Source organism: Eretmochelys imbricata, chromosome 2 (genome assembly GCF_965152235.1).
Source record: "Eretmochelys imbricata isolate rEreImb1 chromosome 2, rEreImb1.hap1, whole genome shotgun sequence".
NCBI lineage: Eukaryota > Metazoa > Chordata > Testudines > Cheloniidae > Eretmochelys > Eretmochelys imbricata.
In genome coordinates, this window is record NC_135573.1 from 65,227,280 (window position 1) to 65,371,458 (window position 144,179).

At 41.8% G+C, this 144,179-nt stretch overlaps 1 protein-coding gene across 1 annotated transcript; it reads left to right on the plus strand.

Annotated features, from left to right (window-relative positions):
* Positions 1–35,665: 35,665 nt before the first annotated feature.
* CA8 (carbonic anhydrase 8) lies at positions 35,666–89,928 on the plus strand. The gene is made up of 9 exons (XM_077808990.1): positions 35,666–35,873; positions 36,611–36,802; positions 41,201–41,325; positions 70,846–70,941; positions 74,845–74,907; positions 76,984–77,032; positions 78,901–79,013; positions 89,277–89,450; positions 89,860–89,928. The coding sequence occupies exons 1-8, from the start codon at positions 35,666–35,668 to the stop codon at positions 89,409–89,411; spliced, it is 981 nt and encodes a 326-aa protein (XP_077665116.1). The 3' UTR covers positions 89,412–89,450; positions 89,860–89,928.
* The last annotated feature ends 54,251 nt before the right edge of the window (positions 89,929–144,179 follow it).

Sequence of the window (144,179 nt, forward strand, 5' to 3'; positions counted from 1 at the left end):
CAGACTGAATTAATACACTCTTTCATATGAATTGATGCCTTCTGAAGGGCAGGAACTTTTAATATAGCCGTTCAATGATTTGTTCAGGAGACATCACTTTTTTCCTCACAGGAAAATTAGTAAGGTCATTTTGTGGTGTACCTGCCACTACTGAGGCCCTTCTCCAGTCCTCCTCATGAATCTCTTTTGTTTTACTTTCAGGGCACAATTCTCACTTTGTTCTTCTGCTGACCCCTAATGACCTCAGTGTCATCATCCTGTTCCTATACTCTGTGCCTGAGATTTAGTGTATTTCTTGGCAGCCTTTAAAAATCTCCCTGTCTATCCTGCCTTTCTCACTGTTTCTTTCGTTAGTATTTGCTGAATATCTTACATTTCTCTTCTTGTTCTTTGGGATCTCTCTATTAAATGTTATCTCCAAATGGTCTTTTATATCTCTGGACATGTCTTTCTTTATATTCAAAAGCAGAAACATTTCATTTTTTCCTGGCAAATAATTCACTTACCCTGACACTGGGTAAGCAGGGATTGTTTGAGGAAAAAAGAACCTTATAAAAGCAGTTCTAAATACTGTATTAAGAAATAACATTAGGAAATCAATCACAGAGTAGTCAGCTGATTTAGGGTCAGATATACAAGTACACACAGCCCTTGGCTACAAGTAAAGTCCCCAGATACACATTTCTGGAACCTGAAACTGAGTAAATCTTTAGCACATGTCAGGTTGGCCAGTTTGTTTAGAGATCAAGCAGAACTTGTCACTTTTGACTCAGATATGTGGTCATGAAGTACATGTATTTGTTGCTTGGACTATTTGATCTTAAAATGTCACTGAGAGTATTTGTGTCAGGTTGCATTATCCCTCACAAGGTGTTTAAAATGTTCTCCTTCTTTTCTAGTTGATAGACGGAGCGTCCCTGCTAGTGCTTACTATAAAAACCTGCCACGCGTATTTTATCTTAAATTGCCACCTATTTAAACTGACATATTATTGAATGTCATTTTTACAAGGTTTGAAAGTCACCTTAGCACCTCACAGAAGACAAGTCACTTTATGTTTTGTTGCCAGTAACTTCTTTCTTGTGGACCAGCCCAGGATATCAGCTCATAAATATGAGAAAGCAGAGAAATGGCCTCCATTCAGTGTACCTTGCACATTTTGAATACCTATAGATCAAGTTATGTAGTAAATATTGTATAATAAGAGCAGGATTCTGGTCTTGTTTATAAATTTCTTAAGCCACCTTTGAGGGATTCAGTTCTCCTCTCCAATATCACATTAATCCAACATCATTCATATTTTTGCCATGCCACAATAACTACTAACTTCCTGGTTTAGCTGACACACAAATATTCCACTCAAGTTTCTTATATGCAACCAGATCCCATGGTCTTAGCCACAGGAGCAATTTGGTTGAAATTTATTTGGCTACATGCTTGACTACAGTCAACTGGATTTGGTCCAGGTGCTGTAACATTTAGGTACAAGATTACAAACAAGATCAACAGAAAAATCACACCAAAACAACAGCAACAAAACAACACTTTTGAAAGGGTTGAAAATCCTGTACACTGAAGTGATTTCTGACCCCTCTTTCCCCTTCAAAAAAAGAGAGATGCTGCAGTTGCTTTAAAATCTGATATTTCCTTGTGGTTTCAAAATTTCAGGGATTTTTATTGTTGTTTGTTTGTTTGTTTGGGTTTTTTTTGTTTTTTCTTTAAGGAAATATACTACTGATTCAAATTTGGGGCCTGGACCTGTGACTGTGATGGCTGCAAACTCCTGGTGACCTAATGAGAATTACTTGTATGGAAGAGCAGTAGGCTTGGGACAAACCCTAGGATGAACAAAAAAATTTGAAGTACAAATCAGAGACATGGCTGAAAGTCAGGAGTGGTGTACAGATCTCTGGGAAGATTATGATTATTACTTACAAGGTTGAGAGCTTAGTGAATTCAAGATTAAGATTATTACTTATATAGGTGAAGATGAGATGAATACATACATGAATCTTATCAGCATGAGAAAAAAGTCTTATTTCCATACTTAGGGTATGTCTACACTACGGAATTAGGTCGAATTTATAGAAGTTGTTTTTTTATCGTCAGGCCCCTGTTCCCTCCCTCCCTCCGTGAAAGCAAGGGCAGACAATCGTTTCGCGCCTTTTTTCCTGAGTTACCTGTGCAGACGCCATACCACGGCAAGCATTGAGCCCGCTCAGGTAACCGTCACCGTATGTCTCCTGGGTGCTGGCAGACGCGGTACTGCATTGCTACACAGTAGCAGCAACCCATTGCCTTCTGGCAGCAGACGGTGCAATACGACTGGTAGCCGTCATCGTCATGTCTGAGGTGCTCCTGGCCACGTCGGCCAGGAGCGCCTGGGCAGACATGGGCGCAGAGACTAAATTTGGAGTGACTTGACCAGGTCATTCTCTTTAGTCCTGCAGTCAGTCCTACTGAACCGTCTTATGGTGAGCAGGCAGACGATACGGATTGCTAGCAGTCGTACTGTACCATCTTCTGCCGGGCAGGCAAGAGATGAGGATGGCTAGCAGTCGTATTGCACCATCTTCTGCTGAGCAGCCATGAGATGTGGATGGCATGCAGTCCTTCTGCACCGTCTGCTGCCAGCCAAAGATGTAAAAGATAGATGGAGTGGATCAAAACAAGAAACAGACCAGATTGGTTTTGTACTCATTTGCTTCCCCCTCTCTCCTGTCTAGGGGACTCATCCCTCTAGGTCACACTGCAGTCACTCACAGAGAAGGTGCAGTGAGGTAAATCTAGCCATGTATCAATCAGAGGCCAAACTAACCTCCTTGTTCCAATAAGAACAATAACTTAGGTGCACCATTTCTTATTGGAACCCTCTGTGAAGTCCTGCCTGAAATACTCCTTGATGTAAAGCCACCCTGTCATAAATGTAAAGGGAAGGGTAAACCCTTTTAAAATCCCTCCTGGCCAGAGGAAAAATCCTCTCACCTGTAAAGGGTTAAGAAGCTAAAGGTAACCTCGCTGGCACCTGACCAAAATGACCAATGAGGAGACAAGATACTTTCAAAAGCTGGGAGGAGGGAGAGAAACAAAAGGGTCTGTGTCTGTTGGTATGCTGCTTTGCCGGGGATAGAACAGGAATGGAGTCTTAGAACTTTTAGTAAGTAATCTAGCTAGATATGTGTTAGATTATGATTTCTTTAAATGGCTGAGAAAAGAATTGTGCTGAATAGAATGACTATTTCTGTCTGTGTGTCTTTTTTGTAACATAAGGTTTTGCCTAGAGGGATTCTCTATGTTTTGAATCTAATTATCCTGTAAGGTATCTACCATCCTGATTTTACAGGGGTGATTCCTTTACTTCTATCTACTTCAATTTCTATTAAAAGTCTTTTTGTAAGAAAACTGAATGCTTTTTCATTGTTCTCAGATCCAAGGGTTTGGGTCTGTGGTCACCTATGCAAATTGGTGAGGATTTTTACCAAACCTTTCCCAGGAAGTGGGGTGCAAGGGTTGGGAGGATTTTGGGGGGAAAGACGTGTCCAAACTGTGTTTCCCAGTAAACCCAGTTAGAGTTTGGTGGTGGCAGTGGATATTCCAAGGACAAAGGATAGAATTAATGTGTACCTTGGGGAAGTTTTAACCTTAAGCTGGTAAAAGTAAGCTTAGGAGGTTTCCCCACATCTGTACCCTAGAGTTCAGAGTGGGGGAGGAACCTTGACACACCCCCTTTGTTGATTTCAGCTCCCTGAAACCAACCCTGTAAGTCGTGTCCTCAGTCGCCACTCCCTGCGTCAGAGCAACGGCAAACAATCGTGCATCTGAGTTGAGAGTGCTGTCCAGAGCGGTCACAATGGAGCACTCTGGAATAGCTCCCGGAGGCCAATACCATCGAATTGTGTCCACAGTACCCCAAATTTGACCCGGCAAGACTGATTTAAGCGCTAATCCACTTGTCAGGGGTGGAGTACGGAAATCGATTTTAAGAGCCCTTTGAGTCGAAATAAAGGGCTTCATCGTGTGGACGGGTGCAGGTTTACATCGATGTAACGCTGCTAAATTCGACCTAAAGTCCTAGTGTAGACCAGGGCTTAGGCCCACAACAGGTGGATGTCAAAAATCTGACTTCATTTACTTTGAGTGCCATTAAAATAGACGCTCACTGTGTCACTTGCCTTTACTTGCTATTTGAAGGATTCCCGATACTTAGAATGGAATATACCCCAAATACCTTGGTAAATTCAGCTACTATAGATAGTAAATGTACAGTTTTTAATGGTGCTCATTGACTGTGTCTAGGAGGCCCTGGAGCTGATGACCTCTGAATATGGGTGAGCAAAAGTTTACCACATTGAGTCAAGATCATATCTCAAAGCCTAACCTGCCAACCACAAGGAGTCTGTCAAATGGCTGATAATAGCACCCACAGTTAATTGAGGAACTGTTGCTGTAGAGTTCTCTATGATTACATGTCTTTTGTATTCATTATTTGTTATTTGTATTACTGCAGTACTTAGGAGCCCCAGTCATGGATCAGGACCCCACTGAGGTAGGTGCTGTACAAACACTGAACAAAAAGATGGTTTCTGCCTCTAAGAGCTTACTGAAAATGCCTCAAAGAGGGAAGTGGATTGAAACACCACTATTTCAACAGTGGCACTCATATATAGGATATTAGTTGACTTCAATGGATATTTACATAAGCAAATGCAGGTGCATACTTGCAAGTGTATTCACTGATAGCCATGGTCTGCCTCCCAGTTTTGAAAATTTGCCCTAAAGTGGGTGGAAGCAGCAAACAACAGAAAGAGACAGCTCTGGCTGTGGGGATTTAGAGCACAATTGAATGCCGGACTCAGCTGCAAATTTGCATTCTTCAGCAGCTGCTGCTCAGTAGTCATTAGGGAGTTCAATAACGAAATCCATCAGCTAAATCTGAGATCCAAATGGCAAATCTAGCCTTCAGTGTCTTTAGAGAGGTTGTATGGGATTGATTTTGATCCCAGGGTGCTGCTTTAGGCCAACAATCCTTTAAAAAAAATGATGATGTCTGATCCTGGTTCTCTGTTTATAAGGAGGACTGGTATGGCAGTTTCCAGGAAGCTTGCCTCAAGCTGAAATGATGCACCTATTGTGCAAGAATTGAAATATACACAGTACCTTCTTGAAATACAAATACAAACATTTACTTTAGGGAACCTGGTGATGGAGCTCTCCCCCAAAACACGTTGGGACATATTATAACAGATTCCAGAACGGGGAAGCCTTTAAAATGTAAGAAAAAGGTTTTCAGCACTTTTAATATACTATATGTGGAAGACAAGCACTATAGATATTTCACATCCTTTTCAGATACATTACAAACCCCCCCCACATTTCATGGAATTTGATTTTATTGATCACCATTTGTACTGATCGTATCATTTCACAATCAAAAGGGGATTTCCCCAAAATGATTTTTAACTGCACACCACTTTATATGCCATCACAGATAGAACATAGCCTCAACACAGAAACACATAACATATACAACCACCCCACTGTATAAACATATACAACTGTATAACATATACAACCTCCCCACTTAATAAACATGATTTGGAATAAACTATGTCTAGCCATTGGCTAAATACACATGGTGGTGAGGAGAGAATGCAAGGATCCTTCCTCACTCCCCCTGATTCAGAGTACAGGCAAACTGCAACACATGGTCTCTTGTGAGTGCAAGGACTGCTGCCAGCCTAGGAACACTCACCATCTCAAAGGGATGGCAGTAAACCTGCTCCCACTCTCTCCTCTGGTCAGACACAGAGTGGAGTGTGTGCAACACTCTCTTAAGGAGTAGATCAATTTGGGCAAGTCTCTGAAAGGACAACCTCTATTATTTGCACACAAAGGTGCGCTTGTCAGCAAATATGAGACACAGGGCTGTAGTGAGGTTTCATATTATTAAAAATTCATTATTTTTACAAAATTATACTACAGTACCTTTATCATAGGAAGTTCTATCATATCATAGGAAGTTCCATCAAGTAGTTTGACTGAAACCTGTTACTTCTCAAAATGAAGAGAGTACATTTTGTGATACACTTGGAGAAACAGAGATCAAACTTACAAGTAGACTAGGAAGCCGAGTCTGACAGCCAGAAGACGACAGATGATGAGCATATAGAAGCCCAATTTTTAAGAAATCCTCTGTTGGCTATAAATCAGCCATAAGAAGAATCCTTGATGTGTTTGCTAAGTTTCTGGACTAGATACTAGTACAGCTTCCTAAACAGAATATGTTTACAGCACTGTCCTCTGCCAACCAGTTTCTTAATGAAATAAATTACACCAGCCTTCACATATATCAAGCCAAATCTCTACAAGAGCGTGTGTGTGTGTGAACTGCACATAGTATTTTACCCATGTAGATAGTAAAGTATAAGGTCATCTGAACATGAACACGCCAGTATATTGTGCTCATGAACCTTTCTATAATTGGAGCAATAGATTAGAACCCGGACACACCTAAATGAGGAACTGACGTTAACCCCATGCTATACCTAAACCATTCCAGGCAATCTGTTTTGAATTTCCTAATGTGACCTACTGTTCTAATGAGTTAATTCATTTTATATCAATTTCCTTCTGTCGGCTGTTTTTGGAAAAGAAATGGTATATTGTTGTCTAAGCCTTGTCCACTTCTTCCAAATCTCGATTTAGGCATTGTTATGTTTGGCTTAGGAAATGCCACTGAAGATTATCTGAAGCATTTCTATAGCAGAGATTGACCTACTGAAGTAGGATGATTAACACTTACATCAGGAAGGAGCCACAAAATGTGAAAGGATTATTAATTTCACTCTTGGTCTTAAACATGGTATTTTTAAACTCTTGTCTTCCTTTCCTGAGAAGATTTCAAAACACAAACTATAACCCCAGAAGATTTATTACAAAATCTATTTTAATGCATAAACAGAATTCACTAAACTAAAATTATGCTAACACAAAAGAAATTTGACATTTGCCAACAGCACATTTAAATTAGCTTTTTCAGCTGCTATCCTTGTTTGCCTATGAAGCAGAACTGTTTGAATTATTCATTGGGGAAAATTTATATGAGGATTTTTGGGTATTTTTCCACAAGTAAATTAATCACAAATTGCATTTTTCATTATTGACCTGCTGTTATAAATGATCAAATAGTATGCAGCAAGTAATATTTCTGACCCATTTTTCCATCAATCATCAAATAATGTGATTTTTTTGGTGTTATTTATTTTCTGACCAGCTTCATCACTGTTGCTCTCTCAGAACTTTCAGAACCTTCTGTGAAAGTCTGGAAATAGGATTTAATAGTTTCAGTTTGAGACCAGCTTCTAGTGTAACAATAGCCATATTGCACAAACCACCGTGACAATTAGTACATGAAATTAGCACATGAAATTTGCAATTAGCAATGAGCACATGAAATTTGGTAGTTTCAGCATTAGGAATGAGAATAGAGATAGTGCTTAGATACTGTAATGGTTTTTCATGGCAAGAATCATAAAGAGTTGCTTTCTTTTAACACTGAACAAAAAACTCTGTTAGAATATAGAAAACTGTATTATCCATAAAACTATTCACTCCCTTTGTCTCTCTCTGCTTCACTGTACAGCATCTGCTTAAAACCTTGTCCACGCCCCTTCTGCCTAGCTTCTGAATACAATTTTAAAGAAAGAATACACATTCTTGCACTTGCTATGGTGATAGGCACTATATTTAGTGATTCATTCTTTAGACTTAGAAAACAACATTAACAAGAGGCACGTCTGACTCATACTTAAAAATACAAGACATCAACGTGAGAAACAGCAACCCCATCATCTATAGAATTCTGAGTAAACAGTGGCTCTGCCCTTCCCTCTCCCGGCCACCCTCCAAATTCCCTATTTTTCTTTAAATGTCACTCCCAGCACCCTACACAGCGATTGAAATCCTGCCCATTATCATTCCCATAACTAATTCCTGAAGATGTCTAGACATTTTTGACTCATGGCCTGCTGGTTGTGTTACTGGGCCTTGTCCTCTGGGCTGGCTTCTCATAACACTGAGCCCTGTGTTGCTCTCCCTACAGCACAATCTCCTGTAACTCTTGGACCTTACCTGTGTCCATTTAATCCCTTATCTCCAACCACAATTAGATCATCTCTAAATATCTCTGCTACTCAAGTTCTCTAGATCTCACCTGAGGGGCCCTGTATTAATTTAGCTCTGCTAATCTACCTGGAGACTTACACTAACTGCTAATTTAGTAGAGCCCAAAATCTCTCTGACTGTTCCTGTGCTGCAGACTGCTGGGATCTGTGGGAATAAAGTGCTTATAAATAGAAAAAGAAGCCTTAAATATTTAGTCTTTCAGCACTTCATTTTCCTGTGACTTTCAAACACTTCTCAGTTGCACATTGGAGACATTAACAAACACTTTCCCCCCATAAGAAATGGATTTAATGTGCAGAGTTTATTAGTCTCTCTCTTTGGGAGAAATTCCCCTCTGTGCAGAGGTTCCAAATAAGGCTACTGTGCTACTTAAGTCCCACGTCAGCCTTATTTTAAGGCTTTGGGTGTGATTCTGTTCTCTCCCGTTTCCCAGCTTTGCTCAGCGTAGTGGATGATGGTGGCGTGGGGCCATCGGGAGATGGTTATGGCTCTCTGATTCTCACTGGCTGGCTGCAGCATAATTGTGAGCAGCCTAGGGCAGAATGGCATAAGGTCCCTAGGCTTCCCCTGCTCCGACACACACTTTCCCTCCATTGGCATGCCACCTCTGCTGGAGGTGGGGGCGCATCTGGAGCAGGAGCCAGTTCTATGCCAGAAGGTACATCTCCTCTGCCAGAGGAATTCTCTGCTGGCCACTTATGGCCAGAATCTTAGCACATGCCACTGCCTGAGTACAAACTTAAGTAGGACTTTTCTCACAGGCGTGAATTTCATGTGTAAGAGAGCTTTCATTTCCATTTCTCCTGAGCATGAGAAGATGAATGTCAATAAGCCTCCTTGAGGTCCTGGCGACTACTGAATGGCCTACCTGTTCGTCTTGGTGAGGGGGGGGGCGCTACATTTCCATGGTCATTTTTTGGTGTTTGTGGGCAGCTTGTGCTTACCTTGCCGCTGTTAAGATGCAGCTGTGCATCTGCTAGCTAGTGCAGTGTAAAATGAGATTGTGTTCAGTTTGTATTAATAATTTCTTAGTTCATTTAAGATTTTTGAGAAAAATACGATTAGTGTTTTTACTTATATTACACTCTCTTTCTTAGAATTTGAGGCAACTTTGGCTGCAAACTAACAGAGCCAAATTTTTTGCTGGTGCAAACTGGGGCCTCACCATTGAAATCAGTGGTGCTGCACCAGTTTACACCAGCAGAGAATTTGGCCCATAGGTCTACAAAGAGGAAGAAGAAAGCTCTGCAATACCATGCTCTCACAACGAACACTTATTTTTTACATTTTCTTAAGATAGGGAGCATTTTTCTTTAATCAAAGTTCTGGCTGCATTTTTTACTATGGAGGATGTGGACCACAAATAGAAACATCAAAAATTAAATTATTATAATTTTCAATCGTTGCACCCGTGTAGCCTTCATTTTCAATGAAGCATATAGCCCAAACTCAATATCAGATAATGTTTCATTATCCTCAAACCACTGTTGATATAATAACTTCTATTTTAGGTTACCAGTAAAGAGAAGAACAATGTGACCCATTTAAAAACTCCCTCACAGGAGAATATTAGCAAGACATTTATCATTCCTGTTTAATTTTGTTGATAAGAACCATCTGATAGAAGCATTTCTTTGTTGCAAAACTAATAGCAATGTAGGATGTATCTGATGGCTGTACATGCACTTTGCAGTAGTACTGAGAAATAGATTTTTTGTTTGTTGCCCATTCAGTTTGGATGGGTAAAGAAAAAGGAGAAAATTCACTTTTGAATACATCAGTACAGGGAGGCTAAAGTTAGAAAAAAATAGGGGTATAGGAAACAAAATATTGCTTATATTCTCTGTAAATAGGTAGCCCCCAAATTACAGGTATGCATTTAATTGTATCTTGCTGCTGGTATTTGTCATTAATTTCTATTAGAAGGAATTCCTATACAAACCTGCATGAGGAACACATTAATTTCAATGGCCTGATCTTCTGCTCAGGATACCTGGGTGGGAGGAGGAGAGGAGACAGAGGTGGCCATGAGGGAATGACAAACAGTAGCAAGCAAAAGCAAAAATAAAAAAACCCTATAGCGATAGTGGATGTTTTCCTTAATGCATTTTTAAGGTCCGATACAATAAATTATGGTCTGAAGTAAATATTTCTATGTTTTACAATATTTTCCAGTATTTATATTCACCTGACTACAATAACTCTAAAAAAAAGAATGAAAGAAAACAGGCTAAGATAAGATGTGGAAGGGAGAAAGGCTCATACAGTAAGAAACATTTATTAAATGTTGTTCTTCTCCAGTACTTTAGTTTGCTCAGGTCCATATAGTATGATGAATGAGGTAATATGACAACTGGTCTGGTTATTTTTTAAAGTGTGCTGTTGTGATAATGGTAAATATGAAACTTCTTATAAAACCTTATTTCTTTGATTTATTAACTAATATTGAAATTATGTCAATGAAGAAATTAGGTTAATGTAGGCAATTGATTCTGTGAGATCCTAACTTTATAAGTCTGCTTTTGGAGGGATGTTTCCATCATGTATTTCTGATAACAGGAGTCTTCATCACCCCTTACTCACTTTGAGAAGTCTCATTGAAATCAATTGACAAAGGCTCTGTGGGGAAGGAAAAGCATCCTCAGGGATGGTCTTCTGTTCTGTATGCTTCTTAGCACCCCCTTCTCATGGCAGGGTAAATTCCTTAGGAACCCCACTATCCCTGACTTACTGTGCATCCCTGTGACTGTGTAGTATACCTTTCATCCACACCAACTTGCTGTCACCTGAGTAGAAGAGGCCTACCGTCTTAGATTTGACACGGAAGGGATTCTGCACATACAGGAGACCATGTAACAGAGCTACTCTATTACCTTTTCTATTATTTTCCTTGTGTCCATGCCAGTTTGCTTCACCCACTTTAAGGAAAGGGAGATTTAGACTTATGATTTTTATCTTGATAACATATTGAAAAACATACATTTCTTCATATTGGCTTCATTGAAAATATTAGGGAACATGGACACAGAAGCAATCACCGAAGCACTTTCCTTATGTTAGTGTGGGGCATGGCAATGCATAATCGTACCATTAATATCAGATGTCTCCAGTGGTGTTAGCAATAATGGTGATAACCTTGTGGGTACTAACCTTGTGGAGTTCCCAGGTTTCAGTATCTGAGGGTCCTACCACATCCCAACATCCAGTCATCCTGGCCTTGAGTTCTACTTCTGATCCACAGACATACTCATGTGCACCGAGGCATTTCCAACCAGTTATGTACCCGAACAACCTCTCATCACTTTCTGCTCCCTACTTCCTTCACTGTGGGCTTGATCCTGTGCCCATGTAAGCCAATGGAAAAGCTCCCTCTCATTTAAATGGTGTAGAATCAGGGCCTGTGTGAGCTGTCAGACTCTCTTGGTGCTACCTGTGGGCTGCCAACATGTGACCCTTTGTTTCTTCACTGAGCTGCGGGCCAGATCCGAAACCTTATCCCCTAATGAGCCCAGCTTACCCTGTGACACACAGGATAGACAGAATGTGTATTTGTAGTTGAGTTCAGAAGAGGCAATGGCAGTGAAGAAAAGGAAGCATGGATGTTTAGCAGGGATAGGATTAACATGTCATAAGGAATTTGATACTTGCGACATGGGTTTCATATTTTTCTATGCAAGATTTTGGCTAGGCTATCACTTTCAATCATCAGCTGAGACCAGTGGCACGAGGAAACTGGAGGAGACGGAGACCATAGGCAATAATAATTTTCAAATGTCTGATATCTGGAGCATCTGAAATTTCATTTGGACACCTCAGGGTACACTTAGGGAGAATGATTTGAGGTGTGACCTGGACTTATGTAACCTCCTAATGTAATATAATGTATCAAGTGAGAAGTCAACTATGGCTTTCAAAAGGAAACTAGTTGATAACATTTTGACAGAAAACGAATGTGAAAAGAAAAGATTTCAGTTAATTTCTTGGCTGGTTATTTGAGAGGAAGGTTACTTGTAAAAAGCGTTTACCATAGGGTAGATTTGTTTCCAGCAGTATAGTGCTGTCATCTCTCTAACTTCATTAATGCTTCACTGAACTGCTCTAGAGCCATTAGACTGGCCCCTCTCACATGCGTTCTGGCTATGAATGCTTTCTTTGTCTTCACTGTTAGAGTGAAAAATGAAAGACGCTGGAGTGGAACTGATTTTGCATGCTGAGAATCCGTGTGAGTGTGAATAGAAAGACCTTCCCTCAATCTAACATCTATTGATTTTTTTTCCTATTTAGAAACTGCTGAAACTATCAGGAATAATCAGGTGTGTGGGGTGTGTGTTTAAACTGCTTTGAGAACCAATAGGAAGCAAAGCTAGTAAAGAGGCCCTGGGGAATACTCCAACAAGTTTACATATATTTTTAAGAGGAAAAAAAATGAAGATATTTACAATATCTAGGCACTGATTTCTGAGAATTATTTATGAGAGACACTTTGACAGAAGATAAAATAACTTAATGAATAAAAGAAAGAACATTTATAAAATAAATGCATATTTTCCCATATATCTGTATACTATATACAAAAAAGCTACCCTGATAGAATGTTATGAAGGTTGCAAAATCAACACTCAGCAGTTAGAAAATACCAGAGTTAAGGTTGCCTGTGCAATGCAGTGTTGTCACAGTATGCAGATAGGTTGAAACAATAGCTTTAAAAGGCACTAACATCCCCATTCATTTCAATGGAATGTTAACTCTGGAAGCTAATAGTGACAATAAACAATGTCCACAAGTTAACTATTTCATTGCTGATTAATTTAGCAGCAATATCCATCTACTCTGAGAGAGTGGTGGACATGGGCTAGTGCTACCATCAACCCTTGAAGAAGGCATGTGAGGAGTGGTTTGGAAAAAGGCACTGACATCAAAGCCATCAAATTCAACTATGTATTTTATTTTTGAACAGTGAAAAAAACCTTAAACCTATTTTAACATCATTCACAGCAAGATTGTGCCCTGCTCTTATGAGTCTATGCAGGGGAGAAAGTGAAGCCCTTCCTCTACTCCATATGTGGCTGTGTGGGAGCTACCAGATCTCAGGTCCGGCCCCATGAGAAAGAGCAGGCCTGCTTGCCAAGTGGCAAGTTGATGGGAAGGGGCACATAGTAGGCAAAGTGATGGCTCCTGCTACTTCTCCCTGCATATGAGTGGGGCACAGCATGCTATCTCTGGCAAAGACCTGACACCTAATCTCATCAGTAGAAAAGTACTTTTTTTAGTAGGAATTTGCCATTTCATGCAGTACATCATTTAAAAAGTGATGCTACTGTGATTTTGTGGGCTTTTAAATAATTAAGGTGCATTTTTTTTTAATGTTTGCAGTGTCTTGGGCTTAGTACATTGGGCATTGTCTGACAGTTCATTTTCCCCATTATACTGAAAAAAAAGTAAAAATATGGTTACACAGCAAGCTGCTTCAGATACTCTGTCAGCAACAATCTACATATAAAAGAATGTACATTTATAGATATATATATATATTCACACATACATAGACACATTTATTTAGTTATCTGTAACTTAGTGAAGTTGCACGTCAGCTCTCATTGCCACAGGCTAATAGCCTGTAACAAAGCTCAGCATCAAAACCAACCACTAATAAATAAGGGAAAGTGATCAGGAACAGTCAGCATGGATTCACCAAGGGAAGGTCATGCCTGACTAATCTAATCGCCTTCTATGATGAGATTACTGGTTCTGTGGATGAAGGGAAAGCAGTGGATGTATTGTTTCTTGACTTTAGCAAAGCTTTTGACAAGGTCTCCCACAGTATTCTTGTCAGCAAGTTAAAGAAGTATGGGCTGGATGAATGCACTATAAGGTGGGTAGAAAGTTGGCTAGATTGTCAGGCTCAACGGGTAGTGATCAATGGCTCCATGTCTAGCTGGCAGCCGGTATCAAGTGGAGTGCCCCAAGGGTCGGTCCTGGGGCTGGTTTTGTTCAATATCTTCATAAATGATCTGGAGGATGGTGTGGATTGCACTCTCAGCAAATTTGCAGATGATACTAAACTAGGAGGAGTGGTACATATGCTGGAGGGCAGGGATAGGATACAGAGGGACCTAGACAAATTGGAGGATTGGGCCAAAAAGAAATCTGATGAGGTTCAATAAGGATAAATGCAGGGTCCTGCACTTAGGACAGAAGAACCCAATGCACAGCTACAGACTAGGGACCGAATGGCTAGGCAGCAGTTCTGCGGAAAAGGACCTAGGGGTCACAGTGGACGAGAAGCTGGATATGAGTCAGCAGTGTGCCCTTGTTGCCAAGAAGGCCAATGGCATTTTGGGATGTATTAGTAGGGGCATAGCGAGCAGATCGAGGGACGTGATCATTCCCCTCTATTCGACATTGGTGAGGCCTCATCTGGAGTACTGTGTCCAGTTTTGGGCCCCACACTGCAAGAAGGATGTGGATAAATTGGAGAGAGTCCAGCGAAGGGCTACAAAAATGATTAGGGGTCTGGAACACATGACTTATGAGGAGAGGCTGAGGGAACTGGGATTGTTTAGTCTGCAGAAGAGAAGAATGAGGGGGGATTTGATAGCTGCTTTCAACTACCTGAGAGGTAGTTCCAGAGAGGATGGTTCTAGGCTATTCTCAGTGGTAGAAGAGGACGGGACAAGGAGTAATGGTCTCAAGTTGCAGTGGGGGAGGTTTAGGTTGGATATTAGGAAAATCTTTTTCACTAGGAGGGTGGTGAAACACTGGAATGTGTTACCTAGGGAGGTGGTAGAATCTCCTTCCTTAGAAGTTTTTAAGGTCAGGCTTGACAAAGCCCTGGCCGGGATGATTTAATTGGGGATTGGTCCTGCTTTGAGCAGGGGGTTGGACTAGATGACCTCCTGAGGTCCCTTCCAACCCTGATATTCTATGATTCTATGAAGGGGAAACTCAGAGGAGAGAAAGCTGGTCATAGCTACTGAGACATGTTTCTCTCAGAGGCTTTGCAGATTCTTACGGTTCACTAACCATGCCCAAATTAGAGATTGGTACCAGCGATTTTATTGTGATATTTACTCTATTTACTGCAATGTATTGCAGCGCATTACATCAAACGAAGGTCTAAAGGATGGTTGCACACCTGAAAACATATTTATGCATTTTCCATTCCCTCTGAACCTTCCAAGACCTGATCCTAAAAGGTACCGATCCGCCTCACTGAAATCAAAGGGAAGAGAGAAATTCAGCAAAAATCTTCCCCTTTTGGTGATTTGAAACTGCTGTTTCCTGTTGGGTCATAAGATACTGATGCTGAAATGTGTCATTGGCTGGCCGCACTTCACTTTGGTCCAGTGGGGTTTGGGTGGAAACTTCTGCATTTGGTGTGTGGGTGGAATATTTTATTTATTTATTTATTTATATATAAATGGCAGCTGTTTGCAGCTGCTCAGAGTTTTGGAATGCTTGGAGTAGTCCCTCTGCAATTCCGAAAGTGCATATGTATATATATGTGGAAGATCTGAGTTTTTAAAGCTTTGATATCACAGAACAAAACTCTTAGTGATTCTTTTTATGGCAGATTTGATTTTAAGATAGAGATTAACATCTTCTTGTGTTCCTGTCTGGTAAAAAATCTGGCACAGTTGTCATAAATTTTCTTGCGCTTTAAAAATGACGACGATTAATCATGAGTTATAGTATAAAGGGAGGCATTGTACTCCATTGAAAATGGCACTGGACCAGGACTTGATCGACTTGCATTCTATCCCTGTCCACTTTGTCACAATATGTCACCTGTCTCAGTTTCCCCATCTGTGAAATGAAACATCTATAACTTCATGCTAACTCAACATTGCCATTCTCACTTCTCTCTTGCCACCTGACTGTGAAAACCTCCTTAGGGGAATTCAGCTGCCAGTGGCTAGCACTACAACCCCTTCTCGCCAGGTTTGGCATGCTAGAAGAGTAGACTTATTTACTAACGTATTTCTTCTAATGTATATACATTACAACCAAAATGTTGAAGAAAAGTGTGAAGTGCTTTTTATATGGGCTAAAGCCCTGATCATACAGATCAGAATGAAACCAGCAGCTTCTCAAAATATGACCAACTACAAATAAAAACTAAGCCCTGTCAGGAGCCAATGTGCAGCAGAGCCCGTCTCTGGGCCACCTGACTGAATGCAGCTGATCCCGAAAGAAGCTGTCTGATTGACTGCACCACCAGATCGGTTGCGGGAGTCAGCAGGCTGATACCTAAGCAGCAGCAGCAGCAGCAGCAGTCCAGTGGCTTACAAAGATGAGTGGTGCGAAATATGCAAAGCTAAAGAAACAGTTGGGCATCTGCTATGGGAATGCAGGGAGAATTAGAAAGAAAGAAAGATTCTTTATGAAGAATGGAGATGCCTCAAGGTGAAAGAATACAGTCTGACAGGATTGGTGAGAGTACTGGGGAAAAATATGGGTAGCATTAAAGAAAGCGCTACTGCGGTTTTCTTAAGAATACAGGACAGAGTAAGAGGATGTGGATTTTTGAATATGTTAAAGCTGCGGTAAGGTGGTAGTCATAGCCTCACAGGCTGAGGCTGCTGCACCATAAAACGTCAGGAAAAGAAAGAACAAGAAAGTCGAGCAGTTGCTCAACACAGTCCTAGCTCACAGCTGTGCTTTGTCCTGTTTCTAGCCTTGTTCCATTCCCAGCCTGTACCCGCTTCTTGCTCCAGCCCCCAGCTTCTTTCTGACTCCTGGCTCAGACCCTTGGCTCTGCCTTCTGACTGTGACTCCAGTTAACCTTTGCACTTAGGCTTCAGCTTTTGACTCTTGGCTCCGATCCTTGGCTTTGCTCCTGCCCTCCCCCGCCCTCCAGTCTGGATCCAGCTGTAACTGGTAGGCCAGGCTCTTGCTCCAACCATTAGGCAAGACTGCCCATGACCTAGTTGCTGGTAGTTTGAATAGCACAAGAAATTAAACATGAGTGGTGTGATAGACCCAGGCCAGCTGGGTACAGCAGAGTAGCCTTATTGGGATCCAGGATATGCTAAAGGACCCCCCCCTCCCAGCCTAAGAGGGGGATCCACAGGACCTGGAAAACCAAATAATTACGGGGGACAACTAATGAAATAACAGGGACAGGAGTGTGGTCAAAGGGTCAAACAAAGGGAACCAGACGGGGACACCGAGCAGAGAACCCTGGACAGCGCCCACTGGTCCTCGAAGGCATCAAGGGAGTCAGTGGACGCCGCCCAGAGGAACTCTGCCTGGAGGCGTGAATGGACGGAGGATCGGAAATAGGCCCCACAGTCACAGGAGACTCCATCAGCCAACCTCCTCACCCTGGTTTTATAGATGGCCACTTTAGCCAGGGCCAGGAGGAGGTTGACCAGGAGGTCCCGTGACTTAGTGGGGCCATGGATAGGGAGTGCATAGATAAGGAGATGAGGGGAAAAGTGCAACCAAAATCTTAACAAAGGTTTGTGAGCAGCTGAAATAGGGGCTGCAGCCTGGCACGCTCCAGGTATATATGAGCCAGGGTTTCCCTCATGCCGCAAAAGGGGCAGGTATCTGGGATGGGGTGAATTGCGCCAAGTACATGCCCATGCTCAAGGCCCGGTGAAGGAGCTGCCAACTGATATCCCCGGCGGGCCTCCAGACCAGGGTGGAATATAGGCTGGCACACCAGGGCTCCTCACCCTCTAGAGGTGGCAGGAGGTCCTGCCACTTTGTGTCGGGGCAGGATGTGAGGGTGAGGATGTGAAGGGTGTGGAGCACGAGCGTGTATAGATGTTTCCTTGGTGCAGTCTGGAAACGGACTTGCAGCCGGCTCATGGTGAAGGGATGGGGGGGGGGGGTGTCGGTCGGATCCACGGGGCAGGGGCCTGATGAAAAGGTCCAGAGAGTCTGGGGTGGAGGGTGGGCAGGGCGCACCCTCTCTTAGGACCCGGTCGAGGTAAACCCGAGCAGTGGGCGGCAAAGCGGCCCTCACCTCCTGAAGTATGCTCCAGGGAGTACAAGGCCTGGAGAGTGCCGTGCGCTGAGTGAGCGTTAGGGGATCCAGCCAGTCTCCCTGGTCATGGTGCAGGAGGTCTCCGACTCTGGTGAATTCTGCCAGAACCAACCTCTGGCGCACCGAGGGGGACTCCCCACCTGCATACAGAGCTGGGGGTTGTGTAGCAGGGGCTCCGCGAGGAGATCTGCCCCCACGGTGGCCGCCACGGACCTGGTTGCTGAGAACAGTTTCCAGGTCCGGAGGAGGTCCCGGTAGAAGACCGGCAGCCCAGAGACATCTCGCGGAAGACCTCTTGGATGGAGATAAAGGAGCTGCCGGTCATATCAGAGCCCTCGGAAGTGGTGCAGGAAGGCGTGCACCAGTACGCTCCACGCCGGATGACCTGCACCATAAAGGAGCCTCTGCAGGGCCTGGAGGCGGAAGACGTGGACCTAAGTGTGGAGACGCTTCAGGCCCTGCCCTCCGTCCTCCGGGGTAGATGGAGAACCCCTGCAGAGACCCAGTGCAGTCCTAACCAGAAGAACTCCAGAATCGATGTCCGGAGGTTGGCCAGGAAACCCGGGGCTGGGACCAGGGTGTTGAGATGGTACCAGAGAATAGACAAGACTAGTTGATTAAGCACCAGCGCTCTCCCTCGAAGGGAGAAGCACCGGAGTAGTCCTGTCCATTTCCGGAGCTGCTCTAGCACCCTGCCCTCTAAACCGTGCCAGTTCTCCGGTGGAGACGGATGTGTGGCAGAAAGGTAAACGCCAAGATAGAGCAGATATAAAAGGGCTCACTCCAGTCAGGCAGGGAGAAGCCAGAGGAGAGGAAGTATGGCTGAAGGGCTGGTTAATGAAGACACCCTCAAGTCATTGGTAAGGGAACTCTAAGGTAAGGGTGAAGAAGGGAGAAGCAGGAGAGCTGTGGGGAAGTGGCCCAGGGAAATGTAACAAGTCTGGCAGTGAAAGGTTGGGTGCCAACAGCTGCTACCATTAGGGTCCCTGGGCCGGAATCCAGAGTAGAGGGCGGGCCTGGGTTTCCCCCACAACCCACCACGGCAGAAACACCTCCTGGGAGGGGAAAACAGGCCCTTGTCAGAACAGGAGGCTAAACTGTTTTGGCATGAGGCTGTAGGAGCAACAGAGACTGTGGGAATTCTCACACCAACCTCCATTGCTGGCTTATGATGAAAAGGGCTCAGTAGACTGTATCCCTGGCCCTAGAGAGAGAAGGGCTACGTGGAGGGTTGCAGTGAACCTCTGAAGCTAGCATAAACCGCCTGGAAGCGTGAGACCCATGGGAACAAGGTCGGAGCTCTGCCACAGTGGGTGGGGACCGGACTGCCCTTCAGATTCCATAAGGGCAGCTGTGCTCCTGCTAGATATTTTGGGAATCCTGCAGAATCTAGGGGCCCTGATTATGGCCATGCAGATACAAACTGCAGCCCTGCAGCCCTACCATCCAGCCTGTATCTCCCCCTCCAGCTTCTAGGGAGCCGGAGATTCCAGTGTCAGGTAAGTTTGACAGGAACCGTAACAAGTTCTGCAGTTTTATGAACCAGCGCCAGCTACTGTTCATGCGATATCCCCATCCATTCTCCAGATGTTAACTGGAGAGGCCCTGGCCTGGGCTTCTTCTTCCAGGAGACTTCTAGCCCCCACCTCCTGCTGGAGAAGTTCAAAGAGTTTATTCAAGCCATGGTGATTGTGTTTGATTATCTGATTCGCACATGGTCCACAGGAGAATGCACTTTGTGTGGTACATCAGGGAACAGCTCAGCCATCTAGTTTGCTGTGGTGTTCCAGTGCCTGGCAGCAGATAACCAGTGGAATGAAGCAGCCCAGCACTACCACTTCTGACATGCCCTAAATGAGGAAATCAAGGATGAGGTGACATGGGTGAAGCCACTGCCCGACCTGGGCACTTTGATCAAGCTTTGTATCCATACTGATGGCCGCCTGGAGAGAGAGTTAAATTACCGATCCCCTTCCATGCTCTCCTCACAGGGGTCTGGGCAGATCAGCTGACTTTGGCCTCACCTCTCTGACATGGAGAAGGGCTGGCATCATGCTTCAGGTTTATGCCTGTATTGTGGGGAATCTGGACACTATGCCGTGGATTGCCCCACTAAGAACTGGGTCTTGTCTCAGCCAGAAAGACTACAGGCCTCAGCCCTGATACAGGGGGTCGTCTTCACTCCGGGGCCCTGAACCCCACTTTATCTACCAGTATTCTGGCTATGTGTGGCCACTATGCCAGCACCATCCAACTTCCCCTTGGCTTACAACATCCCACCATCTCAGAGGTCGAACTGAGGGTGCTTGTGGATTCAGAGGGCCTCCAACAATTTCATGGACTTTGGCTTTGCCCTGGTTCACAACATTCTAATTCAGTGCAAGAGCACCCCCATTTTGGTGGAGTTTATCAGTGGATCCCCCTTAGCCTCTGGCCTGATAACTTATCAAATGGCACCCTTGATTGTTATCATGCTCCAGGGTCACAGGACCTACAGTGCGGTCTGATCCATACATCTGACTCTCCCATTATCCTTGTTGTTTCCTGGCTCATCACCCATGATCCATGCATTGACTGGGGGCCAGGCACTGTCCTGTTTGCATTGAGACTCTGCTGTCAATTTTGCCTCTTAAAATCATGTCCCGGACCAGAAGCCCCCCACAATCTCCACCACCTATCTGTGAATTCAGAGACCTCAGGATGTACTCTGAGGAGCCATCCCTCCTCAACAGCTTCAGGAATTGTGGTGAAATACTGAGATTACACTGATGCTTTGATAGGAAGAGGGCTGATACCTTGTCACCGCATCACAGTTATGATTGTCCAATTGACTTGCAATCTGGAGCTGAGTTCCCTTTTGGCTTTATGTACTCCCTTTTGGAACCTGAACTCCAGATGCTCCAGGAGTACCTCTGCGAGAAACTGGAGAAAGAGTTCATTTGCCCCTCCACTTCTCTGGCAGTGGCTCCAATCATCTCTGTGGCAAAGAAGGATGGCTCTTTATGTCCCTGTGTTGACTATTGAGCTCTGAACAAAGTGATGGCCTGAAATCACTACTCCTTGCCACTTATTAATAAACTCTTTGAGAGGCTCTGTTCAACCAAGATTGTTACTAAGTGGGATCTTTGAAGGGGCCTACAGTCTGGTCTGAACCAGGGAAAGGGACAAATGGAAGACTGTGTTCCACACCTGATACAGACATTTTCAATATTTTGTTATGCCTTTTGGGTTGTGTAATACTCCAGCCATGTTCCAGAATTTTGTCAATGTTATCTTCTGGAACATATTGGAGCAGTTTGTGATTATTTATTTGGATGTTATTCTTGTATGCCACGTTGTCAGCAGACTCTGCCAAAACCGTCTTTATGCCCAACTGGAGAAATGTGAGTTTGACATAAGAATGACCATATGAGTCAGACCAATGGTCCATCTAGCCCAGTATCCAGTGTCTCACTGTGGCCAGTGCCAGATGCTTCTGGTAGTTGGAGGGTTAAGGATTAGTGACACCTGGAGCATGGCGTTGCATCTCTGACCATCTTGGCTACTAGCCATTGATGGACCTGTTCTTTATGAACTTATCTAATTCTTTTCTGAACCCAGTTATATTTTTGGCTTTCAGAACATCCCATAGGAATGAGCTCCACAGGCTGACTGTGCATCATGTGAAGAAGTACTTCCTTTTGTTTGTTTTATACTTGCTGCCTGTTAGTTTCATCGGGTGACCTCTGTTTCTTGTGTTATGTGAAGGGGTAAATAACACTTTCCTATTCACTTTTTTCCATTCCATTCATGATTTTATAGATCTTTATCATATTCCTCCCTAGTAGTCTTTTCTAAGATGAACAGTCCCAGTCTTTTTAATCTCTCCTCATATGGAAGCTGTTCCATAGCCTTAATAATTTTCATTGCTCTTATCTGCACCTTTTCCAATTCTAATGTATCTATTTCGAGATGGGATGACCAGCACTGCAGGCAGTATTTAAGGTGTTGGGCATACCATGGATTTATATAATGGCATTATGACATTATCTGTGTAGTTTCTACCCCTTTCCCAATGGTTCCTAACATTCTGTTAGCTTTTTTGACTGCTGCTGTACACTGAGAGAATGTTTTCAGAGAACTATCACAAAGACACAGCTGAGTTCCTTGGGGTGTATCACTTCCCCCGAAGAGCTAACAATGGGCCCATGAAAGGTATCTGCCATCTCTGGATATAAGAGGCATTCAGTGATTTCTTGGGTTTACCAATTTCTGCAGGTGTTTTATCAAAGGATTCTCTGACCTAGTAGCCCTGATAATTGCGCTTCTCTGAAAGAGATTTCACTTCATCTGGTCGCCTAGGGCACAGTTAGCATTTGATCAGCTAAAGAAATCTTTTACCTCTTTTTGGGCACCCAGGTCCTGCCATGCTCTTCACACTAGAGGCTTTGAACTTTGCCATCTGAGTCATTCTGTCACACATACAGGCCCTCATAATAATCCATTCCAGCCCTGTGCCTTCTATTTGTGAAAACTAACCCCCACTGAGAAGAATTATGATACCTGGGACAAATTATTTGCAAGAAAAGTAGCATTTGAAGAATGGAGACACTTTCTGCAGAGAGCTTGGTCCCCAGTCCAGGTTCTTACCAACCACAAGAATCTGGAATATCTCTGAACTGCTCATAGAATTAACCAGCAACAGATCTGCTGGTTGCTTTTCTTTGACAGATTCAACTTCCTTGTCACCTATTGCACTGGATCACAGAGTGGGAAGGCAGATGACCTATCATGCAAAGATGAATACTCTGAGTCAGATGCAGCTCTCTTGACTACCATTTTATGCCATCAAACGAAGATCTGATGTCTCTCCTCCAGTCCCTGCTTCCCCAAGACCTGCAAACTACTAAGATCTGTCAAATCCTAAATCCTCCTACTGTTCCACCTGGTTGGGGGCTTCATTTGAAGGATGGTCTACTTCATTATGGAAGGCACCTTTACATCCCAGAGGGCCAGCTCAGACTCGAGGTGTTAAAGTTGTGTCATAATACACTGTCTGCCAGTCACTTCAGACACTCTAAGACCTAATATTACTGAATTTCTGGTGGCCAGTTTTGAGTACTGATGTCAAGAGGTAAATTTAGTTCCTGAGATCTGTGCTGTCAGAGCAAGTGCCCACATGCCAAACCACTCAGTCTTCTCCAGGCTTTGCCTGTCTCATCCTGGCCCTGGTCCTTGCTGTCCTTCGATTTCATTGTCGAGCTAGTTTGCTCCCAGAATTGCACTGTCATCTTCATCATCGTCATTACAAGGCACATTTTATTTGAATTCGCTCCTCCCCAACCACTCAGGCAATGGCCCACCTTTTTCTAGATCATGTTTTTTCACTCCATGTGCTGCCCACAGGAAATAGTCTCAGCTTGAGGTCCACAATTCACTTCCTATTTTGGTGCAAACTTTCAGAAATGGAACTGCTTACCTCCTTGACCTATCACCCACAGACTAGGCAGAAAGAACAGAAGAACCAGATCCTCAAACAATACCACTGTTGCTTTCTCGGTTATCGTCAAGATGACTGGGACATCCTCCTGACATAAACAGAGACTGTTTACAACAACTCCACTCCATGCATCCACCCGACATAGTCCAGTCTATGCAAACTATGGATTCCACACTCTCCTTCACTTTGCTGCACCTACAGACTCCCAAGTCCCTGCCGCAGCAGATCTAGCAGCCCATCTTCACCAGGTACATCAAGAGCTTACCAAACACCTGGAAGCCACCAAGAAGGCATATAAACATCATGCCAACCCAAAAAGCCATGTCTTATCAACTCTGTCTGTAGGAGATAAGGTCTGACTGTCGTCAAAACACCTCAGATCAACTTGTCCTTTAGCCAAACTGTATCACCAGGGCTGTTTAACACCATGGAACAAAAAAATCCCATAGCATTTAGGCTACAGTTGCCAGAATCCTTGGAGGTCCACCTGGTCTTTCATATGTTCCTTCTGAAACCTTATGCAGAAAATCCCTTTCCTGGCCACAGTGCTTCATCGCCACTTCCCACAGATGTCCAGGGCCAAGAGGAGTACAAGATCTGGGAAATCCTACACTTCAAGGAAGTTTAAGCAAGCTCTGTTATCTGTGGGATTGGAAGGGCTATGGACTGCAAGAATGATCGTGGGATCCACTAGAAAATATCCATGCTCCATGTATCTCATATGTGTCTTACATCAAAACCACCCCCTGAAACCAGGTCCCATGGCCCCTAGGAGTTGCCTTTGAAGTACTGTCAGGTACTGTCAGGAACCAGCCTGCAGCACAGCTAGTCTCAGGGCAACCTAATAAGCACATCTGATAGAAGCTGTCTGACTGCACCACCTGATTGCTTGCAGGAGCCAGCAGGCTGACACTTCAGTTCAGTAGCAACAGCAGTCTGGCAGCCACTCAAATCCTTCCTACCCACAGTTACGCTTGGTCCTGTCCCTGCCTCTGCAGTCTCTAGCCTCAGTCCAGCCACAGCTTGTACTTGCTCTGGCCCCCACTTCTTCTTGACTTCTGACTCTTGGCTCAGACCCTTGGCTGTGCCTTGTGACTGTGATTCCAATTAGCTCTTGGGTTTAGGCTTTGGCTTCTGACTCCTGGCTCTGACTCTTGGCTTTGCTCCTACACCTGCCTCATCTGGATCCAGTTCTAACTAATAGTTCAGATGCTTGCTCCAACCATTATGACAACCCTCCCCCCCGCCCCTCCCCGCCATGGCAATCACTGAGATTGTCACTGACAATCCTCAATTGCCCACCATTCTGGCTTCAATAGAACTATGCTGATTTATACCAGATGGAAGTCTGGCCTATTGATCTTTGCAGCAGCATGACATGGTGATCTCAGTCTTTCCTGTCCTTTTACCACCTGGACACTCTATGAACGCTTTCTCCCTCTAATTATTATCTACAGTTGCTCCCTGGATGTTTATAGATATTGGTCTGAAATAGATATTGGTCTTATTGCTGTATCTTACTATTACTATGTTTTTTCTTGTTTATAGTTGGTGCTTCAAAAGAGCTAATTTCTCAGTGTTTAGGAAAATTAGGAGCAACATTGACTGGGAGGAAAAATTTAGACAGGAATAGATGTATGAAAATTGGAAGTTCTTTAAAAATTTATTAGATGGTTAACAAGTCACAATTTCACAGTGAAGAAAGAGGATAAGTTTGCTAAAGCCCATCCTGATTCAGTGGTGAAGTGCAGACAGCAATTAGAAATAAAAAACAATAAATAATAGAAAAAGGGGGGAATAGATAGCAATCAATATAAATCAGAAGGTATGAAGTGCAGAAAATTGATAAGGGAAGCTAAAGACATTGGGGAAGCTCCATGACTGGTGGGACTAAGACCATTAAGGAGGAATTTTTTAAAAGTATATTAGGAATGACAGAAATCCAAGCAATGATATTGGCCCATTACTATATGAAATGGTAAAACAGTTAATGATTAAGCTTGGAAGGATTAGATTTTTTTATTGGTAAAAATATTGGTGAACATCAATTTCATCATACACACACAAACCAACAAAAAATATTTCCATCAATGATAACTGAAATTTACAGATAGGCAAAGTAAGAAAAATACTGCTTGAGAACTTATTAGAGTTTGATTTAAGGATATTTACTTTGTATATTTTGATATGTGATATTGACAATTTGTGCTGTAATGGTTATAAAGCTTTCATTTTTAAAATCTCAACATCTATTGTCATTAAATAATTATTGTCTAGCCCCTCCCCCCCCGATTTGCTGACACCAGCCCAACATCACACAAATGTGAAAATTTAAATAGATAAAAATTGAAAAAAAGTTTAAAATAAACATCAATATCCATCAAAATTATAAAAATAAAATTAAAGGGCAAATTCTGCCAAGCCTAAAATGATGCAGAAAAGGCAGAATTGTTCAATAAATATTTCTGTTCTGTATTTGGAAAGAAGCAGGATGATGTACTAGTTTCATATGAGAATAATGAAGTGCTTTCTAGTCCAACATCTACTAGGGATAAACATTTTTAAATGAGCAGGCTAGGACAACTGGCAGCCAGGAATCCTAAATGAGTTGTCTGAGGAGATGTCTAGCCTGCTGATGTTAATTATTAATAAATATTAGAATAATATTAGAATAATAATATAATGATAATAATGGAGAAATTTCAGAAGACTGGAAGAGTGCTACTGTTGTGCCAATATTCAAAAAGGACAAGGGGACAACCCAAAACTATAGGCTGGTTGGCCTGACATCAATTCCACACAATATAAAGAAAAAATTGGTACAGGATTGACTTTATAAAGAATTAAAGAATAGGGGTATAATTAATGCCATTCAATTTGGTTTTATATAGAATAGGTCTTGTCAAACAAAACTGATTTCATTCTTTGAGATTACAAATATGGTTGATAAGGTAGCTGCATTGATGTAATAGACTTAGGCTTTTTAAGGCATTTGACTTTATACCACATGACATTCCAATTAAAATATGAGCACTGTACAATATGAATAGCACACTCATTAAATGAATGGAGAACTGGCTCAATGACAGATCTCAAAACATAGTCAAAGGGGAATCATCATTGGATGGAGCTGTTTTCCAGTAGGGTTCCATAAAGACCAGTGCTAGGCCCAGTGCTATTCAACATTTTCATCAATGATCTGAAAATGAATGTAAAAATCATTGCTGATAAAATTTGCAGATTTAATGATTGGTAGGGTGATAAATAATGAGGTAGTCATACAGAGTGATCTGGATTGCTTGGTAACCTGGGCCCATTCAAACAAAAGCTGTTTCAATGCAGAGTTATACATTTTAAGAACAAGGAATGCAGGCCATAATTTCAGAAGGATGGACTGTATCCTGGAAAGCAGTGACTCCAAAAAAGACTTGGGGATCATAGTGGAAAAGAAATTGAACATGAGCCCCCAGTGCTATGCTATGCCAAAAAGAGCAAATGTGATCCTTGGATGTGTAAACAGAGGAGTAGTGAGTATGAGCAGGGCGGTGATTTTTCCTCTCTATACAGCATTGATGAAAGTGATACAACAATACTGGGCACAGTTCTGGTGTCCACATTTTAAAAAGGATGTGGAAAAATTGGAGAGAATGCAGAAAAGAGCGACCCAAAAATAATAATAATAATAAAAAAAGAGCTAGAGAAAATGAGAGACTTAACAAGCTCAGTCAGTTTAACTTATCAAAAAGAAGACTGAGAAGTGACTTGATTACAGTGCTCAAATAAATTGATTGATGCTCAGATAAATTGGTTAGTCTCTAAGGTGCCACAAGTACTCCTTTTCTTTTTGCGAATACAGACTAACACGGCTGTTACTCTGAAACCTTGATTACAGTGTGTAAGTGCCTCACAGGGAGAAATATCTGGTACTAAAGTGTTCTTTACTCTAGTGGAGAAAGGAGTAATATGAACAAGTACCTGGAGGCTGAAGGCAATAAAATTCAAATTAGACACAAATTTTCAACAGTGAAGGTGATTAAGCACTGGAAAAAGTACCACAGGAAGTGGTGGATTCTGCATCCCTAGATGGCTTCAGATCTGGACTAGATGCCTTTCTGGAAATTATGCTTTAGTCAAACCCAAGTTACTGGGCTCAGTAACTGGGTGAAATGCAATGCCCTGTGATATACAGGAGATCAGATTAGATGATCTAATAGTCCCTTCTAGCCTTAAATTCCATGAATACATGGTTTTATTGAAAAATATAAATAGTAAGATGGGCACTTTAGTCATCCCCACATGTTTACACACTGAAAAGTAAAATTAATGAAATGAAGAACTGAGCATCTTTTTGCTATCATTCTATACAATAGAAAATAAGGTTACCCCTAACCTCACTTGCTTTTTGTGCACTGCTTTCCTTTCTACATGTGCTCCACAAATGGATTCCCTTATACACCAACACTGTTCACCTTCCTCACATGAAAAATCCCAGTTTTTCAGCAGGATTGTTCATCTCAGTAAAATCAGGTAGGGTATGAGCCATTATATTTTCAAGAATTTTATCAGGGATAGAGGTCAGGTTAATTACTCAGATCATTCTTTTTCTTTTTAAACACTGGACCTATATTAATTTCCTCCCCCATCCTTGGCTGTTTCACCTGATTTCCATGATCTGTCAAACGTAATCACTACCGCTTCCTCTATTTCCTTTGCTAGGGCCTGATCCCAAGCCCATTGACTTCAGTGGAAAGCTCTGCGTGACTTCAATAGTTATTGGATGAGGCTCCCATAGTCTTTCAGGAATCCCACCTGGTCTTCAAGATTTGTATTAGTGAAGGTCAGGTGAATACTTTTTTACCACCTCCTTACTGACCTTTTTTTTCCTGCATGTCCTATTTTATTCCTTTTAATTTGGCTCTCTGTGTATCTCTAGTCCTTTTTTCCTTCCTATTAAAAATGAAGACCTATTTATGCAGGAGTTCTGCCATGTTAGAGCCCTTAGATATTGTTTTCTGTTCTGTGTTCCACAGAGATCCTATTTCATCCTCTGTCTGTCTTTTCCCCTGAATATATTAGGAAAAAGCTCTTATCTCTCCATCATTCCTACAGTCAACAGGATTTTGGTGTATTTTTTTTTTAGCTTCTTATTTTTTGATGGATGTTATGCATTCTGCATTTGACATCACTCACATAGAAATTCTACAAATGTAGGGCCTGATCCACTATCAACTGATGTTAGTGGAAAGGCTCAAATGGGCACCATTGGCTTATTCCCTTAATTTCTTTCGTATACCTCCTTTTAACCACATCAAGTGTTTTGTTACTATTTACGGTTTTCCTTTTGATTAGGATTGTTCCTTTTTAGGCTTGTGAGTAAACCTATCAACTTAAAATTGGACTATGAATATATGTAAAGTGAAACGTGTAAGGGTTTTCAGGATCAGGGACTCTGGTTCAATTGGTTGGTAAAAATAGGAAGCCAATTTCTCTACCTACAGGATCCAAACAACACCTATTGACTTCCACAGGAGATACTCAGATTCTACATAGGAGAATCAGGCCTAAGAAACCAGTAATATTTCAATATATCATATACTGTAACCATTTTTAAGGGTTTTTTGTGTAGAACTTTGTAAAGTTTCATAGGAATGTTTCTCAATGGAACTTAAACTAACAGGCTTCATACAAAACCATGAAATATACGGGGGTGCTGAGTTAACTCTTTGTGAAATTTTCACAGAAGCTAATCCTGATAGCTAAAATGGTTGGTTTATTAAACAAAAAAACCTAACCCCACCCCCCAAAAAAAACAAACAACCCCCCCCCCAAACAGATGGCCCAATTTTGAATATTATCCGTATCTGGAACGCTTATACTGAAGGAAATGAGAATTCTCTGGGTAGTGGTCTTGCAGAGCTCTGGTCAACATACTAGGGCAGCCTTAGCCAGCACAAGCATGAAATATAAACACACATGGAACCTGTCACTGAGAAGCATTTCTCTTTAACTAACCGTAATCAGACTGTCTCCCTTTCTCCACCAGGGGGGTCAGGTTTTTATACCACCTGATCAGAGCTTGTTTCTCCCATAATCCATTGTTCTAATCACAGAGAAAATTATGAACAACTATTGTCTTCCCCAAAGTGGTCCTGTTTTGTAGAACCTTCCCTAGAAATCAGCCATTTCTGTTGAACCTTTGCCCTTTAAAATGTGCAGCTAAATCTTCTACCTTATCATATTTAACCCGATGGTCTAACAGACAAATCGAGCAACATTTCTAATTATTCTCCTCAATCTGAATAAAACAAAACAAAACTACCCTCTATCCCCCCACAAAGCTTAGTTGAGGAAGCAACTTGGCAAGAAATCAAGAGAGAAACAGCCAGACAGTGTGTGAGAGAGGGATGGTGGCTAGCCAGCCTCAGACAGAGATAGTCAAAGCAAAAACAAAAAAAGCTATTCATTCAGAAATCCAGGTGCTCCTCACCCCCTTAGACTCTAAATTAGCTCTTTCTTTAGGTGGACATTTCAGCACAGCTGTCCAACATTACATCTACTACTCCTTGGGCACTTCTCTTCTCCCCGAAGGCAGATATAAATCCCTAGTGTCCCCCTTCTACCCTCCATTAGGGGCCCCATTTCCAGGAATGCCTTAAAAAAAGAAAAAGTAAATCATGAAGGAATCCCATTCCTATCACAAATCAAACCTATTTTTTCCTGAGAGTCAGAGGAATAGCTGTGACTTCTACAACCATCACCAAGCATTAGCGTGCTGGTTTCTGGGGCATGGGAGGGGGGCCCCAGGAAGTAAATTTTGTGGAAGAGGAGCTATACTTGACTTGCAAGGTATCCTCTTCCTCCTTTTCTCTTTCAGTGCCCTGCAGAGAAGGGGGTGGGGCTGGAGCAACAGAGAAGGCAGGGAGTGTTACAGTTGCTTTCTTCTAAGGCAGCACAAGGACCTTCACTGAAGTAAGGAAAACATTTTTATCACTAAAGCTACGCTGTCTGCTTCACTGTCCCAGCCCCATCCTGTCCTGCTTTCTGAGTCAATTGAAAGAAACAGTACACATAATATCATGTATTCACCCTTTTTTTCTGAATCAGCAAAATCGTTAACGAAAAATAACACTGATCCAAACTGGGGCCCCTGCTTTAATCCTGGGTGAGCTTTGGACTGTGTGCCAACACTGTAAGAAGAAAGTTTGAGGCCTTTTAGGATTTGTTATCTCTCAGATTCACAACCTTTAAGGTTGGCAGAGTTGTTTTGATCTGTCAACCCAGAGGCATCCTAGTTGAGCTTACTCTAGCGATTGACATGAGGATTACCCTACAGCTCAGCAGAACTAATATGGGGTATTTTTGCTGTAGAGGACTTTTTTTTTTTAAGCACTCTTTACTGCTCTCTCTACCAGCTCATCCTCCCGTGGTTTGTGAGGGCTGGAACTAAAATGCTTTAAAAAGCTTGGTATTGAGATCTAGAACACTTGGGATCATTGTTAGTGGAAATGTATGGGTTCAAAGTTCCTTACAGGTGTTTGGATCCAGAGGTTTGATTCAGGCTTGTCTAGCAGTATTTAAATTGTAAGATCTTTGAAGCTGGGATAGTGGCTTCATAAAGCACCTGTCTGTAAAGTTCCCAGCTTGGCACAGTGTTGATGCTATACAAATAAGAATCTGTAAATAAAATAATAAACAAGCAATAATAATTAAAACCTAGATAATGGGTAACACAAGAACGGCTGATTGCAATCTAATGATTAAATATTATATTCTCAGACACTGAAAATGTTCTAAAATACAACTCTTCAGCTTGCAACAGCAGATGTGAGACCACTGGACTTAGCTGTCTTTGGGCTAAGTTGTCCTCTCATTTCCAAGAGACTGGATTATGCAACAGAAAAATGAACTAGTGTTAGGTCATGGAGTTCCTCATAGATCTTTTATTGCTGCTTTTCACAAATGGTTCTTTAAGGACTCTAACCTGAGGGAAAATATCAGCATTAGATACCCGAGAGGCAGCCTGGTTTAAAGGGTAGAGCATTGGCCTGAAATTCAGGAAACCTGAGTTCTATTATCAGTTCTGCCAATGACTTGCTGCATGGCTTTGTACAAGCCACTGCTCCTACGCTTCCTCTCAATCTTTCTTCTATATATAGACAATATATGCCTCTTGAGGGCAGGGACTATCTCTTACTATGTGTTAGCATACGATTAGTTAGATAATAATGTGGAATAGGTACACTTTTAGAATGTGTAGGGCTGAGTATTATAGGAATTTGAGGCAATATGCAGAATATATGCACATTCAATAGATTACACCTATGCCACAGAACAGGAATGGGGCTAGAGGGTAAAACTTTCAGAAGTGCCTAAGTGACTGAGAAGCTCAAGCCCCATTTTCAAAATTGCCTAAGTCACTTCAGAGAGAGCTGTGCAAATAATAATTTTTTTGGTTTGCTGACAATTCTAGAAAACTGGGAAAAATTGTTTTGGGTCAACCTGCAAATAATTAAAAACACCAAAACAGATATGGCAAATTGAAAAGTAAAAGAAAAAAATTCATTTTGGGCAGAACAAAATTTTTTGTTAGACTGGAATCAAAATGTTTCATTTACATTTTGAGCCTTTTTTAAACAATTTGCATTTTTAAAAATAAAATGAAGAAAATTTCTACACACAGTCATTTCAACACCCTAAATCAGAACTTTCCATTTAAAAAATGTTGAAATGAAACATTTTACCTTTTCCAGAATGTTTTTGTCTGTTTGTTTTCAAAATGAACAATTTATCCAAACTGAAATTAATTCACAAAATGTCTTGATGTTGTTGAATCTGCATATTTCACAGACAAAAAGTTTTGGCTGAACATTTTCACCCGGCTCTAATTTAGGACCCTAAATCCCTTTGACTTTCAAGAGGACTTAGCTTCTTCAGTCACACAGGTGCTTTTGAAAATTTTACCCAGCACCTACATCTGATGCACAAGAAAGTCAGCAGTAAAAGGACTGCAGAGGAGCTGGTATATTAACAGAAATCTTAAACCCGATGACTGAGTGTCTGGCCACAACCAAGGAAGCAATAAGATATTTGGATGCATGGAGAAATCAAACATATGCTAGGGGAAAAGCCAATGCCAAATATTCAATACCTACTGTGCCTACTGTGCCTCGTTTTGCAGAAAGATATGAAAAGTTGGAAAGGTAAAAATGAAGGGGAACAAATATAAGTAACTTCTTAAGCAGTGAATGGAGGCTAGAAAAACTAGTATTGGGTATTTATTACAATTCAGGAAATTGCAGGTCTAATCATGCAGTCGTCCCTGTATGAAATTCAAGCATGGACCTTCCCCCCTCAAAGGAAAACTATGACAGGAGCTGACTTAGTATAGGACATGAATGAAACACTGTATCTAAAAGGTATAATGGGAAGACTATAGATGCCCCAGAATGTTTTGAGATGTGTGAGATTCTGGAAGGAAAGGGAAATGAATTTGCAGTCTGGTAGGCCAGGCTCAAAGGAGCTTTAGGAGGAACTTGTTTTTTCACTGGGATGATTAGTGTGTAGAATCAATTGGTTTAAACATCAATAGCAGGAACTAATGTATATTTAAGAAATGCTTAGAGGGAAAAATATATTACAAGATACAGTTGAAAGAAACAGATGTGGATGGGTAACATGATCTCCTTAGTGCCAAAAGTTCCTGTTATATAATGTGTGTTTCATTTGTTCAAATGTCAAGGATTCATTAGATGATGAATTATGGAATTTAGGTTTGCAGTGCTACCCCCATGGTCAAGCAAAGCTGCAATTGTGCAAGGCAAGCGACCCTGAAATAAACTTAGTAAGGAAAATAACATCTTGGTTTAGAAAGGATCCAACAAGCTGCTGCCCTTGAACATAGCTCATTAGTGCAGTTTCATTCCCTTGATGAGCTCAGAAGAATAAATAATAAAGGTCTTGCAGAAAGAAACCTGTATTTGTATTCCTGTCCAAGAACGGGAAGCAGACCCGAGTGAGCTCTTCCCAATTTGCCCCATCCTCTTTTTACCTTGTGTAGTTGCATATATTTCACAATACTTGTTAGCTCTTGATTTATCGTTGTATTTTGGGACCCCTTTTCCAACCTATTCCTTCTTCTCCTGCAATAGCAATCCAAGGCTGACATTAACTTTTACTCTTGTTACTGCCCAGTAATCATAGGCATTACAGGTAAACTGGGGAAGGCCCAGGTTCACCAAGAGGCACAACTCACTCTAGAAGCAATATGATGACATCAGTAACATAACCATGTGGTTAGGAACTGCTGCCTCCTTTGAGTGACTGAGGACAGAGTGTATGTATGGGGGGTGGGGGCTCCCAGCTGCCACAGCTACTTAGCTACAGGTGGCTGGGGGAACTTCCTAACTGCTTCTGCCCTCTCTAGGTGGAGATGGGAGCCCTGACGGCCACTGTTGGGCTCCCTCCTACCCAATTGCCACTGGTGCAGCTTGTGCAACTGTCTGGATCACTTTTTATCTTTATACCCTCTGAAGCAGGGAGCCCTGTGATGAGACTGGTTCAATTCCCCCCCACCAGAGCTGAAGGCTGTCACCTCCACAGGCTGCTCTTGGTGCCGGGCCCTGTGAGGAGGCTGCCTGCCACACCTGGATCAGGTGTGTGTGTGTCCTGTTTATGGGGAGAGACCTCCTCCAACTGTATGCTGCCCAGAAGTAAGCACTCTGCTGGGGTGGGAAGGGCTGAGGCCTCCCTCCTTCTGGATGCACCCAGCCTACCCAAGGATGGGCAACACTGGACTAGGGAACAAGGAGGCCCCAGCCCCCCTGAAAAGCAGCAGTAGCAGGGGCTTATGAACAGGCAGTGGGCCCCATCAGCCGATTTGAAGGCCCCTTTCATCACCAACACAAGTATTACGATTATTTATTGTTTTTATTATCATAGCAGCTAGGAGCAGGACCCTGCTGTGATAGGTGCTGGAAAAACACAGAACAAAAAGACCTTGTCCCAAGGAGTTTCCAATCTAAGTAGGGGCAGAGTCAGGTGGGATGGAGTGGGGCCACTTCTGGGGTTCTCTGAGTGGGTGTGTCTAGGATCCTCAGCTGCCTTAATCCAGCTCTGGTTAGGGGCAGTTGAGATTGTGAGGATATTTACAGGTATGAGGGGGAAGAAAGAATGAGGAGGAAACAGAGGTAGCGAGGGGGGACAGAGGTGGGGGGCTACAGGGAGAAGACCTGTGATCAGAGTTAGGTAAGAATCAGAGAAGTGTAGGACTGGAAAGGACCTCAAGTAGTCCTCTAGTTCAGCCCCCTGCACTCAAGGCAGGACTACATAATAACTAGACCATTCCTGACTGGTGTTTATCTAATGTGTTCTTAAAAACCTCCAGTGACAGAGATTCACAGCCTCCCTCGGCAATTTATTCCAGCCCTTAACTACCCTGACAGTTAGGAAGTTTTTCCTAATGTGCAACCTAAACGGCCCTGGCTGCAATTTAAGCCCATTGCGTCTGGCAAGAGTTCACTTCTGATCTCATATCTGCCTATGAGCTGCTGCCCATGGGATGGCTTCAGTACAGCCCCAACACACACTTCCTGGCGGTTCTGCATTAACTAAATCTACCTGCAGTATAATCCTGCTTGCAGCATCGACAGACAGACGGACACAGGGACAGATACTATCAACAGTATCAGCCCTCTCCGTTTATAGCACCAGTATGCCTGTGTAGTACCTACCTGTCTGTCTACTCAGGCTATAGTCTCTCTCTCTCTCTCTCTCTCGACTTTCTCTCCACTATTGTCCTCACAACTGTGTCTCCAGGACGTCTCCGTATAGAGTATCCAGGGATTTAACCTGTCTAATCACCTCTGAGAGTTACACAGAGTGTTACAGCCCCCCAACCCGCCCCCGCGTGCTATGTGTATGCCACAGAAAGACACACACCGGCTGCTCTGCAAACCAAACCTCCAGCCGCTGCTTGACACGCACGGCGCAGAGACACACACGCACACATGCCCAGAGCGCTGCGAACTAACCCCCCTCTCCCGCCCGAAGCGAACAGGCTTCCGCAAGGCAGCCCCGCTCAGAGAGGGACACCCCGGGACGCTCCGAGGGACACAGGAGGTGTGGAGGCGCTGCCCATGGCTGACAAGAGCTTCATTGAGAAACCCGAGTCCTGCCCGCAGAAGGAGGAGGCTTTGGAGTGGGGCTACGAGGAAGGTAAGGAGAGGGTGGGAAGGCAACGAGCTCCCCGAGCTGCTGGCTGGGGCCGAAGGAGGGAGAAGTTTCACTGTGTGGGGGAGAAAGGGACGTTTCACCTATGGAAAGGCAAAGTACAGTGACATGCAGCCCATCATCACATCGTCTCCTCTTTAGTAGCTAAACTTTCAGGGTAATATCGAAGCTGAGATCATGGTGTCAAGGGGCACGGTCAACTTTCATTTGTCCCCAAATCCATATTTGGTACAAACACCCTTTTATGCAACATCAGGCCAATAGAAATATTTTCCCCATTAAACAAACAAGCAAACAAAAACCTAACAGGAGAAATCAGGTATTTTAAAATAAATAAATATTCCTCTGCTACCTTTAAAATTCAGACCCTGCAGCACTAAGAACCTGATAGTGAAACCAACTATAAAACAAAGTAGAACTGATTTAGTTTATTTCATTGTCCAAGTTCAGAGAAATGCAAAAAAGGCAAACTGATAATAAATTATGAGTAGCCAATGGGATTTTAAAAATGCATTCATTCATGTTGAACTACCGAAGATGCTATTAGTAACAGGGGTAAAAGAATTAGTTCGTTTACGGCATTTTTTTGACAGTGCCCCTTTAAGTGAAGGGGTCTCTTCAATGATATATTTTTGCATGTATGTAAAGGTTAAAGCTGCATGTCCTTCACGAAAAGCAGTCATATTTTATTTCCACATGATAGTTTTTCATTTTATTTTTAGGAGTCGAGTGGGGGTTGATCTTTCCTGATGCTAATGGAGAATACCAGTCTCCTATTAACTTGAATTCAAGAGAAGCCAAATATGACCCCTCACTACTAGAAGTACGTTTATCACCAAACTATGTTGTTTGCCGTGACTGTGAAGTAATTAATGATGGGCATTCCATTCAAATTGTCCTTAAGTCAAAATCAGGTATGCTTAATCATTGTTTACATTTTTTTTCCAACACAATAAAATGGATGATAAAGTTTAGATTATCTTAAGCAATATTCTCTACACAGTAACTGAAATGAGAAAGAACATTCACTTCTATAAATGGGCTATGATCCAAATCCTGCATCATTTTAGTCAATAGGAGTTTTGCCACTGACTTTAATGGAAGCAGGAGTGAGCTTTGTGGGTAGCAGGATTGTTATGGTCCAAAACTGGACATTCATTTTTTGTGAAGCTCTTAGAAATCTAATAATTAATCCTTATGTCAAGAAAGTTTGCTGTTGTTAGAAATCTAATAATTAATCCTTATGTCAAGAAAGTTTGCTGATGCCAGCCTGGTTCACAGCATGCAGCATTGTTCAAAATTTCCGCTTATGATGGTGTGACCTAATTCGCTTGAGCCAACAGTGTCTGAAGTTTAGAAATTGTCCAGAATATAACTAAGATGTTGTGGAACTCAAATTGTATTTTATATATATGGCTGACAGAAACTGTGGACCTGATCCAAAGTCTATGGAAATCAACAGGAGTTTTCCATTGACTTCCATGGCTTTTGATGATGCATTATATGGATAACTGTGGACCTTGATGGTTCATTTAGGATAAGATGCTTGAATTATACTTAGGATGTTGATGGACCTTCAATTTTAAAGGGTCAGTATTTACCACAAAAATAACTAGAAAGCAATAAAAACACGATTTCCAGCTTAACTGAAAGTTGATGTAGAATTCTGTGATCAGAACGTTGGGTCTGGTTGAGCTATGCTCAGTGCAGGACTTAAAAGTCAGGAGGGAAGGTGGAGAGAAGCAATCCTTTGTGGCCTTCCAGTCCTGTGGTAGATAGGACCCAGTTCCGACCCTGTATAAAGTTAGAGGAGTCTCAGAACTGTGCTGTCTGGTAACAGCCTTGTAGAGGCTGTTATGAAGCACAAGATTGCTAGAGCCCAAGGCCTTCCAGGCATGCTTTGTTCTGCCTGACATGCCACCTACTCAAAGCAGTCTGGGAAGGGTGGTGCAGAGCCAGCTCTATGCCAGCTGGTTATTCACCTGTGCTGGGGGAATCCCCAGCCAATGCCCTCTAATTTTTGACAGGCCATGTGTGCAAAAAAATTCTTCTGTGCAAATTTTTGACAGGCTGTGTGCACAAAATATTTCTTCTGTGCAAATTGTTGTGCTTCTGTGCAAATTTTTGTGCAAGCGGTGTTTTGCCGTGTGTGCGGGGTTTAGGATCTGTGTGCACGCGTACACATGCACAGCTTAGAGGGAACAGTGTCCCCAGCTGCTCTGTTAGTGCAAAGAGGTCAGAGCAAGGGCTCAGGATCTGGCCTGTGATGTTTATTTTCATCAAACCAATAATATAGGTAGCAGATTTGTATAGTGGAAGGAGAAAAAGGTGTGCAATGTATATCTTTGAGATGAACTTTAGTCTGTCAAGCTAGCACTAAGGATTAATGTTAATGTTCAGAAAGTATGGTGTTTACCATATTTGAACAAGGATGAAAACTTGCACAATGTGACCGGTCAGTTCACCACAGCAAGTGTTCTGAGGGCCATCAGTGGTACATGGGTCAGAGTTTGGGAACTTCTGTTGGGGGATTTTTACAGAGAGTTAAAAAGTAATACATGTCTGGATATGAAGTCCTTGAAAAGCAGTACAGTCACCTCTAGGTCACCAACGGGAATTCAGAATGATAGTGCCCAACTATAAGCTGGCAGTCTCAGTCAAGTCCCATCTTCTGTTCCTAGGTCTGCCACAGATTTCCTGTCACTTAATCTCTCTGTGCCCTGTTCTCCACCTGTAAAATCAGGATAGATGTTTCATTACAGGTGTATGTCTTCTGCCTCCAGGAGGGGGAGGAAGGAGTTAATAAGCTCCCTTACGCTTAAAGACCACCAACAACAGAATGCCTCTGTGTCCAGTTCACTAAACTGGCCCGACCTACGATCCTGCTGCAGCTCCCACAGCTTGCCACCTCACAGGGTGCTGTGAAGACAAATCTATTCAGCCAGCTATTTAATATATAATAAATGGGAGCTGCTGAGCACTAAGCACTTCTGAAAATATGGCCAATTAATGTATGAGAGGTTCCCATATACATAGCGAAGTAGCCATAGAAAAGCCTGCAAATATATAAAGTAGATGACTAAAATATATATTAAAATCAATGGTTATTCCATTTCAGACTATATGTTTTTCAGTTGTATCATTGAACAGTGCACATATTGTTGTCATCTATAGAGCTATCATTAATGATGGTTCTTTTGATCCTTAATTCAGAACATACATTCAGACTCTTCATTTGACTTTGTAAACATTTTACAGGTTGCATCCAGTTTCGGCACTGTGCATGTATGATATATAAGATGGAGGAAGCATGACTGACTTTATAATGGAGTAGAATAGATATGATTGAGAGCCTTCTTGAATATTTCAGAAATATTTTCAAGGGTATTCTACTAGCAGAAACACTTCTCCTTTGACCACAATGAAGGTCAAGTATACTCTACAAGGACTGACAGTTTCAGAATGATTTTCTGGTAGGGAATCACACATTGCAGAGAGGCAAAGTGCACATGAATATGTTCTATGCACTGACAATAAATACTCTTAACATGGGATGAGTATTATGAATTAAACCTCATAGATAGGTTTGGTGATGGTCCTGTAGATCCAAAACAATATTACAGTAGAGAGCACTTCCAGTTACACACACATAATGGGAATAATACTTCCTTTCACAAAAAAAAAATCTGTGTTACTAAAGATATAATATTAATATAACACATTATCAGATTTTGCTGTATTCTGGACATGTTGGTTTCCTCAATGTTTATCACATTAACAATGTAGCGCTTTGTCAATAGTGGTATAGTTAAGAGGAATATAAGATGCAAATTTGAATCTACACATGCACTTTAGGATTGTCCTGCTATCTTACAATTGAAAGACTTTATAACTGTGATGATACTTAGAAAGAGCATCAAAGCTTTATGTTCTGTCGATGTGGAAGACATACTAATCAGTATGGGTGACTTTGTCCTTTGTTGTAACTTGTAGTAGAAATCTTAATTGGTGAGTTTTACCTCTGACATGTTACATTCTTTTGGCAAACAGTTCAATATGATAATATTGTGTGTTAGTAGTATTTCACCATAGCTGATGCTCCAAGCTGAAAATGAGATTGTATTTAGTTAAAATAGATACAATTATTTAAGATTGTGGATCCTTTATTGCATAAAGCCCAGCATAATGCAACAAAAAACTATGTAATTTTCACTAATTTACTGGTCAAAGAGGGTCCGATGCAAAGTCTATTGAAGACAGTGACAGATTAGAGTTTGAGCTTTGAAGCAGACCTGTAAGCACTCTAAGCTCCAAATCTGCCCTTGTATATGAGAACATTACTCCTATTGTATTGACTTCCGTGAAGAGTTTTAAGCATGTACCTGAGGGCAATATTTGGTCCTAAGCAGCTTCAGGACTAATTGGACCAAACTCTGGCATGGCTGGAAGTGAGGGCCAAAGTTTGGCTTCAGATATGTACACCTATGTGTATATCCCATTGCAAAAAGATAGATTAATGTCAAATGTTCAAGTTATAATTTATACTGCTTTCCATCTCCTATAACTGGGGGATGGATCTTTTTGTTGTTTAATTTTAAGGCATTATCCCACATTCACAACTGTGGCTTTTGGAAACAGCAATAAGAATATTCTGGCAGTCTAGAAGACTGTGAAGCATCTTCCTAGTGGTTTACTTTAAGTAAATACAGTATAGTGTTGATATTGAATCTTAAGATTATTTATTGCGAGCTCACAGAACACAAGGGCAACCTGTATCTCACAAGCCTGGCAGGTGGTGTCTATCAAAATATCATTATCTTACAAAACACTGGCAGCCAAGAATGCCAGAGTTTCATGACCAATTTCCGCACAATAAACAAAGGTGATACAGGCGAGGCATTTGTACAGCTATGAGGCAATTATGCAGTTTGACACCAGAAGGAAACTGCATCATCTGGTTAGAACACAGAGCTACTGTTTGGCTATCAGTCTATAAATGTATTCACTCTTTGGAGTGATAAGCATACAATGCTTTTATCTTGCAACATGACTAGCTGTTCCACCTTGCAAAACTCAGAATGCTGGATAATACCATTTTCATAGCCTTATATAACTGAGAATGAATTGGGATTCTGCAGATGCGTAGTAATACAGGAGAAAAGGCAGCAGGTATGTTAGCTTTGCTCCCATTTTCTCTAAGATAGATCGTAATACAGAAGTTTGCAACAATCTCCCAGTTGTTTGTGGACAATGTACTCAGCAGCTTGTTTGCTTGGAAAACTAAGTATGTCTTCATTTGTGTTCTTTTCCAGTGTTAGTAGGTGGGCCATTACCTCGGGGACATGAATTTGAACTACATGATGTTCAGTTTCACTGGGGGAGAGAAAACCAGCGTGGATCTGAACACACTGTTAATTTTAAAGCTTTTCCCATGGAGGTAAGAGTGACATCGTATTGAAAAACACCTGCTCTATGCACAAGATGTTAAACCATTGCTTGATAACCTGGTAGTTCAAAACAGCATTTCTTTTTTGCTCCGCATTTTTCCTTCGAAAATACCGTCTGCTGAAGTGTGCTTTAGTGCCAGTAAATTGAGATTTGCGTCTTTAGTAATGTGCCTCTAGCATACATCGTATTGCATGATTAATTGGCCATAAAGTTAACTTGCAGAACTATTAACTTCTGTCTTAATAATATTAGCATTCTAACAAGATCTGCTATTTCAACACTTCCTATGTCACCTTGACTAATAGCTATAGTTGGGGGAAAATAGCTGTTGGAAGCCTTTCCATGGAAAATAATAATTTGGGGTAAATTTGTTTAAAAAAAGCATAAACAAATTGTTCATGAAAAGCTTTAGACATCTGAAAACTGGAGAATATATGAAATTCTTATATATAATCATAGCATGGAGTGAAGTTCAGCTTTGGAAAGAAGGGTAAAGGTGTACTGCAATCTTAAAATTTGAGCTGTTCCACAGATACTCAGCTTCATGTTCCACCATTGCAACTGTGCTGCAGAAGATCATTCCAGTATTTTCATTTACTGTGCACTTCATCTTTTGTATTATAAGGAGACTTTCTTGCCTTTTTTCAGAGGTTTTAAAATTAGTTTTGCCTTGCTATTTATCATAATCCCTTAGAAGCTTGAAATGGAATTTCCTATCCATTTATGCTCTCCTCTTCAAGTGCTTGGGCATTTGTTACTGGCTGGTTACACATGGATCCCACCCTGCTGGAATAGAACTTTTTAAAAGAAAAAGGATAAAAATCAGCATTTATTTTAAAAATAAATATAAAAATCCACATGGAGTTGTGGAATAGGTACAGGTTTAATGCGTAGCTTAAATAACTGGATTAGGAACATTGGTCATATCTTGGCCTCTGCTTTGACTGCTTTGCATCAGTCCGCTGTAGAATTGGCTTCAGGAAAGTTACCCCTACATGGGGGACTTACCAGGTAATGTAGGGCCAAAGTAACAGCTTCTACACCACCTTTTACTGGACCCTGTATAGATGCATCCCCATGCCAAAGCAATTCCAGTGGCCCTTTGTGACAGTGGGCAACTGATGCAATATAAAGCAAACCTGCCCCCAGTAAGTTAATGTCCATTTAAAAAATAAATCAGTATGTAAAAAAGGGTCAGCATGGAGGCAAACCATGAAAAAGGTCCAGGGATTAGCCAGCAGATCTGATCAGCCTCTATGGGAACCCATGGTAAGCCTCCTTTAAGGGCAGCATGACAGCTGTACTAAAAATTCCTGACAAAGTGAGGGATGTCAAACCAAGATTTCATTACAGTTAGCACAGAAGTGTGTATATAGAGCTATAAAAGAACAAGCTGGCTTCCACCTCATCTCTTGCATCAAAGCTGTTTTTGGTTAAGTTCTGATCCTAGGATCTTGGCTACTGGTGACAGTAGGGTAGGTCTAATGGCTGGAAGTTAAGACTTATTTATCTATTTAAAATACATTGTAAAAGCAGCATAAATGTGCAGCCTTACACACAGGTCCCCAAGTAGATTACTCTTCTCTTGGGGAAAGTTACCACTCTGGGGTTAGAAGTCATGTACAGACAGATATACAGGCTGTAACCCCATGTCCCTTATTCCCATACTATCCTGCTTTGACAGCCTGTAGATTGACTTCTTTGCATGTCTTTTGGGGAGATTGAAATGGTGGAGGAACCACATTCTCTGTAGAAAATTTCTGCTCCATGTTCCCCTTCTACCTGTGAGTTTTCTAGTCTTAGGCATACAGGGCAGCTAAATTTTGTCCAAATATCATACTGTAAAACTTGAGGAGGGTGAAAGTAGGTGCTCATGACAAATATATATGTTCCTTCAATAGTACGATCTATGTGACAGCTTACAGAACACAGGATTCTAACCACTGTCTTCATTCTGGGGATTTCCACACATTACTTTTATCAAGAACAGTCACTTTGATCGTTAAAGCTATATTCTTGCCTGTTACACTGGCATCTTTTTGTGCGGGAGCTGGTGGTTGTAGTATGTATTTTAGGGCCTCATTTTCAGCAGGTTGGTAGGTAACAGTAATTTAATGTGTACACTAATGGATAGTGATAGGTGCCTATCCAGTTTCATATGCATCTGTGGACTGTGTGTTCTTGTCCTGTAGTGTGTATGTGCAAAGGCAAGCCTGAGAATCAGGCCCTTGATAGCTGTGCCTGGCTTTTCTGCTAGAAGAGAATATCTGCCCCAACTGCTGATTTTTTCCTTAGAAACCCAAAATACGTTTCTGTCACTGATAATAAAAAACATTGGATGATAAGACCTTCAGGAGGACACAAACCAAGTGTATGAACAAATGATAAACAAAACTGCATGGTTTTTACTAAATCTACTAGCAACACACCAAACTGGGACCAGATTGTAATCGCTATTATTCCATTAAAATCCTGAGTAATTCCACTGAAGCCAATGTAGTAACTCTGGATTTCAACTGATATAGCTGATATGAGTATCTGACTCTCTGTATTTACTGATCAGAGCAGCAGTTTGATCTTGAATTATGACTCTATGATATAGGAACCATCCTACACACCCTGACATTAATAAACTGGGCCAGCTATTACAGAACAGCTACAGAATATCAGTGTAACAACCCTTGTAAAGTCTGACTTTAGAAAGGAATGTTACTTCTCAATGTTTGGAAGAGGATTACTGTATAGTTCCTTCCTCTGGTTCTTTACCCTTGATATCATAACTATTAGCTAGAAATTAAGCAATATCCTGTATCTCTAAGTGTAACAATCTATTATTTTCTAACTAGACATCTTGGAATCTTGTACAGGGTTAGGACATTACGGTTCATGGCTAAATAGATTAGCAAATTAGGCTTGTACTGTGACCTCTGGGATGAATACTTGAGCTCATTTACAATGTTGTTTTAATAAAACGGCTGTTTATGTGACTCAGAGGCTAAGTTCATTGTTATTTTTATTATTATCAGAAATTTGGTAAAGTCTTGTTTTTTCAGCTTCCGTAAGGGAAGAAGTCAAAATGTTGACTTTAATATATTTGTTATCATTTTAATTGAAACACTTTTAGTTGCAATAACCAAGAAAAGCCAGACAAAGCAGCAAACTGCAGGCAAAGCGGCAAACTGCAGTCTAATGTAAACATTGTAACACCTTTTAAAATATGTACTGTACATGCTGTTCACAATCCTCCTCCCTTTGTTCCTGCAAAGAAATACAATGCCCAACCTTGCCTTGCAGCCAAAGACCGGGAGGAGGTATTTCATACAGACTTCGTCAGAAATCATATGCAGTATTACTGAGCACACTCAGGGATACTTTACTCTCTCAGGCTTCTGATGCTACATGTTTGATAAAGAGCTCAACAGTAGAAGATTAGGATCTAGTTCCATTTCCTTGAAAGATACAAAGGCTAGATTGTGACATGGAGTACGCACCTATACAGGGGAGAAAAGGGAGTAAAAGCTACGTTTCTACCTGTGCATGAACTACCCAAGCCTTGAGTGTGGAGATGAACGAGTAAGTGGGTGCTGAACCTCCTTACTCTTCAGCCCCTCTAGAAGGTGAGGGGGGAATGGGAAGGAAGGGGTGGCGAATGTGTGGAACCTTGATTCTCCCCCTCCTACTTGTTGCCTGGTGCAGGGGCGGAGGTTAGCAATTTACTGCTGATATAGGCCGACAGCAAATTACCACCCTACTGGAGCAAGGGAGAAGCATGGAGGGAATTGTGCCTGAGAGGTATCTCTGAATGTCCTAGTATGTCCCTGAACTTGTCCGAGGATGGCGTAGCTTATGCACTTGTACTGGCTCAGGACTAGATCGCACGCCCTGGTTCTCATGGGTGACTTTAATTTTCCTGATATCTGCTGGGAGAGCAATACAGCGGTGCATAGACAATCCAGGAAGTTTTTGGAACGCATAGGGGACAATTTCCTGGTGCAGATGCTAGACGAGCCAACAAGGGGGAGCTTTTCTTGACCTGCTGCTCACAAACAGGGAAGAATTAGTGGGGGAAGCAAAAGTGGATGGAAATGTGGGAGGCAGTGACCATGAGTTGGTTGAGTTCAGGATCCTGACACAGGGAAGAAAGGTAAGCAGCAGGATACGGACCCTGGACTTCAGGAAAGCAGACTTTGACTCCCTCAGGGAACGGATGGGTAGGATCCCCTGGGGGACTAACATGAAGCGGAAAGGAGTCCAGGAGAGCTGGCTGTATTTCAAGGAATCCCTGTCGAGGTTACAGGGACAAACCATCCCAATGAGTCGAAAGAATAGTAAATATGGCAGGCAACCAGCTTGGCTTAACGGTGAAATCCTAGCAGACCTTAAACATAAAAAAGAAGCTTACAAGAAGTGGAAGGTTGGACATATGACCAGGGAAGAGTATAAAAATATTGCTCGGGCATGTAGGAATGAAATCAGGAGGGCCAAATTGCACCTGGAGCTGCAGCTAGCAAGAGATGTCAAGAGTAACAAGAAGGGTTTCTTCAGGTATGTTGGCAACAAGAAGAAAGCCAAGGAAAGTGTGAGCCCTTTAATGAATGAGGGAGGCAACCTAGTGACAGAGGACATGGAAAAAGCTAATGTACTCAATGCTTTTTTTGCCTCTGTATTCACTAACAAGGACAGCTCCCAGACTGCTGCGCTGAGCATCACAACATGGGGAGTAGATGGCCAGCCCTCTGTGGAGAAAGAGGTGGTTAGGGACTATTTAGAAAAGCTGGACGTGCACAAGTCTATGGGGCCGGACGAGTTGCATCCGAGAGTGCTAAAGGAATTGGCGGCTATGATTGCAGAGCCATTGGCCATTATCTTTGAAAACTCGTGGTGAACGGGGGAAGTCTCAGATGACTGGAAAAAGGCTAATGTAGTGCCAATCTTTAAAAAAGGGAAGAAGGAGGATCCTGGGAACTACAGGCCAGTCAGCCTCACCTCAGTCCCCGGAAAAATCATGGAGTAGGTCCTCAAAGAATCAATCCTGAAGCACTTACATGAGAGGAAAGTGATCAGGAACAGTCAGCATGGATTCACCAAGGGAAGGTCATGCCTGACTAATCTAATCGCCTTCTATGATGAAATTACTGGTTCTGTGGATGAAGGGAAAGCAGTGGATGTATTGTTTCTTGACTTTAGCAAAGCTTTTGACAAGGTCTCCCACAGTATTCTTGTCAGCAAGTTAAGGAAGTATGGGCTGGATGAATGCACTATAAGGTGGGTAGAAAGTTGGCTAGATTGTCGGGCTCAGTGGGTAGTGATCAATGGCTCCATGTCTAGTTGGCAGCCGGTGTCAAGTGGAGTGTCCCAGGGGTCGGTCCTGGGGCCGGTTTTGTTCAATATCTTCAATAATGATCTGGAGGATGGTGTGGATTGCACTCTCAGCAAATTTGTGGATGATACTAAACTGGGAGGAGTGGTAGATACGCTGGAGGGCAGGGATAGGATATAGAGGTACCTAGACAAATTGGAGGATTGGGCCAAAAGAAATCTGATGAGGTTCAATAAGGATAAGTGCAGGGTCCTGCACTTAGGACGGATGAACCCAATGCACAGCTACAGACTAGGGACCGAATGGCTAGGCAGCAGTTCTGCAGAAAAGGACCTAGGGGTGACAGTGGACGAGAAGCTGGATGTGAGTCAGCAGTGTGCCCTTGTTGCCAAGAAGGCCAATGGCATTTTGGGATGTATAAGTAGGGGCATAGCGAGCAGATCGAGGGACGTAATCGTTCCCCTCTATTCGACATTGGTGAGGCCTCATCTGGAGTACTGTGTCCAGTTTTGGGCCCCACACTACAAGAAGGATGTGGATAAATTGGAGAGAGTCCAGTAAAGGGCAACAAAAATGATTAGGGGTCTGGAACACATGACTTATGAGGAGAGGCTGAGGGAACTGGGATTGTTTAGTCTGCAGAAGAGAAGAATGAGGGGGGATTTGATAGCTGCTTTCAACTACCTGAGAGGTGGTTCCAGAGAGGATGGTTCTAGACTATTCTCAGTGGTAGAAGAGGACAGGACAAGGAGTAATGGTCTCAAGTTGCAGTGGGGGAGGTTTAGGTTGGATATTAGGAAAAACTTTTTCACTAGGAGGGTGGTGAAACACTGGAATGCGTTACCTAGGGAGGTGGTAGAATCTCCTTCCTTAGAAGTTTTTAAGGTCAGGCTTGACAAAGCCCTGGCTGGGATGATTTAATTGGGGATTGGTCCTGCTTTGAGCAGGGGGTTGGACTAGATGACCTCCTGAGGTCCCTTCCAACCCTGATATTCTATGATTCTATAATTGGGCCAAACAGCACAATTTAACCCTAAAAGAACAACTAATTTTTAGAGTCAAACACAGGAAGCTGCTATAAAATAAAACTGACATTGGTCAAAAATGGTTCCTCACAATGCGAGCAACTTGACTGGGAGCAGAGTGGAGAATTCTGTAGAATCTATCCCTTTAAAATATTGGCTGATGTTAGCTTGTTTTGTGCACACATTACTAGCCAGCTGCAATATGTTTTTTCCAAACCTTGTGCAAGCTATCAGTGGAAGGGAATAAGCTGCAAATCATTTCCAAGCCTTTCCAAGATGTGGAGGAAGAGAAAAACCTTCCCTTTTGCTGTCATAAATTTTCAATTAAAAAAACCCACAAAACCTCACAGTTGCCTGCGGAGTCCGAATGAGTTTTGAACAGCAAAGCTAAACAAAAGTAAAAAATAAAATAAATTAGAATAGTCTTTTGAGTAATGTAATATAAAACAAACTCATTTGTTCTGTAGTATTTTTCATCATGACAATAACTATCACTAAAAGTGCTGTAATAAATACGTAAAACTCACCCAGTCTAAATGAAACAATTAGATATTCTTTTGCTCATCTGAAATGATGCCATCTTAAGTATTTAATTGAGACAAAGTACTATTTTATGGTTTCAGACTAAAATTATGATATTACATTTCTCTCCCTCAAGCATCTTCAGCATCTGTTTAGCAATACATAGTGTTTGGTTCTTTGGATTTTTTTTAATGAGCACAGCTTTCAAATCAGATATATAGACTGTACCAATCTGCCCTCTTTCATTTCCTTGGGAAAAAATTCCATGCCTCTAAGGCACAGGTTTATACTGAACTTTACATTAATCTTGAAATGTCTGAATTAGGTTTTGTTAAAGCATTTTTGGACCAAATTCTGCTCACCTTTGGTATGTCTACACTGCAATAAAACACCTGTGGATGGCTCATGTCAGTCAGCTTGGGCTTGGGCTTGGGCTTGGGCTGCAGGGCTATAAAATTGCAGTAGAGATGTTTGGACTGATGCTGGAGCCTGGGTTCTGGGACCCTGAGCGGGGAGGGTCCCAGAGCCCAATCTCCAGCCTGAGCCCAAATGTCTATACTGCAGTTTTGTAGCTTCACATCTGAGGCCCTGTAAGCCCAAGTCAACTGACATGGGCCATCTGTGAGTGTTTTATTGTAATGTAGACAAGCCCTTGAGTGAAATTCACCCCTTATTTGGCATATATGTATAGGGTGACATTCTATATAGACATTCTATATAGACATTCTGTTTTTAAAGGGACAGTCCCATATTTAAGCCCTCCTGCAGGTGTCCCAACTTTTTCTTAAAAAAAGACAAATTATCCCATATTTTTTGTCTCCCCTGCCCCCATCAGTACCGGCGGGTCCTGCTGCTGGCTGGATCTTTGATCACCATCCGCCCGCCCACCAGCAGTGAGCTGGGGGGAGGTCCAGTGGGGGTGGGTGTATAAGGCTGGTGGTGGGGCTGGCTGCTCCCCATGCTGGTCTGTCAGCACAGCCCCTGTTGCATGCTGGCTCTTGGTCATCAGGGCCCCACACCCCCATCCCGTTTCCGGCCAGCACTGGCTGCACACTGTGATAACTGGTGAGTGTGGGAAGGTGCCAGGCTTCAGCCTCTGCTACCCAACCATCAGCCCTTTACGTGTTCCCCCCCTTGCTGTCTTCTCCTTGATTTGCCATTTCACACCCCCCAGCCCCACTGCTCCTCCATATCCCCTCCCGCCCATGCGGGGTGCATCCTGTTTCCAGCACTGTGCAGAGAACCAGCCCCTAGTTGGAGTGCTCAGCTCATCAGCAGCCTGGCCAGCAGGCTCCTTCCTTCCCCCACTGCCTCTGGCTGGGCAGGCCCCCCCAGGAAAGCCCAAGACCCTCCGGCCTGGGGTGCTGGCCAGGAGGAGCCAAGCCCTGCATGGACCAAACCCCCTACACAGAGCTGGCATGGGGAAGCCTCTCCGTCCCTCAGCTAAGCTCTGGAGTGTGTGTGTGGGAAAGCGATTTCCAGCCTGTTCACGCCCCAGACCTGCAGGCTCCACAGCAGGCCCTGCGGCAGGGGCTTAGCACCCTCTTTACCCGTTCCCCCTCCATCCCCACCCTGGGTCCTTCCCCACAGGGAGTGCAAGGCTGCTGCTCTATCCCCTAGTCACTCTGCTCTGCTGAGCCACCTCTCTGGTCGGGTTAGCTGAAGCCCCTGCAGTCAGGTTCCCTGGGCCCTGGTGCACAATGCATCCATAGGGCTTAAGCCCTCCCTGCCCACACTGTAGCTGGGGGACAGGAGGCGGCTAGGTTATGTCAGTAGCCAGCAGCAGCCTGGAGGTGTTAGCTGCCTTTCAACGCTGTGTGGGCAGGAAGGAACAAGCTGCTTCCAACCACAGGGGAGCGGGGCGGAGAGAAGAGATGAGCTCTGTGAAGACCCAGTCCAGGTCATCCCTTCCCCCCTCCTGCCCCTGTGGCTGGAAGCAGCTCCTGTCCCTTCCCTATGGCACAGTGCTGAAAGGTTGCTGCTGGACACATCCTGGTGTGAACCCTAGGAGAAATCTGGGGAGAGGAAGCATGTGACCCTGCGTGCCCCCCCATGAGTTGCCTTGGGGGATGTGGCGCCACGTACCAGGAGAGGCAGGTCCATTTTGGGGGCCCAGCGAGGCATGGAGGATGGAGAGCGCCGGGCAGGGAGGGTCGGGTCAGTCGGTCACCCCCCACCCCCGTGTGAGGGAGGTGTACATGAGTGTGTATGTGTGTTACCTCTCCCTGTGTGAACCCTAAAGCCTTAAAGATAAGAAGATAAATAACAAGAATCCAACTATGCAGTATTCAGAGGTGAAAGTAAACTGGTACGGTCTGGTACGGCGTACCGGCAAGAGCCAGTACACCGTGCCGGACCGGACTGGCTTCCCCGGCAGTGATTTAGAGGGCCAGGTTCCAGCTGCTGCAGGGAGCCCTGTGCTCTTTAAAGTGCCGCCGGGGCTCCGGCAGTGGGGCTCGTGCGGTGCTTTAAAGGGCCCGATGCAACTGCCACTGAGGGGAGCCCCAGGCCCTTTAAAGCACGGCCCAAGCCCTGCTGCTGGAGCCCCAGGGTAGCGGCGGCAGGGCTCCTGCAGTGATTTAAAGGGCCCAGAGCTCCGTGACGGCCCTTTAAAGCCCTGGGCCCTTTAATTCGCCCCTGAGTCCCGGGGCTCCCAGCCGCCTCTGCAGCTGGTAGTTCTGTGGTGATTTAAAGGTCCTGGGGCTCCTAGACACAGCTGGGGCTCCCAGACACAGCCGGAGCCCCAGGGCCCAGCTTCTTCCGGTTGAGGCCATGCCTCTTCCGGTTGAGGCCACGCCCCCGCTCAAGACTCCAGCATACCGGTAAGTCCTTTAAGTTACTTTCACCCCGGCAGTATTTCTTTTTGTTAGGGGCTCAGACATCTTGATGTTAATTTGAACATTTGTACTGCATAGTTCTGATTGCTATTGAGTTCGCTTGAATATGAGTAATTTTACCAGGTGTTCCGTATTCAGCATAGGGAAATATGATCACCCTAAATATGTAGTTCAGAGGCCTTTGTGCTGTTTATTTTATTCAATGATTTATTGCCTCATTTGTAAATTTGCTTGATAAACCAAAGCAAACACAAACAAAATACACGTAATTGTAACACAGGGTTGGCAATCTCTACTCCTCTCCATGCACACACAAATCCTACTTGCTTTACCTCACACAAATACTCCCATCAACCTCTTTGAGTCTGGTGAGAGGAGTAAGGCAAGCCGGCCCATATTAACAACACTTTTTCTGAGATTAGGCACCAATCTTGCACCATTGAAATCAGTGGAAGTTTTGCCATTAACTTTAATGTGACTATGATCTGGGCCATAAACTCAAATGGGAATGTTTTAAACACAGGCCTACATCTCATTCACCTCAATGATCTCATTGATTTCCTGCTTGTAAAGGATGGAATTCACTTCTTTGCAGAGGGGCAGCACAAAGCCTATGAATTGCTTAAGATCCATTTACGATCTCAAAATAAGGGGGTGAATTTCACTTTTTACAAGGAGGAGTTGGCGCAGAGTGCTTTAACAAAACTTAATTCTGCTATTTTAATTTTAAATTTTAGGTTTTTCTGCTTATAATTTTTAAGAAGTATTTTTAATAAAGTTCCCTAACAGAATATTAACTTAATAGTCAAATAACTAAATGACTGTTCAGTCTAGCATCATTGTTGACTAGTAACATAAGTAGTGTTTAAAGTAGTGTTTTTTATGACTAACAACTATTCTTTTATTCACAACCGGATCCAGATTCAAACCATCACCTGGTGAAAAAGAATTACACTATTTTACCTCTTATATAGAATACAGGTATAATTATAATATGTACCCCTTACACACACTTTATGAGTCAGGCTGATTCCTGGTACAACTCCAGAGTCATCACTGGAGTTACACTGGGGGTTGAATCTAGCTGAAGCTCTGCAAAAAAAGTATTTTCCAGCAGTTTTTCACTTAGTACTAACTTCAGATTTTCCCCTTATTTACTAGTTTGTGTTTTGTTTTTGGCTGTTGTGCAAAACTGGAAACCCTCTCTCCCCCACTCAGTAGACCAAAGAGAAACTGACCAAATGAAATAAATCATTACCATAATTTTAAAAGTAATATGAGCAGTATATGATTCCTGAAATAGCTTTGTTACCAGTTGCTAAGCTCTTTCATCATGAGATTTGTTATTGTTGTTGACAGATAATTTGATCCAAATGATCACTCACAGTTCCTAAATTGTACTTTGATTCTAGGTAGTTCACCAGCACGAACACCGAGTGCTTATGGCTTTGCTCAGTCACACATAGTTTATACTTTGCAAAGAATATATCTAAGAACTATGTACAGTATTGCAGTGTTGATTCATACGGCACATCAGCTGCATTAATGGTTGATATGCTAGCAGGCCGGCATGGCTTTGATATAGTCGGATGTAGGGAGAATTGCTTCTTCCAGCTCTTTGAAAGAAGGGTATTCATGTACTTATGTTGAATGTGTCTGGGGCCTTCTTTGTGAGCAAAAACTACAATTTAATTCAGGGGTGATGCTGGGAAGACATACAAGATACTACTCAGCCACCACCATTTAAGAGAAAAGTCACCAGCAGGCTAATCCCAAACAGCTCATTGCCTATCTGCTCCCTTTCCCAGGGATTTTCCTGTTTTTGCCCAATCGTGCAGCAGATGCTCTTGAGTCTCATGCACACCTGAGAATCTTTTGTGCTGGTTACTGCAATAGTTCCTCTGAAGCACCACTGTTACCAGTACAAAGGATTCTGGTATGCATTTAAGAAATGGAAGGTCCCCACTACAGATAAATCAGCCAGAAAGCAAGATACCCTTTTGGGTAAGAAATGACACGCAGGGAATGTTTGGTAGAAGGAAATGAGTAGCAAGACATGGAAGAGGTCTGTGGTTGAGGGCTAGTTTTTGCCTAGAAGGCCAACACACTAGGACCAAATCTTGTTGTATTCACTTAGGGCTAGGCTGTTGCACTTAGCCACAGTGTGTAGTAAAGGCTGATCTGGAACTGCACCATCCTAGGGGGAGCACTGAAGGTGGAGAGCAGGGATTGCATTTATGGCATCCCTATGGAAGTGCAAGGCATGGAAGCACTATTATCCCCAGTGTATAGATCGAAAATTGGCTAAATGACTTGGCCAGTGTCTCACAGAATGTCTGTCAAATGACTAACTAAATGGCAACAGAACCCAGATTCATAGATGCTCAGAAACTGCTCAGAAACTGCTGAGGCACTCAGATACTACAGTATCTAGATACATAAATACTAGAGTTGGTAACATTTTTTTTCCAGTGGAAGAGTTTTCCTTTGGAAAATGCTGATTTGATTAAATTGAAATGTTTTGTGGGAATGTATCGATTTCATTGACATTTTTGACCAAAAATTATCGAAACATTTTATTTGGGTAAAGTCAAAATCTTTAGTTTCCATATGGCCAAAGCACTTCATTTCAACATTATTGTTTCAACTTTTATGCTGTATGAAGTTCAATATAACATACTGTAATATAGTCAAAATGAAACATTTTCGTAAGATCATTTAGATATTTCTGAAATGAAAATTTTCCCACTTTGTGGAAAACGTCTTTTCATTATGATTTAGGATGAATGGAAATTTTGAAATGTCAGAATTCCTCATGGATTTAAAATTCTGAGTTTCAACCAGCTCTAATAAGTATCTACATAGCCAGAACATTCTCCTGAGTGCCAATCTAGTACCTTAATCACAGACTATCTCAGAGAAAAGTCATTACACAATACTAATGCAGCATGTAAAACTGCAATTCAACAGCAGGCTATTAAAGATACACAATGAAGATTATTATTGTTGGAAACATGGGCAGTATTGAGCAGAAAATTGTTCTGAGCTTCCTTGAAGTGTGTATTATTTAAGTATAACTGCTCATTGGAGAGAAATGAAGATTATGTTTGGAAAATAATCTACTCTTGCTGTTACTGTCATCCATTTAGGAAGAACCTCTGGTCACCTTACAGCAAATATCAAACCAATTATCTGTAAAAATGAAATAAATCAGATGGGAGTGATCATTTTGTTATTCTGCCTTCATTAGATAAATCTATGTATAAAAATAAAATCAGTGAGATTAAGAGCCCCCGTCCTGCAGCCCTTGTTTAAATGACTAATCCTTCCTCGGGTGAATAGTCTGGTTTTAAATCCCTGGAAATTAATGCCAGTTACCTTAGGCCCACTGATTTCATTTGGGAAGCTGGTTGTATGAATAAATTTTCCAGAATTACTCTCTTAAATCACACCTCTCCATGTTTTCTTTGAAGCTTAGAAAACTGGTGGCTCTGATAGCACACAATATAGTTAACTCTTCCACAAGATGCAGTAAACTTGTATGCATTAATAATCATTTATGTTAATCCAGTCCTCTTGCCAGGTTTTGGTCTTTCAAAGCTTAAAAATAATATATCAACACACACACACGCATACACATGAACCAGCAAGACATCTACATAGCAAAAACAGAGTGGAGAGACTTTTACAGAAATCCTCATCTTTCCCCCCCCCCCCCTTCCTAGTCATCCTAACTTAGAGGTAGTGGGAGGCCAGCCTGGAGTGCACAGTGCTTCAGCTGTCTCCAGCTAAAGTGCAGAACCTTGAGTACTATTATCAGCTGGCAAAGATTAGAGCAGCTCCAAGGTGCTGTATCTTTCACCTGGGCGGAAACTTGGCACAGCAAAGAATCTGGCCTATAAATCTGACCGCGGGATTTACACAGCATTTCATGTTCCTGGTGAAGGGTTTGGTGCCAAAAGCCAACAATCGGGAGCCAAGTAATGACATATTTGCTTTTTTCTTCTTTTGTTACTATATAGAATATTTATTAAGGGTGGAAACAGTTTTCATTTTGGGATGATTCCTGGTTCCATTGTATCTCCTGCACACTCAAGGTGAAAAGCTGAAAACCTGAAAATAGTGGAGTTTGTCCTTGTAAACAGGAATAAAATTAGATTTGCACAAATTTGGTGCATAGCTCATCTTAGGAACCCTCAATTCCCCTGCCTCTCCACCCCAGTAGCTAAGTTTAAAAATACATTTAGGTCCTCTAAGGTAGAAGCTGCTGTACCACTGAAAATGCATATAATTATTTGATGAAAAATGCCAAAATTTGAATATTATTCACAAAATATAATTCAACCAACTATAGGGCTGGTTGAATAAATGAAGTACTTATTCACAAATAGCACATATGTTTGGTAAAATCATGATCTGTTCACAAACAGGAATATTCAAATGAAATGAATGAAGTATCATGGTCCAACCTCTTCACTAAAGGAACACACAATAATTTACTTATAATGCACCCCTAATTATACAATTGTGGGGGTGAAATTTATTCCTCCCATAACTAGTGAACAACATATGACCTGACACAAGACCCTTGTATTGTTACCTTTGGTGGCCTAACTGCACAAACTTCTCTTAGTTCCTCTACCAATCATACTGAGCTGTTTGCCCCCACAGTACTCTATGGCAGTGAGCCCTGCCTGTTAATCATATTGATTATTACAGTGATATTTTGGTCTCCTATGCAAAATCGGAGTAAAAGGGTTTTGTGTGTGGGGAACTTAAAAGATTTTGTGAGGGATCAGGTCCTTCTCCCTGTAAACCAAGGCAAAGAGAGGAGAACCTTGCAGCTTGGCCACAGGAGCTACTAAAGCCCATGGCCTGCAGTGGCAGCTGTGGCTTACTGCATTACATGCAGGTAGCGCAAGGTCACATCTTGCCACTTTCATCGGTGTTGAGAGAGCTGCTCAGTATTCATCTCTGTGTCCATCAGAGACTCCCTGTGTGGCCTCCCTGTTTCCTGACCTCATGCACAATGGAAATGAAGTAGCGCTGTTGATTAATCGCGGTTAACTCAAAAAAATTAATCCTGATTAATCGCAGTTTTAATCGCACTGTTAAACAATAAAATACCAATTTAAATTTATTAAATATTTTGGATGTTTTTCAATATTTTCATATATATTGTATTCTGTAATTGAAATCAAAGTTTATATTATTTTTCATTATAAATATTTGCACTGTAAAAATGATAAACAAAAGAAATAGTATTTTTCAATTCACCTTATCCAAGTACTGAGGTGCAATCTCTTTGTTGTGAAAGTGCAACTTACAAATGTAAAGATTTTTTTGTTGTTATATAACTGCACTCAAAACCAAAACAAGGTAAAACTTCAGAGCCTACAAGTCCACTCAGTCCTACTTCTTGTTCAGCCAATCACTAAGACAAACAAGTTATTTTACATTTACAGGAGGTAAAGCTGCACTCTTCTTATTTACAGTGTCACCAGAAAGTGAGAAAAGGCATTTGCATGGCACTTTTGTAGCTGGCATTGAAAGATGTTTACGTGCCAGACGTGCTAAACATTCATATGCCCCTTCATGCTTCGGCCACCATTCCAGAGGACATGCTTCCATGCTGATGACGCTCGTTTAAAAAAATAATGCATTAATTAAACTTGTGACTAAACTCCTTGGGGGAGAATTGTATGCCCCCTTCTCTGTTTTATCCACCTTCTGCCATATATTTCATGTTATAACAGTCTCAGATGATGACTCAGCACATGTTGTTCATTTTAAGAACACTTTCACTGCAGATTTGACAAAATGCAAAGAAGGTACCAGTGTGAGATTTCTAAAGAAAGCTACAGCACTCGACCCAAGGTTTAAGAATCTGAAGTGCCTTCCAAAATCTGAGCGGGACGAGGTGTAGAGCACGCTTTCAGAAATCACTGAAGAGCAACACTCCGATGCCAAAACTACAGAACCTGAACCACCAAAAAAAGGAAAATCAACTTACTGCTGGTGGCGTCTGACTCAAATAATGAAAATGAACATGTGTTGGTCTGCACTGCTTTCGATTGTTATCGAGCAGAAACCGTCATCAGCATGGACGCATGTCCCTTGGAATGGTGGTTGAAGCATGAAGGGACATATGAAATTTTAACGCATTGGGCATGTAACTATCTTGCTATGCTGGCTACTACAGTGCCATGAGAACACCTGTTCTCACTTTCAGGTGACATTGTAAACAAGAAGAGGGCAGCATTATCTCCTGCAAATGTAAACAAATTTGTTTGTCTGAGTGATTGGCTCAACAAGAATTAGGACTGAGTGGACTTGCAGGATCTAAAATTTTACATTGTTTTATTTTTCAATGCAGTTTTTTTTAACTTAATTCTACATTTGTAAGTTCAAATTTCATGATAAAGAGATTGCACTACAGTACTTGTATTAGATGAATTGAAAAATAATATTTCTTTTGTTTTTTTTACAGTGCAAATACTTGTAATCAAAAATAAATATAAAGTGAGCACTGTACTTTGTATTATGTGTTGTAATTGAAACCAATATATTTGAAAATGTAGAAAACATCCAAAATATTTAAATAACCTGGTCTTCTATTATTGTTTAACAGTGCAATTAATCACGCAATTAATTTTTTTAATCACATGATTAATTGTGATTACATTTTTAATCGCTTGACAGCCCTAAAATGAAGCATTTCTGCTAAAATTAATCCCTTCTTGTATTGTAAGATGGGGTAAAGAGGAGAACTTGGCTGGCCTTTTCTGTATTTCTGATCCTTACTTGTCTTTCCAACCTGCCAAAAATAGTTCTAGTCTTTAGAGTCTTTCTCCCATGGAAGCCCTTCCTGCTATTAATTCTGTTTTTCAGAGGACTGTCAATATTTCTGCTATGTCTTATTTGAGATGAGATTGTCATGTGTGAATTTACTGTTCAGCATAAGGACATACCATTGATTTATATGTAATGTCTCAATTCTCTATCCCTTCCTTAACACAGCCCAACAGCTTAGTTACTCTGACTGCTTAAGCAAACTTAATAGCTTAGTTACTCTGACTGCTTAAGCAAACTGGGCTGTCCACAATGACACCTAGAGCTTTTCCTCAAATGTTACAAATACTTCAGAACTGATCACAATGTGTATGGATAGTTTCAGCTGTTCCTTGCACTTTCACTCGTATAAATTGAATTTCAGCCGTAGGTGTGCCATGCCATCATCTAGTTTTGTTCAGTCCCTTTGGTGTGTGCCTTGCAATCCTTCCTTTATTGACTAATTACATCGTTTTGTGTTGCCAGCAGATTTTCAACCCTTCTTCGAGGTTGCTAGTAAATAAATTGAAGAACACTAGTCAGTGCTGGTTTTGGGCTACACCACTACCAGCCTCTTGCTATAGAACAGGCCATTTATTCCTAATCTACGCTTTCTATCTCTCAGCTAGTTTTTAATCCATGATTGAGAATTACATCTTACCCCGTGGGTACGAAATTGGCTGAACAGCATCTCACTGTTACCTTGTGCTCTCCTCACATCTGTTCATTGTACCCACCTGTTGTCTCTTTTGGACAGAGGCTATCTTTTTGTTGTGTATGTTTACAGAACCTAGCACAATAGGGCCTCAAACATTAACTGGGCCTGTAAAGGCTACCGCAATACAAGTAAATAAACATATGAATAGTCATACTAATTCTGAGGGACTTTATATCACCAGCCCTTAGACTTTCAAAGTCAATTATATCCAATGGTTCTTCTTTCTCATTCAGTGAATTATGACAGGTTAGAGAGATACCATTTAGCTTAGCAGAAGTTGTGCTGGTTTTTCCCCATTATAGTCGTTGAGGTGCCTTCTAACTCTAATGATTTTTGTCAACTATGTTCCCTAGCACTGAAATGCTGCTCTCCAGTCCATACTTCTCAGGATCCCCTTTATTATTGTTTTCAAAGGTGGGCTGTCTCAGGGTGCCTCTGTTACTACCCAGTGAACCTCTTTGCCTAGCTAGCTCTGGTAGTTTCACAGCCAGCCATACACACTGGGCTGCTTATCTTATACCAAGGTGTGTATTTACTCCTCTCTTACATAGTAATACCATGCAATGCAGTCTTACAGCCAGGGAAGGCTTCCCTGCAGCGCATGCAAACTGTTTGCTTCCTTCTGACCTCCTCCTGAGCTGCCCCTTGCTTCCTGTTTCCTCCCCCTATGTTCTCTCCAATTACCTTGCTAGCCCAGTGCTCACAATGCCCTCCAGAAAGTGTATAATTGCCCTCAGCTGGACCTGCAGCCTTCTCCATATTGTCAGTGTTCAGCGTGCTGCTGATAGCACTCTGTCACGTGGGAACAAAGTTCTATTCACTTCTCTGTATAGCAGCCATTTTTGTCTGCTTTTAAAGGAGACTAAGGGAGTTAGGTGCCCAACTCCTGTTAAAATTCAGTGGAATATCAGCATCCCTGGGGTTCGTTTGAAAAGCCCAGCCTGTAATGATAAACTACATAGCTTTTGTTAGCATCCCAGGTGCATGTCCATTCACCGAGAGCTCTCCTCAACAGCCTGCAAGTATCCCATGTGGAACAAAACTGTACAGGTGATGTGGATGCTCAGCTCAAGATCCTTGTACCCTATTCCTCAGAGCCACACTGGAATCAGACCCACATTGCTTTCACTATTATTTATTTGTCCTCTGGTAGCACCTAAAGCCCCAGTCCTGGACCATGGCCCCATTGAGCTAGGTGCTATACAAACACAGAACAAAAAGCTAGTTCTCATCAAGCCTTCTGCACCTGTGGAAGGGACTAAGGAGGGAAGGCAAGTTCTGGCCAAAGTTGATGTTCTGTTCAGTTATCACCTAGCTTCACTCAGACTGAATTTGCATGGTGAAATGATATATTTTTAGCCTGACTGAACACCTGCACCTTGCCATTTAACCACACAGGCTTTTTTGTTTAGTTCACTTTTTTGCTTCCTTTTTGTGTTGTGGGCTACACAGACCTTCTGTCTCGCCACTAAGATATTCTCAAACAGCCTCTATACTGCTTCTATGAATTTTAATTTCCTAATTTTCCCCTTCAGGCTGTTAATAACTAACTTCCTATTTTAAAAAAAATCACCATTTTGAAATTGAGTGCCATGGTAGTATTCCTTGGTATGATCCCCCTGTGAGGATGTGGGACTTAATTACTGTATATTATGGTCAGTCTTAGTGGCTCAAACACACTTGCTTCTTAAAATTCAGCTGTAAGTCAAGTTTCTCCCCTTTAAACGCTCACACAAACTATTGGTTATGGTAGTAAGAAATTGTTTTCCAAGTCATGCCCTCATGTGACATTGTTTACTCAGTATTTGGGTAGCTGAAATTACACATTACCATTCTACTAGCTTCTATTGCCTTTCTAATCTCACATACATTTCTGGACCATATCCTAAGACATTGGTTCTCAAACTTTTGTACTGGTGACCCCTTTCACATAGCAAGCCTCTCAGTGTGCCCCCCACCTCTTTATACATTAAAAACACTTTTTAATATATTTAACACCATTAGAAATGCTGAGGCAAAGTGGGATTAGGGGTGGATGCTGATGGCTTGCGACCCTCCCATATAAGAACCTCATGACCCCCTGAGGGATCCTGACCCCCCAGTTGAGAACCCCTGTCCTAAGCTTTCACTAGGGTCCCTTTGCATTGTAGAACCTATAAAAGGAACATCATACCAGTTCCAAATGGGCAGGTGAAGATTCCCTTTACTTCATACACTCTCCTCCACTTTTGTATCATGTTGTGGGTGGAACCACAACATGATGCCCTGTGGCAAACCTGAACCCGTGGAACATCCTTTAGGGCAGTGTTCCTCCACCTTTTTGATACCAGGGACTGGCTTGTTGCCTTCCTAAACTGTGCCAGGGAGATCTCAGGGGCCATGCCAGTCCATGGATCGGTTGTTGAGAAACACTGCTCTAGAGAAAAGGAGTACTTGTGGCACCTTAGAGACTAACCAATTTATTTGAGCATAAGCTTTCGTGAGCTACAGCTCACTTCATCGGATGTAGTGAGCTGTAGCTCACAAAAGCTTATGCTCAAATAAATTGGTTAGTCTCTAAGGTGCCACAAGTACTCCTTTTCTTTTTGCGAATACAGACTAACACGGCTGTTACTCTGAAACTGCTCTAGAGGACTCTACTGGCTAGTATAAGTTAGAGCAGCCCTTAGGTTGCTCTAATTTATGTCCAGGGCAGGTTCAGCCCCAAGGTCAAGGACAAGGATGATGATGGCTTACCACGGCTTTTGCTTTCCCCCATAGTTGTTCCCTTTGACTTCATCTTTGTTCTTATTGAGAGCCCCATGTGCATCCTAATTTTAATAAACTCAGATTTGTATTCCTGCTGAATCTACCTCCTAAGTATTCTTCTCTACACAGAAAACCTATTCTTCCTAAGACACTCTCTCTATATCCCATAGATTCTTTAATACGTAGTAATACTTCTCTTCCTCTTCTACCAAAACCATTTTTCTAGTATAAATTGCAGCCAGAAATCATGGTATAATGCAGTTCATTCTCATCTAACCAGTACGTGAAAGCCAACCTATTTGTGTTTTCAAGCTTCCTGCATTGGTACAGAGGCATTTGTAGTCTTTATGTGTAATGATGCACTCATCTATATGTAATCCTTTGCACTGGGATGCCTATATTGGATTTCTCTGCCTTTCTTCTGGTGCAACCTAAATTAGAGCATGCCCTCTGATGCCTCAGATGTGAAATGTGAAGGAGAGCAAGGAAGACTACAACAAGGTGGAAAAGCTCAGGAGTTACCCTCTATTTTGGGACCCAGAAGAGGCTCCTCTGTAGCCATGCCACACATTGGAGGAGCTCAGCAATTTGGAGGAGGGAAATTCAAAGGGGTGGCTGGGCAGTAGTCGTTGTTGGTGGCAGGCTTCCCTCTGAACTGGGTTGCTATTCATGCAGATATCTGTCTTGAAGTTAATGCTGATCCTAGCAGCTGTAACTTCTACTCCATTGCACTTCCTTTTTGTCTGAGAGGGCCATTCCACAGTATTCATACAATATTTAAAACCAGAGTGAAATCAGGTTTGGATAGGATACATTTGGATACCCCTCTTGATAAGCTCTGTGATGCTTAGCTCACCCAAACAGAACCTTGGAATCTCTTGAGCTTGAGAGACACACAGAACTAATAGGGACAGTCTTTGTCTTAAACCTTTAGAAATATGCTTAGCTGACAACAATACTGGCCTAAACAAACTGTTCCAGAGATTACAGTACCTAGTTGCACAGCTAATGGGAAATTTCTGTGTAACCTAGTTCTGACAGAGAAACAAACAGGCTCCCAAGGATTAATTTACATTTGACATTGCTTGCATAAAAGAAGGGAGTCTTTGTAATAATTAGCCAATGAGAGTAAGAATTTAGGCAATGGAAGAAAATGAATAGCTGATTACAAAAATAGCACATGCTCAGTAATCATAGTGAAGTTACAGTAGCAACAAAATGTTTTTCTAACTTAGATACACCTGAAAAATTATTCTTCAGCAATGGCAGCATATTATTGTACATATCTGCTCACTATGATCCTCATTCTTGTCCCGCATTTTTAGATCCTCCCTGCCCCTCCCCCAAAACCCAACAATGGGCATGCCATATGTCTGCCTTCCTGTGGGGAACAAATAGTGGAGCGAATATATAGAGGGAATCCACAACATACTGTTGTGATGTTCCCCTGATGTTATCTGGACCAGTGATCTGTTAGGTCACTCCAATCCTTGGCTCTGGGAGCCAGCCTTACCCTGCTCTGCTGTGAGAACCCCCACTCCTGGGCTGTTCCCGCACACCCTCTGGCATGTAAACTGCTTGGATTGTGCAACCAAATGACACTAGTCAATATCTCCAGTCCCAGACACAACCCTAGGAACCACTGTCTTGCAGTGTCCAGTTATGTACGCTGGATGCTGCAAGCTTATATGAGTTCGTCAATTTAACAAAGAAATTGATATGTACCAGGCTTGTTATCCCAAGGGGAGTCTCTGACACGCTTCAAACCATCGCACTGCTTCAAGTAGAATAAACAAACACATTTATTAACTACAAAAGATAGATTTTAAGTGATTATAAGTCAAAGCACAGCAAGTCGGATTTGGTCAAATGAAATAAAAGCAAAACGCATTCTAAGCTGATCTTAAAACTTTCAGTGCCCTTACAAACTTAGATGCTTCTCACCACAGGCTGGCTGTTGCCCTTCAGCCAGGCTCTCCCCTTTGATCAGCGCTTCAGTCACTTGGTGATGATGTCTGTAGATGGTGGTGGAAGAGAGAGGAGGAACATGGCAAACATTTCTCCTTTTTATCATGTTCTTTCTTCCCTCTTGGCTTTGTCCCCCCCGCCCCTTCAGGGTCAGGTGAGCATTACCTCATCATAGTCCCTGACTGACCAAGGGAAGGGGGATAACTCACTCAAGAGTCCAACAGATCCTTTGTTGCTGCCTATTCTAGTGTCCTTTGTTCCTGTGAGGCTGGGTTGGGTTTTTCCCATACATGCCCTGATGAGGTGTGAACTGCCCCTCTGTTTCTGGAGAGTTTTGCCTGGGCTTGTTTTAAACCACAAGGACACATTTTCAGCCTCATAACTATATACATGAAATTAAAACCTATAACATTACTATAACAACAATGCTCAGTGCATCATAAGCCTTCCAAAGACAGGACAAATTTTGCATTGGATACCACACAATCATTTTATAAGGATGAACATGGAGATGCAGGGGGTTCCCCCAGGCACAGAGTGTCACAACTGTGAAGTTTAAATCCCCAGCCATATTCTTCACAGAAGTGTGGAGAAGAGCTCAGTGTGAGAAGAGCACAACTGGGAGGCTCATGAGCAGAGCTAATCCTCAGGACCACATCACCATGTTAAAGGGGTGCCATGGGCCATGGCTGCTAGCTGGACTGGGGGAAGTGGCTACAGCCAGGTTGTGCAGGTGCTTCATGCTGCATTCTGTTCTCTCAACCAATGTGCTGTTGCCTTGTGCAGACTTTTTCTGTCAGGGCCCAGTCCTGCTGCCACTGAAGTCAATAGACGTTTGCCTTTGAGGGAGCATGAGCTGGCCTGTAATTGCCTTTCCAGTCCCAGCTGCTTAGTTTACTATTAAAACTGTCATTTGACTAGTGCAGAAGGAATGGTTCTTTATGTTTGTCCAAATACTAAATGAGGATTTCATAATTCCTCTTATAACAGTTAAAGAAAGTAAAAAAAAAAATATAATACTTTTTAATGTAGAAAAACTGGGCAAATTATTCCCTATTGTGTAAATGAATAACATACTTGTAGTCAGGGCTGGATTAAGGCTAAATGGGGTTTAGATCCACCAAACCTTTGTGTGTCTATCTCCCTAGACAGATGGCTTGCTCAGCCTCCCCTTCCCAAACAGACTCTTCCTCCCAAGTGTGAGCCTGTTCCCTTCCTCAGAAGGGAAACAGACCAACTCACCCTAATAGGTAACTGGCTCCCATTTGCCCACCACAACCACTGAGCACAGATCTCAAAGGTCCTACACCAATCTGTACTGTTAATCAGATGTGTCATCATAAATAATGAACTGTGATTTATTCCATAGGGAGCTTTTCCATACGGCATCTCAGGAGGGGTCTGTCACTCAGATGACAGTTGGATATGGGAATGTGGCAGTAAAGGACAGGGCTAATAGTGAGTCAAGTCAGACATAGCTTAGAAGACTAGGTAACATTGCAATCCAGAGTTTGCACTGCTGGATGTCTGCAGCCAGGTACCTGATATAGCACTTCCTGACTAGGTTTCTCGATGTGTAAGAATAAGACTGGCTGACATCAGAGCTTAACTGATCGCTTTTGTTCTCTGTGAATTCATGACCCCTTTGAGCTGCACAGAACAGCCATTGACCTAGTCAGGAGTGAACTTTTACAAGATTCTGTGACTCTGTTTGTTATGGAGAGAAGCTGACTGCCAGAACTAATAAACCTATCAGCAGTACTGAGAATGCCTCTGATTCCATGTCAGGCTCCAGCACCCTAGGGCCCCATCTTTTCATTCAGACATAAAAGATCTTGCTCTGGTGGCCTGGAAACAGAAAAGCATGGTTTTCTAAATCAGGGTTGGTCACTCATTCTAAAGTTGCAGGTACATTATTAACATAGGGCCTGAAGCTCAGGTCCTTACTGAGTTTGTATTCAGTCCTTACTTACTGATGCAAATCACAAGTTAATGTCAGAGGGGATTTTGTCTGAGTAAAACCATAAGGACTGAGATCAGTGTGTGTTTGGCTTAAGGAAGAATGGAGCAAAAACTAAGTAAGGTCCTTAGGATTCAGAGTAACAGCCGTGTTAGTCTGTATTCGCAAAAAGAAAAGGAGTACTTGTGGCACCTTAGAGACTAACCAATTTATTTGAGCATGAGCTTTCGTGAGCTATAGCTCACTTCATCGGATGCATACCGTGGAAACTGCAGCAGACTTTATATATACACAGAGAATATGAAACAATACCTTCTCCCACCCCACTGTCCTGCTGGTAATAGCTTATCTAAAGTGATCAACAGGTTAGGCCATTTCCAGCACAAATCCAGGTTTTCTCACCCTCCACCCCCCCACACAAATTCACTCTCCTGCTGGTGATAGCCCATCCAAAGAGACAACTCTTTACACAATGTGCATGATAATCAAGTTAGGCCATTTCCTGCACAAATCCAGGTTCTCTCACTCCCTCACCCCCCTCCAAAAACCCACCCCCATACACACACAAACTCACTCTCCTGCTGGTAATAGCTCATCCAAACTGACCACTCTCCAAGTTTAAATCCAAGTTAAACCAGAACATCGGGGGGGGGGGGGAGGGGAATTAAAAACAAGAGGAAATAGGCTACAGAAAGAAATATTTCTCCTAGGCTCAATCTAGTATCTGAGTTTCTTAGTGATACTTAAGAAGAAACTTCTCTCTAACTTATGGCAGAACAAGTCAATTTCATCAGTGCAGTGTTATTTATTTACCATTTTTAAAGTTTCAGTTCACTTTGAAAGGAACTTGCTACTAACTTGCCACTCATCCAGCTACAATAAAATCCTCTGAATTATTATTTTCTCCTCCAAGGAAAATAAGTTCTTCTTTGACAGCTAAGGACCTTTTCCTAGTTTTATAAATAGTTTATGAAAATACTTCTCATTGTGCATCCGAATGGCAGAGTAGCAGAGTAGCTGACTCTTTCTGGCTCAATAAAAACATCATAACCAGTGAAAATCAAAACTTTAACGGAGTAAATTGTACAGAACCTTTCCTGTTGTACTGACAGTCTCAGCTTGTTTTTCCTCTGAATGATGGATGCTTTAAAACCACATAATGATAAACTGCCAGTACAGTCTAGTGATTTTAGTCTATTATTTTACCAGATCTGTGGTTATAGTCATATCAGTCTGGGGTATCACCAGTATGTGTTCTTTATATGACTGCCTCACATTAGAGTAAAATGAAGGTTAGCAGAATATTGTGCATTAGTCTGATAAGGATCAAAATGTTAGCATCACTCTCAGAATAGTGAATATAAATTGGTGCATGTTGGATGGAAAGTGAAGCTATGAAATGTACAGTTACAAAGGCATCATATATTTGTATTATAAAAATCTTCAGAAGTGTTGGGATCAGTTCTTCAAGGTGGACATCCAACTCCCATGAATATTAACAGGAATTGTATGTTCTATCAATTGGGGAATGTAATCCTCAGAGTTCAAATTGTATAATCTCTGTTGGTAGATGGGTTTTCTTTTTTTTTTGCCATCAGTAGTTGTTTTTATTTTTGTATCTCATGTTGTTACCTGACTTTTGTATGCCTAACCATATTACAAATAAAACAACTAACAAACAAAAGAACACACACACACACAAAGAGTAAAAAATAAATGGTAGTTTGAAAACAATGCTTTCCTAAGAGCAGAATTGTTTTTCCACTTGTTTTCTGATGTCTCCCTTTCTTGGTTCCCCCTTGGTGTACCTATCTATTTACTTATATGGCCTCCATCAATTTAGCCTCTGAGTGATTCCCAAGTATATAAGACTAGAAGGAAGAGGTACAGTTTTGAACTCTCTTTCTTCCTCCCCTCCTGGAGGAGAATTAGCTTGATTAGTTTTTTAATGAAGCTATCCATCGGTTTATTTGTTTAAATGTGCATGTATAAAGTCATCAGTGCTAGAGCGAATGCAGTGAGGCATGGGGTCATTCTTATAGTATGATTTGTGGTCATTTCCCATTATGTTGCCTGTCTAATTCAGACTGTAAACTCCTGAGGACAAGGCCTTTGTCTCCTTCTTGTCTGTGAAGTGCCATGCACAATGTCTCCTGGAGCTCTTCCAGCAGGCACTGGGAACATTCTCACTGTAACCCCATTAGGAGCATGCACTGTGTGTTTACCTGAGGGGGTGGCACTGTCCCCCCATATTTTTCCTGCCACTCTCAGCTATGTAGTGGTCACTAGCAGAGAATAGCGCATGTGCTCAGGAGAATGCAGAGCCTCCCACTGTAGCTGGAGCGTGAGGGAGGGAAGGCTCCTTGCACATGCGAAAACCAGGCCCAATTTGTCCCTAACTAATGCTCATATGCGCCCATCTCTCATCACAGTTAAATTCAGGAGTCTTTTAATTCAACCCATCCTATTCCGCCCCTCTCTTATTCCCCATCTGCATCCATTTTTATCTCCTAGTAGTAACTGTCATCTCAGTGCTTTGTTTCTGCACCCACAAGGTGGCTCAAGCAACCCTCTGAAGCCAAGGGACAGAACCAGATACACAGAGTCCTGCACAGATACAAAATTTGTATCCTCATCTGATCGATGATCCACAAAAATGGTCTGTGGATGTGGATATCCACTACAGAGCTCTACAGCTACAAGAACACAAGAGCACTTGTCCTCCTCTGATGTGGACCGTAATCATCCTGATCTCCACCAGGTCACTGCAGCAGCAAGGTGCACTTCACAGCACAAATCCCCACCAGGGCTTCTGTTGCACAGGACGCACTTCACAGTATTTCTGCTCCTCCTTGTAGACTGGCCACAGCAAAATTTGACCACTAATGATTTTCTTAATAACGGAGCTACAGTTATCAGTCTTGTTACACCGAGATTGGGGCCCCATTGTACTAGACAACGTACAAACTTGTAGTAGACAGTCTCTGCCTTGAAGAGCTTACAGTCTAAATAGATAGGCAAGACACAGTGGGGAAGGCACAGAGAAGTGCAGTAATTTGCTCCCCAGTACACAGCAGGTCAGCTTCAGAAATAGAATCCAGGTCTCCTATACCCCAGTCTAGGGCCCTAGCTACTAGTCCAGTCTGCCTCTCAACAAGTAAAGGATGCTGATGTTGTGCTATATGGGGCTGGTACATTCTTCCCCCTCATTGAGGAAAATCTCAAGTCATGCATTTTCCTTTTAGAACTTCAGAAAACAACATGTTGCAACGTTGCTGTCGGAATGCAAAAAAAGTCAGATTACAAATGTTACCTCTTTGAACGTAACAACACATTGAATGTCATGGTGGCTTTAGCTCAGATCTGCCTGTTGACTTAGTCAAAGTAATGGGCTCTCTAAACGTTCAAGACCATTGTTACGGTCACAGAAAGAAAGGTTTATGCTGACATTTAAAATAATAGCAGTGATATGGGGTATTGTTTTCTGCAGTACCAAGGACATTACCATCACAATTACAGTCACTGGAATGTTATTCTTTTTTGGGTGTCTGTACAGACCTGTTTGTAGGAAGTAGATTTTTCCTTGTTAATTTCAAGGTTTGTCATGTTCATGAGGCTGCGTGAGCCCCCTCTAGTGGCTAACATAATATCTGCTAATCCAGTCTAGCGTTTTGGACAAATAGTCTGACTTAAGGTATAGCATTGCCTTCTAAACTAATTGGGTTGTATTAGTTCAAATTTTTCCTAGAGACAGTATTAGTAACTAAATTGTCCTTATTTGATCTTTTGTTTCGCTTTTTATAGAATCATTTAATATTAAAAAGTGAAAATGGAAATAAAGGTCATTTTGTGAAAGTTTCAAACTTATGAAAAAAACAAAGTTACCAAAGGACACATTTAAATAGTAAACTTAAACAAGATGATTTGCTCCTTCACACTGATTTGGTTCCAAGTAAGGTTTTATGAATGCAGGACGTACAGGGACACAACTTAGTTCTGTGTCTTGTTTTAGCTGGTAATTTATTTGCCTATAACTTCTGTAGCTATGGGTAAGTACCTTTTATATTAGCACTTCTAGATGCAACTGGACTTTCTAACGAAACTTAGCTTGGAGTTTTCTTTATCATGTCAAATATTTGTGTTCGGAATGAACAAAATGATCTAATATGCTAATTTTAAACAGTACATTTAAAGATTCTTTATTGAATGTTTCTGAAAGAATGATAATCAGATTTGTATGTTTGGTTTCTATCTGAGCTGAAATAAGGGATGAGGCAGCAGTCTGAGGGCCTGATCATGGGAGATGCTCAGCAATCTGAGCAAACTCGCTGGGAGTGGAGAGCAGTCATCCCTGCTTCGGGGTGCCAGGCAGAAATAGTAAGACAGAGAAAAACTCTATTTTAAAGACTATTTTTTGAGAAACTGGGAAAAATGCTAGATAAACAGGTGACATTTTCACTTCTCAGACACGTAACAGTGCAAAATATCGATCACTCGATTTTACAGCAGGGAATTAAATTTAGTTTTTTGTTGCTGTTTTATCTGCATGGAATGTGCCAGGTCTGCTCCTAGATAAACTTAAAAGCAGACATGCTTGAGTGGGGGAAACCTCTGCAATGCTATGGGCCACAGCCAAGGAGATAACATGTTATCATTAGTGCTGGAAACAGTCAGCTGTTTGAAATACATATTGCCATTGACTATATAAAGCTGTCAGTCTTCCCCTTTCTTTCTTTTCATTAACAGATTGCTTCTATGACAGGGATTCCCAATGCTTGCTGGGCAGCTGTACCAGTTTGCCAGAATAAGACCTCCCTTTTACCAGCCAGTGACTATTGCTTCCTGTTTACATGTGCAGCAACTAATTCAAGCCCTGATTTCACAAGCTTTTACTGGCGCTTTGGGGGGAAAAAGGCAGCATAATACACACTTATTATCCACCAATACCTTCATCTCTCGCATCTGCAAGCTGCCTGTCTCCACTTCTCCCCAGCCATGCTACCTGTGTTTACCTTTTCCCCATTTAACCTTTTCCCAACCCATTACGTTCAATGAGCATGGGGCGGAGGAGGGATTGTTGTTCAGTGATGAGGTCCCAGTAGTTCACCATTGCAGTGGTAGTTCATGAGACATGTACTATCAAGAAGGCACAGCCAGCCAATTAAAAGAACGTTAGGAAAATTTATGTCCACAGCTATATTCTAATGTGGCATATATGAATTTGAGGTTTGGAAGAGAGCTAGCTGGCAGTGAGAGGTAATGTCGATGGCTTGAGTTTACAGAGTTTATATCAGTGCCTCAAAATGAGGGAGTACACCATATGTAATGCACTGCTCCCACATTGATTCATGCCTTTGTCATGGATACTTGAGAGCTGAATGCAAGGCATCCTTTCTGTGGTTAAAATAGGAGGGTAGGCTATCAACAGTACCTTCTTTCTTACTGGACTTATAATGGTCATCATGGGATTCCATCTTCTATAATATGTGCTGGCTTTGTTAGCTAAAATCACCTTCCTGTTTTTCAGGTACACAGAAACTTTTACCTACTGGTGACATTCTCTGTATCGTTTTGTTTTAGCTCCATCTAATCCACTGGAACTCTACACGGTACAGCAGTATTGATGAAGCAGTGGGGAAGAAGCATGGTATAGCTATCATTGCTCTGTTCGTCCAGGTAAATATTTTACTGTGGTGATCACATGTTATCATTTGGCTCCTGTAAAAGAGTCCCCTTCTACTTTCTACCGTTAGTGATTTCAGAAAACAAAAGAAATCGACAGCTGCTTATATTCTATTACAACCAATGTTCCCTCTAATTTTTGACAGGCCGTGTGCGCAAAACATTTCTTCTGTGCAAGTTTTTGACAGGCTGTGTGTGTAAAAAATTGCTTCTGTGTAAATTTTTGTGCAAGCGGTGTTTTGCCATGTGCGCGGGGTTTAGGATCTGTGTGCGTGAGCACACACGCACAGCTTAAAGAGAACAGTGATTACAACAAGTGTTTGTCTACATGTATCTTCAGTGTATATGGTAACTAAAATGATATTTGATTAAAAGCAACATATTTAAAATAATGTAACTAAAGAATGGAAAACATGCCATCTAACCGCCTTGTCCTGCAGCCTTGTCATGGCATATAAGCTAAACAGCGGTGGGCTGGGTAGGTACTTGGATGACATACCTTTAAAGGTTTCAGAGTAACAGCCGTGTTAGTCTGTATTCGGAAAAAGAAAAGGAGGACTTGTGGCACCTTAGAGACTCACCAATTTATTTGAGCATAAGCTTTCGTGAGCTACAGCTCACTTCATCGGATGAAGAACAAAGAACACCTAGGTGGCAGCAGGAAGTGGTGTTGGAAATCTTACTCAGTCAGTGCTGAACACTAGCATGCTAGGTGGCACTGTGCTGCTGCAGGTGCTGTATAAAAACTGAAGTGCTGACCACATCTTTGCTCGTTAAAAGTCCCACAGCACTCTTAATATGAAATAGGCTGTTAGCGCTGATGTTCTGGCCAGACTTCTGCTTGGGTAATTACATCCAGGCTCCATCAATTCACCCTGAAGTTTCGATTGGAAAAGGAAATTCTTAAGTTTCTTCTCCTAAACTGTTGTGTACTGCGGCATGGTGCTACCTGTAAATGGTGGCAGTACAACACAGGTCTCTGCTGGGACAGGTGTGGAATCACACCCCTCCAGTGGGAACAGAAGGAGGTAGTGTGCCTCTGGATACAACACCTCCTAGATCTCTCAGGGACCAAGTCCACTTAAAGTTTGCTCCCTTCCACTCTTGGTCAGTCCTGTTATTCAGGTCCTGGGAGATACGTGGACAGGAGGAGTGTTGTGTGGATAAGTCTCCACTTAGTTTAGCACAGGCCAGTGCTGCCAATAGGGGTAACCCCGTAGAGAGTTTGTGCTAGACCCAAGGACACCACCATAGTGTGGCCTCTGCATAGGAGCATAAGGTGGGGAGAGACTTTTGGACTGGGAGATGCTGGGTGATGGTGGTCATGGGGCAGCCCTTCCTGAAAAGTCAAAAATAAAGGGGCTGTGTGGCCTGTTGGTGACCCTGGGAGTTAATTGTGGGATCATGTGATCTCCTGACTCTAAGTGACACTGAAGTGGCTTCAAGAGCTGTGAACCCTATGAACAAAGCCAACCAGTTTTGATTCCCAAAACCCCTGTGAACCCAAAGCATTGATTTCACACAGCCCTAGTCATGACAAGCAGTGAACAGTTCCATTTAAGGAGGTTCAAGGAAAAGAGTTATGATTTATGTTTTGATCAAATGGATTCCCTTTCACAGTTGTACTGTTAATTAGTCATATTCCATAATGAGCTTCTGAGCACCTCTGAGATTTACCTCTGTTTGAATGTAAAGGTACATTGGTTACAGACTCAGTGTTGAGATAGAATTGTTAAACAGTAATGCTAGAAATTCTCAGTTCTCTCAACTTCTTATCCTACAGGCTTATGTCAAAACTGCTTATGTAAGTCACCCTCTAATTCCAGCAGAGATAACCTTGGAGTCACTTACAGAGTTACATACCATTCTTAAATAAATCTTTGAAACTTAACCAGTATCTTTTTTTCTACTTCTGTCTCTTGCCTTAAGCATTCCATGATGTTTTCTTATTAGCCAAGAAAGGCTCCACATAATTAAAAATTGTCTAAAGAAACATCATAATTTGCTTTATGCTACTTATTAATGGTCCAGTGAGAAAATTAAGTCACATTTTCTTTTCACTTCTGTTAAAGGCAGAAAGAGTGATTTTTTTTCAGCCCCTGCTGTTTATAATCGCTTCTTGGAGGTTTCTAACTCCTACTGAAATTTTTTTCCTCCTAAAAACCTATATGCGCAAACACATGCCCGAGCACCCCCAAGACCACTAGTCAGTTGGAAATGTTGGGTGCATTTTTAAAATAACCTATTCCTGCCTTGGTGCAAGTTCCCCCTGCACTCCAGTTCCTCCCATCCACAGGCATTGATAAACATTTGGCAGATTAGAAAAAAAGTCAAATTTTAGTTCTTTCAATCTTGTCAACATTCTTATGAATGTAAAAACACCGCAGGGGCTTGTTCTGCTCTCACAATGCATGGTGTAAGTTAGGAATAACTCAGCTGAAATCATGATGCATGGTGACATCAAAATCAAGCCCAGAAAGTTTTATGAGTTCCTGATTTTTAGGGAGGGATTTTCAAAATCACCTACTTAAGAGCACGAGTCCCACTAAAAGTCAATGGGTCCTGTGCTCCTAGATCACTTACGTGCTTTTGAAAATGCTCCCCGTATTTTATTCTATTGCCCTTGTTATACAGGAGGTCTGACTAGATGATCACAATAGTCCCTTTTGGTCCTAGGAAACTGTAAATCTATTATTCTATTCTGTATAGACTTAGATAGACTCTGTATAGACCCTCACCATCTTAGTATCTTCCAATAAGGCATTAAGCAATGTGAGTAACATCTGTCATAAGTGGTTCATTCTTTCTCTCATCCTCTCCAGAGGGGGAGAACTGTGTGTGCAGTGAAGTTTTTTGGTTCTGTAGGTTTTTTTAAAAAATATGCCCATGCTGCTCTATAGTGCTTATGTACCTAGTTCAGAAACATACTGCATTTAAACAATGACATTTTGTAAACTATCTAAGCGCATTTGTGCCCATGTACATGTGCATACAGCTCTTAATGAAGTCAATGGCAGGCGTGCATATATGTGTGAGCATATATATATATAGCTCAGGTTAGAAATGGGCCCTGATTCTACGATTCAACCTGGCTACTTTAAATCTACATTAATAATCAGGATCTTTCATTTTAAAAATTTCTTTCTACATGTGTCTTTTGTCTGCTTCTCAAAGACATTCAATAAAGGTCTGGGGTGAAATCCTGGCCCCATTGAAGTCAATGGGAACGTTTTGCCATTGACTTGTATGGTGCCAGGATTTCACCCCTGGAGTATAAAAAGGGTGTGGGTGTATATGGGGGGTTGGGGAAGTAAGGGGTGAGCTATGATTCTGCACTTGTCATCCAAGCAAACTTTCCTTCTCTTCAATGAGAGGTTATCCTTAATAAGGAGTGGAGCACACAGCCTCAGCTATGCAATACTGTGGGAACAAACTCAAAGGTTTCTGTCATGCTTGTGTACTAAGTTCTCTTCTACATACTCTTCTAACAAAAATGTGTAAGGACAGATTGTAGCCTGGGCATTTATACCTCACGATGCTGCATGACTTTGACCCTTACATGAAGCATGTGCTGCACTGTGGAGGCAAAACAAGGTGAGTTCAGGCTTATCAACCTTGACTTTGACTTTTTTTTTTTAAAATTCTGCCAGTTTCTGTTACTGTTTTAAAGTTACTTAAATCTAGTTTCATTCAGGCCAATGACTTTTTTGTATGTGAATTAGTACCTCTTGTTTGAATTTGCCATGTACCAGAATAGTTGGTTAATCCAAGGTTGTATAACTTAACTACAAACAAGCACTGAATTGGCCAGACTTGTTGACCTTTCTCTTAGTTTTCAGAAACAATACAGCAGTGAAGTTCATTTTTGGGTTTGCTTGTTTGTTTGTTATGTTTCAGATAGGAAAGGAACATTTAGGCCTAAAGGTCGTAACTGAAATTCTCCAGGACATCCAGTACAAGGTGAGGAATTGTCTGAGGGAAGCAGAAATAGTTGACAGAGATGGACTGAATGGGGGACGGGCAAAGAAGATAAACTGAAGCAAGAAAAATAAAGAGAAGTCAGAAATGTTTGTGCTAAGATATCATGTGGGAGCCACAATACGGTGGTCACCATTAAAAGTCAACATTTAACAATAAATCCGACACAATTAGTACAGTTATTTCCTATTCTGACTGCAGGGAAAGTTTTAATCTCATATACCAGTAACGGTTCACAAGTATTGATTTTTTTAATGATACTAATACTTTGTCAATGTGAACTCAACCACCAAGAAAGATCTGTATTGAATGTTCAGAGAACCCCATTGTCAGTAGTCCCCAGCCTGTCAAGTTTCAAGTTATACAAGAGCAGAATATGCAGACTGAACACCCAGGTAAAATCACAACTGCAATATGGCTATAGCATAGTGGAACCCTGTTAAGAGAGTCAATGAATTAGATATGGCATTGGAATGGTATTCAGGGGATCTGGGTTTATAAAGAGCTTTGAGATCGATGAATGAAAAGTATTGTATAGGTCTGAAAAGACTGAACCATAGGAATTTTAGGAATTATGTATTATTATTAATTAATCTGAATTTTAAATCTCGTTTTAGTTGAACAATATCTCATGTACTCCAGGTGTAGCATTCATTTCTACAGATTATTATTGTGTGTGTTCGTGTACATGTGTGTATGTGTGTGTGTGTGTAAGAGAGAGAGAGATTTTATAGAACGCTTTATACTCTATTGGTAGCACAGATAAAAATAGGAAGATCCTGAATGCGTACTCATGAATTCAGCGGGCCAGCATGATACATTCTTTGTGCATACATACATTTTATTTGCATTAAGCACATCAACATAGTCTTATATTATAAAGTGTCACACCCCAAAATCACATCTTCAATGTCAACCCAACTTTGCCATAATCAAAAGAGGTTAATGAGAAATTTATGATAATATATTCGCTAATACTTAGAATTGGTATGTTACACATTTTTCTAACAAGCTTTACAAGTCACGGAGTGAAGCACAACACTTCCTGCTCGGTGGGCCTGATCCAAATCCACTGAAGTCAGTGGAAGTCAATGGGCTTTGGGTTGGATTTGTGTTAGGCATTTTGATGTGGGAAATACAAATCCAGATGCTCAGGACTTGGCATGTAAAGGTAGGAGGGAACTGAATTTCAAACACTTTGTTTTAAAATGCATTTTTAGTTAATTCATTTTCCCGCACCTGTTAATAATCTCCAGGTGCTTCCAATTTAAAATAAAAATTAAATCAAATATTACCAAAGAACAATTAAAAGGATCTTCCTTAAAATGCTTCCCCTTTCCTAGAGCAAGACAGCCACTGCAGAGATCCTGCCGTCTGCTATTAAATACAAACCCACATGCAACATATAACAAAATATTCCTCCAGGGAATAACCCTTCCCTCCCACACTCACTGGTAATTTTTACATTTATAAAGTGTTGATGTTGGTGTAAAGCATCTTTTTGGAAAAAACCCCAAAGCTTTGAAATTCACTTTTGAAAATCAAAGACAATTTCAATTTTGCGGTGAACTCTGTCCTTGGATGCACATGTTGTCATCCATGATCTCAAAGGCCATTTGCTATTAGGCATCTATGGGCAGAATTTGGCCCTTAGAAATAATGGAGTAAACAGGCTGCTTGGGACAAAGCTCACTTAGGGGCCAGTCCTGTGTGTAGGCACGTTGCTTCACCTATGTGGAATCCCACTGAAGCTAATGCAGGAGCTGCAGGATCAAGGCCTTACAGGGGGCTCTGTGCCAAAAGGAGAGACTAAGGTAGCAGAGATCTACAAAAATGGGCTGGGTAGCCTTGGACAGAAAATATAAAATAAATAAATAAATGGGTTGTATAGCTGCAAGGACTAATATAATGATGATTCAATGGAGACTGTCAGCAGTGGTTGCCAGGGACAGAAATTCAAGGCTTACTGTGATGACAACTTTCAAAGGCTTCTTTTTTTCCCTTCAACATCTTTTTAATGAGAACTGGTGATGAGATGGATTTGTATTGATTTTTCAGGGGAAGTCCAAAACAATACCCTGTTTTAATCCCAACTCTTTATTACCAGGTAGGTGTAGTTTCATATACAGCAAACCTTTACTTACTAGTGTAGATGTACTGTTACGTATGTTGTGCTCTGAACAGTTGAATACCTTGTGCCACTTTACAAAATCCTGTTGCAACTCATTCTCTCCTGGAGAATAGCTTAATGCAGCTGAATTACCAGCAAAACTCTCTGTAGATCAGTACATGGGTGCTCCATTGACCAGCAGTGGAGATGAACAGTGTCTGGCTATCAGCAATTTACCCACTGAGTACCCATTATATTTCTCATTGTGTCTAATCATTGTTTTCAAGATTACTGCCTCTGCCATGCAGCTGCCAACTGTGATACTCACAGGAAGTGACAGCATACATCAGTGGCTTCATTGGTGCCCTAGAGGCACAGACCCAGCCTGGGGTGATGTGGAGGTACAGTGTTTTCCTGAGCATTCCAGCTGGGGAGTGTGGATGCCAGTATATTCTTTAAGATTGTGCAACATCCACTACTCTCTGGCCAGCCAGCTTGATAATCTTCCATCCCTGCTGGCTCTGGGGGAGACATTAGACCCAGGTTAGAGGGAAAGTTGTGTGCTATCTTTGTGCAGTGCTCTCTCCTCCTCCAGGCTTCAGAGGGTAGATATTAGTAATTCCTTATACAGAGCTGTTTTTCTAAACAACTATTTGTACAAAGTTTGATAATTAATCCCCACAGCTCCGTTGGGCTTGATGTCAATGGAAAGCATGCCCCAAATGGTAGGAAATGTACATCACACATGGGTAACAGAGAAGTTAAGTGACTTGCCCAAAGTCACACAGCAAATAAGTCTTAGACCAACAAAGACAAATAAGTGTAACCAACCGCATTGCAGGGTGTCATGAAAATGTGACCCCTTTTTTGACCAGTTCTACCAATTTGCTCCAGAACAAAGCTTCCATTGTAAGGGCTGCCTCCATGTCAAATTCCACGCCATTGTGGCAGTCTCTTTCCACTTTACAGACAAAAAACTACATTAAAAGAACATTTTTAAGGTTGGAAAGTCAAGTACTGAAAAGATAGCAAATGCCAGAATTAAGGCTGCAAACGCAACCTTAATTCAGCCCCCTGTTGCATATGCATTATGATATAGTCTTTAATTACATGCTCACATACTGGTTTTTTCCACAGGACCCTTGCCTACCAGCTCTGCCTAAAATTAAAGACTGGATTGTGGTTTTAAGCCCATGTGCATGTTGGGTGAGGGTGAAAATGTTTGCAGTGGGACAATGCCAATGGGAGAACTAGGAGAATGCATACAGTGGCACTTTTACAGGGTGCAGCAAGTGGTCTTCCTCATGATGACCAAGGTGCACATGTGGATATGGAGGGAGTGTATAACTACAGCCCTCGCCATACCTGCTCCTCCTCATGGGGTTTCTGTTGCAGCTCTTGGCCCTATCACTGTGGGGGCACAAGAATTTAAACCCCAATCTAGCAAAGAGCTCTGAGCTTCCTGCAGGATCAGAGCCTGAAACTGTGTCTGATCTCCTCTGACCAAGCTACAAGAAAGGAACTAATTCTTTCATCTTCCCTTTTATACAGGCAGGGCTAGGCACAGTCTAGTCCTAAAGGAGGCAGCACTTACTAATGGTTAGAGCAGAAGACCAGGGAATCAAAAGACCTGGAATCGGTTTTCCACTCAGTCATATATTTGCTGTGTGACTGAGGACGTACGCTCTCTGAACCTTGCTTTTTCACATCTGCAATATAGGGATAATAATAGCCATTTCTGTAGATTTTAGCAGTTTTAGATTCTTGGACAGAGTAAGTATAAATTATTATAATAAAATCTGTGCATATATGAATAGAAACTCCTTAATTACTACATTAACATTAAATACTCTTTTTAATTTCAGATCCTCTTTTACGTGATTATTGGGTATATGAGGGCTCCCTTACCATCCCACCTTGCAGTGAAAGTGTTACCTGGATATTATTTCGATATCCATTGACTGTATCCCAACTGCAGGTAATAACTGTGCTTAAAGTAACCTGAGAATATGGTTCTGAGCTAAAGGTTATAGCGTGCAAATATACAGCATGATGCTATATCCGGTTTTCCTTGAAGATCTCATTAAATCTGTACATGGCTTTTCAAGTCAATGTTAAATCTTTTTAGTCAGTGAATGCGTGGAAAGGTCAAAGATGGAAAAAAAAACTTATCATTTATCATCTGCATTTAAAATAATTCTTTGCTAAAGTGAAAGCAAGAAATCAATGAGCAAAAGAAATTCAATCCTTTGTAATCAAAAGCTTTCAAATATCACTTCTTTTTGATGTTAAGGGAACAAGGACACACTAGGAGACACTGTGTCCTAGAGAATGAAAATTGTTAATAGTGCGGGTTAACTTTATTGCTTTGCACTCTATTTTATTTATCTTACTCTTTTCTTAATCTTACATAGTAAAAGTTAGCAAATGAACAGTCAATATAAATTTGGCCCATTTTTTTAAAAAGATGCTTCTATAATACATGTAAGCCTTTCTGCGCAACATAAATAAAAAATACCAACAGAAACTGTTGGTGCTGAACACGTAAATATTCCCCTGCAGTGTTTGAAACCCAATCATAGGAACACCAGCAATGAGCAAGGTGAACCTAACTATAACATAGAATATGAATGCACTGATTTTTCATTGTCCGTGCTGAGAGAAGGCAAAACAGCAGAGACAAAAGAGCATAAACAGTGACAAACTGGATTTTTAAAAATTCTTTCACTTTTAATAATCGAAGGTGTTACTTGTAACACAAAGAAATGTGTTTGTTAGCAACTTATTTTAAGTTGACAGTGTTTGTTTTAATATGAGAAATTAATTCAACAATATAATTCATATTCATAGAATCATAGAATCATAGAATATCAGGGTTGGAAGGGACCCCTGAAGGTCATCTAGTCCAACCCCCTGCTCGAAGCAGGACCAATTCCCAGTTAAATGATCCCAGCCAGGGCTTTGTCAAGCCTGACCTTAAAAACCTCTAAGGAAGGAGATTCTACCACCTCCCTAGGTAACGCATTCCAGTGTTTCACCACCCTCTTAGTGAAAAAGTTTTTCCTAATATCCAATCTAAACCTCCCCCACTGCAACTTGAGACCATTACTCCTCGTTCTGTCATCTGCTACCATTGAGAACCGTCTAGAGCCATCCTCTTTGGAACCCCCTTTCAGGTAGTTGAAAGCAGCTATCAAATCCCCCCTCATTCTTCTCTTCTGCAGGCTAAACAATCCCAGCTCCCTCAGCCTCTCCTCATAAGTCATGTGTTCTAGACCCCTAATCATTTTTGTTGCCCTTCGCTGGACTCTCTCCAATTTATCCACATCCTTCTTGTAGTGTGGGGCCCAAAACTGGACACAGTACTCCAGATGAGGCCTCACCAATGTCGAATAGAGGGGAACGATCACGTCCCTCGATCTGCTCGCTATGCCCCTACTTATACATCCCAAAATGCCATTGGCCTTCTTGGCAACAAGGGCACACTGCTGACTCATATCCAGCTTCTCGTCCACTGTCACCCCTAGGTCCTTTTCCGCAGAACTGCTGCCTAGCCATTCGGTCCCTAGTCTGTAGCGGTGCATTGGATTCTTCCGTCCTAAGTGCAGGACCCTGCACTTATCCTTATTGAACCTCATCAGATTTCTTTTGGCCCAATCCTCCAATTTGTCTAGGTCCTTCTGTATCCTATCCCTCCCCTCCAGCGTATCTACCACTCCTCCCAGTTTAGTATCGTCCGCAAATTTGCTGAGAGTGCAATCCACACCATCCTCCAGATCATTTATGAAGATATTGAACAAAACCGGCCCCAGGACCGACCCTTGGGGCACTCCACTTGATACTGGCTGCCAACTAGACATGGAGCCATTGATCACTACCCGTTGAGCCCGACAATCTAGCCAGCTTTCTACCCACCTTATAGTGCATTCATCCAGCCCATACTTCCTTAACTTGCTGACAAGAATACTGTGGGAGACCGTGTCAAAAGCTTTGCTAAAGTCAAGAAACAATACATCCACTGCTTTCCCTTCATCCACAGAACCAGTAATCTCATCATAAAAGGCGATTAGATTAGTCAGGCATGACCTTCCCTTGGTGAATCCATGCTGGCTGTTCCTGATCACTTTCCTCTCATGTAAGTGCATCAGGATTGATTCTTTGAGGACCTGCTCCATGATTTTTCCAGGGACTGAGGTGAGGCTGACTGGCCTGTAGTTCCCAGGATCCTCCTTCTTCCCCTTTTTAAAGATTGGCACTACATTAGCCTTTTTCCAGTCATCCGGGACTTCCCCGGTTCGCCACGAGTTTTCAAAGATAATGGCCAATGGCTCTGCAATCACAGCCGCCAATTCCTTTAGCACTCTCGGATGCAACTCGTCCGGCCCCATGGACTTGTGCACGTCCAGCTTTTCTAAATAGTCCCTAACCACCTCTATCTCCACAGAGGGCTCGCCATCTCTTCCCCATTTTGTGATGCCCAGCGCAGCAGTCTGGGAGCTGACCTATTGAATCGTAGAATAAAGGCACGAGCTCCCAGTAAACTACTTTTTAAATTAAAAGGCATGCATCCGATGAAGTGAGCTGTAGCTCACGAAAGCTTATGCTCACATAAATTTGTTAGTCTCTAAGGTGCCACAAGTCCTCCTTTTCTTTTTGAGGATACAGACTAACACGGCTGCTACTCTGAAAGCTTTTTAAATTAAATGACTGCAACTTAAAAATATCTAATCATGAGTCTGACACTTATGTTCTTGCTGAAAGGGCAGGTCTCATGACAGTTTAGCACTGCTTGAATGAAAACACATCTGTTGGTATCAGTAGACTCAGAATAACTGTTGTGAAAAATATACTCTGTATTAATCTATGTCAACTGCTATAATCATCCTAGTATGATATGATAAGTAAAAGATCTTAAATATGAAGGTAAACAAATAATACTCAAGTATCAGAGAGGTAGCCGTGTTAGTCTGTATCCACAAAAACAACGAGGAGTCTGGTGGCACCTTAAAGACTAGCAGATTTATTTGGGCATAAGCTTTTGTGGGCAAAAAACCACTTCTTCAGATGCATCAAATAATACTGTGGCTATCAGACTGAGGCCTTGAATGACATTCTGCTTTACACTACTTAGATATTTTTAGCCTATATTCTGTATTTTCTGATAGTCAATAAAATATTTTAGAATGTAAATACAAAGACTTGAATACAATGCACACAACTGAAAATGCTAATAGATTTTGTGGGCTATTGTGGAGAGAAGTTTACTAAATCTCTTTTTTCATCACAGAAATTGCATACTGCATACTGCAAATGCATACTGCATCCGATGAAGTGAGCTGTAGCTCATGAAAGCTTATGCTCAAATAAATTGGTTAGCCTCTAAGGTGCTACAAGTACTCCTTTTCTTTTTGCGAATACAGACTAACACGACTGTTACTCTGAAACCTGTCATTAATTTGTAGAACTTTCTTCTGCAGGATGTTGTTGAAGAAATTAGCTTCCTAAATTTTCATAACTGGATCAGACATTTATACAAATAATAATAATAGCATCTGCAATGGTACAAGGGAGGAGACAAATTATAAGACTATCAATCCTCATGCTTCAGCACTAAGAAGATCAGTCTGTTGGGATTGAAAAGAAATATCCCCCAATACTGCAGTATTACAAAATCATGTGTGCTATAGGGTCTTTTTGAATATAGTCCTCTGATGCATTTGGGGACTGCCATTGGAACATAGGATACTGCGCTGGTTGGACCATTGGTCTGTTTTGATTTAACAATTCCTATGTTCCTATTATTATCCTGGTAATACAGATGATTTTAACATAATGTGATGCTGAAGGAAAAATAGAAATAATGGGAAAAGATTATTCAGTTTATGTAACATACGTTTAGATCTCCCATTCCTGTACATTCCAACACATTTTCATTTTCATAAAATCATAGAATATTAGGGTTGGAAGAGACCTCAGGAGGTCATCTAGTCCAATCCCCGCTCAAAGCAGGACCAACACCAACTAAATCATCCCAGCCAAGGTTTTGTCAAGCCAGGCCTTAGAAACCTCTAAGGATGGAGATTCCACCACCTCGTTGGTAACCCATTCCAGTGCTTCACCACTGTCCTAGTGAAATAGTGTTTCCTACTATTCAACCTAGACCTCCCCCACTGCAATCTGAGACCATTGCTTCTTGTTCTGTCATCTGCTACCACTGAGAACAGTCTAGCTCCATCCTGTTTGAAACCCCCCTTCGGGTAATTGAAGGCTGCTGTCAAATCTCCCCTCACTCTTCTCTTCTGCAGACTAAATAAGCCTAGTTACCTCAGCCTCTCCTCATAAGTCATGTACCCCAACCCCCTAATCATTTCCGTTGCCCTCCGCTGGATTCTCTCCAATTTGTCCACATCCCTTCTGTAGTGGGGGGACCAAAACTGGATGCAATACTCCAGGTGTGGCCTCACCAGTGCTGAATAGAGGGGAATAATCACTTCCTTCAATTTGCTGGCAATACACCTAGTAATACAGCCCAATATACCATTGCCTTCTTGGCAACAAGGGCACACTGCTGACTCATATCATATTTTTACTTAACATGGGCACAAAGACGGTAGAGAAGTATAAACTGGTTTGATCTAGAGTTAGTTATGAGTGGCTGATAAGGATTCCAACCAGTTGGCCTGACTCTCCTCTTACTTATGATAGTTTTATACTCCACTGACCACAGTGGAGTTACTCCTGATTACACCAGTGTAAGAGAAGAATCAGGTCCAGTACATATTTGTCACTTTGGTTGCTGAGATCAGAACTTATTAATTACCTGAGTAACAAAAGAAGAAACAAGGAACAGAACTATCAGGATGTTAAGGCCTGATCCTACACCCCCAGCAGTCAACTGGGGCCTGACTGTGCAGCTGTTTTCACAAGCAGTCCTATTTAAGTCTGGATGGCTTTTGCCAAGTAACTGCTCAGCAGTGGGAACAAGGGGTCCATACTCTGGCCCTTGGATTTTTGTCACTGATGTCAACAGGAAGAAGATCAAGCCTTTACAGGATAACTGCTCCCTCCTAGTGGCAGCCTTCTCCTTCTTCCTCCCTTCCCTTCTCTTGTCTGTTTATGACCCTCACTTCTCATGTTACCTTTATTTCAATGGGAAGGACAATGTCTTAATTTGTTTTGGGAGACGCCGAGCACATTCCTATGTACTACAGAAATGTAACATTGTAATAAGAATAGTATTCTCCCTCTTATTATGTTCCCAAAGGAAAGGAAAAATAGGGAAAAGCTTGTTCAGACTTTTCTGGACAATTTGTTTTTGTAACTGGACACTTACGAAGAATTTGTTTTGTGGTTCACTGAAGCACAGAACAATTGCATCCTCTGAGCCAATCAGAATGTGGCTTTCTAACAGTGATACAGTGAGCAGCTGTCATTCCGCTATACTCACTGTCAGAGTTAGCTAGTTTTGAATTGAGTGGCTAGATCTCTAGCCCCTTTGTCTAGCTCATTTGTTCTGAATCATTTTTAAAGAAAATAAATAGTCACTGGAATAGATGGTTGGGGCTGGAGTGGTGTGGAAATATGTTCCGAAAAATAGAGAACTATGGGAGATTCATAGTATTTTGTTCACTCAAAAAATTGCCTGTTTTCATAGAAAGTGTTACTAAGGTACATGAAATTTTCAAGCAAAACTGGAAACAAAAAACGACCTAAACGATAATGGGTCCATTTTCCAAGCAAAGCTGATTTTCACAGAGGAAACATTCTTGGGTTTGTGTTGTGCCATGAAGAAAATAGCCATTTAATTGGAACCATGAATAAAGCAAAATTTAAAGTCTGAAATCAGGAAAACTGACCTAAATGTTAAAGCAAAATTCTGAAAAATAGAAGCTAATGGTGTTTTGTCATTAGCTGTGATATAAATGATGAACGGTTTCTGCACAGTGTTTATAATACAGCAAAGAGCTTTAATCTAGTTTAGGGTTCTACATAGTTAATGTTTTGGGCTTAAATTGGTTCTCAGTAGAATTCTAAGGGAGTGTTAGGATGGATTTTAGTGGGACCAGGATTGGGCCTTCTTATTCCATTCAAAAGATCAGCTCATGCACCCTGGATCTGAACATGGATGGAACCCTCTGTGCCTGGATCTCCCCACTCCCAGGTGGAATGGGTGTTCTGGGAAAGGGAGTCACCTTCACTGAAATATCCTTTTTCTCTGCAGGGCCTTGCAGAGTGTGTTGCAAATGGTGGTATCTGTGGGAGCGGGGAGACATGGGAAGGTTGGCAGAGGGTGGCAAACTACACATTGGGTGGGGCAGGGCCAGTGGGTCACACAGTTTCCCTTCTCTTCCCTGTGGAAGTTATCCAGGAAAGGTAATAGAGCCTGGGCCTGTCCTCTTTCCCACAGAGCCACTTCCTCCGTGGTCATGAGGACAGCCATGGCTAGCAGAGCCATGCAGTGTGTCTGGCCTGGAACCACGCTACCAGGAATTGGGCAGGCAGACAGTGTGGCTCCAAAGCTGATTCAGAGGCACAGTGCATCTCAGTGCGATGGCTCTGACCCTCTGCAGATCAAAGGTTTGTGATAGGGCCCCAGAACTCAGTCTGTGGGACTGGGGTGAACCCTGCCCTCCTGACTGAATGGTGTTGGAGCTGCTCTGTGAGGAAAGCCTCCAGGAGGTATGTGATCCAGCCCGGCGTATACTGCAGCACATTTGAAGTTGCAGCAGTGGGTAATTCCAAAATATTGGCTTTACAGAAAGGCCTTTTCCTGCTTGATTTGTTTCTATTTGAAGTCTCCAAGCCTCCAAAGATCAAATGAAAGCTGTGCTCTTGTGAAATGCTTCTTCCCAAACTAGTGATTTCAGATTATTCCAGTATTGATTCAGTTCAGCTCTGGTGGAAGAGGCCACCTTCAGAAAGGTCACTCACTGCTTCGACCAGCACTTGACTTCTGCAGGCTTCTTCAGTCTCCAGGCCTATAATGTGTTTATTTTCAGTTCGAGTTAAATAGTCATAAAATAATAGAAAAAAAATCTTCAAGAATAGGCATCTGTATTCCAGCTAAATTAATACAACAGCCCTGCCTTTAAAAGCATTCTAAAAGAGCCCCACCATTCCTCCCTCCTTTCATCTTTTCAGACCAAGCTGTCTTCCTTACATCTCAGCTATGAGAGGTACAACATGCTGCTCTCTGAGGAAAGAGAATCTCAGCTACAGGGAAGAGCTAGCCATCAAACACATAAATATGAAAAGAAGCGGCTCTGTACTTTTTTGCAGTAAATAACAGTGATCGTGGTTATCTTCTGAATTACAATAGGAAACTGTGTCCCCAGCCAATATAGCAGCTACAAAGATTCTAGAAAATACCACTAGCTATCTTGGAACACTTCACTTTCCTAAAAATCTGGGGTTAGATTTACATACCCCTTGGTCTCTATTATACATGCATGGAGGAGTCCTCTGTGACACCCTTCCCTCCTTGAGGCTGGCAGAGCCCTTTCGGCATGCTGGGGGATCTGTGCTGTAGAAGGGTGTGGAAACAGAGTCATTCAGGAGGATAAATGGATGGTAGGAATACCCACCATCCACCCCACGCTGGCCTCACAGATGTTACCTAGAAATGATGATATGATCCTAGGCGCCATCACTTTTTCTGTGGAGCTCCAGTCTAGGGATGCAATGGAGTTGGGTTGCTGAGGAGTTGGGTGCTAGGGCAGAGAAACAGAGGCCAATGTAAAATGGCACAGTTTTCGAATGGTTTTCTACACACAATGGATTCTCTGTGAGAGAATCATTATAGAGATTTCCATACTCTGAGTGGGGAGAATCTATCCTCTATATTTTGTTATTATGCCAAAGAAAAGAAAAGAGATGTAATTCTTCTATGAAGTTTAATTATTTAACAGATCACTCTTTCCTGTTACTTTCCTTCTACTATTATGTTCTTTTCTGTTTAAAATACATGTGATTTGCATTCATTTAAAATCCTATTTTAAAACAAACTGTCAAAAAGAGTGTGCTGTTGCAGCCAGGTGCACAGACTGGTTCAGTAGTGCTGCAGGACTCTACTTTTTGTCTTATGCTTAACAAATGAAGATATGTCACTATGAACTCACCCTCTGGCACCTTTTCTGATTTCACAGAGGACTTATGCTGCTATTAAAGGAGTTATCCCTGATTTACCATCATCTAAGTGAGAGCAGAAAGAGGCCCTCTGTCTGTTGTGTTATTGCACGCATAGATTCATAGATATTTAGGTCAGAAGGGACCATTATGATCATCTAGTCTGACCTCCTGCACAATGCAGGCCACAGAATTTCACCCACCACTCCTGCAAAAAACCTCACACCTATATCTGTGCTACTGAAGTCCTCAAATCGTAGTTTAAAGACTTCAAGGAGCAGAGAATCCTCCAGCAAGTGACCCATGCCCCATGCTACAGAGGAAGGTGAAAGGAGGTGATATAGAATGAAATGCGAAATAGGGAAATACCTGCACGACAGGCCTTAGGTGATTTGTCTGAAAACGTTTTCGGTGACCCCTCCTGCACCAACCCAAAATGCACAAGCAAAACACAACAACTAGAAAAAACTAACACACCAGGGATTTGGCATCCCTGAATGTGATCATTTGGCACCCCCAAATGTTGACATTCAGGGTGTGTCAAGGTTCCTCCCCCACTCTGAACTCTAGGGTACAGATGTGGGGACCTGCATGAAAAACCTCCTAAGCTTATCTTTACCAGCTTAGGTCAAAACTTCCCCAAGGTACAAAATATTCCCCCCGTTGTCCTTGGACTGGCCGCTACCACCACCAAACTAATACTGGTTACTGGGGAAGAGCTGTTTGGACGCGTCCTTCCCCCCAAAATACTTCCCAAAACCTTGCACCCCACTTCCTGGACAAGGTTTGGTAAAAAGCCTCACCAATTTGCCTAGGTGACTACAGACCCAGACCCTTGGATCTTAAGAACAATGAACAATCCTCCCAACACTTGCACCCCCCCTTTCCTGGGAAATGTTGGATAAAAAGCCTCACCAATTTGCATAGGTGACCACAGACCCAAACCCTTGGATCTGAGAACAATGAAAAAGCATTCAGTTTCTTACAAGAAGACTTTTAATAAAAATAGAAGTAAATAGAAATGAAGAAATCCCCCCTGTAAAATCAGGATGGTAGATATCTTACAGGGTAATTAGATTCAAAAACATAGAGAACCCCTCTAGGCAAAACCTTAAGTTACAAAAAAGATACACAGACAGAAATAGTTATTCTATTCAGCACAATTCTTTTCTCAGCCATTTAAAGAAATCATAATCTAACACATACCTAGCTAGATTACTTACTAAAAGTTCTAAGACTCCATTCCTGGTCTATCCCCGACAAAGACCAGCATATAGACAGACACACAGACCCTTTGTTTCTCTCCCTCCTCCCAGCTTTTGAAAGTATCTTGTCTCCTCATTGGTCATTTTGGTCAGGTGCCAGCGAGGTTACCTTTAGCTTCTTAACCCTTTACAGGTGAGAGGAGCTTTCCCCTGGCCAGGAGGGATTTCAAAGGGGTTTACCCTTCCCTTTATATTTATGACAGGGTGGCTGCACCAATTGCCCACCCCAAAGGTTGGCCCTGAATATATACTCTAAAAAAAGTGGTGATAAGATATGCAGAGATTAGCTTTCAAAACCATATGCTCACACTTTCTTGTTTTGCCCACACAGCTACATATTCTGCATGTGCAATTATTTTTTTGCAGTGACAATGTAGGCACTTATTTTAAAAATAATTGGCTCAAAATACCATATTCGTGTTATACCAACAATTTAAAAAATACAGACATTCACTAATCTGCATTTTCTCCCCCAGTTATGTTCAGTTTTTAATCTACTGATTTAATTTTTCAAAAGAAGTTTCTAAAATTGCATGGAGAGGTATGAATGTCCAAGTATTTGGCAAGCACTTTTTCAAGAACAAGCGGTAGTCTGAGCTAGAACCCTTTGGACATTATGCACACAATCGAATCGGTTGACATCAGTTGTAACTGCTACTCATTTTGCCCAAGCAAATGCAGTTTTTGTGTATAAATTTATCCACCCATAATTACTTGATTATGAGAATTGATGTGCTTAGATATTTAGGCATTGAAAACCACACATTCAACTAGAGTTTAGGATAGATCATTGGCCCCACAGTGAACAAAATATCTAAAATATTCTGCATGTCATTTCTTTACTTTTTCAGATAGAAGAGTTTCGAAGACTGAGGACACATGTTAAAGGTGCAGAACTTTTAGAAGGCTGTGATGGGATATTAGGAGATAACTTTAGACCAACTCAGCCACTTAGCGACAGAGTCATCAAGGCTGCATTCCAGTAGCAGAAGAAAAAACAATAATGATAACAAAACTTTATTTAGGTAAGTGAAAATTCAGCGGAAAAACAAAAATGAGAAGTAAGTCTATTAAAACAATTTTCACGATAGAGATTGTGGTTTAGAAGACAATGCTTTTAGACAAATGCCTTGGATAACCCATGTACTTTGAACCTTGCATTATTTTAATTTTTCAACTGATACCACCATATGTTTTGCCTGTATCTGCTCTCTCAAACACCTTGTAATAATTAGGTTAAATATAGGCTCTGTCCAATACTCAGTAAAGTCAACTGGAAATTCTTTAAAATTCTTTGATTTCAGTGAACATTGGATTGGGCCCTATTACAGCAATTTGGTTTCCTGTAATAAGAAGTGTGCTAAACCTGAGGACAAGTGAGATTTTCCTAGTGATATGGATGCACTGGTTGATTTTCACATTTTGTATTTTTAGGACTCCAGTCACCAATGAGTCATTTTAGTGTTACAGAGCTCCACTCCTTGAGACTGATAAAGATGGAGGAAAATGACGTCATCTCAAAGAAGGGTTGTTTCATTTGGATCTCCTCTGTCCTCTGTTAAAATGTTACTCTTTTATTCCAAATGCTGCACATTTAGTTAGACACAGCCAATGCATGCAGAAGAGAGGATGCTGAATAACTGGCCTTTTCATGGCTAATGTTAATTTGTTGTTCCATTAATTAGAGTAGGTGTGATTGTTTCTTGCCTCAGTAATGTGTTTAGCTTCCACTGGCTTGAAGAACAAGAGGTAAAAGATGATTTTGGGTCCCGTGCATAGGTGCAAATACACATTTGAACCTTCACTACCCACACGTCAGTTAATCTATTTCCCCATACCTTACATTTAAAAATCCCTCAATATTCCAGCATAAGTCACCAACCCTCATTACACTTAGATAATCAATGTACTACACAGCAGCCTAGTGATGGGATATACTAACACTGAATAAAAGAGAACTTACTATGCAGACAATAGGATCAGCCCCAACTTGGTAACCAACATTATTATTTAACAGCCCTCCAACATTGTCAAGAAAATGGACCATTCCAGATGCACAAGCTACTCACTTGCTCTCTGTAATGACTGATGATGCAAAATAAGTAGACATATCTCCACAGCTACAATGATCAACATCCTCTCCGCACAACATACATTTCAGGATCCATGGGTCTTATACACTCCTGTCACAATAATGTGATGTACCTCATCCAGTACATCAAATGTCCCAACCATGTGGGTGAAATGAGACAATCACTATGTTTCTTAAATGAACTCACACAGAAAAATGATAAAAGACAAAAACACCATATCACCCATGGCCAAACACTTTTCACAAAGTGATCATTCCATCTCTGACCTCTCAGGCCACAAAGGAAACCTGCATAACACCTTCAGAAGATGAGTCTGGGAGCTTAAATTCATAACTGTGTTAGACTCTTAAAATCATGGACTCAGTAAAGACATTGGGTTTATGGCTCATTGCAACAATCCGTAACCCACCAACCCTCCTTTGTCCTATGACTGCAGAGGTGTTACCTGCCCACTTCACCTTGAATGATCTCTTGCAACATGTGTTAACTTTATGCTTAACAATTTGTATTTAGCTGTGACACTCTGAGTACCTTTCCCATACCTGAAGCAGACCTCTGTGTAAATTCAAAATCTTGTCTCTCTCAACAACAGAAGTTGGTTCAATAAAAGATATTACCTCACCCACCTTGCCTCTCTAATCTCCTGGGACCAACGCAGCTACAGCAACACTGCAAACAAAACAGAAAAACTAATGACATTCTGTTCAACCACTAAGAAACGTTCTCACCCTGGGCAAATGGATGAGTAGATCATCTATAAAACTTCTCTAGCCCTGGAGTGTCTGAGTGTTGTACGAAAATAAACTTCAACTAAATACTACAAGAGCAATTAGTTCACAGTTATCCAATAACCTGTTCAGCTCTGCAGGAAGAATCCAAATACATAAAAGCAACAATTTCCTTAGCTTCTGGCCCCTTTAGAACTACTGGTTAAAAAGAAAACAAGCACATATTGAACCCCACTTGAAAGAATGCCACCGTTTGGTTTGGTGTACATAGAAGGGAGAGTACTTCAGAATCCTGCCAGAGTGTGAAATCTTAGCCTGATTAATTCAATGGCAAAACTCCCACTTGACTTCAGTGGGATCAGGATTTCATCCCTCGTCTTTATGAAATTATGTTTTGGGCTCCAGCTCCCAATCTTGATTGGCATAACAAGTGATCAGGCAGAAGATGGCCCCTTTGGTAGATTGGTAACTTGAAAGGATCAGAAAATGGAGCCATTAAAACCAATGGGTTATAAATGGTCTCTCTTAGTGTAGTAATCCTTTACATAGAGATAATATGAATGACATAAATTGTTAAATAGGCTAGTGCAGTGGCCTAGCATTCTGCTGGAGGGCTTTAATCAAACCTTAAAACATTTTCTACGTAAATACTTACCATGTATTTCATACCTGTGTCATACCTGCACAGATTTTAACAGTGAAAATTAAATACTGGTCTCTCTGTCAGCATTGCTTCCACACTCCTATATTTAATTTTTGGACACATCCCTAAGTCCACTGAAACCTCAATTACGTGGGCCTCTGCAGTCACAAAATGTCATCACTTTAATCATGAAATCGGTGATTCAAATCAACTTGTCTCCTGCAGAAAAATTACTTAGGAAAATCATAGCAATATTTAACTACATTTTTTTCTTCTGTGAGTGAATAATGCCCTAAGGCCATTGCAGGTAATTCAGGTCTCTGAAACAGTGAAATTACTTTACATGCTGACTTTGAATTTTAAGCATGAAAGAGTTTCTTTTATAACTGTTGGAATTGAAATGTGAAAACATCCCCCTTTGCTTTTATGTTTGAAATGTTATTACATTTGTCAACACCTACAAATAATGGTTTTAAATAATCAGATTTGCCTTCGCCTTGCTTCACAAAATAACTTGCAGTTTCAATTTCCAAATGATGGATTTTTATATGTAAAATGGTAGTATTCACTCTTGGGCTATGCTAGTTGAGGACTCTACAGTACTGAAAAAGTTCTGTGGCTCTGAGCATTTTATAAGTCTACAGAAGACATGGATCTCGGCTCTACACCTGATTGAATTATTTATCAGAAACTCACTTTGCCAAGGGCAGTCTTCTTTTTAGTTTTGGATGCAGTAGTCCAGATAGCATCAAGCTAATCAAGGGGGAAGAGTATATCCTCACTGTTGAGTTTGTCTCTGAGGAACTCAGAGTATGATTTATGAAGGCTAAAAACTGCCCCATTCACAGTCCAGCTTTGATCAGCCCTGTCTAGAGAAAGAAGTGAGATGAGGGGAAGAAGAAAGGAAACTCTTATGTTCACTTTGTAGAGTGTTCCTGGCACTGTCCCCATTGGTGAGAGGGGTTGAGGGACTGCAGCCTCAGGGATCCATGGGGAAGACACCTACCCTACTATGTAGAGCCATCACATCGGGATGGCTAATACTCTGCATTTTCTTCTCCCCAATGACGGTGGAGTGTCAATAGGAACTGTGTTGACACTGGCTGGATCCTCCTGTGAATTTTATTAAAGCCAGTCAGAAAATGGTTTTTCTGTCCCATGAAAAATTTGGAGATTTGGGGAAAAAAGCATCCAAAATTGGGATGAAAAGACAAAAATTTCAACATTTTCATTTTTTTTCTTTTCAGGTTAATCAAAATGTTTCATTTTGACTTTTACCCTATTTATTTTTATACCGAATAAAGTACATTTCTAAAGAAAAAGACATTTTGAAATAAAAAAATGAAAATGTTCATTCTGAAAACATCAAAACAGTTTTTCTCCAAAAGCACTTTTGTCAAAATCTAAACAATTTGGCAAAAAAAAAAAAAAAAATCAGTTTTGCCTACAAAGTATTTTCCAACAGAAAAATGTTTTGCCAGAAGCTTTGGACTAGCTCTGCTTAATAGCACCAGTAGAGTTCAGAGCTCCCACTGGAAAAGAAGAGCGAATGATGCCAGTGATAGCACCATCTCTTGCATTGCACATCTCTTTGACCCAGGTCTACCCCCAGTAATTCACAGAATGGCATCTACATAATAGCCAGGGAGGGAATGCTCCCTCCCTTCACAGGGAAGGTTACTTTTTGGAGGGTCACTTCCACTCATATATATTTCTGGTTTTATTATGCCTTAGCTAGTATATCTATAAAGGCTGGCAGACTCTGTACACACAGGGTTATCAGTATTCCTATGAGTAGGTGAGCTGACCATTTTCTCCCATTATTCAACTTAGCATGGTTTGGCAGCAGGCTTGCTGCCACTGAGTACGGAGGCCCCCTGCAGTAACATCAGAGTTCTCCCCGACTTCACCGGTCTATCGGGGAGGAGGAGAAATGATTCAGGCGAGTGTATTGTGTAGCGAGGAGGAGAAGAGGGTGCTTGAAAGGTTTCATTGTTTCCTAGTGAATCAGGATGTGGCCTCTGTGTATGCCACATTCATAAATTTGCAGAATATCTGCTCCTCAACATAACATAGTGTTATCCCTCAGTGCTAGTAGTCTGACATCTCAACTACTGAGCTAACACCAGTACCTGACAGCGTTCATGTCTGAGATAGGGGTTTATTATGTGATGTTGCTGAAGCTGGGCCCCCTCCTCTGAACGGCCATTACCCATGAGAAAAGATGTTGCCACAGGGGTTTTCAAATAATTGAGGTGAAACCATATTGTCAACATGACCATAGTACAGCCAGATCCCTTACACAATAGTACCTGTCTCTCCTAGAGCCGGTGGTGACAGGTAGCCCCTCTCCCACGCTGCACACACATATCCCAGAAGACTTGTTTCCATTTCCAGTCTCTCTCAAATCACACCCACCGCCTGCAACACAGCTACTGCAGGTAAAGCCCATTGCAGTATATTTGTCCTACGACATGCAGGACTTAAAAAAAAATCCACAGATTCTATTAAAACTTTTATGTAAAAAACCATTTTGGGGCAAATACCACACAAGTCATTTTCTGCTCAATAGCAATTCATTTCAAGAAGTTCTGAGCAACTGAAAACAGGAGCAGTGTTGTGCACCTTTATGACTGATATCGCAAATCTTGCAATATTTGGTGTTTTTCCTAGAGCCTCCTCTGCTGGACTGCAATTGTTACCCAATAATCTAAGCTAAAAGTATGTCAACAGCTTCCATAGGTGCTGAGAAAAGGTACAAACTGTGACCCCCTAAATGCTGCAACACTAGAAGGTTGAAGGAGGGAGCCCCTGGCTGGTGCAGAGTGTTGGGGTGCAGAGGGAGAGTGAGGGGTGTGGGCTCTGGGAGAGAGTTTGGTGCAGGAGGGGACTCTGGGCTGGGGGAGGGGGTTGGGGTGTGGGAGGGGGTGCAAGGTGCAGGTGGGGGCCGGGAGGCACTTACCACAGGCCGCTCCCGGCCAGCGGCACAGCAGGGCTCAGGCAGGCTGCCTGCATGCCATGGCCCCACGCCACTCCCGGAAGTGGCTGCGGCCGGCTGCTGCTGGCACGTCTCTGTGCGCTGCCTGCACCCACAAGCACTGCCCCTGCAGTTCCCATTGGCCAGTTTCCGGCCAATGGGAGTTGTGAGGATGGTGCTGGGGGCAGGGGTAGCATGCGGATCCACTTCCCCCCCCCACCAGGGGCGTGCAGAGGTGTGTCAGCAGCAACTGGCCGCTTCCAGGAGTGACATGGGGCCACGGCTGACAAGCAGACTGCCTGAGCGCCCCGCTGCGCTGCAGGGCTTTTAGCAGCCCAGACTCGGAGATCGCGAGAAGGCAGAGGAGGCCGGACAGAAATGTTAGTCATGGCGGGCCTGACAGAAATGTTAGATGAGCCGGATCCGACCCGCGGGTGTATTTTGCCCACTCCTGGTGTAGACGTACCTTTTGTTATTGATCCTGAAGGTGCTGAACATTCTAGACCTGAATCAGCAAGGTCTTTAAGCATGTTTCCGACTTGAAACTTTTGAATTCAGTGGAAAGTTAAACACATTTTTAAGTACCCTGCAGAACAGGGGCCTATGACCTTGATCCTGTGCACATGGTAATTAATGGCAGACCTCCCATCAACCTGGATGGTGCAAGATGAGGCCAGGAGTGCCTGATCTAAAAGCCATTGAAATCAACGAGTATCTTTCCATTGACTGCAGTGGGATCAGGCCCTAAGTTCACGTGCTAAAAAATTGTTGGGGGGGAAATATTTGCAGATGTAAGTATTTCTGCAGTTAAACGTATCTTCTTTTTCTATTGTCGTCCTAAATCAAATAGATTTTTTTCAGATCTAATGACAGATCTTTTTCCTCCAGGTCACAGCCTATGCTGATTTTTATGGCTGATTTGAAAGCTTCTGAAAACATGATTTACGATGGAACTGCTGATGTACTCAGGCTTCACAGATACTAAATGCGTCAATAACTAAACGTTTGTCCAATGTACACCGGCCTTTATTGCAGTAACAGAAAATAACTCAGATTATAAATAACTTGATAAATAAAATCACTAGTGTCCCAAACTATGGAATGGAAGTAATAGGAAAAATAAATAGTAGTAATAAATAGTTAAAATATCATTGGGTGAAATTACGCTTGGCCTTCTGATGGCTGCACAGGAGAGCAGGGAGCGGGGGTCGGAGTAAATCGGTGTGGGGAGGAGTAGGAGCTGCATGTCCGGTATTTCCCGCTCTGAGAAGGGGCGTAGATTGTGTGGAACCTTGGTGCCATCCCCTAACATATTAGCCAGTAGAGTTGGCAGGATGTTGGAGTGAGGGGAGAAGACACTGTAATAGTCTACACCCAATAAACAGGTGCTGCAAATGATTCCCTTCATGATCCAGAGAGCTGTCCTGGGATGGTGCAACTAGACACCTCCCCGTACACAGGGCAGTGCAGAACGGGTCAGTGCAGCCCATAGGAATGAGAATCATATAAATAGATGTGCATCCATACATTTAATATAATGTTTGTAAAGTATGTCACACTGCAGAGCATGAATGCAAACCCAAATAAAGGATGGTATATGCAGCAACACATTGCCATTATGAGATTGAATTAAGGAAACTGTGGTTCTGTTAGTTTGTTGTTGCTGAGTAAACAGCTGAGGCAGATTTCTGCAAACTTGACATTTCACGGATGTTGACATTACCAATCAATAAGTATCTTTTTTCCCACTTACTAGAAGCCTTTGCGGTTCTTGAGGCTCACAAAGAAGCTGCCCTGGGGAAATTCCAACACATTGGGATTTTATTCTTTCCTGTTATGTTGATACAGAAGCTGGAACAAGCTTTCATCAGTCATTCATCACTCTGATGTGATTACCATTCTTCTCTTCTGCCTAGTTTTAAGAAATACTGTCAACATGGGTTTGTTCGAAATGTACAGACTGATGTCTTAGAAGTGAAGAAATAGGAACATTTGCACATTTAAACCTTGTTCCATTTTTAATGACTCCATCACAGCCATTTCAATTCCTCTTACTGTATCCACTAGTTAAGGTTCAGTATTTAAAAAACGGGTTAGTTTTACTATTAAGTTTCAGGTTTAAAAAAAGGCTGTACTGTATATTGCCAAAATCTAGCTTTGGGTTTCCTCCTTTTGCAAAGACTGCTGTATGGGGCTTAGCCCTCTGGCCCCAATTCAGGAAAGTACTTGAACATATGCTTACCTTTGAGCACAGCACTAGTCCCACTGAAGTCAACAGGACAACCTACATGTGTATGTAACTCAGCCTTAGCTAAGGGCCATGTGGCTTTTAGCTCATGCAGTAAAGATTCATGCACTAAGCTCCAGAGGTCCCAGGACAGGTCCCTGTTCAATCCCACCCGCCAACAACCAGGGTCTGTCAGCGTTACACTTACACTGTGTGTGCTTAAATATGTAATTGGATCCAATACTATTCAATATCTTCATTAATGACTTGGATAATGAAATACATAAAATTTGTGGATCACACCAAGCTGGGAGGGATTGCAAGCACTTTGGAGGACAGGATTAGAACACAAAATGATCTTGGTATGTTGGAGGATTGGTCTGAAATCAATAAGATGAAATTCAGTAAAGACGTGTACGAAGTTCTACAGTTAGGAAGGAAAAAATATCAAATGTACAAATACAGAATGGGGAATAACTGGCTAGACAGAAATACCACAGAAAAGGATCTGGCAGAGATAGTGGATCACAAATTGAATGTGAGTCAACTGTGATGTTTTTGGGAAATGGCAAATATCATTTTGGGATGTAGTAACAGGAGTGTAAGACATGGGTAATTTTTGTTCTGCTCTGCTTGGCACTGATAAGGCCTCAGCTGGAGTACTGTGCCCAGTTTTGGTTGCCACACTTTAAGAAAATTCTGGACAAACTGGAGAGTGTCCAGAGGAGAGCAACAAAAATATTAAGAGATTTAGAAAAACTGACCTGTAAGGAAAGGTTAAAAGAACTGGGCCTGGTTAGTCCTCAGGAGAGAAGACTGAGCAGGTACATAACAGTCTTAAAATGTGTAAAAGGTTGTTAGAAAGAGGTGTGTGATCAGTTGTTCTCCAAGTTCACTGTGGGTATGACAAAAGGTAATCGACAGTCTGCAGCAAAGATTTAGGTTAGATATTAGAAATATCTTTCTAATGGTAAGGGTAGTTGAGCACTGGAGGTTATCTAAGTAGTTGTTGAATTCCTGTCATTGGAGGTTTTTAAAAGTAGGTTTAATGAACACCTGTCAGGTATGGTCTAGGTATAATTAAACAGCCTCAGCACAGGAGGGATGGATTAGATGACCTCTCAAGATCTCTTTCAGACCTACATTTCTATGATTTGGTGTCACTGGATCTGGGCCAGAGTGCTCAGCACCAGGTAGGATCAATCCCTGTCTCCCAGCTGGAATTACATTTTCAGAATGAACACATTGTTGGGATTGTCTTTGTTTAACCTGTAATTGAACTGCTTTTTAAATACCTAAATAGAGATAGGTAGAGAGAGACATGCATAGCACATCGAAATCTTTTGGACTATTAACAACAACAAAATATTTTGCTTTCTTTCTAAAGCTAAACAAAATCAAGAGATAGCTTAGGGAATTGGTTACCTTTAGGTCACTAGTACATATTTTCACTTAGTTCCATGTAGACAACAATCCACATCATAAAAACCATCATCACGGTTAGCAGTAACTGGCACATCTATTGCCCATTTCAGCAGAGAAGCCAAGAGTTAAATGGACATTGATACTGTGCTACAGAGATCCTTCACATTGAGATAAAGTCTCAGCACAATAGGTTGAAGCAGAGTAACAGGAAGCTTAAATTGCTACTGACAAAACTGTACCTGTTCTGTAAAATAAGCCCTCAGCTCTCAAGGATCAAGCATTTTAGAAATGATGGACATACATATACATAAGTATGCATGCACGCGCAGTCCCAAGAAATCCTACAAAGTACAGTCACCTCTCAAATGACATGCAACAACTTTTTAACACCACACTGCAACACAACACAACAGTTTAGAAGAGAAGCAAAGTACACTGTGCTTTAGCTAGCTGAAACCACAGTGGGGGAATTTCAGGTAGGCCGAATGTAATCACCTATTTGGAACTTGAACAAGACCCTGCGTTGCTCTTTAATTTCTAATTCAGCACTTTCAACGTGAACTAAAATTATTTAATTATAATTTATATCTAGAAAAATAAACCTGTGACAAGCACAGAGCTATCCATTAAAAAAACCCAAAAAACAGTTGTTTGGCAGTTTTAAAATATGTGTATAACTTATTATTCTGACTTTACCTCAGAGTAATAAAATACCATCTATATCAGTGGTGGGCAACCTATGGCCCACAGGCTGCATGCGGCCCATCAGGGTAATCTGCTGGCAGGCCGCAAGACATTTTGCTGACGTTTACTGTCTGTGGGCACGGCTCCGTGCAGCTCCCAGAGACCTGCGGTTCACCATTCCTGGCAGGTGGGAGCTGCGGAAAGTGGTGGCCAGCAAGTCCCTGTGGCACACTGTTTCCCGCAGTTCCCTTTGGCTGGGAATGGGCCTGTACAGCAGCCCCGCCAGAGGACAGGGCTAGGGTCGGTACAGGGCTCTCCTGGGAACTGTTCTCTCGGGAACCGCAGCAGGGAAAAGGAGCAGAACCTGGGGCTGCCAGGCAGCCCCACTCTGGCAGCTCCTCCAATGTGGCCTCTATACGGCCCCCCACTGTCCTCCGGCAAGACTGTTGTACAGACCCCAGGCAGGAGGACTCAGGAGACACAGCTGCATGGGAGGGCTGGGGGTGGGGATGCGGGAGGTAGAGCAACTGCACCAGAGGAGCTGCTGGCATGGGGCCACCCAGCAGCCCCATGATCTTCTGCTCCTTTCGCTGCTGCCATTCTGGAGAGCCCTGATCTCCCAGGAACCGCAGCAGCAAAAGGAGCAGAACGTGGGGCCACCAGGTGGCCCCACACCAGCAGCTCCTCTGGCATGGCTATACCGCCCTCAGCCCAGCCCATAGCCCTCTCAAGCAGCTGCGTCTCCTGAGTCCTCCTGCCTGGGGTCTGTACAGCAGAAGTCTCCAGTGCAGCAGGAGGAGGACAGAGTCCCCCGCAGGCAACATGGAATGGATGTGGATCATGGGGAGGGGACCGGCAGAGTGCGGGGATATCGGGCTGGGGGCAGGGCAGGGAGGAGTTATGTAGCAGGTCACGTGCGGAGGTCACGTGCTTCCCCCCCCCGCTTTGTGTCCCTCCCATGAGTGCAGCATGCCAGCAAGAAATGATTTCTACTTCCACCACTGCTAATTTCCTATATGAAGTTCCAGTCTTATGTTTGTGACACAAAAACTATGATTTAATTGTGATTTCAAACAGTTTTGATTAAGCTGCTTCTGTAATCTCTTAAACAATAAATTATTTAATGCAAGAAATGACCTTTGAAATAAGAGATCAGCAGAATTGCCTTGGAAACAATGCTTTTCAGAATGTGGAATGAATTGTCAGTGGCTTTTTATGGTTATTTAAATGTGTTAATATTTACTTCTTTTGCAATTGTTTTAAACTGTGGTATTCTAATAATAGGCCCCCAAAATTTCCCAGGTAAAATGTTTACAGTTTATGGCCCTGATCTTGCAAGCTGCTGTCTATAAATTTACCTGCTTAGTACCTCACTGGAATCAATGAGACTCCATAAGGGTACAGGTTCTACCTATGGAAAGCAGACTCCAGGATCAGGGGCATAAACTGAAAATAAACATTTCACTCGGGGAATTTTCTGATTATTACACACACCCATTTTTTCCCCAAAATACTCCTTCAGATAAAAAAAAGCTGTTGTTTTGGCTGATAAAAATCTTGTACAATATTTATCTCTAGTGCAAGATTTATCTAATAGAACATTACTACTTTTAATATAACATGGTAGTAAAATTATCCTTAAACAAGAATAAAGGGTAAGCTTATAACACTATTATTTAACAAAATTAACATTTTGTCGCTTAATACTTTACTTTACATATATTTGCATAATAAACACAATACAAAATCCTCACATTTATGCATAACTAGACTCCTTACCACAAACCTTCCTTTAATACAATAGTTGCCCAAATCCTAATTCAACTTAATTTCACTGACTTTGATTTCTGGACCAAAAGCATTAAGCTTGAAGTCGTGAAAAATGTATCATGTGTGCATTCAATTATGGAGTAATTAGATTCTCAATCACCCTTACATCACATGAGGGATTAGCCAAGAAAGAAGAGAGATTCTACTCACTGTAGTGTATAGAACAGTTTTGTTAATTAGTTTAGCACTAATTGAGATTGAGAAAGTGTCAGTGTGTCATAAGGTAGGTTTGCCTACATTTAGCCATAGAAATCTAGGTTTCCAGCTGTTTTTGAGAACTGTGGTCCAGAACTTGTAAACTAAGGCTATTGAGATTTTCACTTCAGTGATTTATGGATTATGCCCTTACTGCCTAATAACCCCCTCAATAACTATGCCAATAATACCAGTTATTTATTTTTTGAAATGCTGTTAGTTTATGGCCCCAGTGAAGCCACAATGAGGAGTGGGGATCCATTGCAGGAGCACCCGTAGACATTTCTCACATAGCACACACAACTGAACCACTCTCACTTTAATTTAACATAGCACCATTCGGGTTTGGCCCAGCTGCCCCTCTGTCATGATGGAGGGGGCCACCAGGCCAAATGTTACTGAGTGGCATTGCAGCCTGGTGCACCAGGTCACAACACCACTCACTGTGGGGACCCTCTCAAACTGGGGGCTTGGGGCAAACTGCTCCTTTTGCCTCCCTCCTCCGCCCAGGCAACCCTACCCCAGCAGTGGTATGTACCATGTGTAAGGCTGTGGGGGCCTCTGTGTTTTGCTGGGCACTGTATAAACACTTGAGTTTACAGTCTAAGATACATCCAGTGGTGGGAGCCAGGGAGAGGAAAACTCGGCAAGGCTGCCATCAGGGCGCTTACTTCACATCCTTCCATTGGGCCTATCCTCAAGCTCCATGGATCCCTTGAGAGTTGTGAGGATATTGGGGAATAACCTGGAACCATGGGGACAGTTGTATAGATGCCTTTGTGCCCCCTCCACATTAGCCCCTTAGCTCCCTGCAGCTCTCCCTCGCTCCTTGACAAGACAACCACAGCATAGCCATATTGCCAGGGAGTAGCTGCCCCAGGATCTTTTAAAGAATTGCGGCTCTCCAGAGAGGAGGGGGCTCTGCCTAAAAGCCAACACGTTCTCAGAGGAACATTCACACCTCAGCACTTGGTACTCCATGTTTATAGATTTAGATGCGGTATTTTTAACAGTAAAGTAAGGTTACTTGTCCAATACAATGAAATAGTTCATTACATTCACACCAGCCATTTCTGGACAGGTAAGGTGAAGGGCATCACAGTTCATTTGATTGGAAAGATATGGATGAGATGTGTTTGTACAGCACCCAGAGAAGTGGGAGCCTGATCCATGACTGAGGTCCTAGACACTGCCATGATACAAATAATAAATAATAATATTATTTCCCTAGGTATGTCTATAGAATAGACCTAAATGAATCGCCTTATTAATTGAAAATTGGACTTCAGCCTGCAACATGCTGAGCAATTCCTGCAAGGTACATAGTAACCTCCACAAACATACAGTGACTGCAGGGTGCTCAGCACTTTACACATTTGGGCCCCTGAATCCATGCTCTACAGTTACATTTATCTATCTAGTTACCGTTTGTATTATGTACATTACAGCAGTTTTCCAGTTGGTCTGGCTGGGCAACTCACTGCTTGGTACAGCATTAGGGTTGGTTTGAAGTTATGATGATGGTACTATTTTACCAGTATATTTAACATTTTGACATGTTCATGTAGACTTTTTTCCTTCTCTATTAAATGTTTCACATTCTCCTGGAAACAGAAGAGAAGTAACTGCTATAAAATTCAGACCAACAAAGGCTTAATTTTTTGCAGTGGGTTTTGTGGAACACTTACACAGAAATATCAGGCATGACTGATCTTGCTCACACCAGTTTTTCTCCATTGCTTTCAGTGAATTTCCTTCTGGTTTACGCTGGTGTAAGTGAGTATCAGTCCATACTGTCATTGAAGGATACACTCTGCAACTCTCCCCACCTGCTGTCATTAAACTCCTGCTTCAGTTTCCCCTGTCTCCCTAGCAGATCATAAACAGTCCTTCAGACCCACTGTGGAGGAATTTCAGTAACATAATTGTTCCACTCTCCTTTCAGTGAGGGGGAAGACAATGCTCCCACAGTGCCCTGGGATGAGAAATGGAAACTTTTGAGACTGCTGCTTCAGTTTAACCACAAAGCCTGTATTGTCTGCCTTCATCTAATTCAGTCTTGATAGACAGCTGTGACAGTTGGCCTGTCCACATGGTCCAGTGAAATTCTCGGAACGGGCTGTACATTAAAAAAGAAAAACACATTAAAAACCTCCCAGTCACCGCTGTTATCTTTTTACATTTTAATTACTATTACTGACATACTACAGTTTCTGTATTGTCGAACTCTGTAGCTGCCTACAATACAAATAATATTAGTTTTAAGTTTGAATGTGAATATATACACACACACATCAAATGCACGTGTTTTGGACATTTGGTTTTTGTATTTTATTTAGTAGTATCTCTTCCTGTGTTGGCACTATCCAACAGTTCTCTTGTAGAGGAGAGATCAAAGATGCAGTCTACAATGTTAATAAAATAATTGTTTGTTCATGGGGAAGTTTATACAACTTCAGAAATAATTGCACAGGTGGAAAGAACTTGGTTGGAATCTCTCTTCACCATCCCTGCAAAAACTGTGCCCTTAAACCTCAATGCATAGTTTATTTGAAATGTAGCAGAATGCAATTTGCATTATTAGGATTCTTTTTAAAGTCTGGAAAATTAACTGATGTTGAAATAAACGATTGTGTTGATTATTTTATATGCATTGAATAGCTGAGTTTTGAAGAGAAATATTCAATCCTTACACAGAAAATGTCAGGGCTTCATCCACGTATGTGCTGTGTCATTCACAAGGGAGGGAGAGGTTATACATGGTGCTGCACATTGATGAAAGGGCAAATTAGATTAAAACTGGTGCAATGCTGGGCTGCCTCTTAGCACTGTGTACTGTAGTGAGGCCAGCACTATCTGGTGTCTGAGCCCAGTCCACACACAACATGGGGAAGAAGGGCATGGCTTTTGGAAAGGGAAGCAGAGCCAGACTGATGAAACCTGCAGCCTAGATGATGAAAATATCATGTAAAGTAAAGCTGTCAGTGGTGGCTTGGACCTACATACGTAACAGCGTACCCTGCATCATCAATGCTGGAGCCAGGGATTGAGAGGGCAGGTTCCAGCATGGTTCTGCGTGAGCAGAAACACTCTCAGTCACAGATGGTGAGCCCCATGCAGGGGCACAATGGAGATGCAAACACAGGGCTCACAAAAGGAGGGTTAATACAGAGGAGCAGACTGGTGAATCATCAATCACGAAGGCATCACCGGGCTGTGCTAGGCGCAATGTCACAATGCACATTTGATCCAGGTTTTCAGCACTGCATAATGAGCAGTTGCTGCATAAACAGTTATAGAGTCTCACAATCATTTATGTGCATACTAGGGCAGCTGGGAACAATAGAGCAGACCCAAACATCAAACAAAGGTGGGGAAGCAGAGTGGACTATCGTATGTGTCAGGGGCATGCTGTACATAACAGAAGCCATCACTATCACACAGAGGGAACACAGACATAAATAAGACTGTCGGTCATACCATACAATGCACCCAATGCACAGATGACATGCAATAAGCAGCAGCTGTGACACATGTTCATAATGAAATTGCCCATTTGTTTTCATCATACAAGAGCCAATGCCTTATAACTAGTAACTGGGTGAGATTTTCAAAGGGGAATTCGATACCTATGAAAAATTCACCCTGAATTTTTAGGGTTAAACTTGCTGCCACCCTCAATTTTTTACCTGGTTTTAAAACCTTTTCCCCATGGGGCCAACAACCATGTTGTCTGGTTGGGACTCAAATGTTCAGTACTGGCAATCAGCATGCACATAATCGGAGCATCCGCTACCCCACCACCTTGTTAACAAAGAGGCCACTTCAGTGCTTGCTGCTGCTGCTTTCTCCTCTCTTGGACAGCAGCTCCCAATATCTGCAGCAGCAGTTAGCAGCCACTGATAACAACAAAATAAGTGCCTGAGGTCCTTCCTCCACTGAGGAGCCTCTATCTGTCAGGGAAGGTGGAGTCTCTGACTCGCCCTCCAGGAAAAAGGGTCGAGGCTGGCAAATGTAAAGCAGCCTCTAATCCGCAGGGGCTGGATTGGATCAGCTAGACTTTTGCCAGTGAACTGCTACTGTTTCCTACCTGCCATGGTGTGCTCCAGTAGCTCAGCTTTCCTTTAAAAAATAATCAGGGGTCAGACGTCGATGGACCGAGGCCAATTTTTGTCAGCTGGGCATCTGGCCCTGGGTCTCTAGCCTTTGGGAAATCTCCAAAATGTAAACTAACCAAGCTGTAAACTTAGCTCATTCGGAAGAAAACTGGTGATAGTTCTTTCCCCATTTGCACATAACATGTTAACAGCTGAATATTAGCTGATGAATCTATAATTTTAATATGACAAATTATGATTAAATCTGAGCTATATATATTCTCCAAATAAAATGTGTCTCTTATCTTGGGCTGTACTGCGTTATCCTGGCTGTGAAATAGGGAATACATTGTCAAGCAAATGATGTAATGTCTCCCTTAAAAATATCCATTATTTCCCTTTCCTGTGTTCCATTCCCGTGTTTACTGTACTTTGTTGCATTGCTTTGTGCACTGATGCTCATAATGGTAAAAGTGCTACAACTGAGGAAGGGAGGGAGCTTAACAGGCCTGGCTCTTCAACATTATTTTTATTTTTGAAGGTTAGACTTTTGAAGAAAAGAAAAACAAAAAAGCAATCGCATAAAACTGTATTTTGCATTTACAGCTAAACCTCACCCTAACAGCAAACATGGTCACATATCATACTGTCCTAATTATAAAGGGTTGTTGTCAAACCAATTTCTGTGTGTTAAGAAAGCTTTCCTTTTGGTAAATAAAGATGGATAAATCTCTCTGGCTTCAATATGAATTCTTCAGGTGTGAGGTCTGTAGACCTGGTCCTCTGTCTTAGGCTACCATCATTCTGCACACACAGCTTCTGTCGATAATAGAACACCTCAGTGAGACACCTACAGGTATGGGTGCCTATTAATATATTTGAAAAATTCCAAGAAACAATAGTACATAATAAATGTGTACTGAGGACAATATATGGCCACAGACTAATAATTTCCTTTTTAAAACTACATACGTTTCTGATCCAGATTGCCATATAACACTTAAAGAATATTTAGGATATATGTTTATTTTTTATGGTTCTCAATACAATTTTAAAGACTTCTTTGAAACTGAGTTAAGGGTGCTGGGCATAAAATAATTCCCCAGACAAAATTTCTGCAATGTAGGACAAAAGATTCCTGGCATGATCCAAACCAACCATGTATAGCCTTCAAGAGAAAGGCAGAAAACCAAAGGAAACCCAACTCTGGGCAGGAAAGTGTGTGGGGAAGAACCTTTTCTTTAATTGGTCTTCCCACTGCCTAGGGGATGAAATTTTTTTCCTTGACCCATTCGATAGCCCACAGGAATTCTTACAGCCCTCCAGCTGATGTAACTCCAACAGGCGAAGAGGAACAGGCTCCAGGTGCATTCAAGTTGTCTCACAAAGGACTATCTGGTGCATGTCTGTGTGTGTGCTTGACCTCCAAAGAGTAACTGAGGGCCCATCATTGTTGTAGATGGGTTGAGCTTAGTGTAAAAATGCTTAAAAATGAGGATGCAACTTAGAAAAATAAATTTTATTGAGACAATTATTAAACTGAACTTAATTGACACTGCATAAGGAAGTTGGAGAGGGTGAGTTCCAGATCTTTCTTGTCTCACATAAACCCCACCCACCAAAACTCTACCACAGTCTATCAAGTTGAGCATTACATCATGAGACCAAACTCTCATTGTTTGATCGTACCTGGAGAGCATGACGCTGTTGCTTGGTTATTGTGAAGGCAGCGGCCTTGTACAAATTAATCCTTCCATGGTTGTCACGTACACCAAAGTGGGACAGAGGAAGGACTTCCTGCCTTGTAAAAATGAGGGACTCCCTTACTGTCAGGTTTGGGGAGGGGGAAAGAGGAGAGATTTCACTGTTTGGTTTGGAAGTGTGGCAAGAGGAAAATCTTTGACCTGATGGATGGTTTTTTCCTCCCTGGTTGAGTTCCACAATGGAACTGTCAGTCAGGCATTGGTCTTTGGGATGGATCAGTCATTTACAGTCTTGCCCTGCTGACTGAATGTCAGGCAGCTGGGGTAGAATTCACACCATATCTCATGATGTTGGAATGGTGGACAATGCACAGATAGTGTGTATGTGTCTATATAGAATTTTATCTATATTGCATACAAAATGCATTAAAAGAACTTTGTTAAGATTGCAAAGTCAAACACTCAGGAAGTTAGGAAATACTAGAATTAAGGTTGCTCGCACAACTTTAACTGCCCCCCCTCCAATGCATAGGCATTATAATACAGCGTTTACATGATCAGATACTATTTTTTTCCTCAGGAATCCTCATTCATTCAGTGCACAAGATGGATTGTGCTGATTCTACAGTTTACTTTTTCTTTGTTGTTCAGTGTGTGGCCCCCAGACCTTATTAACCACACACTATTCAAACTCTGCTCCTAAGATAGAATTATTCATTTTCTCATGGGCTCTTCTCTTTATCCTATCTGTCTCTTAGTCTTGGCCTCTAGGCACCCTTTCTTCCCTGCCCCTCTCCCGGTTTCCTGTTTCTTCTTACTCCAAGTACGAGTCTTCCTCCCCAGGCTCTTTGTCTAATCCCATTACCCCCTCTCTCCATCTCCATCTCCTTATCCTAGTCCTGCCCTCACACCCCAGCTTCTCATTAGATGTGTCTCCCCTGTGCCCTGAGGTTGTTAATCCAGTCTCCATGCCCAACCAGTCCCAGTCTCCCTGACCCAGCTCCTCATCTGATCTCAGTCTCTCTCTTAACTCACTGGCTCCTAGCTTCCCTCTATTCCCCTCTTCTGTTCCCAGTTCCAATATCCTTGCTCAGCCAGTTCAAGTGTCCCCCTGGCTCTCAGTCCCAGGTTCCTTGCCCAGCCAGTCCCAATCTCCCTCAAGCTCCCAGTCTCCTTCCCCTGGCTCCCACTCTCCCCAACTGCCAGTTCTCATTTATCTCTCCACCACAACAGATTCCTGTTCCAGTCTCCTTCCCAGACTCCTTGTCCCAATCTATTCTCCTCCCCCAAGTCATGCTTTTGTCCCCACTGCATTTAAATCAGGCAGCTTCCTCCTCCACACTGCTGGGCCTAGCAGGGAGTTATTGAGAGCACAGGAGAGACAAGCTCCCTGCTCTTGGTTCTGGTGTCCAGTCCTTTCTTGACTCAGAGCAGCCCAGAGCTACAATTGCTGAGAAAGACATGCTCAGACTCAGGCTAGAGCATGCCCAGTGCACACAGAGCTGTGGAGTTTTAGCTGCTATATTCCAAGAAGTCTCTGAGTGTGCGTGAACTGCAGTTTTTCAAAGCGGTTATAACTTGGCAAATTTCACAAGGACACCAAAAGCTGCATTCATGACACAAAGCCCCCCCACCCTTTCAAATTTCAAGTCCCTACTCCAAAGCAGGGAGGCGCTGATCCTTTTCAGATAAAAGGTCACCAGATTTTTTTAACTTAGGCAAAATAATGAATTTTACCCTAGCCTTATACTAAGAAACAACTGAATTGTTTTGGCTAGAATTTTCCAACATGTTCAGCCTGAGGCAGATACCCAGTATGGAAAATTTCAGCCCAAACGGTTTAAGTTTGGCAATGTTATAAGTAACTGAAAACACGGCCCTATAATGGGAAGTATCAGGCAACCTAAATAAAGGCAGTGATACCCCACCCCTAAATAAAGGCAGTGTTACTCCGCCTATAATATATATATATTATATATATTATCAGCTGTTCAAGCTTCTGAATATCACAGGGGGAAAAAGGAATTTGCTTATTAAGCCTCCATCTTTGCAGCAAGTCTGTGGTTGGGAGCTCTTCTATTATTAATTATTATTATTATTAATACAAGACTTACATCTTGGAAGTTCCCATGTCCATTGCCCATCATTACTCCCTGCTTTGTTTCCTCCAGGAAGACAGTAAACAAAGCTTTACTTGAGAAACTGCATTTCATCCCACATGCAATAGACACCCTTTGTTACCGTACACTCCAGCATTTATAAAGCAAAGAGTTTTCTAAGGCTGGAGCTTCGGAAGCACAAAAGGAATTGCATGTCCTCATTATTTCAGATGATATCTGTGTCTGTGTCAGAGACAAAAACATCTTAATCTCACACAGAGGTAAAGCCCACTGTTTCCCATAGGCTTTAATATAAATATACACTACAAATAGAGCTTTCTTAACTGCCTCCCCTGTAAACATCTGACAGTGCTGAATATAAAACAGATGAAAGTTATGGTAACAGAGTGAAACACATACAATTGCATACTGTATGTCATATCAACAATATTTTATACGATCTATTTAAAAGCAACTTTGAAAAATGTGTGTGTGACTTGATTTTTATTTTTGATGGATTGAAGAATATCAGTGGAAAGTGAATTCCGTGATTGTGGATCATAATTAGAGAAAGGCTTGATCTCTTTAGCTGAACAATCTAATATGGGTTGAGCAAAAAGCAAGCCAGAACTAGGGGAAAGGTTTAGTTGCGGTTTAGAAAATTGCAGTAACTCACACAGGTAAGGAAATGTTACTCAAGAGACAAATAAAAAACAAACACAAAAAATCCTGAAAGCAATCTAGTATTGGGAAGGAAGACAGTAATAATTACCTAGTGCATGAGGTTTAGAGTGAAATTAGAGAGAGTGATTTAGCAAACGTGCTTCAGCATTTTGAACCACTTGATTTCATAGCACTGTATGTTTTAGCCAACCCACCATCACTGTATTATAAAAAAAAAATCACCTCTCGAAACACAAGAGGCAAGAGTATCCCAAAGGATCTACAGCACAGCAAGGGCCAAAGTGAAGGGATTTATTTCACACAGAAACTCAAAAGCAGCAGAAGTCTAAGTTGATAGGGTCCTTCGCATGATGCCTTCAGACCAAGAGGAGTTTGAGAAAAGTTTGCATGGATCTGATGTTTACTTGAAATGTATTATTCAGCCAGTAGGTGTCTGTGTGCTATATAGCATTCCAGACAGGGTGTGGTCCTTACTAAACGAGACAAAGATGAAACTCAAGCTGTGTGGATTCTGTCTTAAATTGGAAGCTGTGTTGTCTTACAAGTGCCCCTGGTTTAAGAAAAATTGTGATTCCTTAGGTCTGGACAGACGCTGCAGGGAAGTCCTGTATATGGAAAAACAGAGCCATGAAAATTAAAGGAATCTATGGATAGGACCCTTTCTCTTGGTCATATCATGTCCCAGAGAAAATTCAGAAAGAGATGGCTACAATCAAATAGAAATTACTGCTGCCTAAATTGGCATGAATTCCCATTAAGCAGGGTATTTGGCTCAAAAGAAGAGGCGGTAAACATAACAAAGATTGCTGTGAGGCAGCTGTAGCAAGTGTACATGTGGGCAAGGGTGGATGCAATGTCAATGTTAACAAGGGGGTCGTCAAGAGGAAAGTTAGAGACTCAGCATGGGAAATGGGCAGGGTCACCACCTCCCTGGCAGAACCGGGTCCTGAGATCTGAGAACTCCAGCGATGACACAGGCTCACTGAGACATACCCTAGCAAGTAGCCACAGGTACTGTAGCAACTGCAGCTGTGCAATTCTGCTCCCTCTGTGGGTGTTCCACATATTTGCTGCTTCTAGCATCCGTTTCCTTGGCAGCACTTGTACTGCGATGGAGATCTATTTATTGTGGAGGCCTGTAGCTGAACTTCCAGTTACTTTTAGCCCCTGCCATGCTTTCAGAAGTTGTCTTGGTCGCAAACTGCAAGGCATTCTCGCTGGATTTTTATGCTGGCTGTTATTTGTGCAAGTTAACTGTTATTATTTGTCCAGTGCAAATAATGTGTTCAGCACTGTGCAAGAAACAAAGATAGTCAAGAAGTACAGAAGTGAGACTTGAGGGTGCCCAGTGCTTCACAGAATAGAGCCCACTGAGAAGACAGAACAAACTGGGACATCTAGAGGTCAAATTTTTCTTATTTTTAATATGAGCTAATTTACTGCAGCTAACATACCTTTTTGCCCATACTGCTTTTCCTGTGTGACAGAACATCCTAGCCCAAGCAAGAACCTTAACCAAAAGTCAGAAATTGTGTATAAGGAAATATCTGAGATTTCTATTTCAAAGACATTTTCTTACTGAATTTTCTAAGAGACAACTGATGGTACATTCCCCAGTGTTTCCTTTCTGGATGCACACTATGTCAGAGTTACAAGAATTTAATCCAGAAGAGTACATGAATTGGCAAAGAGCTTTTCAATTTCATGAACCTCAAATTTTGCTCTAGGTTTGAGACACAAATGCAGAGGTCCCTGTCATCTATGCTTCACACATTCAGGATGGAAGTTGCCTCTGTGATAAACACTAGCAGATGTCAAGGCATTCTAGTGGCAAACAACATAATTTTTTAACCTTCCTCCATCAGGAAGCCTAGGTCTGCTCTGAAGAAATTGCAAATTCACAAATCATCTTCAACATCCTGTAATTCTGGGCTTACAACCACTCCTGTCTTCACTGGCTTTCAGCCTTTCGTCTCACCCTGCTTTTCTTTCTCCGTTGCAAGATGCACCCTCCTATCACTTTTCCCTAATAGAGCCAATTCCTACTATTATGGATTCCGTTTTCAAATAGATTCAGTCAGTGGATGCATAGTCTATAACATGCCTAATTTTCTACATTGCAGCAGTATTGTGCAATTTTCTCTTTTCTATATAGATTTGGCTGACAAGTCATTTTCAGGCTTTGCACATTTTCTTACAGCTGTTGATCAATTAAAATACACCAGTTGTTTACAAAATTACAAAATCTAATCTCATCCTAGAGCATTCATTCTCATTTTAGGATTGATTTCTATAGCTAAGCTTACCGTACCATCAAGATTTACATTTTGGGGGGGTCAGTTAATGGCTAATGAGCATTATAAATGTTCATTTCAGACCCATTTCATTTGTTAAACACAGTGAAAGAAGAGAAAACTTCTTTTCTTTCTGGCCGATAGTTCCAGAGGTTTTCTTTAGTCATTGGTAACAGTGAGCATCAAACTATGACTGTTTCACTTAAATTAAGCTGGGAGAGGGATTGAGCAGGGAACAGTTTTTCAATAGTTTAGCCTTTCCTTTTAAGTGGTATCTTTCCCTAGGAGGGAGAAAGCCTCATAGCCCCAGTAACAGCCACTTCTTTTTAAACCAGAGCAGTTGCATGAATTGCTTTTCCGTTTCTGTGGGAGTGATAAACCAGGCCAGGTTCATTGCATTCCATTACTGGGACATCTTTCCTTATTTACAAAAATCCTGAAATTATTGTCGGTGGATGAACTAGTTTACAAGAAGAGCCTACAATGTTTCCTAATCCTAGTGTTGCAACAGTAGGCATAAGCGGCATTAAACATTACAGGGCAGGGAGGGATGGAAAGCTTCCCCCCACCACACACACCCTTTTTGCCCCTGTGTAAGTCAACATTCAAATGTTAAAAAATATAAAGATTCTGGTTTTATAATGTGTAAAACCCCTAGTAGTATTAAGGCAAGTCTATTGGAGATCAGCCCTAAATCTTTTCCCATCATACTTAGGTCACAGAACGAAACTATCCTCCCTCTTTCTATTAGAGGTGGAAATTGGGTAAATTGAGGAACATACAAATATATGAGCAAATAACAGAAGACCATCCTACATGTACACAGGGATTTGGAAGTGCAGTAGACATCCCAGAATGCAAGGTTTTTTGATCTCCTTAATCTGAAACATCAGAGATGACCACAGCTGGAGATGAGACATTGGGCGGGGGAGGCCAGACAGTTGAGGTGGCATGGAGCATTTTCTGTCTCAGGTACTTGGCTGGTTCTTGCTCACGTGCTCAGGGTCTAATTGATTGCCATATGTGGGATCAGGAAGGAATTTCCCCCCACGTCAGATCGGCAGTGATCTTGGGTTTGTTTTGCTCTCCTCTGCAGTGTAGGGTGCAGGTCACTTGCCAGGATTATCTGGGGACATCTCACTTAATCATTTCCTTGCCACTGTGGGGGCCTCTAGCATTGGTGCACCTCAGTCCCTCTTAATCTCTAATTTTGATTGTTGGGTTTAGCGTCTGGGTGCTGTGTGGTATTGGTGGTCTGTGCTATACAGGAGGTCAGACTAAATGATCTGGTGGTCCCTTCTGGCCTTAAACTCTATGACTCTATTTGATAGAAATTTCTCATCTGTTTTTCATGTGTTTTTGCCCATTATATGCTTAATCAATTTCTCTCACTAGGAGACATGATTTTAAAGTTTTTGGCATTTTGTTAAAGAAGAGTTCCAAGTTTTACCTTCAACTGATGTAAAAATAAATCTCTGACTTTATCAGTTTTTATGGAGAGAAAGTCCCCAAAATGGAAAGAGGTGATTTTTTTTAAATCACCTAAATTTACACGTAGTAGTTACTAGAACAGGAAAACAACTGAAATCCCAGCCAGTCATAGCAGGCTCTACAAATAGAATGATTTCCCCCCCTGTACTCTAGGTAAATAAACACCTGGACCAAGATTTTTAAAAGTGAGGGTCTAAAATTAGGTTTCAAAATCCATATTTAGGCACTTAAGTATGTGGCCTGATTTTGAAAAGTGCAGAACAGCCAGTAGCTCCCTCTACCATCACAAGCTGTAATCGAGCATCCACCCCACCCAAGGCAGAGCAGGCTAATTTAGGTTAATTAACCTGATAGGCTGCACCTGAGGGAGAGCCGGGCTTGAAAAGCTGATTGATGATGGAGCCCAGCTGAGAAGGAATGGGCAGGGCTGGTATAAAGCCAGGAAGGTGGCAGCAGAAAAGGGTGACAGGGGAAGTAATCTGCAGTCACTCCCTGGGATGAGGGAGTTTGGGCTAGTAAACCCAGAGAGGGGGTGAGCCAGAAGATGTGGAAAGGAGTCCAGGGAAAGAGCAATGGGGTCTGAAAGCAGACCCCAGTTACTAGACAGAAACACTACTGTAGTAGTTGGGGATCAGAAAGTAGTGGGACGTCCAGCCACCTCCGCTTTCCCTGGCCCTGAGTTACAGAAGTCGGTAGAGGGGTATCCAAAAACAAAGACTCCTTGACACCAGAAAATGCCACTACTTGGTGATGATCCTCCCATGTATGCCCGGGTTAATATAACATAACATACTGGCACAAAGTGGTCACATCAGGCTTGGAGGGTCTGGGTCTAGAAATAAGAAAGAGCTTAATAAGCCCATCCAGTCCAAATCACCTACGTAGTATGTTTTTTCTTTAGTGTTATGAAAGTTTTGTATCCTCTTAGTTGTTCCTAAATTCTTTTTTTCATAAATTCGAAGGCCAGAAGGGAACATTATACTCACATAGCCTCATCTCCGATATAACACAAGCCATAGAATTTGACCAACTGATTTCTGCATCAGGCCCATAATAGATGTTTGAACTAGAGCATATCTTCTAGAAAGACTTCTCAGTCTCAATTTAAAGACTTCAAGTGATGGAGAAGCCAACATATACCCAGGTAAGTTGTTTCAATGATCACTTATCCTGATTGTTGAAAATTTGCACTTTATTTCTAGTTTAATTTGTCTACCTTGACCATCCAGCCATTGGCTCTTGTTATGCCTTTGTCTGTTAGATTGCAGAGCCCTCTTGTGTCAGCAGTCAGCTCCCCATGTAGTCACTTATAGTCTGTGATCAAGTCACCTCTTAACCTTCACTTGGATAAACCAAATAGACTGAGCTTCTTTAGTGTCTACTATAAGGCTGTTTTTTCCAGACCTCAGATCACTCTTGTAGCTTTTTGCTGAACCCCTTCCAGTTTGTCCACACCATTTTACAATCGTGGACACCAGAACTTAACACGGTATCATAATAAGTCTCACTAATGCCATATATAGTGGTAATAATGTTTCCATAGTTCGATTTGATAGCCCCCGCTTCTACATCCAAGAACTGAAATTGCTCTCTTAGTCATGTTATCACACTGGGAGCTCATGTTCAGTTGGCTATCCAACCTGACCTGGTTGAATGGGTCAGTCACAGGATGATTATGACCCACCAGTGTGATGCAGCTGTGAAAAAGGCAAAAGTATCAGGAGAGGTATTTCCAGTAGGGAGAGAGAAATATTAATGCCATTGTACAGGCACTGGTAAGAGCAGGGGTGAAAGTGAGCCGGTATGGGCTGGTTCGGCATACCGGTAAGAAGCCGCAGCACTGCGTTAACATCCCTGCCTCTTTTGCCTCCCCTGTCAGGGGCACTGCCAGGTGGGTCTGTACCGGCAGGGCCACCGACGGGTGGGTGGGGGTGGCGGGGAAGGGGCAGAGACGTTAAAGCACTGCCGCGGCAGCGTTTTAAGGAGAGTTCTTTGCCGTGGCAGCACTTTAATGTCATTGCCCTTTTGCCCCCCCCAGGCCACTTACAGGGGGAGGAGGGTGCAGAAGGGCAGCTGCCCCGGGGCTGTCAATTTAAAAGGGCGCAGGGCTCCTGGCCGCCGCTGCTACCACAGCAGTGGCCAGAGTCCTGGGTCCTTTTAAATTGCTGCCAGAGCCCTGGGCAGTGGGGTCCAGGCAGCACAGATGGGCTGGCTGGGGGAGGCTGACCCCCGAGGCCCCACCCCTTCCACCCAAGGCCCCGCCCCTTCCGGGGGCTGGAGCCAGCCCCCATAGCGGTAAGAATTTATTATTACTTTCACCCCTGGGTAAGACCTCATTTGGAATACTGTATACAATTCTGGTCACTCATGTTTAAGACAGATGAATTCAAACTGGAACAAGTGCGGAGAAGAGCTACTAGGATGATCAAAGGAATGGAGAGCCTGTCTTATGAGTGGAGCCTGGAAGAGCTTGGCTTGTGTAGGTTAGCAAAAAGAAGGTTGAGAGGGGATAGGATTGCTCTCTGTATAGACATTAATGGGGTAAATACAAGGGAGGGTGAAGAGCTATTTAAGCTGAAGAACAATGTTGGTAGGAGAACAAATGGATATAAACACGAACACATTCAAGCTGAAAATTAGAATAATGGTTCTATCTAAGGGTGAGATTCTGCAACAACCTCCCAATAGGAGTTATGGGGGACAAACAACATAATTGGTTTTAGAGCGACGTGAGAAAATTTGAGTGCAATTGTATGACAATTTGGTTATAATGGCAGGGGGAAGGACTCAGCTTTTTTGCTTTATTGTATATTAAAACTTCTGGTTTATGTTTTATGTTTCTAAAAGCTCATGCTTCAGGGTTTCAGCTGGCCACTGACATGGGTCAGGAAGGGATTTCTCCACACTCAGTGTATTCTGGGGTTGCTTTTTTTACCTCATTCCTCTGAAGCATCTGGGATGGCCACAGCTGGAGATCAGACATTGGGTGGGAAGAGCAAATCCAAATTTCAGCAGAAGATTGGGTTCAGGTTAGACACCCGCAAAGGCTGAGGTTTAGTCTGCTTTGGACTAAATCAATTCACTGAACACAATATGGTTCTTTTTCCACTGATGCACAGCAAATGTATTGGGACTCCCAGTAGTGTGGATGGCAGTTACTAATAAATGGATGGACCCCAAAAAGTTCTGGACATTTCCTTAATTATTAAAATACTTTTTAAAATCTGTTCTTCAGTGTCTGTGTCTCCTTTAATGTAACCTCACCCTTCCACAACAGTAAACCAAGTGTACAGACAGCCCATTATTAATCAAATACTTTTTTTATCCCAGCCTAAAAATAGGGATTGGTGACACCTAGCAGATATCCAAGAATTTCTGTTCCTAATGATATTATAGAGAAAGTAAATCATAGATAGCAGGAGTGCGCTTATAGTCTTTCCCCCCTTTGTGCAAGTATGTCAAGGTCCCTGGTGCAGCAAAGCCAGCACAGTTTTGCTGTCCAAAGATGTATTTGGTGTGGGAGATTAGGATTTGTGAAGCCAGTAGCTGGATTGTGAACTGCCCCCTGTACAGTACACAGCCTGATTCTCTTGGGACTCCCTGGATTCTGTCACATTGCGGGAGAGGGATTTCTTCCTCTCTTCTTCCCTATTTTATTTCCTAGGCCCAGTTAGGTTATTGCTCTGGCTGATGCTGGGAATACAGTTTTGACTAAAGTGTAGTACTTCTCTAAGGAAGTGTCTGTGTGTGTGTGTGTGTAAAAAGGGCACCTTCTGACTCTGCAGTGTGTGTATTCAGAGTAAGATCTGCTCACTTTCATGACAAAAGTTAGTTTTCAATACTGCTCACACCCTTACAGCTATGTGTGTGTGTGTGTGTGTATATATATATATACAGAGACACACCACGAATATATAGTTATATTACTTTTTGAAAAAATATATATATTCAAAAAGTTTATATATAAGTATCTCCCTAAATGAAAAAAAGTCCTAAATTGGGAGGAGGAAACACTTTCCTGATCACGAAGCATGCTATTTCCAAATGCTGCTTAGACAGTCTTTTATTAGCAGATTTAAAATTAATATCACTTCACACCTATCTTATCCAACTCCAAGTATTGCTGTCAATGTTGTTTACTAAATTACAACAAACTGTCTGTGCTGGGTTGGCATCTGTCATACTAAGCAATGAAAAATACAGTAAAAGTGAGGCGACATCACAACTTCTAAACAATCAAATTAGACCAGTTGGCCTAGTCGAAAAGTGCTGCAATAATAATTTTGTCCATTTGTATTGTTTATTGAAATACACAGAGAAGCAAGGTTGAGACCACATACTCTGGCACCTGATTTTGCCACCCTTATTCACACTGGGTAGTATTTTTTCCTATGGGCAGTGCCACTGAGTTCACTGTGACTATTTGTTTAAGTCTTAACTAATCTAAGGATGGTGGAATTATGACCTACATAACTTTGTCTCTTTTCCATTTTAGAGTGATGGTTGCACTCCTACATTTTGGGTTATGGAATAACAGCAACATACAAATTCAGACCTGTGGAGTGACAATGCCATCAGCTGTTCTGAATCTATATAGCCAATATGCATTCCAGTGGTTAACTTGAGCCACTTCAGTAAGTTGAGGGACTGTGGCTTTTCTTGGTGCTTGTATGCTTTCATTGTGAAATATGTGTTGTTCAGAGTTAGAGCTGTGTAAATAGTAAAAGGTAGCTCATATGCAACAAGTCCACGAGCTAAAGAATTGGTTCTTTACAGATCAAACTGATGTTTCCAAATGCTGCCACCAGAGGACATACCAACCACATTTTGTGTTGGATCAACATATATAAAGATTAAAATAACCAGACTTTCCACCAGAGGTAGTATAACTTCTCTAACGACACTGGAAATTTCATTGTAAACAACAGGTCATAAAAAAAGACAGAACATAGTGAGAAGCAAAGAGGGTTGTTATGTGTTAGATTTTCTGATGCCTTGTTCCCAATAATTCTTGAGTCATTAGCATGATACTAAATGGCCCAAATGTCCGATTCATTACTTGAAAACACTGTTAATAGTGGGAATGTCTATTCAAGACCAAAGTCCATTCTCCATTGCAGCTTCTTGAAAAGACAGCAGCCATTTTAGTGGTTGAATATTTTTTCCCATTGCACTAATTTATGTGGTAGATCTGGGACAGTCAGGTATTTAGGAACAGCAAAGAATGAGGAGTGCTTAAAGTAACAGTCTAGTACAACGACAGGTTTCTAGTACAATGTTTACTAGACTGAAAAAGTGACTCCCAGTCATTTGAAAAATGGTTACTGTAAAAAGGAGTAGTAAGAGCCTCAGCGGTAGATAACAGGATAGCCTTTAAAATTGGTGTCTTAGAGCAAGGTCTGTTATCTTCTCAAAGTGAAATGTCAAAGACTACTTAATAGTTACATCCTATGTCAACAAGAAAGTATATACTTTGTAGCTGAAAAAGCACGTTTCATCCCTCCAATTTTGACTGTTATTAAATAAATTGTATACTTCTAGACTACTACAAGTATACTTTAATATATGTACTTTGAGAATGTATCATACAGATAGATTTCAGGTATGCTTACCATGCACTAATTCTGCTTTTATACCTCATTAAGGGTCTGACCCTGATCCCATACAATTGGCTCCAATAGTGCAAGATCAAACCCTAATTTAGCTATTTTTCCAGACCAGAAAAATTGATTGTGCTAACACATTGTAACCAAGATGATTTTTAACAGGACTCTGCATCTAGTGTAGGCTGAACAAACGATGTTTAAAAACTTTAGCTGGTTGTATTTTACTTTGACCATGACTAGCTAACATTTTAAAACATGATTTGCCCTTCTCACACTAAACAAAATCTTGTCTTATTTAAAACTGTCTTAGTTAAAACACCTTAGCAAATATTTTAAACACAACCTATTTCCCTAATCCAGATTTGTCCTTCTGGTAGTATATCAAATAAACAGAATATTGAAAGTCTGTGGAAAAAACGTTATTCTGGGTGTATTACAAGTTGCAATTTCATTTATTTTTTATGGCTTTGTCAATATAAAAATTTGTAGAATAATTTTGTCCCAATTATAGTGTTAAGAGCAGCTTCAGTTGCAGTAGTAAAAATAGTGGATTAACATTAATTTGACAAAGATATTATATTACGAATAAAGTCATATAGTCAATACAGTGAATTCTGTTAACTAACAGCATATTATTTCCCACTAGGATTCATTTTTCAAACCCATCAGATTTTGTAAACAATATAACTAGTCACTTACTCCAACTTTGAACACAGGATGTCAGCCAAAAGCACATATATATGTCTGCTGGGACATGTAACACATCAGGTGGCCCAGTCTCTCCCTCTGAAGGTGGACAATAACTCACCAACCAGTGTCTCCTTGCAGCAGGGCCAGATAACAGAAGTAATCTGTAGCCCATAAAATCCTCTGGCAGTTTAGTACCCTACTTTTGTTGTGTGTCTACAAATCATAAAGCTGTTTCTATAGTCCATTATGGGAAATCCCTATTTAGGGTACACACACAATTAAATGAGCAAAAGTCAACCAGTATCAAAAGCATGGATATAGCACAGCTCAAAGTATTAGTCGTCTAGCTTGTTGTGGTCCAGAACTTAGGCCCAGACCCTCAGAGATATGTAGGCTCCTAACTTCTATTGCATTGTAATCAATACCTGTAAATACCGATGATGATCAGGGCTGATTAGTCACAAAACAATCCCTACCCTCCTAAAACCTTATTCATGGGTCCAGTTAGACTCAGTTGCCAGGGGAGGATCAGGGGTTGACTCTACTCTATCTGTGTGCTCCAGTCCAAAGAAGTCCACACCAGCAGGTTCTACTCCAATGTGAAGCTAGTGGTCCAACTCTGTAACATCGACTCTGTCCCTGGTGGTCTGGTTGGTCCTTGTTGAAAAGTCAAGTCTGCACCACCCTATCTCTCAGGTCTTAGTGAAAACAGATCTGAACTGCCACCTCAGGTCCAGTCAGGTCCTTGCTATGAAAACAGCTCTGTTCCACTCCCACTGACCTGGTCCGGTCTGGTCCTGTCCAGTCTAATCCTGCAGAATCCTTCCACACTGGGTTCAGAATCTCCAGAGGCGGGCGGAACCTAGAGAACCCTTGGGAAAAGTCTCTGAAATAAAGTGGATGTCTAGGGCAAAGCACTCTCCTCTTTCTTGTGGAGCTTGGATCCCATTCCCAAAATATAGTCCACTGTCTATACTCTTAGGGCAACTCTCTTATGGAGGGTATATTAGGCACAAGTCTTTTTGCCTTCCATGAGTACAATTGCGATAACAGTTGTGACGGGGCAAGGCCAGATGGCTATAGAAAAGTAGTGGGAGATAGATATATTAGCTCCAGGCTAAACAAATCCCTGGTATGAGGATAAGTGAAATGGCAGCTGCTCCAGGTCAATTAAGACACCTGGGGCCAATTAAGAACTTTCCAGAAGGCAGGGAGAATGCTAGGTTGATTGGGACACCTGAAGCCAATCAGGGGCTGGCTGAAACTAGTTAAAAGCCTCCCATCAGTCAGGTGGGTGGGCATGTCAGGAGCTGTGGGAGGAAGTTGTGCTGTTGGAGAGACTGAGTAGTACACACCGCATCAGGCACAAGGAAGGAGGCCCTGAGGTAAGGGTGAAGTTGAGCTTGGGGAAGTGAGGGCTGCTGTGGGAGAAGTAGCCCAGGGAATTGTACGTCATGTTTCTAAAAGGTCAGCTACCATAGCTGATACTATTAGGGTCCCTGGGCTGGAGCCTGGAGTAGAGGGTGGGCTGGGCTCCCCCCCCTTTTGCCCCCTGATTAATCACCGAGACTGGGAGACAACAGAGACTGTGCAAGGAAGGATATCTTCTCCTCACCTCCCTCTCTGGCTTATGAGGAAAATGGCTCAGTAGACTATAACCCTTGTCTCTAGAGAGAGAAGGGTTACGTGGAGGGTCACAGTGAGCCTCTGAGGCTAGCGAAATCCGCCAGGAAATATGGGACCCACGGAGGCAAGGACAGAGCTTTGTCACACAATTTATTATAATTTACACAATCAGAACATCATGATTATTATAAATAAATCTGTCCAGAACAGGCTTTTCCCCTCTAAAAGGAACCGAGAGTTCACAGAATCATAGAATATCAAGGTTGGAAGGGACCTCAGGAGGTCATCTAGTCCAATCCCCTGCTCAAAACAGAACCAATCCCCAACTAAATCATCCCAGCCAGGGCTTTGTCAAGCCTGACCTTAAAAACTTCAAAGGAAGGAGATTATACCACATCCCTTGGTAACGCATTCCAGTGCTTCACCACCCTCCTAGTGAACAGTTCTATCCTGGTAAGCCTTCTAGCACATGTGTATTCCCAGAATTGATTTTTTCCCACCACTGTGATGCCAGAAACCCCAAAAGAGTTTTGGTTTGACTGTATGTGGGAGCTTTCAATTATTATTCATGTGGTAGTCTATCCTCTGCAATGGCCATATCTGGAGCCAATTTCTGGAGTTTCAGAGTAGCAGCCATGGAGTTAGTCTGAATCCGCAAAAAGAAAAGGAGGACTTGTGGTACCTTAGAGACTAACAAATTTATTTGAGCATAAGCTTTTGTGAGCTACAGCTCACTTCACGAAAGCTTATGCTCAAATAAATTTGTTAGTCTCTAAGGTGCCACAAGTCCTCCTTTTCTAATTTCTGGAGTGTACCTTAATCTACAAGCTTGCTGAAATCACTAGCACTAGCCCTTCAGAAGCTTCGCAGATGGGTTGCTGACTGGGAGCTGCCTGGTTATATGACTTTTAACATATCTTTCAGTTAACTCAGAGCCCAAATGCAAAATCTTCTGTAGTGTGGAGGGACATCCTGTGGATTTGTGATACTTGCTTGAGGACTTCGGAGCCATAAACCCATGAATGCGCTACAATAAGAGATACATACAGTATTTTCTTCTGACAAATGCAATTTTGTCCCGATACTTTAATGGCATTATTTAATTGAAAGCAATAGACATTTTGCTCAACTCAGAAATTTGGAAGTGTAAAAGATAAGCATTTATCAGCGTGGATAAATTGTGAAAGGTATTTGAAAATAAAAATGCTTGGTCATCTGATAATGTTAAATCTACTTCTTTATGAGTAAAAAGAAAAGGAGGACTTGTGGCACTTTAGTGACTAACAAATTTATTTGAGCATAAGCTTTCGTGAGCTACAGCTCACTTCATTGGACGCATGCAGTGGAAAATACAGTGGGGAGATTTTATATACACAGAGAGCATGAAACAATGGGTATTACCATACACACTGTAAAGAGAGTGATCGCTTAAGGTGAGCTATTACCAGCAGGAGAGCGGTGGGGGGCGGGGAAAACCTTTTGTAGGGATAATCAAGGTGGGCCATTTCCAGCAGTTGACAAGAACATCTGAGGAACAGCGGGGGGTGGGGGAGGGAGGAATAAACATGGGGAAATAGTTTTACTTTGTGTAATGACCCATCCACTCCCAGTCTTTATTCAGGCCTAAGTTAATTGTATCCAGTTTGCAAATAAATTCCAATTCAGCAGTCTCTCGTTGGAGTCTGTCTTTGAAGTTTTTTTGTTGAAGAATTGCCACTTTTAGGTCCATAATCGAGTGACCAGAGAGATTGAAGTGTTCTCCAACTGGTTTTTGAATGTTATAATTCTTGACGTCTGATTTGTGCCCATTGATTCTTTTACGTAGAGACTGTCCAGTTTGGCCAATGTACATGGCAGAGGGGCATTGCTGGCACAGGATGGCATATATCACATTGGTAGATGTGCAGGTGAACGAGCCTCTGATAGTGTGGCTGATGTGATTAGGCCCTATGATGGTGTCCCCTGGTGCCTACCTACATGCCTCCAGCTTTCATCCGGACTACACCACATGATCCATTGTCTACAGCCAAGCTCTATGATACAACTGCATTTGCTCCCACCCCTCAGACAGAGATGAACACCTACAAGATCTCTATCAAGCATTCTTACAACTACAATACCCACCTGCTGAAGTGAAGAAACAGATCGACAGAGCCAGAAGAGTACCCAGAAGTTACCTACTACAGGACAGGCCCAACAAAGAAAATAACAGAACACCACTAGCCATCACCTTCAGCCCCCAACTAAAACCTTCTCCAACACATCATCAGGATCTACAACCTATCCTGAAGGACGACCCATCACTCTCACAGATCTTGGGAGACAGGCCAGTCCTTGCTTACAGACAGCCCCACAACCTGAAGCAAATATTCACCAGCAACCACAAACCACACAACAGAACCACTAACCCAGGAACCTATCCTTGCAACAAAGCCCGTTGCCAACTGTGTCCACATATCTATTCAGGGGACACCATCATAGGGCCTAATCGCATCAGCCACACTATCAGAGGCTCGTTCACCTGCACATCTACCAATGTGATATATGCCATCATGTGCCAAGCAATGCCCCTCTGCTATGTACATTGGCCAAACTGGACAGTCTCTACGTAAAAGAATCAATGGACACAAATGAGACGTCAAGAATTATAACATTCAAAAACCAGTTGGAGAACACTTCAATCTCTTTGGTCACTCGATTATGGACCTAAAAGTGGCAATTCTTCAAAAAAAAAAACTTCAAAGACAGACTCCAACGAGAGAATGCTGAATTGAAATTAATTTGCAAACTGGATACAATTAACTTAGGCTTGAATAAAGACTGGGAGTGGATGGGTCATTACACAAAGTAAAACTATTTCCCCATGTTTATTCCTCCCTCCCCCACACCCCGCTGTTCCTCAGATGTTCTTGTCAACTGCTGGAAATGGCCCACCTTGATTATCCCTACAAAAGGTTTTCCCTGCCCCCCGCCACTCTCCTGCTGGTAATAGCTCACCTTAAGTTGTCACTCTCTTTACAGTGTGTATGGTAACACCCATTGTTTCATGTTCTCTCATGTGTATATAAATCTCCCCACTGTGTCTTCCACTGAATGCATCCGATGAAGTGAGCTGTAGCTCACGAAAGCTTATGTTCAAATAAATTTGTTAGTCTCTAAGGTGCCACAAGTCCTCCTTTTCTTTTTGCGGATACAGACTAACATGGCTGCTACTCTGAAATCTTTCTTTGTGTGTGGGTTTAAAGTCTAATCATATTTCTTCTTTGAATCTGGGCCAATCCTGCTTCAGGTGAAGCCAATGGGAGTTTTAAAGGAGAGAAAGTTTGGGTCCTACATATTAGCTTCACGGAGGAGCCCAAAACTTCCACATTCTGGAAACTAAGTATTTCCAATTGCACTAAGCTGACTGAATACAACTTGCCACATCTCCAGATAAGCACTGAAAGGAAAGAAGACAACCAAGTGTTGCTTTCTTCACACTGGTGCCAGATTCTAAAATTTTAAAACACCCTGAAAAAAATTATAACTAAAATGCTGGCTTCTTGGGAAAATCCCCACCCCCCGAAAACCTCTGTCTCTCTGCAAGGTCCCTAAGCCCAGGCACTGACCAATTGTTTCCATGAGGAGTAAATGCAGCACAGGGCTACAGCTACACAAAGTAATTTACAGTTTCAGATAGTGCTGTTTGAAACATTTTTATCAAAATGGCTTTTTGACAAAAAAAAAGGCCTTTTCAAATGATATGAACATTTCTGTGATACATTTTTATATTGTTTGAACATTTCTAATTTTTTTTAACTAAATGATTCAAAATGAAGAAAAATATTTTCAAACTGATTAGCAATTTAAAAAAATCATTTTTATTAAAAATGAATGGAATAAAAATGAAAACCTTTTGTTGGTAGTTTTTATTCCCTCCCCTCTGTTCACTGCTTTTTTCCATTTAAGAAGAGAGGGAAGGAAGAAAAAAGGAAGAGAAAAATGGGAGGAAAATCCAGAAAAATGATTTTTCCCTTTCAATTCCATATTGTGTGACTCAACAGCAGTTAGTTTCCACAAAATATTTTGAACAAAATGAAAATCACTCATTTCAGTCACATAAAAATGTGCTGATTTTTTGACAAACAATTCAAAACTAAAAAAAATGTACTTTCAGATTGATACAAGATGAATATTTTTTATTTAGAGTCACCCAATATGGAATCTAATTTGACTGTAGAACTGCCCTTAGAAATGTCACATGAAGGCATGTCAACTTGTGTTGAAAGTGTATGTGTCTGATTTCCTAAAACTCACAAAGTTTGTAGGCTCCTGCAAGGCCCTAAATCTGATTTTACATTCAGATTAAATGAAATCTAAAACAATAAAAATATTAGAATGAGTTAATAGAAAGGTTTTCAGAAATGTATTAATATACTTAATACAATCTTATAGTTTTTAGAAGTTTTTTCTCTTCATTCTGGTTCAACTAAAAATGAACAGTAAAATTCATTTTCTAAGCATTTTTGAAAATGCTTCATAGAATCATAGAATATCAGGGTTGAAGGGACCTCAGGAGGTCATCTAGTCCAACCCCCTGCTCAAAGCAGGACCAATCCCCAATTAAATCATCCCAGCCAGGGCTTTGTCAAGCTTACCTTAAAAACTTCTAAGGAAGGAGATTCTACCACCTCCCTAGGTAACACATTCCAGTGTTTCACCACCCTCCTCGTGAAAAAGTTTTTCCTAATATCCAACCTAAACCTCCCCCACTGCAACTTGAGACCATTACTCATTGTCCTGTCATCTTCTACCACTGAGAATAGTCTAGAACCATCCTCTTTGGAATCACCTCTCAGGTAGCTGAAAGCAGCTATCAAATCCCCCCTCATTCTTCTCTTCTGCAGACTAAACAATCCCAGTTCCCTCAGCCTCTCCTCATAAGTCATGTGTTCCAGACCCCTAATCATTTTTGTTGCCCTTCGCTGGACTCTCTCCAATTTATCCACATCCTTCTTGCAGTGTGGGGCCCAAAACTGGACACAGTACTCCAGATGAGGCCTCACCAATGTTGAATAGAGGGGAATGATCACGTCCCTCGATCTGCTGGCTATGCCCCTACTTATACATCCCAAAATGCCTTTGGCCTTCTTGACAACAAGGGCACACTGCTGACTCATATCCAGCTTCTCGTCCACTGTCACCCCTAGGTCCTTTTCCGCAGAACTGCTGCCTAGCCATTCGGTCCCTAGTCTGTAGCGGTGCATTGGATTCTTCCGTCCTAAGTGCAGGACCCTGCATTTATCCTTGTTGAACCGCATCAGATTTCTTTTGGCCCAATCCTCCAATTTGTCTAGGTCCCTCTGTATCCTATCCCTACCTGCCACCGTATCTACCACTCCTCCTAGTTTAGTATCATCCGCAAATTTGCTGAGAGTGCAATCCACACCATCCTCCAGATCGTTTATGAAGATATTGAACAAAACCGGCCCCAGGACCGACCCTTGGGGCACTCCACTTGATACTGGCTGCCAACTAGACATGGAGCCATTGATCACTACCCGTTGAGCCTGACAATCTAGCCAACTTCCTACCCAACTTATAGTGCATTCATCCAGCCCATACTTCTTTAACTTGCTGACAAGAATACTGTGGGAGACCGTGTCAAAAGCTTTGCTAAAGTCAAGAAACAATACATCCACTGCTTTCCCTTCATCCACAGAACCAGTAATCTCATCATAGAAGGCGATTAGATTAGTCAGGCATGACCTTCCCTTGGTGAATCCATGCTGACTGTTCCTGATCACTCTCCTCTCGTGTAAGTGCTTCAGGATAGATTCCTTGAGGACCTGCTCCATGATTTTTCCAGGGACTGAGGTGAGGCTGACTGGCCTGTAGTTCCCAGGATCCTCCTTCTTCCCCTTTTTAAAGATTGGCACTACATTAGCCTTTTTCCAGTCATCCGAGACTTTCCCCGTTCGCCACGAGTTTTCAAAGATAATGGCCAATGACTCTGCAATCACAGCCGCCAATTCCTTTAGCACTAACGGATGCAACGCATCCGGCCCCATGGACTTGTGCACATCCAGCTTTTCTAAATAGTCCCTAACCACCTCTTTCTCCACAGAGGGCTGGCCACCTACTCCCCATGCTGTGTTGCCCAGCGCAGCAGTCTGGGAGCTGACCTTGTTCGTGAAGACAGAGGCAAAGAAAGCGTTGAGTACATTAGCTTTTTCCACATCCTCTGTCACTAGGTTGCCTCCTTCATTCAGTAAGGGGCCCACACTTTCCTTGGCTTTCTTCTTGTTGCCAACATACCAGAAGAAACCCTTCTTGTTACTCTTAACAGAGGTAGAAGTGAAACTCAAACAGCTTAATGGAACTATCTGGGCCCCCTGATTTAATCTTCATCCAAGAATAGTAAAGGAATTGGCACCCGAAATTGCAAGCCTATTAGCAAGAATTTTTAATGAATCTGTAAACTCAGGAGTTGTACCGTATGATTGGAGAATTGCTAACATAGTTCCTATTTTTAAGAAAGGGAAAAAAAGTGATCTGGGTAACTACAGGCCTGTTAGTTTGACATCTGTAGTATGCAAGGTCTTGGAAAAAATTTTGAAGGAGAAAGTAGTTAAGGACATTGAAGTCAATGGTAAATGGGACAAAATACAACATGATTTTACAAAAGGTAGATCGTGCCAAACCAACCTGATCTTCTTTGAGAAAGTAACAGATTTTTTAGACAAAGGAAACGCAGTCAATCTAATTTATCTAGATTTCAGTAAGGCGTTTGATACCGTGCCACATGGGGAATTATTAGTTAAATTGGAAAAGATGGGGATCAATATGAACATTGAAAGGTGGATAAGGAATTGGTTAAAGGGGAGACTGCAACGGGTCCTACTTAAAGGTGAATTGTCAGGCTCTAGGGAGGTTACCAGTGGAGTTCCTCAAGGATCGGTTTTGGGACCAATCTTATTTAAACTTTTTATTACTGACCTCGGCACAAAAAGTGGGAGAGCGCTAATAAAGTTTGCAGATGATACAAAGCTGGGAGGTATTGCCAATTTAGAGAAGGACCGAGATACCATACAGGAGGATCTGGATGGCCTTGTAAACTGGAGTAATAGTAATAGGATGAAATTTAATAGTGAGAAGTGTAAGGTTATGCATTTAGGGATTAATAACAAGAATTTTAGTTATAAGCTGGGGACGCAACAATTAGAAGTAACGGAGGAGGAGAAGGACCTTGGAGTATTGGTTGATCATAGGATGACTATGAGCACCCAATGTGATATGGCTGTGAAAAAAGCTAATGCGGTCTTGGGATGCATCAGGAGAGGTATTTCCAGTAGGGATAAGGAGGTTTTAGTGCCGTTACACAAGGCACTGGTGAGACCTCACCTGGAATACTGCGTGCAGTTCTGGTCTCCCATGTTTAAGAAGGGTGAATTCAAACTGGAACAGGTACAGAGAAGGGCTACTTAGATGATCCGAGGAATGGAAAACTTGTGTTATGAAAGGAGACTCAAGGAGCTTGGCTTGTTTAGCCTAACTAAAAGAAGGTTGAGGGGAGATATGATTGCTCTCTATAAATATATCAGAGGGATAAATACCGGAGAGGGAGAGGAATTATTTAAGCTCAGTACCAATGTGGATACAAGAACAAATGGATATAAACTGGCCACCAGGAAGTTTAGACTTGAAATTAGACCAAGGTTTCTAACCATCAGAGGAGTGAAGTTTTGGAATAACCTTTCAAGGGAAGCAGTGGGGGCAAAAGACCTATCTGGCTTTAAGATTAAACTCAATAAGTTTATGGAGGAGATGGTATGATGGGATAACATGATTTTGGTAATTATTCATGGTAAATAGGCCTAATGGCCTGTGATGGGATGTTAGATGGGGTGGGATCTGAGTTACCCAGGAAAGAATTTTCTGTAGTATCTGGCTGGTGAGTCTTGCCCATATGCTCAGGGTTTAGCTGATGGCCATATTTGGGATCGGGAAGGAATTTTCCTCCAGGGCAGATTGGAAGAGGCCCTGGAGGTTTTTCGCCTTCCTCTGTAGCATGGGGCATGGGTCACTTGCTGGAGGATTCTCTGCTCCTTGATGTCTTTAAACCACGATTTGAGGACTTCAATAGCTCAGACATAGGTGAGGTTTTTGCAGGAGTGGGTGGGTGAGATTCTGTGGCCTGCGTTGTGCAGGAGGTCAGACTAGATGATCATAATGGTTCCTTCTGACCTTAGTAGTATCTATGAATCTCTTGCTAGCTGCAGCTCCACGTGTGATTTGGCCCTCCTGATTTCATTCCTACATGCACGAGCAATATTTTTATACTCTTCCCTGTTCATTTGTCCAATCTTCCACTTCTTGTAAGCTTCTTTTTTATGTTTAAGATCCGCAAGGATTTCACCGTTAAGCCAAGCTGGTTGCCTGCCATATTTACTATTCTTTCGACACATCGGGATGGTTTGTCCCTGTAAGCTCAATAGGGATTCCTTGAAATACAGCCAGCTCTCCTGGACTCCTGGACTCCTTTCCCCCTCATGTTATTCCCCCAGGGGATCCTACCCATCAGTTCCCTGAGGGAGTCGAAGTCTGCTTTCCTGAAGTCCAGGGTCCGTATTCTGCTGCTTACCTTTCTTCCCTGTATCAGGATCCTGAACTCGACAAACTCATGGCCACTGCCTCCCAGATTCCCATCCACTTTTGCTTCCCCTACTAATTCTTCCCAGTTTGTGAGCAGCAGGTCAAGAAAAGCTCCCCCCATAGCTGGCTCCTCCAGCACTTGCACCAGGAAATTGTCCCCTACATTTTCCAAAAACTTCCTGGATTGTCTATGCACCGCTGTAGTGCTCTCCCAGCAGATATCAGGATGATTAAAGTCGCCCATGAGAACCAGGGCATGCGATCTAGTAGCTTCTGCGAGCTGCCGGAAGAAAGCCTCATCCACCTCATCCCCCTGGTACAGTGGTCTATAGCAGACTCCCACCACTACATCACTCTTGTTGCTCACACTTCTAAACTTAATCCAGAGACACTCAGGTTTTTCTGCAGTTTCATACCGAGGCTCTGAGCAGTCATACTGCTCTCTTACATACAGTGCTACTCCCCCACCTTTTCTGCCCTGCCTGTCCTTCCTGAACAGTTTATAACCATCCATGACAGTACTCCAGTACTGTTATTCCAATCACGTCATAATTCCTTGACATCACCAGGACCTCCAGTTCTCCCTGCTTGTTTCCAAGGCTTTGTGCATTTGTATATAGGCACTTGAGATAACCTGCTGATCGCCCCTCATTCTCAGTATGAGGTAGGAGCCCTCCCCTCACAGACGTTCCTGCCTGTGCTTCCTCCCGGTATCCCGCTTGCCCACTTACCTCAGGGCTTTGGTCTCCTTCCCCCGGTGAACCTAGTTTAAAGCCCTCCTCACTAGGTTAGCCAGCCTGCTCGCAAAGATGCTCTTCCCTCTCTTCGTTAGGTGGAGCCCAGGGTATGGGCTGAGACACTCTCAGTTCTCAGGTGTTTGGGATATTTGACTTCCAGACTAACAGTGCACCAAAGGCAAGACGGTTCCTAGCAGTGATGTTTAAGATGGGAATTGTGGGGCTCAATCAGGCAACTGCCATGCACCTCTTATTACTCTGGCTGTGGCATCCGTTAGAAGGGGAAGTTTGCTTATGTGCCCACTGTCCACACCTATAAGGGGACACATAGCATAGTTCCGTGGCCCCACTCACAGCTACTCCACAGCATACAAGGAGGAGGCAGCATCAAGCTGCTGTTACACAAAATCGGAGTAATCTGTCAGCGCCTGCCCACCCAACCTCAGCCTGAAGGTTGAGGGAGCCTGGCGACTCATTAATTTCAGCCCGACACTTGCTAAGAGAGACCATCTGTAGTTGAAGAACTGCCTACCACCAGAAAAAAAGGGGACCCATTTCCCAACTGACTACCCAGCGTACAGCCTGCTCCCCACCCCAACAAATCTCTACACCATGAGAGACTGCAGAGTATCTGAAAAAATCACTGCTGCTGTGAGGAACGGCTGCCAGGTCAGGGAGTCAGAGGTGAGGATGGAAGGGCTGATGGCGGGAGAGGGCATGGAACTGATGGATTTTCTGAAGACTATTTTAGCCAGAGAACATCATACCTATCACTGACTCTGGCAGAAATTTAAGGGACCCTGTTAAAATTTTGGCAGTATATCATGGAACTCTAGAGCTACATAAGGTTCCATCCTTTGCTATGACTCCACTTTTGCAGTAAATAGGGCCTTATTTTCAGAGGTGCTGAGTATCTACAACTCCCACTGACTTCACCTAGGGCTTTGGGTGCCCAGCCTGCTGGAAAAGTCAGAATGCTCTATATGTGTGATTTTTCTGCAGTATGCTGTATGCTTTTCAAGTACAATGTGAAGCATGTTAAAAGTGTATTATCTTTTCCTATGAATTATATTTGTGCCATAATAATTCTCTTTCACTTTGGATGAAGGCTGAGGAATTTATTTCATTTATTTGGGAAAGATGAAGTCTGGGGTACAACGCAGTGGTTAAATAATTGCCAGGTCACCATAAAGATATTATTATATTTAATGTGCACAATCTTAAATTCTGTCAACTGGTGCTAAAAGCTGAGCAGAACTAATCAAAATATTGAAAGTGGGGTCTTGCTGCCAGTGTTTCTTGAACGTTTACCAGTCGTGCTATTTACTTTATTGTGAGGGAATTGGTTTTTTAAAAAATATAATCTGTAGCTAAAATTGAGCAAAAATATCTACTAAAGAGAAGCTAGACAGTTGTAGGTTGGTCATGATTTGGATTTTTATATTCATCAATTCCACCAGGGATAATATTCTCTCTTTTGCGGATACACACCATTTTACAGCTCTTTTAAAGCATACATCCCACTCTTTACAGAGAGGACTCAGCATTGCTACCTCAGCTTTTGATCTGGAAAACTGGATATCATAACTGGAGGCCAATGAACCAGAGAAATGTATGGCTGGAAGGGACCTCAAGAGATCATCCAGTCCAGTCACCTGTGCTGAGGCAGGACCAAACATACCTATACCATGGCTAAAATGTATTTGTGTAACCTGTTCTTAAACTCCCCAAAAGATGGGTATTCCACAACCTCTCTGGGAAGCCTTAACTATTCATATAGTTAGAAAGTTTTTCCTTAAATCTTACCTAAATCTCCCTTGCTGCAGATTAATCCAATTGCTTCTTGTCCTACCTTTAATGCACATACAGAACAATTGACCACCATCCTTTTTATAACAGCCCTTAACATATTTGAAAGCTATTATCAGATCCCCCTCAGTCTCCTTTTCTCAAGACTAAACATGTCCAGATTTTTTAACCTTTCCTCGTAAATCAGGTTTTCTGAACCTTTTATCATTTTTGTAGCTCTCCTCTGGACTATCTCCAATTTGTCCACATCTTTCCTAAAGTGTGGTTCCCAGAATTGGACACAGTACTCCAGATGAGGCCTCACCAGTGTCAAGTAGAGTTGGACAATTACCTCTCATGTCTTACATACAACACTCCTGTTAATACACTCCAGAATTATATTAGCCCTTTTCACAACTACATCACATTTTTGATTCATATTTTAATTTGTGATCTACTATAACCCTGGATCCTTTTCAGCAGTACTGCAGCCTAGTCAGTTATTTCCCATTTTGTAGTTGTACATTTTATTTGTCCTTCCTAAATGTAGTACTTTGGACTTGTCTTTACTGAATTTTATCTTTTTGATTTCAGGCCAATTTTCCAATTTGTCAAGGTCATTTTGAATTCTAATCCTGTCCTCCAAAGTGCATGCAACCCCTCTCAGCTTCATGTAACCTGCAAATTTTATAAGCATACTCTCCACTCTGTTATTCAAGTCATTAATGAAAATACTAAATAGACCTGGACCCAGGACAGACCCTTGTGGGACCCCACCAGGTACATGCTCCCAGTTTGACAACGAACCATTGATAATTACACGTTGAGTATGTTTTTTCAATCAGTTGTGCACCCATTTGGTAGTAATTTAATCTACACTGTACTTCCCTAGTTTGCTTATGAGAATGTCGTGTGAGACTGTGTCAAATCCTTACTAAATTCAAGATATATCACATCTTTTGTAAAAGTTCACTTTGGCTTTCCCAGACAGTGTATCTTCATCTTTCATTTCCTCAGACATGAATAACTCCATCTCCTCCTGGGAAAGGTCTGGCAGCCTGGTAGCTAGCATGATTTTCTGACATGTGATGTGTTCTCCTAACATCTCTCTATTAAACCAATGCAAAAACAAAAAGCAAAAACCCAAACACAAAAAAACAAGCCTTGGAACAAGAAGGAGGGGGAATTTTTGTAGGTTAATGAGGCCCAGAGTACAGACTGAGGGATAAAGAACTGAGTCGTGATCAGGAAATTTTAGTGAATATTTTTGTTCTATGCTAGGCTGGAGCAAGCAGTGAGGGCATGCCTTAGAGACATTGTACAGTTTGCTATTAGTCTTAAATAGACCTTCCAGCACCTGAGAAGTGACCTCTTCATGGTTTACTTGGTGAGAGGCTGAAGAACTCAATCAGTCTGTTCAGCAATATCAATGCATTAACCCTGTAAAATGCTTTGTCCAGGGAGAACAAAAGAGAAACCAATCAGAAAATTGTCAGAGAAGTTAAACATTAACAATTGTGAAACAGCCAAACAGTAGCAATGTAAGAAAAACAATCAAAACAGATAGGATGCCATCGGAGGCAGTTATCGTGTGAGATCACAATCATAACTTGGAAGGATGGAGAGAAACTTGGGCTTCAACATAGTCTCTACGGTCAGAAGGGACCATCACGATCATCTAGTCTGACCTCCTGCATATTTCAGGCCACAGAACCTCACTCCCCCACTCCTGTAATAGACTCCTAAGTTACTGAGTTACTTCTCTAAGCTTTCTGTGAGGCCAGAGGTGCCATAAGCTGGAAAGAAAGCCACATGCCCAATTTGTGACTGTTAACTTTATAAGGGTGGTAGGCTTTGTATTAGATCAGTGAGCTCATCTGATGGTAAAATATACCTGATACAAAAAACTACTTTCTCTTAAGATGTGAAACTCAATTGGAACAAACTACCCAAGAAAGGTCCAGTCACAAACTGTTATTTGCTGTTGAGTAAAGACATTGCTAGAGGAAGTGACACTTAAAAAAAATAACCTAATATTGAAACCTCTTTGACGGCAGATGGAATTTGAGTCAGTGAAGCTGGTATTCACAAAATAAAACTACTATCTTGATTTAGTCTGGGATGAGCTGGTGTAATGTTAGTTGCTCAATTAGACTTCACGTTGAAGTTATACAACCAAAAGTGGGCTATATGAAATAGGAATTCTGCTTACATTGACATAAACTTTTCTGGACTTGAGACTTTACACTGGTGAGAAAGTAGCTTTGGCTATGTGGATGAGACAGAGTTATCTTAATACTATATGTCAGAAGTCTGATACTCTAATTTGTAACAGAAATTCAATGTCAGACTCATAATACTTGCTTGCTGTAATTCATCTACACAATTTATTTTTATACTTCTCTTTTACATTATTAATTTCTCTGTATATCTTTAGACTTGCCAATAAATATTGTTTTACTTAAAATGGCCTGTACTTGAGTCTCTGAACTGGTAACTGGGGCAGTCATTAATTGGTGCCTTAGTAAGAGAAACTGAACACTGATATCAGAGGAAGCAAGAGTCATAAGTAAGTATTGACAGGAGTATAATTTGTAATTTGTCCAAGGTCTTGGTTAGATGGAAAAAAACCCCCAAAAACCTAAAGAAGGATCCCAAACTCTATTGCCATGATAAATCTAGTCTTCTCATACATTTCTGGTTTAACACTTCCAATTGACAGATTAACAGAGATGAGTAGCATATGGATTGCTCTGATATGAGCTATTGCATGTGATACTCAAGCCTAAAGTGTATCACTTTCTTAGAACAATGTACGATGGAAAATTGTTAATAGATACTTCCTGCTTAGATCAAAGCTAGTTTTAAATACAGGAAAATGAGTTCAAGTATCAGTTAGAACCAAACATTCTTGAAAGCTCATAAATATTTGGCTAATTTTATTTATTTTAATTTTTTTAAATCTCTGATATTCCAGGCTTCAGCTTGAACCAAAATCAGAACCAAAACAAACTTCCTTCTATAGCCCAAGAAAAGCTATTACCATGATGTTTATGGCTGAAACTTCAGGGGAATGTATTTTCAATTAGCCACATATGCAGACTGACAATATTGCAATGATCATTCAGTTACCATAATATATTCAATCCCAGAGTGCACATACACATTTGTGATACATTTTAAAAATGACCCTAATGAAAGGTTTAATAACTTTAGATAATATTTACTTATATTGACTAGTCTCTAAGTAGCTTTCACTAGAATTTTAGACATACTGAGCAAAATCCTTCCCCTACTGAAGTCAATGTGACTTTTGATGGAGACTTCAATGGGTCCACGATTTCACCCATAATGGGTACTTGACTTCATAATACCATAAAAAGGGAAATTAGAGGCCTATGGCATGACCAAGGTGTGCTCCCTACATCACACAGCGGCTCTCTCCCACCTGAAAATGATTTTTTTGTTTTTTAAATGAAATATAATTCCAGCACATTACTGGGAATCCCAAAGTTTTTAGATTCAGAATGTTTTCTAACAGTAGTGAAACCCTCAGACATAACCCCCTCCCATATTCAGAATTTTTCCTGACCCATGTCCATGAATCATTGCCAAATCTAAGAAACTAATGTTGGAAAAGTGAGAAAATGGGCAATTTTGATACAAAATTTAAAGACGTGCAGAACAGCAGCAACCGAAGGCTTATTGACATATTCTTGGATTTTTATCCTGAATACAATCTTTGAGTTTATTTTAAATACTCACAATCTTTGAGTTTATTTTAAACTCCCTTTGTTTTAAACTCTGAGCGCACCTAGTCCATTAGCACCATTCCTTTATTTTATTACAGTTTTATTTTACTTCACAATGTTTACTTTAACCTGAAAAACAATAAAATCTATTGAGTCAAAAGTGAAGTTGCAGGAATTTTCTGAGTATGGAGTATCTTTAAAATGAAGTAGGCATGATTCAATTGAAGATAATGGATTTCACAGCTTAAAAAAAATCCCTTTATGATATCTTGTTAAAATATAGAGAAGAAATTTGAAGGAAATAAATTTAAATAGCAGGGCAGATCTGAGATTTATATTTTGCTAGACTGTGTAATTTTAATCTGTCTCAGCCCAAATTGGACTATTTTAAAAACACTGGATCTATAAAAATATGTGCTTTTAATGCTAATCTCACTACTCAGGGAGTTTGGATGCCTCAGTGAAAGAGTGAAATGTGTGATAACACTAATTGTATGAATACCCAGGTAGCTAAAACAGAACAAGAGGTGCATATACTGCAATTGATTGAATACAATTTAGCACCCAGGTATAGGAAAATAGTCAATTACTGATCTATGCCTATGTATGTTATTAACTAAGGACCTGGTCCTGCAAAGCTTATGTACATTAGTGATCCCATAGAAGTTAATGGGACTGCCATGTGAATAAGGATTACTTGCATGAGAAAAAGTTTGCATGATTAAATCCTAAAAGATAATGATTCCGGTCCTTTATTTACACATCATCCTCTGATAGGCACTTCTTTACATGTTTTGTAAAAACAAATTTATACTGAATCTTAAAAACAACAGCGTTCTTTAAAAATTACCTATATTCTAGCTTTGGAGTTTACTTCATTCTTCCTTACACTCCAACTGATACCAGCTGTTTAGAAGACTGATGGACGTGGATAATTTTATGCCAGTGTTGTAACACATCTGATTTGCATTACAAAACTTTAGAATTCACTTCACTCCATAATGGGAACTGTTTCCTTTACCTCCAAAAAATGAAGAATGCAATGTAAGTAGTTTCTTTAGTCAATTGTGTATAGTTTCCTTACAGCATGTAAGTCTGGTATTTTTTTCAACAGCACTTATATTTTCCATATATGAAAACAATTTTCTATGGCTTGCCACAAAGGCTGTTCACAGACCTCAGTGTTCATATACAGATAGACATAATGCCCATATTTGACATCAACAGATGCAGCACTATCATACCATACAGAAAGTAATGGTGCCTGACGTTTCTCGGGTGAAAGCCTCTCTTTGATTTTACTGCTAATGTAAACAGACTTTTTTTGTCTTCTTGTAAATCCAAAGCCAAGATGTAAATGGGCATGTAGTAAGCAGACTTTTTTTATTCCCATGGAAAAGAAGAAAAAAAAATCTCACTGCAGGTCTATGTCAGTGTACTGAAAGAAGATTTTTTTTTCTCTGTAGGTTTCATTTTTAAATATCTACTAGACATGTGAATGGACTGCACATGCAAGTGCCAATATTTATAGTTTATAGAGGCAGAGGTTTGATATCCACATAAATTACAGCATGGTGAAGTATTTACAAATGGAGGAAGAACTTCAAACAGATTCACTATAGTGATACCCAGAAGTAGTATTCTAATGCCTAGTACTAAATAAAAATCTCAGGTACTCTGGAAGTTAATTTTATAGCATCTCTGAAGTGTTGGTTCTCAACTTAATGAAGCAGTGTCAGTAAATAGTGCCTGACTTCAATGGAGCGATGCCAATTTACACCAGCTAAGGATCTTTATAAGCTAAGAAAGGTGCAGCAGAAAGCTGCTAAACACTTTTGAGAATACTTTCGGATTGTACCAAGGCAGGGTTTTTTTTTAATGAGGGTGACCTCTTGTACAATTTTCACTGAATTGCCAGAAAAAAAGGAGGTGCTCAAATGGTATTTTTTGAAAAGTTACAGTGCTGAACAAGGCTGAATGACTAATTATGAGACCTAATTCCTACAAAATGTATTTTCAATGTACAGCATAATTCATTATACCTTTTTGCTTCATTCATGGAAGCTAACAGTGCTCTTGTTAACTGCCATCATGGTAACATATAAAATAAAGGAGGTCACTGTCCTTGACCCTGGGCACTTACAGTCTGAGGTCCTGATCCAGCAAATATCTAAACATGTGTATAACTGAACTCCGTGGGACTATTTATATACTTAGAGTTAAATATAGACTTAAGTCTTTGCAGAGCAACCAGTCCAGACAACCAGATGAAGGTCACATTTAAAAGCTGTGTAGTTATTTTAAAAATACATTTTATGGCATATTACATACGTCTTGCTTGGTGGATTATCATGATATGCTCTTTGGATTATGTGATGGTTTACTTTTTAAAGTGCAATTGACTCTTTGAAAACCCCGAGAGCTGAAAAACTAGTTTATCTCATGTTTAGTTATCTTTGTCCTGTTTTTTCTTTTTCTTTTTTTGGTGGCAGAATTTTAGCTAGGAGATCATTGAAATTCTGAAGTAGAGCAGAGCCACAATAAAAATGTACTTCCCATGGCAAATTCTGACATTTCAATATTTGTTTCTGACCCAATAAAATTAGACAAAAAGCTGACATTTTGAAATTTTTCCCAGAATGGAAATTCTTAAAAATTTTGACTCAGAAATATTTTGATCAAAGTTAAACTTTTGACGTTCCTGAAATTGAAATGTTTCATCTTGTTTTGTTGAATTGACCTGAAACACTTCCTTTCAAGTCAGATCAACATTGAACTGTTCTTTCTCTTGCCTTACAGGAGTTGTAGTTTGGACCCCTATTTTGTCCACAGTGCAATGCGGACTGAGTTGCATGATATATCAGGGGATTCACATGTCTCTGTGTGCATCATGGGAAATGTGGTGCAGCCTGGGAGCCTGGCCCATGAACACAAAATGGGATACAATATAATTGTAAACTCGGAAAATCTCCCGCCTTGTTTTATACCACCTGTCACACTGGGCCAGTCTTTCTCTCTGAACAGACACAGTCTATTGTGATGGGATGCATCTGCTGAATCCCACATGCCTATAAGCCCTGGGGGGTCTGGGTGGTGATTGATCACTGTTCCTAGCTCTATGTCTCTCAGAAACATGACCCCATGTCTGACACCCTTCTTGAACAGTGGGATCCTGCAGTCTGGCTGCCTAGACCTTGGAACCAATATCTTCGCTCTCCTGGGCCTCCAGTTATTTAGATATGTTCCCCCAGAGTCCACATGCTGTGATGGCTCTGGTTTTCTAGACATGGCAGTAAATCAAGGAGACACAGATTTAGCAAAGGAATTTCATATACACACATATTTTACTCATAAACAAGCACAAGAGAGTTACAGATCTATGGAAAAAAAGGCTCCTGTATGCAATCTCCCTCAATGACCTCACCAGCCTTTTGAGATCTGATTTTTGGTCCGAGTCTTTCAGGCTAGTCATCCCTTCTATCTTCTTGACCCGGCTGTCTTGTTTGTGGTAGAATAATGGCTTCCCTTTGTTCTGAGAGTATTCCTCTTTTACAACAGCTTCTTGCCCATGTGCTTCTGCTTGGGAAGTTCCAGACTCCAACACCCTGTCAGCATCTGGGCAGAGTCCTTCAACGTCAATGTCCCTGCTGATAGCAAACCGGCTGTCCACCAGGGTAAAACCATTCAATGCCGAAGGCCATCAATTCCTCTGGCAAAGCTTCCCAGATGTAATCTCTGTAGTCAGTGTCAAGTTCCTGCTACAAAAACAAAGGCTTAAAGCCACAATGAAAGGTTATGGTAATAAATGGTGTTCACAAAATAAAAATGGGATTCATAAATTGACACACATATCTCCCCAACTGTCACAATATCTTCATATAACCTGGATTGTGTAATGTTCATGTCATACAAACGGAGAAGCTGGATTAAAAACATGAAACATTCTTTATGAAAAGTTGCAAAGTAATACGACTTTGTTTCTTTAAAATCCAGAATCTTACCCCACAAGAACCAAAAACAGAGAGAGACAAAACAGGATGCTCCTAAGGAACAGAGTCACAACTCAAGACCCTTGCTGTAGGCGGGCTCTCTGCTGACTGACTACTGTAAGACCCAGATCACATGTTTCCCTATAGTGCCCCACAGCCCGCAAGCAAGACCAGGAAATCCTGGAATATTTAAAGTGGTAGTTCAAAATGTGAAAATAGTTTTCAATACACCACAGATTGATGGAAGCTGTTTAATTTCAATCCAAAGTCTTATTGTGTGAAAAGATAGTGTTCCTCACCAATTTACAGGATATGATAGGCCAATGTCTGGAGGCAGCCTGCAGACAGCTAACCAGGTGGGGTAACCTATATATCTCAATATATTTCTTTTCTTTCAATAAAATTTTGTTCACAATAATACAATATTGACTTGATTATGATTATGTATAAGTACTGTCATGGGGAGAAAACACCAGGCACTAAAGTGCTCTTTAATCTAGAGAGAAAGGCATAAAAAGAACCAATGGCTGGACATTAAAGCTAGAAAAATTCAAATTAGTAATAAGGCACACATTTTTAGTAGTGAGGTTGTTTAATCATTGGAACAAACTACCAAGTGAAGTGATAGATTCTCCATCTCTTGATGTCCTCAAATCTAGACTGAATGCCTTTCTAGAAAACATGCTTTAGTCAAACATAAGTTATTTGGCTTAATACAAAGGGTAAATGCATGTCATTCTATGGCCTGTGTTATACAGGAGGTCAGACTAGATGATCAAATGGTCCTTTCAGTCCTTAAAAATCTATGCATCTAAATCTCAAAGTCTGCAGTACCCTTTTAACACTAGCAGACTGGAACAAGAAACAGTCCACCAGTTTATTCCTCTGCCCTCTGATATCAAAGTCATACACAGCGGCCATTTAAACAATCTTATCCTTGAGACAGTTGCAAAAATACACATGATTTTTAGTTGCTGTCACTAGGGCATTTTATAATATCCTACACTACCCCATAATAATGATAGCTTTGTGCCACCAGCATGCAGTCACTTATACTTTTCCATAATGGACATGCACATGAATCCATAATAGACATGGGTATGGATCTATTTGAAGTTACTCCATTTTTGTTTTTCGGGCACGATTAAAAAATCAATAGCTAACTAACTAACTAAAGATCAGGCAAGAGATGCATTATTTTCTTGTTTCGGTTCTTATTTGAATTCGTTATTCGCTTCTCACTAATGCTTTTCATTCTAGAGAGCTCTATGAATATATAAGTGTAAGTGCTGCTTATTGTGAGCCCTCAACAAAGAGCAGAAGCAGTGGGTTTCAAGGCTTTTTGGCTATAATGTGCTGCTTTCTTGATAATGGGCTCTCTTGGAATTGTAATGAAAAGCAAACATATCATTAAGAAGGAGCTCCATAAAAACTGTCTGCCATATATCTTAAGGTTCATTAGTTTAGATTAATGACTTACTTGATATACATGACAATGGGTGAAGCAAATCTTTGTTTATCTATTGACAATTCAATGTAACGGTGACATGCATAAACCGGCTTCCCTCTGATTAGTTCCATGTTTTAAAGTAACTTTGTGTTATAAAACTTGTTAACTACAGTATCATTTTATTGAACTCTGCTCTGTGAATGATGTGATCTACATTGGAAAGCATCAATATTGCAGCCATTCCTAGCAGGCATTGGAGCATTATGCACACAGATTGGAGTAGATATCTCATTGTACAAATCCAGGGACCCAGAAAATGTCCAGTTATTGAGACTCTGCAACGAGAGTACAATGTTCTATTCATGGGCTCTGCAGTGTAAGGTCAGAGAATGAAACCTGAACTAAGTATAAGGTTCAAATTATGTTCATGATTTTGCTGAGGACCTCCCTGAATGTTGGGTTCTGAAAGCATAGATCCTTTCCCAGAGTTCCCTGCCAAAGATATATTTAATTATTCATAACACTGGGCATAGCATTATTATGAACTGATACTTAGGGAGTGATTTCCAATCTGAAGCTTCTGTAAAGCCAAAGAGAAAGAAGAAAAAAGAGATGTGGGTAAGGCTAATATCCTATTTCTCTAAGTGACACAAGGGAAGTTTTTTGAGCTTATAACAGTGCCACCCCTTCAGAAGGTGCTTGGGGGCTGGTGGTAGAAAGATGTACATTTGTTATGGACGTTGGGTTGCATGAAATGATTTATATTAGCATGAATTTAAAAGTTGAAAGTTATCAAGCTTATTTCCCCCTTAACATCACTGACACCCCATGGTTCCTCTTAATAGCTCCCCTTTATATGCCATGAGCTCTCAAAACACATATTTAGAAAGGACTCCTTTAAAAGAAGGTATTAAAGGCAGAACTGGCAGTGCCACCTTTTATTAAGATTGTCCAACATTTCCCATTGTAAAATCATGTTTTCAGTTACTTATAACTTGGTCAAACTTTTACCAGCTGGGTTGAAATTTTACATGCCACCTGTCTGTCTCGGGATGAAAGTTTTGGAAAATTTCAGCCAAACTGATTTAGCCATTTCTGAGAATGAGGCTAAGAGGAAAATACATTATTTACTCATATTTTAAAAAATGGCAACCATATCTTTAAACACCCTCTCTGGAGCATGGACTTGAAATTTGGCAGGGGAGGCCTTTTTGTCAGGGATGTGTCTTTTTGAATCCTGTGAAAATCCACCCAGATTTGTACAAATTATAAATCTACTAAATATCAAAGTTTGCACAAGCTCAGTAGAAACTTCTTCAATTTTAGCAGCTAAATTTTCTGAAGGTTCCTTCCTCATTGAGCATGCTCAGGCCTCTCACAGCTTCAAGTGTGCATGCACGAGCTCCACAGCGTGACTGAGCACACTACATGACATCTCCCTCGTAGACCCTATATGTGACTGGACTGCTCATGTGCCATCCCCACAGAGTGTAACTCCAGCCCAGGGTTACAGCGATGAAGCCAGACTTTCCCTGTAATGGCTACCCCAGGCCAGACTGGGGCTGGGCACTGGAACTGAAAGCAAGGAGCCTGTCACTCCTTTGTTCTCAATGATCCTCCTGCTAAGCCCAAGCAGTGTGGAGGAGGAAGCCGTCTGATTTGAATGTAGAGGAGACAAAATCTGGACTAGGGAGGAAGGAAAGGAATGGATTGGGACAAGGAGTGTGGTGAAACTGGGACTGGGTGGTGAGAGGCGAGAACCTGTGGTTTGGATTGGCTGCGCAAAGAGACTAGGAGCTTGTGGAGGGAGGAGAAAGGGGACTGGGGCTGGGAGGGAGTGGGGGTGGGTGAGAGGCAAGGCTTGGACTGGCTGGCCAGAAGCCTGGGACAGGGAAAGAGGAAGGAGGGGAGGCTTGGTGGAGTAAACTGAGATCAGATGAAGAAAGTGTCTCGCCCTTTTCTTCATCTGATCTCAGTTTACTCCACCAAGCCAACCGGCTCTATGTCCCTCACCCACATTTTCCTCACAAGCTCCCAGCCCCAGCCTCCCCTCCTTCCTCTTTCCCTGCCCCAGGCTCCTGGCCAGCCAGTCCAAGCCTTGCCTCCCAGACTGGTTGGGCAAGGTCTTTAGGACAGGGAGCATCTTATTATTATGTATCTGTACAGCACCTAGCACAATGGGGTCCTGGTCCATGATGGGGACTTCTAGGCACTATGGGAATACAAACAAACAAACAACAAAGGAGACTGGGACTAAAAATGTGGGAAAACAAGGTTGAGGGAGGGGAGACAGATGTTACAAGGTAGTGGGG

What these genes read in the sequence shown, in the direction of transcription:
- CA8 (XM_077808990.1), top strand. Translation starts at nt 35,666, where the DNA reads ATGCCCAGAGCGCTGCGAACTAACCCCCCTCTCCCGCCCGAAGCGAAC. An exon ending in TCATTGCTCTGTTCGTCCAG is followed by an intron (nt 70,942 to 74,844) that starts GTAAATATTTTA and finishes GTTATGTTTCAG; the next exon opens with ATAGGAAAGGAACATTTAGG. An exon ending in TCCAGGACATCCAGTACAAG is followed by an intron (nt 74,908 to 76,983) that starts GTGAGGAATTGT and finishes TTGATTTTTCAG; the next exon opens with GGGAAGTCCAAAACAATACC.